At 47.2% G+C, this 143,262-nt stretch overlaps 3 protein-coding genes, 2 long non-coding RNA genes and 1 other non-coding gene across 20 annotated transcripts in view; 2 read left to right on the top strand and 4 right to left on the bottom strand.

The window, feature by feature from the left end:
- Window positions 1-3,072: 3,072 nt before the first annotated feature.
- On the bottom strand, window positions 3,073-35,500 carry ABCB10 (ATP binding cassette subfamily B member 10). 3 transcript variants are annotated; one of them, XM_032608265.1, is made up of 14 exons: window positions 34,851-35,480; window positions 27,479-27,679; window positions 26,500-26,702; window positions 22,626-22,760; window positions 21,724-21,870; window positions 20,599-20,734; window positions 14,294-14,389; window positions 12,899-13,108; window positions 10,966-11,045; window positions 9,632-9,812; window positions 7,057-7,100; window positions 5,278-5,312; window positions 4,564-4,809; window positions 3,073-3,378 (listed from the first exon to the last, which is right to left on the bottom strand). In XM_032608265.1, exons 1-13 carry the CDS (start codon window positions 35,344-35,346, stop codon window positions 4,578-4,580), a joined length of 2,196 nt encoding a protein of 731 aa, XP_032464156.1. In that variant the 5' UTR covers window positions 35,347-35,480; the 3' UTR covers window positions 3,073-3,378; window positions 4,564-4,577. The 3 variants fall into 3 exon arrangements, with proteins under 3 accessions (XP_032464156.1, XP_032464157.1, XP_032464154.1); XM_032608266.1 differs by having other exon boundaries at window positions 3,073-4,809; window positions 35,363-35,500; XM_032608263.1 differs by having other exon boundaries at window positions 3,073-4,809; window positions 34,851-35,479.
- Window positions 12,043-12,115, bottom strand: TRNAG-CCC. The gene has a single exon. It is a non-coding gene; the product is annotated as a tRNA-Gly (tRNA).
- Window positions 35,501-35,653: 153 nt separating the features above from the next.
- LOC116741823 lies at window positions 35,654-66,246 on the top strand. Of its 2 annotated transcripts, none has more exons than XR_004346276.1 (3): window positions 35,654-35,802; window positions 37,954-38,094; window positions 65,905-66,246. It is a non-coding gene; the product is annotated as an uncharacterized LOC116741823 (long non-coding RNA). The 2 variants fall into 2 exon arrangements; XR_004346277.1 differs by lacking the exon at window positions 65,905-66,246 and adding an exon at window positions 44,138-44,197.
- Window positions 66,247-92,679: 26,433 nt separating this feature from the next.
- TAF5L (TATA-box binding protein associated factor 5 like) lies at window positions 92,680-119,508 on the bottom strand. 8 transcript variants are annotated; one of them, XM_032608160.1, is made up of 6 exons: window positions 119,321-119,508; window positions 115,605-115,704; window positions 109,933-110,077; window positions 106,522-106,626; window positions 98,827-99,557; window positions 92,680-94,614 (listed from the first exon to the last, which is right to left on the bottom strand). In XM_032608160.1, exons 3-6 carry the CDS (start codon window positions 110,072-110,074, stop codon window positions 93,817-93,819), a joined length of 1,776 nt encoding a protein of 591 aa, XP_032464051.1. In that variant the 5' UTR covers window positions 110,075-110,077; window positions 115,605-115,704; window positions 119,321-119,508; the 3' UTR covers window positions 92,680-93,816. The 8 variants fall into 8 exon arrangements, with proteins under 8 accessions (XP_032464051.1, XP_032464048.1, XP_032464049.1 ...); XM_032608157.1 differs by lacking the exons at window positions 115,605-115,704; window positions 119,321-119,508 and adding exons at window positions 116,630-116,907; window positions 117,833-118,543; XM_032608158.1 differs by lacking the exon at window positions 119,321-119,508 and adding an exon at window positions 116,630-118,543.
- Window positions 107,908-109,925, bottom strand: LOC116741504. The gene is made up of 3 exons (XR_004346183.1): window positions 108,829-109,925; window positions 108,548-108,568; window positions 107,908-108,281 (listed from the first exon to the last, which is right to left on the bottom strand). It is a non-coding gene; the product is annotated as an uncharacterized LOC116741504 (long non-coding RNA).
- A 141-nt stretch (window positions 119,509-119,649) lies between the features above and the next one.
- The window catches only part of URB2 (URB2 ribosome biogenesis homolog), a 25,279-nt gene continuing 1,666 nt past the window's right edge, over window positions 119,650-143,262 (top strand). The window contains exons 1-9 of one of the 5 annotated variants that reach the window (XM_032608733.1): window positions 119,650-119,928; window positions 121,720-121,858; window positions 123,198-123,374; window positions 125,092-128,398; window positions 131,843-132,003; window positions 133,587-133,697; window positions 135,479-135,721; window positions 138,305-138,392; window positions 140,099-140,238. In XM_032608733.1, coding sequence (XP_032464624.1) covers window positions 121,733-121,858; window positions 123,198-123,374; window positions 125,092-128,398; window positions 131,843-132,003; window positions 133,587-133,697; window positions 135,479-135,721; window positions 138,305-138,392; window positions 140,099-140,238 — 4,353 coding nt within the window. In that variant the 5' untranslated portion in view covers window positions 119,650-119,928; window positions 121,720-121,732. Of the gene's footprint in view, window positions 119,929-120,168; window positions 120,402-121,719; window positions 121,859-123,197; window positions 123,375-125,091; window positions 128,399-128,501; window positions 128,590-131,842; window positions 132,004-133,586; window positions 133,698-135,478; window positions 135,722-136,171; window positions 137,524-138,304; window positions 138,393-140,098; window positions 140,239-143,262 lie in introns of those variants that run through there. The other 4 variants (XM_032608734.1, XM_032608735.1, XM_032608736.1 and 1 more) reach the window with 4 other exon arrangements.

A 143,262-nucleotide genomic window follows, 5' to 3' on the forward strand; every position in this document is an offset into this window, starting at 1 on the left:
GCGGGTGGAGGTGGCCCTCCAGCAACTGGAACGCAAAGCCTCTGCACGCTGGTCCTTCCTGAGCCTCTTGGGAAATGAGTTCTTCCCTGGTCCAAGCTGAGAAGGGAGGGAAAGTGTTAAACCTGACACTGGTTTCACACTCAGTGTTTTAGATGTTATTCTTTAGGTTTGTCATTTCCCATTCACGTTGGTGACGCCACAAGTCCGTATCGCTAACCAGATCCTGCTCAAAAACCACAGGCTTCTGACAGCCTCCTAGTGGACGCTTTCACCTGGAAGTCCTGCAGACCCCTCACAATTCAATCGTTAAAAGCTGGTTTCACGCTTTCATTAGGACCCCTATCTTACTACCACCTCTGCCCCATTTGGTAAAACTGGGCAGTTGGCCAAGGCAAAAGGAAGAGCTCTGGGCTTCCCTGGTGGCGCAGTGGTTGAGTCCGCCTGCCGATGCAGGGGACACGGGTTCGTGTCCCGGTCCGGGAAGATCCCACATGCTATGGAGCGGCTGGGCCCGTGAGCCATGGCCGCTGAGCCTGCGCGTCTGGAGCCTGTGCTCTGCAACGGGCGAGGCCACAACAGTGAGAGGCCCGCGTACCGCAAAAAAAAAAGAAAATAGCTCATGTTGAAAAGGCTGTGGAGAAAGAGGTCCTACTGTATAGCCTCCCCGGTGGGATGATGAATTAGTAGTCTTTTATTAGGACAGTCTATCAAAAAGCCTTATAATTTGTATATGCTCTTTAAACTTGGCCATTTCACTTTTAGAAATTTGTCTGAAAAAATCAAAGGAATCAAAACAAAGATATATAGGTAATGTTGTTTATGACAGCAAACAATACAGCAAGTAAGATAAACGTCCAACAATAGATTTCTAGTATATTCACATTATAGAATGATATATGGTTAAAAAATACATGTGGATGTGTGTAATGAATACTTGCAGATGCAGGAAGATATTATCAAATAAAAAAAGCAGTTTGGCTGGTGGCGCGGTGGTTGAGAGTCCGCCTGCCGATGGAGGGGACACGGGTTCGTACCCCGGTCCGGGAGGATCCCACATGCCGCGGAGCGGCTGGGCCCGTGAGCCATGGCCGCTGAGCTTGTGCGTCCGGAGCCTGTGCTCTGCAACGGGAGAGGCCACAACAGTGAGAGGCCCGCATACCGGTTAAAAAAAAAAAAAAAAGTTTGGTTAAAAATTAGTATGTCCAATATAAGCCCATTTTTGTTTCATTAAGATAAAAAGAAAAATACCCCACAAGTGCAGCATGTGTGTAAGATTCTCAGCCTAGGTGTGCCTCCCTCTGTCCAACCTTCCTAAAACTCAGCCCATTCTGTTAAGACCACACTGATTGATGTGGGACTCATCCCTGCGGTCAACAACAGGGAAGCAGCCAGGATTATTTCCTGCAGATGTGGTAGAACTATCAGAATTCCATTCTCAGCAACACAGTAATTATGATCCTCTTCAAATGGAAAGGCAGGGGTGCGATGAAGAACTCATCATGGAAATTATCCAGGCCCAGTCATTTCCAAGGCCCCCATCTAGTGGCAATGGAACTTCTTGAGATAACTCTAAATTTCAGCATAGTTTAAACATCCTTCAAGCAGTGAGAATGTGTGTTGTTTTCCCCAGTGCTGGAGGCTGCAAACTTTTTCTGTCAAGGGCCAGAGAGGACGAATCTCCAGCTTGCTGTCTGTTGCCCTGAGTATGGCTGTGTTCCAATAAAATTCTACTTATGGACACTGAAATTTGGATTTCATATACCTTTCACATATTATGAATTTTTTTTAACCATTTAAAACTGTAAAAACCATCCTTAGCTTTGCAGGCCATACAAAACAGGTAGCAGGTCACAGCTTGTGGACCCCTGTGCCAGCCTCATGAAGGAGGTGCAGCCAGCACCTAGCACAGGACCTAACAAATAGAAGATGCTCCATAAATGTTTATTGAATGAGTTGAATGGAGATTACCAGCTAAGCTCCATGATGCCTCAGATGTAAAAACGTAGAAAAACAAACACCCTCAAACGAACATTTACAATGCAGTTTCCATATACTTCTTTCATTAATATACTTAATGTTTTACAACATTTACATTTTTCATTTATTTTCTAACAGCTTTGGCACTTTTATGGAATACAATGGATTTCCCTAAGTGGAGCCCTACTTTATAAAAGTACATATACAGGGTACGGCCTATAATGGTTTAATTTGTGATTATTTCCCGGGAACCAGTCAGGTCCAAGGTCAGAGACCTTACACAGAGAGGAGCCTGGGAGAGCAGACAACAGAACACTAAGCTCACTGATGTGACATTTTATCTTCACGTGGAGACTTCCATGTGATTTAAACTTCTTTTTGCTTATCTTCTAGATCAGGGGTCCCCAACCCCAGGCCACGGACCGCTAGCAGTCCGTGGCCTGTTAGGAACCAGGCCGCACAGCAGGTGGTGAAGGGTGGGTGAGCGAGCGAAGCTTCATCTGTATTTACAGCTGCTCCCCATCGCTCGTATTATCGCCTGAGCTCCGCCTCCTGTCAGATCAGCGGTGGCATTAGATTCTCACAGGAGTGCGAACCCTACTGCGCATGCGAGGGATCTAGGTTGCGCGCTCCTTATGAGAATCTAATGCCTGGTGATCTGAGGTGGAGCTGAGGCGGTGATGCTAGCGCTGGGGAGCGGCTGCAGATACAGATTATCCTTAGCAGAGAGGTTTGACTGCATAATCAACTGCTTGCAGACTCGTATCAAAACCCTATCAGTGAGTGGCAAGTGACAAGCTGCATCTGTAATAATAATAGAAATAAAGTGCACAATTAATGTAATGTGCTTGAATTTTAATCCATGACATCAAACGTTACCCAAGACACAGTTAACACATTGTGTAAGAAAATAAAATGTAATGATCAAATTCAATTTTGTAAATATTTCCATGGCACAAAGAGATTTCCCTCAGATCCAACCTTGTGATTGTATCTTTCTGAGAACTATACCATAGTAGTAAACCAGGAAGAAAACAAGTAAAGCTTAAAATTACTGTCACAGATGTACTGTTTACTAATTCAAAGAACACTGAGTTCATTCATTCACTGAATTCATTTTATTCATTAATAAATTCCCTTAGGTAGAATAAATGCAATACTCCATGCTTGTGAAATAGTGGTTTCTTCCAGTATAATCAGGAAACGGATCAATACTTAGGACACGAGGAAACTTCCATTTTAATCACATCAACATTGCTACTTCTTAGGTTCTGGCATTATCCATGTAGAAAAGTACTTTTTCTTGAGGCAACAGCAAATTAATGGTGCCGATATGAAATATGACAAATCCAATGGCGTCAGCATTGCTTGAGGAATTTTCAGAAATTTAGGTGAATAAAACTATAACCACAAATAAAAGATGGTTGGTTATGTCCTCTTTTCAGAAGAGTGAAAAGCTCTTAAGCTTTCTTGATCTTCTGCAGAATAGCAAGAACATATAAGCTTCCTTCAAATGTTTTAAGGTTGAACATTACAGTTATATTAATAATTTTGGAATTTAGCCTCATTGAATGAAATTTCAAAACTAAGTAACTGATAAAAAGCTGTTAAATTTGGCTAGGAATTATAAACTCTTAAAAGATAATTTTCAAGATACATGCCTCAGACAACATAAGTGTAAAATTCATTTTTACATCCTTCTTGATAATACCTGGCTTCCCAAATTCACAGAAACAAATATGTAAATAATGAAATCAGAAGTTCTCATATTCAAAGGATGGGGCCTCTTCCCTTTTCACAACTCATCAGGTTCTCATGTGCCAAAAATGTTGAAAATGCACACATCCAAACACAGTCTCAGCCCAGAGGAACACATGTCCCTGAACTTTCACACCTCTGAAGAGAGGAGATGGGGAATATACATGATCCCTCCTTGCCATGTGATGTTAACTATTTGTGTGTGTGTGTGTGTGTGTGTATATATATATATATATACACACACACACATATATATATACACACATATATATACATATAGATACACACATATATATAGATACACACACACATATATATATGTCAGGTTTGCTTTATGAGATTATCAGGATAAAATAAAGGGTTAGATTTTCACCTTCTATTATGCTACCTGGTACAATGATACCCAAAGTAGGTAGAGTACTACCAAGAGATTACACAGTGATTGGTAAAATGGCCTAAAATAATTAGGCTCTTTATTTATAATTCCCTTTTAAAAGTTGTCATTTGACAATAGCTTCAATTTATAACAGCAGATAAAAGAAAGTGAGGTGCCAGGCTATATTAATCAAAATAGTCCAAGATAAAAGTACAAAACCTGAAAATAACTTCAGTGAACTAGACATTTAGAAAGTTACAATTATTAAAACTCTGAATAAAAAGGTCTTGAGAACAGGTCGATCTCAAAACAATATTTTACAATCTTTGGAAAAAATTGGCAGATTTCAAATAACTTGAAGTATGATTTACAGATTTCATACAGCCTGGGTTTTTAAAAAATGTTTTTCCTGCAGTGCTGCTTTGATTTAAAGTGTCTCATATTAAATTTACCAATAATTGCTTCTTTATGCTGAAATAAAACTCTGTTTATTCATTAATTTCCTGTATATCCCGTCTGGTTTCGAAAGCAGTTCTTCGTGTTTCCCACACTCGGTGATCTTCCCCCGGTCAAGGACAGCTACCATATTGGCATTCTTAATGGTGGACAGACGATGGGCGATGATGAACACCGTCCTTCCTTCCATCAGTCGATCCAGAGCTTGCTGAACGAGGTACTCGTTTTCAGCATCCAGTGCACTGAATAGGGGAGCCCACAGGAAAGCAAAGACGTCAGGGCCACGCACACTGTTCACGCGTGTATTTCCTGGTACACGTACACTGGCCCCTCATTAGCAGCCAATTTTCACTATGATCAAAATTGCAACTTCTTGGGTCAACTATATTTTATATTACAAAGTTACTATAAAAAAAAGAAGCTTTGGACCCTTGATCTCCATAGAACTACTGCCATGTAAGTTAAAAGCATTTTGCACAGTTGCTGATTGGTGATCAGGGATTCATCACAAATGTCTGAATTGAAACTAGAACCCTCAACTCATGACTCGGCCTGCTCACTGCCTCCCAACTGTCACGATTAATTCAGACCCCGTGACTTTACAGTGTAAGGCATTCTCAGCCGTATCACTTGAAGTACAGAATAAAAGTTTGTGATAGTGATAGAGGAAGAATTTAGTTTAATCCAATTACACATTAAGATAGCCTCACCTGGTTGCTTCATCTAGGAGAAGAATTCTGGGATTCTGAAGAAGGAAAAACATTAAAAGGAAAAGAAAACATAATTTTATTAGAAAAACACAAACTCTCAGTAATAAAATGCAATAAAGTGCTGATACGTGATACAACATGGACGACCCTTGAAAACACTCTGCTGAGCGAGAGGAACCAGACACGGAAGTCCACCTCGTGTGCGATTCCACTTAGAGGAAATGTCCACAACAGGCAGCTCTGCAGGGGCAGAGTCGTTACCTGGGACTGGGGTCAATGGGGAAATAGGCAGGGTGGTGTGTGGATGCTATTTTGGGGGTGATGAAAATGTTCTAAAATTGATAATGGTGATGGATGCACAACTCTGAGTACACTGAACTGTACGCTTTCCATGGGTGAACTGTAGAGTGTGTGAATTCTATCACAATAAAGCTGCTACAAAAGAAGAAAAACAAACTCATAAGTGTCTGAGATCACATGATCTCACACAAAAACCATGACCACAGTGATCAATGAATCGGATATTCTTCATAGTGCAGCTTTAACCTGCTGGTGAATCAACCAACGGTATGAAGTGGGGCTCTAAAGTGAGTCAGATGGAGTCTAGACTCTCAAGGTCCTGCTTGTAGTTTAGCTAGGAGTAGTACACACAGAACTGAGAAACACATGAATTCTAGCTTTGTCTAGGAATCCATCCGTAAGAAATGAAAACACGCCCACACAAAAGCTCCCACACGGTTCATTCGGAGCAGTGCTATTCACAACAGCCCTAAACCACAAGCAATCCAGAAGTTCATTAACACTTGGGTGATAAACAAATTGTGGTCTGTCCATACAAAGGAATGGAAAGGAATAAAGTACTGATATAGGCTACAACATGGAGGAGCCTCAAAAACTATACTACTGAAAGAGGCTGGAAGCAGAAGACTGTATCTTGTCTGATTCCATTTATCTGAAATGTCCAGAAAGGCAAATCTAGACGAACAGAAAGTAGATTAGTGGCAGGCTGGGGCTGGGAAGGCAGAAAGGCTGCAAAAGGGTATCAGGGTGATAGAAATGTTCTAAAATTGGATTGTGTGATGGGTGCACAACTCTGTAAATTTACTAAAAGTCACTGAAAAGTACATTTAAAACTGGTCAATTTTATGATATGTAAATCATGCTTCAATAAAGCTGTTTTTTTAAAAAAAATCACCTATAAATCTGAGGAGAATAGTTATATAACAAAGGAGAAGGCCATCATTTCCTAAAAAAATACAGTGTCTATGACTTTCAGCTTTTCCCTCTCCTCTTAGGAGCCTTGTATAAGTATTTCAAGTCTGTACTATTCAGTTCAGCAGGTGATTACAGATTATACAAGTAAGCATACTTGTATTATTTTGGTATTTTGATAAAATCACTACTCTACCAGTTAGACTGTGTGCTTAATTTTATTATTTTTTTGTACTGCAGTGTAGTTGATGGACCATGCTGCACAGCAAAGTGACTCAGTTACACACACAGGGACATTCTTCTTTTAAATATTCTGTATGCTTCTTGATGGAAGATCCGTGTGTTAAACTGTTCTCCCTCTGGCTCCTAATACTCAGGAAACACTTGCTGAATTTGGACCACAGGTACTCAGTGGAATTCCCAACTCATCTTTCACCACAACTGTCCACCATATACCCACCCGCCCCTTCCCAAGAAAAGGGAAGAAGAAGAAAAGTTGCACATTACAAATTACAAGGTCCCTGATTAAGAACAATGCCAACCCCCGCCGAGAGGCTTCCGGCTTACCTTAAGCAGAGCACGGGCAATTGCAATTCGCTGTTTCTGCCCACCTGACAATGACAATATATACATTTTAAAATTGAACGCCTTAACAAAAATTCTTGGTAATAGGCTTTTCTGATGAGCCATGTGGCAATTTGAAGGTAGTTTCTCCCAGTCATAGTTGAGACAGATGCGAGAACAGAAACCTACGTTTTAAATATTATAATGTTTCCTCATCTATCTCAAGATTAATAATAACAATAATTATTATCATGGCTAACATTGAGGAATTCCTACGTCCCAGGCATTTCCTAAATGCATTACATGTATTATTTCATTTCATCTCAAAAACAAGCCTTTGAAGTAGATCCTATAATGATTCTCTTTTTACAGGTGAAGAGCTGAGGCACAAATACCCTGTGAGAGGCCTCACAGCTGGTCAGTGGCAGAGCCGAGGTCTGAACAGTGTTGTGTGCTTTTAACCACACACGTGCTGTGCCCCGCCAGAGGGCACCTCTTGGAGCAGGAAACGAACAGGAAACTCGAGGAAGTTAGAGGTTTCAGAGCAGTACGTGAGATGGACAGGAGCGAAAAGGAGCTGGGACTGGTAACTCCACTGTCCGCCCAGAACACTACTCCATACTTCCACTCTCACGCTGTTTTCTTTTTCCTGCCCCAGGGAACAACCGACACACGCGGTACTTTGTGCGTGTATGAAAATGGGGGCAACAGACAGACCATACCATGCTAGCCAGCCCCCTTTGTAAAACTCAAATTCGACTAAACGCCAGGGGGTGGTGTGGGGGAAGGGGGAGGGACGGACAGATGATACTTCCCCTCCTCGCCCCTGTTGCACCCCACCCTCTCCTTCCCCCCAGGGACGCTCTCCTAAGTTATAACTGGTGAAGTCTCAGCGCAGGACTCAACTCACTCCTCCCAACTTAGTTCATGTTAGGAAACTCAATTCCACTTTTGGTGACGAAAACATTCCTTTTTGGTTGATGTTACTGGCTGAACCTACTCATTATTTCATCTGAGACAAGTTAATCATTTAAACTGAAATGGGTGGTGCTGCTAAAAGCTGCCCTCAACCAGGCAACCCCACCCTCACGAGGAGGGAAGGAGGAAAAACCCTTCCTTTCCCAGTTCTCTGGTTGGTGGGGGTCTGAGTGCTTGGTGTAGGTCAGCAGAGCGGCCAGCAAGGGCTCTGGTCAGCTCTGAAAACCCCAGTGCCAATGCACACACGGGGGGGGGCCTTCCTCCAGGGTAGACTGTGACCTTTGGTTATTTCACTGGAGATGGAGCTTGAGCATCCTGGTCAAAGGGAAGGACATGCAGCACCTGTTCCAAGCGAGCAGGTGCTGTGCTCATGGGACAGAGCACAGGTAGCTCCCAACCCCACCCCTCCATCTCGGTAATTTCACCACCAGCAGCTTACACTGGAGTCCTGCCCAAGGACACGTCTGTTCCAGCGACACAGTAGTGGTTCTACTCCCGGAACTTCTCCAATCTATCAAAACCCCGGAACTTCTCCAATCTATCAAAACCCCGGAACTTCCCCAATCTATCAAAAAACATTTTTTCATCTACTGCCTATCATTGAAACAAATCATACACAACAAACTTAAAACGTTTTTGTGTTAAACTGTCTGCAGTCTAGGTTCAAGCAAACGGTTTAGCACTGGAAGGACTCCTGCCCCCACCCAACCCGGCAGCTTCACTCTGACGTGGAGGCCTCTACCCCCTGCTCGCACACATCCCGTGACAGAGCTCGTCGTGAAAGTAAGTACAGTTGAATATTTGTAATAAAAAAAAAAAAAGTCGGTGTTTCACCAAAGATTTACTCCTCTATCCATTGGTCCCACTTCTGTACTTGAAAGCAAAAGAACTGTTTTCTCTTTCCCTCCTGGAAACACCGCCCCCAAAGGCGATCTGACCTGCGGGGTGAGCCGATACCATGGGCCAGATGGTGCCACAGCCCTGCGAGCCCCCATTCGTCCAGGACGGGGCAGAGCGGACTCCACCTGGGCCAGGTCTGGACCAGGGCCTGTCTGTGCACAGCCTCACGCTGAGAATGCTTTTTATGTTTTAAAGGAGTCGTTAAAAAATAATAATAAGACTGTGACAGAGACCACGTGTGACGCACAAACCTAAATCATCTACCCTCTGGTCCTTTACAGAAAAGTTTGTAAGTCCTGGGTCTACACGTAACCTACGAAGTGAGGGATAAGGAGCCCCTTCAGCTGCACGTCTGCCCTGATGCAGTCTCTGCCTCCCTGGACAAATCATCCTGCCATCCGCGGTATCTGTCTTATTTTGTACAATTTTCAAGGATCTCGAGTTACAAAACGTATCTTTTCTGGGACGAGAGAAAGCTGCTGTGGCTGAGTACTACCCAGTGGGACACCAGTGGGAATCTGGAAACATCTCTGGGGTAGAAAGTGAAAGGAACTGGGGAGTTGTCCACATACAAAAGAGATGTGAGAAAACGAAAAAGGTTAATTTCATAAACTCTAAGGACAAGAGCCTAATTAGAAAATAACACTGCGACAGGAAGTGTTTAGAGAGTGTTTGCTGCAAAGGGGTAACAAAAAGGTACCTGAGAGGAGAACGCCCTTTTCTCCAACCACAGTGTTGAACCCTTGAGGGAAATGTCGGATGAAAGCAGCTGCATTGGCTACACCAGCCACTTTCTCTACCTGCTCGGCCGTCACCGAGGAAGGGTCGTCTGCACCATAGGCAATGTTCTCCGCAATTGAGCAAGAAAACAAAATTGGTTCCTGCACATTGGAAATAAAACGTATTTACTGCAAATTGCAACAGTCTAGTAAATACAGTGGAGCTTAGTACAATACTTACAGCTAAGACACTAAACGGTTCCCAGAGAATATATACTGTTTTTCTGGTTCATTCTCCATAAATATACCCCATGGGCGATTAAAAAATTCATGCATTAGCACAAGCAGGACTGCCTTTATCACCTGTAGGTCCCCCACTGCAGGACACAGGGTCCCACAGTAGCCACCTGCAAGCGTCCGGCATACAGCAGGCGCTCTGTAAATGCAAGTTCCCCTCCCCGAGGAGGACCCTGAGCCCGTCTGCATTCTCCAGCTGCCTGCCTTCCAAGGGCAATGGGAGAATCCATTTATATCACTTTTTGATATACACACAGAGCAGAAGGGAACGTGGCATTTGGACAGAGCTATTCTGTGGAATAATGCTAAAAAGCAAATGAACTCCCAGCTTCTTTCTCCCTCCCTAATAAGGCTGTGGCACTGCCGTTACCCTTGCACCACCGAGCCAAGCCCCCCGTCGCTGCCCCCCACCAATGGAGTGGTGCTGAGGGAAGGCTCATTAGAGGAAGAGGCTCAGCAGTCGGGGTGCTTGGGTTTGCCTGCTGTGCACGAAGCTTGGTGATAAAAATACCAATAGCTGTGTCAAAACTCCCCTGCACCGAGTGGTCCTGTGAAAACAGCCTCATCAAAGACACCGCATTCCATCAAGGTTCTTGAAATCTGCAGCCTCTTTGCAAGGAGACCCTGGCTCTGGCTACAACCTTTGCTTGCTTGTCTCAGAAACCCATTATGCAAAACAGTAGACGGGCTAGCAATGAAAATGAGAATTGAGGAAGAGCCAGAAGCAGCTAAACAGTTGTATCTTTTTTTTCTCCCCAATCTTCTAGACTATCTGCATTACAAAGTAATGCCAGTTCCCAGCTTCTGATAAAGTCAACGCTTTGAGTGGTTAAAATGTTTAAAGTCTTCAGGAAACAGCACTATTTACAAACCTAAACAACCTGCCCTGGAGACTGGTTTCATACATCTAGAAAACTTCCATTCCTTTTCTTTTGAAAGGTTCAAGACCAAGAAAAAAGCAAATGACAAAAGCAATTTTAAAAGAAAATGTAATAAAAATGGAGCCCTCTCCTCCTACCTGACTCACTGTCCCAATCCTGGATCTCAGCCAGACTGGATTTAGCTGACGGATGTCACGGCCATCAAGACTGATCGTTCCTTGCAGAGAAGAAGGAAAGAGTCACTGAGTGTCATGGGGCCAATGACTCATGTAAACACAGAAAGGCTCTGGTGTGAAAATTCTAGACTCAGTTTTTTAAAGATCAGATACTCAAAATCTCCAAACAGAATCTAAAACCAACGTATTTTAGGGAATTTCAGAGCTAAAAGGGACTTTTCTGGATTGTCCATGCCTACTATCTCCCTGCAGTGGTTAGATGACTAAGCCCACCCAGCTCATCCATCCGGCTCGCCTTCCCGAGTAAGCACAGCTGGAGAGTCTGCTGTCTGCAGCTAACGCTCTGACACGGTGGCAGGGTGTTTCAACAGTCAGATGTAACGCTGTGACCTCAGCTGACAGAATTACCTCTACACCTTGAGGGAACGCAATCATGCTTCCCGATGACAATGACAGTGACCAACACAAGAAATCCCATTCCTTCTCAGTTAGGTGTGTGGCATTATACAAGCCAGCTGTAAACTTTCATAAACCTACAAAAACCTGAGGTCTTGACTTAAAAAGTGTAAGTGTTCTATAGGCTACACAAGGCAGGAATGTAAGTGTAGTTGCTTTTCTCCTTGATTTATTCACCGTGATGAAGAAACTAGAGACTTATTATTTTGACTTGATTTGTATCCCACTCACCAGGATTTTTCTAAACTCAGAATTTTACAGCAAGTAGAGGGTAAACCAAGGCAGTGATTCCAGAGGCAAACAGTGTAGTAATACCCATTTTAATGCACCTGGTGGTTCTGTGGGTCAGGATCTGTGAGTCAGATAATTACCTGGCACATAGCCAGCTCTCACACTGTTGTAGCCAAAAAGACCATAAGACATACTCTTCAAATTCACGGTTTTATTTTATACAGACAATTGTTTTCTTGCTGAGAAATACCATTCTTTTTTTTTTAAATATTTATTTAATTTTACTTTGGCTGCGTTGGGTCTTAGTTGCGGCATGCGGACTCTCAGTTGCGGCATGCATGTGCGATCTAGTTCCCTGACCAGGGATCGAACCTGGGCCCTCTGCATTGGGAGCGCAGAGTCTTAGCCACTGGACCACCAGGGAAGTCCCCATCATTGTTTTCTTAATCCAAAAACAGACTATCTTCTCCGAGCTCTGATACAAAGTGTGTGGTGATGGATGTTAACGCGACACGCTGTGGTGATCATTTCACAGTATATACACATATGGAATCATTACGCTCTACACCTGAAACTAATATGTTGTAGGTCAACTGTATATTTTAAAAAGATATAAAGAAGTAAAATAATGTGTTCTTTGCTCTGAAAGCTGCTATAATCCAGTTAAAAATTTTTTTAAAAAACCTGAATGAGAAAAATCCGTAAGAAAATCTCTACTACCGCAAGCAAGCTTCAATGGAGCAGCGGCCCAGAAGTGAATCAGTGACGGCCACGTGCCGTGTCTGCACACCAGCCCCAGGCAGGAGGACCGCAGGGCTTCAGGGAGAGCCCGGGCTCCTGCACAAGCTCAGGGCCGGCACAGAGTGGCATGTACTCATGGTGCTGCCGTGGCCGGTGGTGCTCAGCAGCCCCGAGGCACCTTCTCGGAGCCCCTCTCCCGGTGGAGGAAGCACCACACGGGAGATGAGGAGGTGGGGTTCAGGAAGTCACTCTGGACCTGAGTGGCGAACACAAGATATACAACGTGCCTGATGGGCCCTCTGTGTGAGCTGCCATAGCCCGAAAGTGAATCCTCTGTTTGGGACTTCCTTGCTGGGAACAAACCCTCTGTGTTCAGAACTCGCGCACTGCACGGCCCCTGCGTAACCTGACCCTCTCTGGGGGCTCAGGAGAGGCCTCCCGTCCTACAATGTGCTCAGCCACTCACCAGCGCTGGCGTCGTACAACCTCAGCAGGAGAGAAATCACTGTTGATTTGCCAGAACCACTTGGGCCAACCAGCGCTGTGATGGATCCTGCTGGGATAGAAAGGCTGAAATCCTGGAATATGGGCACCTCTGGGCGAGCTGGATAGGCGAAATGCACGTTCTTGAACTCCAAAGCGCCCTGGAAGCTCTTCTCGTTTAAAATGGCCCCCTCTGCAAGGGAAGATGGAGCTCCAATCACTCAGGGCAAAGCTCAGGCTCACAGCGGAGCCCAGTGCCCGCCTGTCTGACTGCAGACGCGGCCCAGCATGGCGAGTCCTGGAGTCTGGGCTCTTCCCGGGCAAGTCAGGAGGCCTCCGACCAGCGCTTCCCTGAACCCGCTCTGCATCGGCAGTACAACCATACGCCCGCCACCTTGCTGGAGCCTCGCAGCCCTGAGAGGTAGAAGTCCCCATCCCAGTCTTACTGACGGGACGCAGAGGTGAAGAGGGGCCAGCCTGCCCGTGCCAACCGAGCCGCGGATGGAGCTCCCAGCCCGGGAGCCATCCGGGCGAGCCCAGTGGCCTTCTCCCTGTATGCCGCCTCTGCGGTTCCCTTGTCTAGGGTTTACCTCACCTTCTCTAAATCAATGTTTTCAGAGGATGATGATGAACAGGCGGGCGCTGCACAACAGCCCCGGAGCTAGAGGGGGGTCAGAGGTCTGCTCTGTCCTGTGTAACCTTGCTCCTGACTTGGGAGAAGGGGCTCAGTCTCTCCCAGCCTGTCATAGTGGAGAATACTGGGCGTTCACTGCTGACCTGGGGCCAACTGCCAGTACCTAGGGATCAGCGAGCAGCTGGCAGTGGCTGCCGCTCCCAGCCCCGTCCCCCGACCCCTTGGCTGGCTGGCCCAGGCTTCCCGGGAAGCAGCTGATGAAGGAGACAGCTCCAGCCAATTAGCACCAGCACCCTCCACCCCACCCCCGAAGCCAGGCAACTCAGAGGCTTTTATACGTGTGATCCCTCTTCCTGCCTCCCTCCCCCTGCCCACACAAACGTCAAAAGCACCAAGGGAGACGAGTCTAGGCACTGGCCGGGCCCTCCCTATCTGCACCCCTGAGCTGCACTCACTTCTACCCTGCTGTCTGTGATAGCAAATCGCCTGCAGGGAGGTAAACAGTGGCTGCCCACTTTGTGGTCAGTCCCCACGCCTCCAGGGACGCCCTGGGGCCCCAGGACAGCGCCCAGCAGCTGTGCTTCCTCACCGCCCACCCCGCTGACGGCCCTGTCCCTGCCCCATGCAAGGGACAGCGTCCCGCTCCAGCTCGTCCATCCCAAGTGGGGCAGGCAGCTGGTGTCACGGTCCGAAACCACATTTGTTTAATCCCAGCCAAGAGGAGCAAACCCATTCCAGACCCACCATTGAAAGGAAGCTCCGGTTCTCTCTCGAGGAGCTCCCAGAGGCGGCCCCCGGCACCCAGGCCCTTCATCAGCTCTGAGTAGAAGGAGCTCAGACCTGGGTGAGAAGCAAAGGCACACGTCTATCACTGGTACCAGGAAACGGCCCTCTGCTACTCCCGCACCTCTGGGAACAGTGACCACAACCTGCTGTTAATACAGAATCTGATTTGAAGCAGCTACCTGGGAATCCATCAGAGTTCCCTCAGTCTCATACCCTTGTGTTCCTTCAGTTTCTCCTCCTCCAATTTCATTATTTCTAATAAGAATTTAATGTTTGGTCAGATCAGGGAATTTATAAATACATATAGTCATACTAATCAACCACTGAATTAAAATCACAATGTTAGGGCTTCCCTGGTGGCGCAGTGGTTGAGAGTCCACCTGCCGATAGCCGGGGACATGGGTTCGTGCCCCGGTCCGGGAAGATCCCACATGCCACGGAGTGGCTGCGCCTGTGAGCGGTGGCCGCTGAGCCTGCGTGTCCAGAGCCTGTGCTCCGCAACGGGAGAGGCCACAGCAGTGAGAGGTCCGCGTACCGCAAAGAAAAAAAACAAAAAACAAATCACAATGTTACATAAAAGTCTACCTACTCAAAAACATAGCAATATAAATAAAATATAATGCTTATCCCATACTTATAAGGAACTTAAGGTACCCCAATCTTCATTTAAAAGACATATCCACATAATCAAACCCTCCTTTCAGACACTCAACAAATACAACTTTTACCAGGCTAAAAACTGAAAAGAAATTTGGCAATGTTAAATACTCCAACCTCTTCTTTTTTTTTTTTTTTGCGGTACGCGGGCCTCTCACTGTTGTGTCCTCCCCCGTTGCAGAGCACAGGCTCCGGACGCGCAGGCTCAGCAGCCATGGCTCAGGGGCCCAGCCGCTCCGCGGCATGTGGGATCCTCCCGGACCGGGGTACGAACCCGTGTCCCCTGCATCAGCAGGCGGACTCTCAACCACTGCGCCACCAGGGAAGCCCCCAACCTCTTCTTAAAGCCACCTTTGAACTATGATTTAATTAATGATTTAAACTCCAAGTACACTCCATGTCAACTGCCAGAACATATACTTGTAACACTTTCCCTCAGTAATGATGCTGAAAAAATGCAATTCAAATATTCTGTCTAAGGTATACGGTTATTTATACAAGATACGGTGGATTAAAACCTTCAGGTTAAATTAAGAATGCATTGGTCAGAAACAGAGCCACATACATATAGTCAGTTGATCTTTGACAAATGAGCAAATGCAGTTCAATGAAGAAAGGGTAGACTTTTCAACAAATGGTGCTGGAACAACCAGACATCCATGTGCAAAAAAAGATTCAGGACACAGACCTTACACCTTTCACAAAAATTAACTCAAAGTGGTCTAAACGTAAAACGCCAAACTATAAAACTCTGAGAAGATAACATAAGAGAAAAACATATATGACCTTGTGTTCAGCAATGACTTTTTAAGTATCATATCAAAAGCACAATCCACGAAAGAAAAAAATAAGGAAGTTAGAGTTCATTAAAATTAAAAACTTCTGCTCTGTGAAGGACACTGTCAAGAGAATGAGAAGATGGGCCACAGTCTGGGAGAAATTATTTGCAAAAGACACATCTGACAAAGGACTGGTATCCAAAATACAGTAGTTCCCCCCTATCCGCGGGGGATACGTTCCAAAACCCCCGTGGATGCCTGAAACCATGGTGCCCCATATATACTACAGCTGACCCTTGAGCAACACAGGGGTTAGGGGCGCCAACCCCCTCGCATGTGAAAATCCATGTATAACTTTGTAGCAGGCCCTCTGTAACTGCATCCGTGGATTGTGTAGTACTACAGTACATACTTATTGAAAAAAAATCTGTATAAGTGGACCCTCACAGTTCAAACCCGTGTTGTTCAAGGGTCAACTGTATTTTTTTCCTACATACACATACTTAAAGTTTAATTTATAAAGTAAGAGAGTAACATTAATAATAAAATAGAATTATAACAATATACTGTAACAAGTCATGTGAACATGGTCTCTCTCAAAGTATCTTGTACAAATTAAATGCCTTTTCCAACTTAACTAAGCAGTGTGGTGTAACTTTTGCAGTTTGAGGTGGGACAGCAACACCAGCATGAATTTCTTTTCCCTTCTTCACAATTTCATGACCAGAAGACTCATTCTTACCATAGAGCTCAGTAACCTCAGCATATGATTTTTTCTCTTTCTTTAAGAAATCAAGAACTTTCACCCTTTCACTTAAAGGAAGCACTTCATGGCTTCTCTTTGGCATATCTGAATTGCCAGCATCACCACTCATGCAGTTTGGGGCCATTATTAAGTGAAACTAGAGTCACGTCAATACAAGCACTGCAGTACTACACAGTGCATCTGATCACTGAGACGGCTACCAAAAGACTAACGGGTGGGATGCGCTGGACAAGGGGATGGCCCGTGTCCCAGGCAGGAGGCAGGACAACGTGAGATTTCATCATGCTACTCAGAATGGTGTGCAATTTAACATTTATGACTTATTTCTGGAATTTTCCATTTAATATTTTCAGACTGCAGTTGACAAGTAACTGAAACTACAGAAAGTGAAACCGAGGATAAGGGGAGCCTATTGTATACAAAGAATTCTTAAAACTCAACAATAACAAGCAGCCAATTAAAAAATGGACAAACAGACATCTCACCAAAGAAGATACACCCATGGCAGATAAATATATAAAAGGATACTCTGCATCACGTCACCAGGGAAAAAAGCAAATTATGACAACAACGAATCTATCAGAACAGCAAAAATCCGAAATCCTAACACCACCAAATGCTGGTGAGGACGTGGAGCAACAGGAACTCCCATTCTGGGCTGGTGGGAGCGCACAGTGGTGCAGCCACTTTGGAAGAATGTCTGGCGATTTCTCACAACACTAAACATACTGTTACCGCATGCAATCTAGCAATCGTACTCCTTCGTGTTTACCCAAAGGAGAAGAAAACTTAGATCCACACAAAAACCTGCACACAAATGTCTACAGCAGCTTTATTCATAATTGCCAAAACTTGGAAGCAACAAAGATGTCCTTTCAATGGATAAACTCTGGTCCATCCAGACAACATTAAAAAGAAAAGAGCTACTGAGCCATGAGAAGACATGGAGGGACCTTCAATGCCTACTACTAAGTGAAGGAAGCTAAGGTGCAAAGGCTCCACACTGCATGATTTCAACAACACGACATCTGGAAAAGGCAAAACTGTGGAGACAGTAAAAAAATCAGTGGTTGCCAGGGGCTGGTGGGAAGGAAGGATGAATAGGCAGAGCACAGAGGATTTTTAGGGTAGTGACACTACTCTGTATGATACTACAGTGGTGGATCCATGCCCTTATACATTTGTCCAGACCCACAGAACGTACAACACTACGAGTGACCCCCTAAGGTAGACTCTGGACTTCGGTGATAACGTGTCGGTGTATGTTCATCGATTATAACAAATGCACCATCTGGTGGGGGATGCTGATAAATAGGGGAGTCTGTGCATGGGGGGCGGGGGGTCTATGGGACTCTCTGTACTTTCTGCTCAACTTTGTTGTGAACCTAAAACTCCTCCTTTTTTTTTGGCTGCGTTGGGTCTTCGTTGCTGCACGCAGGCTTTCTCTAGTTGTGGTGAGCGGGGGCTACTCTTGGTTGTGGTGCGCAGGCTTCTCATTGCAGTGGCTTCTCTTGTTGCAGAGCATGGGCTCTAGAGCTCAGGCTCAGTAGTTGTGGCACGTGGGCTCAGTAGTTGTGGCTCACAGGCTCTAGAGCACAGGCTCAGGAGTTGTGGCACACGGGCTTAGCTGCTCTGTGGCATGTGGGATCTTCCCGGACCAGGGCTCGAACCAGTGTCCCCTGCATTGGCAGGCGGATTCTTAACCACTGTGCCACCAGGGAAGCCCCTAAAACTGCTCTTTTAAGAAGTCTATTAATTGGAAAGAAGGAAGGAAGGAAGGAAAAGTCAAGGGAAAGAGTTGGAAGTAGTTCACAACATAGTAAAGAGTTTAGACTCTGGAAAACAGAAACAAAGACAAAATGGCCCTGGATAAACAAAATGTGGTCTATCCATACAATCGAATATTATTCAACCACAAAAAGGAATGAAGTACATGCTACAATGTGGGTGAACTCTGAAAACATGCGAAGGGAAAGAAGCCAAACACACAAGGCCACAAACCATGTAATTCCATTCACGTGAAATATCCGGAATAAGTAAATACATACAGATAGGAAGCAAACTGGTTGCTAGGGGCTGGGGAGGGGGGTGTAGACTGCTTGATGAGTATGGGCTTTTCTTCGAGGTGAGGAAAATACTTTGGAACTAAACAGAGGTAGGGGTTGCACAACACTGAGTGTACTAAATGCCACTGAGCTGTACATTTAAAAATGAGTAAGTCTGTGTTACGTGAATTTCACCTCAATAAAAATGTAAGAAAAAAAGATATTGGGTTTGATAGGAAGATGTAAGAGCCTTCTCTGGTATAAAAGAAACAAGCATGTTTTCCTTCAAATAGCACCTCTGACCCTCTCACAACAGAAAATAAATGTAGAATTTACTGTGGGTTTTTTTTCTTTTCAGTAAAATCTATTCTAAGCAGGAACCAACATATAAAAATTCTGATTTATTTAATAAATAAAACAGAATTTCTTGATTGCAGATTCATTACGGAATCACGCTAAACAGTGAGCGTCACAAAAACATTTAAAACCCAACTCAACCTGTAACAGGTCCCTACAGTCCCGCCCACACTTCACTCCTCTCTCCACCTCCACACGGCAGGAACCATCAACCAGAGCCATGGGGTGGCCTGTGGCTCAGGAGGCCGAGCCCCCCGAAATCTCAAGCACAGACAAAGCCTCAGCAGCACGTCTGTGACCAGGGGAGGTAACTGACTCCCAGGGGACGGGAACTGTGTTTCCAACCAATTTCTGTGCAAGACACAGCTATGAACCTGGGACAAAAGATAGGGCAGCAGAACACCCCAAAACAGAGGTAGTGTCTATCAGGTTAAGTACTATGGAAAAAAGGAGGTGTCAGCAGAGGGACTAAGAAAGATCAAGACAAATGTGGCAGAAAACGCAAGATTGGGGGGGGCAGGAGGAAAGCTGACAGCGGTCAAGCGTGGACCGTGCACAGGAAGGCCACAGAGAGGGAAGGTGGCGGCAGACAAGTCCGCTCTGAGGTGGGACAAAAGGCTGAAAGGAACCCACCCACACGGGTGTGCGAGCCTACAGCCCAACAGGCCCAACCCAAGAGACGGAGAGAAAAGAGAAACACTGTCATTGCTCTGTCCTCCTGAACTGGCCCTCTCGCATCCCAAGTCACTCAGCACCCGGAAGTGTCTTGATCAGGTTTGTCTTCAAGACCAGCCAGAGGAACTAAAATGCTATTTTTAAAGGGGTCTCTGGAAATCTCGGTCCAGAAAACATCCTCACTTGCCTGCAGATGTCTAAGGAAAAGCCTATACCTTTAACCAGTAGAAAACCCTGAAACCCTGAAAACAAGAGTGTTGGGCTGAGGTGACCCCTATGGGATACCTGAGCTCCTTGAACCAGACTTCAGTGTTTATCTAACCTTTCCATCTCTTTTCAAAGAGAAGAAGGAAAACAAAAAGCAGGAAATCATCTGCTCCCAGTTGGCTGGGGCCTCAGGAAAGCTACGGAAAAGAAAACCTCGCAGACTCCATGGATCTTGCTTCCCTTCACTCAGAAGTAGACGATGAAAGCTCATCGGAGAGACTCTTGACAAAAGCAAGCAACTGTGCTTCATGTACTTTATCGCTTATATTTGTGATTGTTCACTAGTTTTGAACATGGCTGACTTTGTACAGAAGGAACTTCACTCCCCACCAGTGACTTGCCCATCATGGAAGCATCACCACCAGAGGACGGGGGTTCCTGTACATGCCTGTTCACACCACCCTTCCTCCCCAGCATCCATCCTACGGTGAAAGGGAACAGGCTGCCCTACATGCAGCTGGAAAGAGCTCCAGTGAGACCCGGAGCTCCACCAGCTACGGGGGGCCTGCAAAACCCTGGAAATTCCAGACCCCAGGGAGGATCCCACTTGTATCTTTGCTCTTTCTTTCAAAGTCAAGTTGGAGTAACATTCTAGGAGAGGTTTTTGCAGTTAGTTAATTGATGAGAGGTGGAGTAATGGGAAAGTTAAGTTTTCATTTCAGAAACTATAACCCTATTTTTGATTTGTAAACCCCCAAGCCTATTTAAATTATATACCTCCAATGCTTAATCCAACCCAGAAAGCATACATTAGGAAGGAAGAGAGTTCACCCACTGTCATGTGGGCATTGCCCATCAGCAATCCTCCTTTGTACAGGACGGAAAGCACGATCAGGTTCCCAGAGAGCCCGGTCTGTTAAGGGAAGAAAACACAGAAGTCAGGTGGGGACCAAAGTCGCCAAATGCAAAAAGCATTCACATGGCCTATAATTCCCTTTATGCATTTCACCATCAAGCAAGATTTTTCCAAAATACTAAATAAGTTTTAATCTGAATTTAAAAATACTTTTGTAATATCACAATATTGAAGGAAATAATCTCATTAACACAGAAACCTAAACACTAAGTCACCCGTCAGATTCCTATTTTACTCAGTCTAATCAATTTGCAAAGGAGAAAAATGATAGTAAGGAGGCCTTCCCTAACTGGAGGAAATCAGTACACTGTACCGTGATGGGCTGGGCAGGCTGCACTGAGAAGCTAGAGCCCTGCATCTTGCTCACCTGCCCTGACCTGCGTTAGGTGTGTGGTCTCTGTAAGCGCTGCCTCCTTGGGCCTTCCTATCCGTTAAGTCACGGCTGTTACTGAATCACCTCTAACGTTCTAATATGTCTGAACATATTATGCATTTGCCATCATGGTGATTTTCTAGTTCGGTGTCCTACCCGAGTTCATTGTGATCAACGTGATCAATTTTCTTATACTTCCTTCTTGAAATACACCGAGATTATTTTGGTTAATCTCAGTGGGTCTCAAACTGCCTGCATCAGAATGACCTGGGGCTAAATCACGGATTGCCAGCCCCATCCCAAGAGTTTCCAATTCAGGACATCCTGAGTGGAGCTGAGAATCTGCGTGCCTAACCAGTTCCCAGGTGAAGCTGACATGCCTGGTCTGAACCACACTCAGAATCAGTGCCCAATCCCACCCTGTCTGGGTCTCACCACCTTTCCTTTAATTACATTTACTTGTTTTCCTCCTCCTTCACAAAAATATTTTAAGGATGGTAATTCTTACTCTTGAGGGAGAAGCATTTTCTATGTATGGCAAGATTCACAGAATAAAAACCCCTCCCAATCATAACGTCTACCCTTTCCACTCTTTCCAAAGTGATCTACTTACTGCTCCAAAGAAACCAGCCCGAGCAAGTGCCTCTTTCCTTGCTAACTGCATCACATGGTCCACTTTGCTGGTGTATTTCTCTATCTCAGTCATTTCTTTCCCAAAAGCTCGAACAGTTCTTATATTTCCAATACGTTCCTCAGCTAGCTGGGAGAAATAATACATATATTTCGAGGGAGGCAAAATTAAAATGTGGTTCTCATTTTTAAGATACTATCAATAGAAAGCTGCTCATGATATGCAACTAAGTCAAAAATAGATTACAAAGCAGAGTATATGATAAACAATCCTGTTTTTGGAAACAAATATATATCTATACATAGACACATATATATAGGTAGATAAAGAGATAAATGGGAAGGTAGGTAGATAGATAAAGAAATATATTTTACATAGTGCAAAAGACAGATGAAAAGGATAGACTCCAAAATGTTAATAACATTCATTCTGAGAGCTAGAATTATGCATGTTATTTTTTCTCTTTATATTCTCAAAATTTTAGTTTCAAAATATGCATGGTTTTGTGACATGAAAATATAAGTTATTTTTAATTTTTAAAAAAGACAATACTGGATAGCATTACAAAGCTACCTTTATTAATTAATGAAGGACAGAGTATCATCAGAAACTATTTTCAGAATATAATTAGCTTTTTCGTCCTATAAGAAATAGTGACAGTAAGAAGTTCACACAATGTACAGTCAAGTGGGCCCAACGCTGAGGTGTGGGTACTAATCTAGTCTAGAAGGCAGAGTACTTTGTGTTGCTAAGATCCGGGGGGCTAATGTAAGGAAAAGGAAGTACTCTTTTGAAAAGCTTCAGCACATCCCTTAGGGTCTGCCCACCGATACCCTGGCTCTGAGTTCATTCAAGTGGAGACCACACCAGGGAGGGGCCTTTACCTGAGTGGCTTGTGCCAGGGAGTCCTGAGTGACTTTGGTCAGTTTCCGTAGGTATCGGCCATAAAGCACAGCAAGGACGGATATTGGAGGCACCACACTCAAAACAAAAGTGGCCAGATTAGGGGAGACAAAAAACTGTCAAAAACAAAAGCCAAAAGGTATTGTGTTACACAGAGTAGCAAGACATTCTCACTGCCCGCTCTAAGTGTGTGTGTGTGTGTTGAAATTAACAGGCAGGCTCAAAGGTGCTGTCTCAAAATCGTATGTCCAGTTTTGGTAGAACTTTTCAAACATTTTCAATCTTCACAAAGCCCCATGAATATTCAGCCTGCCACACAGGAGTGACCGACAGAGAGCTGCTGAAGCAAGGGTGGGGCTCTTTTACCCTCCACTGCTGCACCACTACTGGCACAACGCAGGACCAGTGCTGCGTAAATCAGGCCACGCTGTTCACCGACAGAGAAGGGCGGCAGGATGTGAGCAGAGGAAGGAGGCCGCCTTCTGCTCCACGCTGGCCAGATCACACCAGGAGTTCTGCATTCAGGTCCAGATCAAGGGCTCTCAACAACCTGAGCAGTATCTCACTGAAATGACTCAGGCGGCAGCAAGACCAAAAATACCCACACCATATGACAGAGTTGAAAGAGGACTTGGCAGGGGGTGTAACAACCAAGTTAGAGCTGTTTCCGCGGCTCAGAGGACTAGAATCGCAGTCGGATGGATCTAGACTCAACAAAAGGCGGAGTCTCCTAACAACTGGAGTTGCTCGAAGGGGAAGTAACACAGTGGGGTTTTCCCGTAGCCAAGCCTGCAATTAGGTGATTGTATTTTAAATGGTACTAGCATCTCTTCGACAAATTATTAATTATAAAACAGTATCATCAGTACAAGGCTCTCCTAAAATGCTGAGGAAAAGCTGCAGACTGAAATGTAAAGTAAAGGACGAAGCATGCAATCATTCACTTATTTACTCATTGGTTGCCTAATGCTGTCATGCAGTGAACACTATTCTAGGCACCTGGGATATAACTGACCCACGTGGAGCTTCATCCAAGGGGACAGCAAAGGTGAGAGTCGGAGAGCAAACAGGAGAGAGAGAGAGAGAGAGAGAGAGAGAGAGAGAGAGAGAGAGAGAGAGAGAGAGAGACCACAGGGTCATGTGGTCTTGGAAGAGCAAGTACACAGAGGCCCCGAGGCAGCAATGAGCTCAGCACCTTGATCCATGGGACGACCCACCCTGAGCAGACAAGCAGACGCTGGGATGGCAGTGGCCACAGGACACATGCAGGGGCAGCGAGGCACCCAGGCAGGTCTCAGCACAGCCCAAGCAAGCCCTCTGCACGGGGGGCAGGAGCATCCCTTGGTGCCCCCCAGGCCCTGGGGACGGGCTCAGAACCCTCCCTCCCTGTGCTCCGGTTCCACGCTTAGAAATAACCTTCTGAAGGATATCGCAGGGTGCTGTCATACAAGGAGCGCTGGAGTATCAGGACACACATCTTAATGGTGGGAGGGAGACCCCCGAACGTAAATTACCAAACTGGCAGTATGGTACAGACATCACTAGGTTCTTGGGAGCAGGCTTACCATAGTCGGGTCCAGGGAGCCCATGAGAAACAAAGCACACAGGTCCCAGGGGATGCCCCCTTATGAGGCCCTGCTATGAGCTGAGTGTTTGTGTCCCCCCAAAATTCATATGCCTTTAGCCCCTATGGGGCTGGACTTGGAGATGGAGCCTCTAAGGAAGGAGTTAAGGTAAAATGAGGTTATAAGGGCGGGGGCCCTGATCTGATAGGATTCGGGTCCTTAAGAGAGGAGACACCAGCGAGTCAGCTCTCTCCCCACAGGCACAGAGGAAAGGCCTTGTGAATGAAGCTCACAGCGAGAGCATGGCTGCCCACAAGCCAAGAGAAGAGGCCTCAGAATGAACCTACGTTGTCAGCACCTTGATCTGGGATTCCCAGACTCCAGAACCATGGGAAATAAACTTCTGTTGTTTGAGCCCCCAGATGTGGTACTTTGCTATGCAGCTCAAGGTACTAAGGCTCCCTCCCTCTGATGAGCCACCTGCCCTACACTGGGACTCTCTTCACCTGCTACAAAAAGAGGTTCCCAGCTCTTCCTGAACCCTGGACTATTAATATCTGGAAATGGTGCTTTAGTTCAGGAGGGCCCTTCTCCCAGAGTTTTGCTTCTCTCTTGGCTGGGCATACATAAGATTTCAAAGCTGTCTTCCATTCTGTATGTCATATCTTACAGGCTCAACATATCCCTCTGCTCTGGACTGAATGCCCTGTGGGACACAGGACAGAAACCCAAGCTTTCCCACCTGTGAGAAAAGATCAGTCACCGTCCTCATTCTAGGGGTCTAGAACTGTGCTAAGATGACAGACAGCCTCTCACAGCTACTGAGCACCTGAAATGTGGCCAGTGTGCTGGGGAACTAAATCTTACATTTTATTTAGTTTTAATTAAAATTTAAATTTAAAAACTGATACTCCATTTCTATTTAGTTATTGGTAAAGTTTTAAGAATGTCTGGGAATTTGGGTATGTTAATATACTTTTTCAACCACAAATTTTATGAAATCTAAATACAGATCAGGTATTCCCAATGAAAATTTAGCATCCAGATTTAGATGTTCCGTAAGTATAAAATACACACTATATTTTGGGGGCTTCCCTGGTGGCGCAGTGGTTAAGAATCCGCCTGCCAATGCAGGGGACAAGGGTCTGAGCCCTGGTCCGGGGAAGATCCCACATGCCGTGGAGCAGCTAAGCCCGTGTGCCACAACTACTGAGCCTGCGCTCTAGAGCCTGCGAGCCACAACTGCTGAGCCCGCGAGCCACAACTACTGAAGCCCGCGCGTCTAGAGCCCATGCTCTGCAACAAGAGAAGCCACCGCCATGAGAAGCCCGTGCACCGCAACAAAGAGTAGCCCCCGCTCGCCACAACTACCTGCACTAAGCAACTAAGACCCCAAAATAAATAAATTTATAAAAGAAAACACTATATTTTGAAATCTTAATATGAAAAAATAATTTGAAATATCTAACAATTTTTATATTAAACACATGTTGAATTGATAATGTTTATATTAAGTAAAATTATTAAGATTAATCTCATCTCACCTTTCTTTTCACTTTTTTTTTTTTTTTAATTTTTTTTGGCCACACCACGCAGCTTGTGAGATTTTAGTACCAGTTCCCTGACCAGGGATTGAACCCGGGCCCACAGCAGTGAAAGCGCCGAGTCTTAACCACTGGACCGCCAGGTAATTCCCTCTTTTTGCTTTTTAAAACGTGGCTACCAGAAAATGTACACTGGCACACGTGGCCTGCACTACATTCCTACTGGGCAGCCACGCAGGTCTGAAGAGACCACTGGTGTGAAGAAGGGAGCTGGGCTCAAGCCCCCAGCTAAGGAAGGGACACGGGCCTGGGTGGAGCGGGCTTCCCTAAGGGAGGGCAGAGCTGCCTGCGTGCAGGAGGGGACCTGCTCCTGATAGGAGGAGGAGAGGAAACGATGCCTCCGTCCCATCCAGACGGCAGTGGCAGCTTCCTGCCTTTGGGGAAGGAACTGACACCCCTCCTCTGACCCACGCTCAGGACCTGAGGGCCCTCCCACCACTTTCACACGTTCTCGGAAAACCCAGGCAACAAGGTAAGTTTTTCTAAATGCCAACGGTCCGTTCTCCAGACAGGAATTCATGGCAGAGAAGTGAAGGCGCAGGTGCCACCAAGGAAGCAGATGCTCCAGGTCCCCGCGGCCTCTGCGACAGCGATGAGAACAGCTCAACGGAGCGCACCTCATGCCTGAGAAGAGGGCGCGGGCCGAGCCCCAGCCGCAGGGCGCCCCGTCAGCCGGGCCGACATACCATCATGCCAACGCCAATGGAAGCCTGGGCTCCGGCCCTGAGCCCGTCCGAGAGGTTCTCGGTCACCGACCGCCCCAGCAGGGCCGCGTCCGAGGACAGGCGGTTGATCAGCTCTCCGGTGCGCGTCTTGTCAAAGAAAGCGACCTCCTGCTTCAGAACCGAGGAAAAGAGCGAAGCTCTCAACCTATTCACGATGCGCTGACCTGCAAGGCAAAGAGCAGTGGCGTCGGCTTGGGCTCAGCCGCTAACACGCAGCCGCGCGGCCCGAGGTTGGCGCCTCTTCTGAGCCGCAGCCCCGGAGGCCTGTCTGCACCGGCTCGGGTGCGGTGGGAGCCCGGGCGCACTGAACGGCACGTGCTGGCGACCAGCACCGATCTCCTCTCGGTGCCCACAGCCCGAGGATGCCGAGGACAGGATACAGCGGTAAACGGAATGTGACCAAGAGACTTTCGTAAAGTATAACTTACAGAGAAGTTTTACAACCTTAACTTCTCAAAAGCTTAATTTTGCTTCTCCTTCGCAATCCTTTCCTGGATTTAACTTCGAATGGCAAGAACTGGTTACTTATCTACAGAGTATTTCATCAGCTAAATGGCCAGCAACCGACTCGGAGTCGGGTGTCCCGGGCTCTAGCGTCACTGTGGTGTCACCGCCTACTAACAAGCAGGCCTCACAGTTGACACCGACCACTATCAGCCGGCTCCGCCTGCAGGGGCGGCACAGCGCGGGGCACGTCCCGGCTTCTGCGGCCGCCTCACTCAAACCGCCCGGAAGGCACACAGGCGACTGCGCTCCAATTCACGGGAGAGGCAGGTTGAGCACAGAGCACATGATCTACAACAATCCCCAGCCCAGTGTTGGCCCTGCCCCCCACGCGGTGGAGGAAGAGAGGACAACATGGGGGCCGGAGCACAGGGAACCCACGAGATCCGCCCCCCCAACCCCCACCCCATGTGGCCCAGGAGGTGGGTCGTGGCACCTGACGTCTGCATGAGGTAGACGCGGACGGCGTTGGCCGCGGCGCCGCACAGGAACACGCCGCCGAGCGCCAGGGAGAGGCGGGTCAGGCTGGAGCTGTAGTCCGCAGAGGGGTTTGTGTAAATGACGTCGATTATCTTCCCCAGGAAGAAGGGGGCGGACATGGTGATGACACTGGACACCGTCAGAAACCCAACTGCAGCTGCAAAACACAAGCAACTCTCCGGTTCATCGGTGCCTCGGCCAAGGGGCAGGGTGCTGAGTTCATCACGCTTTTTCCCGAATAAACTTTTCAGAGCGTGTGATGCTCTCAGATGCTGGGAGTCTCCTCCCTTTAGCTCCTGGACCCCTGACTACAGGGAAGAACCGAGTAGTTTCTGGGGCCAGATCAGGCAGGATGACTGTAAGGGCACTGATCGTCCCCAAGTACCCAGACAAGACGGCTTTTGCTTTACCCTGGTCTGCTGCTCTCTTCTTCCCCAGGAGTAACTGACAGCTAACCACCAAAGTCCGTTCCGGCCTCCCTCCCGAGGTGATATTTTCCTACATTCGTGCTACACACGGTTATTTCCTGGCATCTAACTGTATCTTAGCTTGAAGATCAAACTATGCAGGTGAAGCTCTTGATTATGTCTAATATTTCAAAACACTCGAACCTTTGGAAAGCAGTTACGGGCAGCCATTACACATGTGATACGTTCCTTCTTAATATTATTGCTCTGGGAAATAAAGTACCAGAGTATGAGCATGATAATAAAACATGTAAGAACACAACTGTTCACACGCCTTAAAAACAAAAAAGACACAGGGCACAGTATCTTTTCAGAAAAGAAAATATCGAGAAAATCCAATTAGGAACAACATGTATCAGGTAACAACATTCCTAACAAGAGGAATGCAAATTTACACTACTACACTTTCATCTAATGACTGGCAAAGATCAAAGAGTTTGACAGCATGGTATTGGTAAAGCTGTGGGAAAAGAAGCATTTACACTGTTAGTGGGTGTGCAAACTGGTACAGTTGCAATGGCAGAGCGATGTGATCTTATCAGTCAAAACATAAATGCACATTCCCTTTCATCCACCAATTCTACCTCTAAGATTCTAACTTACAGATACACTCCCATATGTGTATGCAAAAAATGTACACTCAAGGGTGTTCATTATGACATTGCTTATCCCAGCAAAAGATTCAAAATATCCTAAACGTTCATTAATGGAGAAAAGTTAAATCAATTATGGAGCATTTATTTTATAAATATTATGCAGTCGTTAAAAAGAACGAGGTGAGTCTATACGAAGTGACATGAAGCCATCCACCAAGATACACTGTTAGTGAAAAAGCCCAGGACACAGATGTTAACATCTGTGGCACTTTTTTGCTTGTTGATTTTCAAGTTCATGAGTGCACAGAATATCTCCAGGAGAGTAACAAGAAACAAGTAACAGAGGTTCCTTCTGAAGAGTGGCATCGAGTGACTGGGGCAGGGCACGTCCCACTGTGCACCTTCTGAGTTTGGTCCCGCTTGGGGCCCAGCTAGCTCCATCACTGGAGAATCAATGTGGGTTGAGCCCTGGGGAATGGGCGCTGCCAACACCCTGCGAACAGCTTCTCTATCTGTGTCTTGCCGAATGCTCACACTTCAGTGAAAGGCTTTACTTTCACGAAACCTTAATAAAAAGAGTAGAGAACGAACTCAGTGTGAACCGGTTGTTCAGTTGGCAAACAGAGCTCTAGGAGGAATGTGAGCCTGACTTAAGTTGGGAACATTGCACACACTCTCTCCCCTCCTGGGGGTCTTCTAATGGCCTCCCCTCAAGGAGGCCTGCTCTGCAGTCCTATCTGTTAATACAGACCCAAACACAGCAGCCTCGCCCTCCATTCTCCTCCCAGCACTTCCCAACGCTTCACTTGTCTACTGTCTCTCTCCAGTAGCATAAAAGATTTCTGTCTGTTTTGTTCACTGTTGTATCCCCACTGCCTACAGGGACAGGTATGTAGGAAAAGCTCAATAAATATTTGTTGGATGAATGAACAAATAAACTGAACTTTGGCAAAGGAGGCATGAAAGCGTTATCAGAGTTCGACAACAGCCTAAAGAGAATCTTAAGATCTGGTGGCTCAGGAAGTCCGTGTGTGGCAATGACTCCTTTACCAGAGCCAGAAAGCCCATGTGACTAGCTGAAAACCCCTTTTATCACAACCGAACTGCATAACGTGAACCTAGCCAAGGGCCATTTCCTTCTGCTTTAAGACCCGGGGTCTTGTTTCAAATCGCCGTGTTCCTGATGACAGTGCTCAGAGGGACTGGAAGCCCGAAGGGTGTAGGAGGCAAGTGTAGCTCGGGTTCTGCAGGGCACGGTCGTGGCAAACGGGCTGCTCCAGAAAGCAGTGGCCTGGCGAGCCGGGGGTTAACCCGAAAGGCCTGTTTCATCTGTCATCACCAGCCAGCTTCTCTGGTCTGTTTCTTCCCTTTGGCAAATACTTCAGTAAGTGTACTGTATGCAGAGTGCCATCAAGGTCCATCTCTCCCTCCTGCCTCTAGTTTTCAAACTCAAAGTTACAACTCCAAAATAAGAACCTGTATATCATGAACACACACTAGTTCTTACACAGTAATGATAATGATTACAAAGAGAAAGGAATTGGGCTGAATCAAAATTCGTTCCAGGATCTCCCCTCTTTCCTTTTAATTAAAAAAACAAAAACAAAGAACGATTGACAGCTTGTCTTATTGCCATTTGCCTCTTTCTTCTACAAGTTGAATGTATACAAAAGTTAAATTTTTTTTTTCAGCGTTGGGTTAGCTGGATTCCTGTTAATTAAGGTTTTACTACATAGCACCATCTCGGACATTCATGAATCATGTAGATTTGCGCCACAACTATCATCTCTGATTCCTCCCCAAACCTGACAAGCCAAGTATACCATAATCCTTCTAGAAACTCTTCTCCACCTTTTCTCCATGGTTAAACATCTTGCTTGTTCCTATCCTTGCTTGACGGGTCCCAAGCAACTGTCATCTGTCTCTTGACAGGTATCTTCAAGTATCTTTCCGTTACCCTCATTCTACTGCATCACAGCGTTCAAAGAATAAGAGAAATCTCCTCCAAAAGAAAGGGGATGGAAAACCTGAAACAGAGGCTGTTGGGAGAAGGGCTGTGGCCGGTAGACAGCTCCTGGATGGACAGGTCTGGGGGGCGGAGGAGGCTCTCAAGCATGTCTATCACCACTGGATACGGGACAGATCTTTTAATGACTCGTCTGCTCACTGTGCTGGGCAGGTGCAGCTACCCCCATGTCACTCAAGTACTAAGGCACCAACCACCCACCACTCTCTGAAGCATTTGATACGCACTCTCTCCAACAATGCTTTTATCACCCTCATTTTTGTTTCCAGAGAGGAAACTCAAGCACAGAGAGGTGAGGGAGCTTGCCCAAGGTCACCCAGTTCATACACTGAAGAACCACATTCTGAGACAAAGCTTGTCTTCTCCATCTTCTCACATTCCAAGCCAAGAACACAGCAGGGGCCTCGCCTGGGGGTGAGGGCAGCCAGGGAGCAGGAAGGCTGCAGGATAAAGCTGGAACAGAGACTCTGGTGCAGAGAAGTACTGAGAAATAAAGTGGAGGCATACTAGGCTCCGGGTTCAAAAGTAGAACTGGGACTCTGCAGCAAGGCAGGCCTAAAAGGGCCTCGGGCTGGGGAGTGAGACAGTCAGATTTGCCTTTTACATGATCCACTCTGGCAGCAGAGTGAAAAGAAAGGACCTGAGGCTCCCCTGATCCAGGCGAGAGGGGAACTGGGGTGAAACGGGGAGGGGCAGAGGGGATACGGACGGTGACAAGGACTGCAGATATTTTTAAGAACTAGATTCTACAGGACCTGAGAATTTCAGATTTGGGAAGCATGTTGGGAAGGTCAGTTCTGAAGTTGGGACTGACAGGGTCAGTGCCCTACCTCTGCCATCTAGCTGTTTCACCTTGAGTGGGTCACTCAAACTCTCTGTGCCTCAGTTTCTTCATCCGTCAAATAGCAATAAAAAGAACCCCTCCCTCACAGAAATGTTGTGAGGAGAAATTACACACACACACACACACACACACACACACACACACACACACGTAAAGCCTCTGGCCCAGTGCCCAGTACCTAGTAAACAGTAAGTATCCGCTATTATCTATATTTCAGCTGTCACCGCAAGGCGTCAGGAATGACCTGTGTCCCTGCCAGCAGCTCCACTCTCTGACGGGTGGGACAGAGGAGGAAAGGAGCTTTCTGTGTCTACAGGGAACAAAGGAGTAGAGGCCCGGTGCAGGCTGGAGGCTGAGCTAGCCTGGCATCTAGCTAAGCTGGCCAGGGCAGGAGGTGAAGGGGGCTGACAGCCAGCAGGAAGAGGACGGTGAGGAAGCCTCGCGGGCTCGTGGAGTGACCTGGAGAACAAAGGTCTGGGCAAGGCCAGAGCATCGGGTGCTCCTGTCCACAGAACTTAAAATCTTCCAGCTGCCACATTTCAAAGAAACTGGTAAAATTAATTTTAATGCTGTATTTTATTTGTATATTTGGATCCAATATATCCAAAATATTAATCAACATGCGATGAACATCAAAAAGTAAAGAAAGTTCACAATTTTTTTTCCATACTAAGTCCTTTCAAAATCTGGTGTGTATTTCCGTCTTGAATCACCTCTGACTAGCACATTTCGCAGCACAGATACAGAATGTTCATGTTTTCTCTGCAACATGGTACTTCCGTAGGGCTTTCTGGAGCAGTCTCCATTGCGGAGGCTCAGCCTCACTGTCCCACCAGTGCTGTCCTTGTCAGACCCTCTGTCCCAACTTGGGCTGCAGGAAACATGCTTCGCCCTCTCCTTGCTTACCGCACCCACTGGTTTCACCACTCTGTTCATTTTGGTCACGTCACGGTCTATCTCCATAAAATGTAACTACAAATGCAGCAAAAGCTCCTGGCAGGCATCAGGTTCTGAGACCTGTCCTCTTCTCAAACCACACAGGCCCTTATCCGTGTTTAAGTGAACACTCTGGGGTGGAGGGCTGGACATGCACCTGCCACATCTGACCAGGGGCCTGCCTGCAAAGCGTGAGCAAGACAAGCTCCCCTGCACCGGGCCCGCCGCACAGAGACCCTCCATCGGCATCTCACGGCCGCCCCTCCCAACTCCTAACCCCACGCACGGCGCAGCCTGCCTCTAACTCCCTGGGAGCCCCAGCAGCCGCTTCTATCTGCCAGGCCCAGCAGGACGGCTCTGACCAGTTACCTCTTATCCCATCAGCCCACAGGGGCTCCGCAGTGAGCTCCTCCATCTTTTAAGACTCCTGTGACCAAGGTGATAAGACGAAGAATTATCAATGAAAAAAGACTGCAGAGCAACCTTGTAGGCCACAGCTGTTGGAAGATATCTGCAAGTTCCTACATAAAGTGAGACACAGGGAGGAGGGGCCGCGGAGAGCATCGAGGACTGTGGTTCCTTTAGAAGAGAAATGGAAATGACTGTTCTCAGCAGATACCTATAAACATTTCAAATGATGGACCCTGTTTTTAAAGTTTCCGACACAAATCACTTAAGACCAAAGTTTTCTGGTCACACAGTTCAGGCAGCATGCTCACCAAACTACTGAACACAGATGAAAACACTGTTATTCAAACGTACAGCGGAATTTTTGAAAAAGGATTTTTGTATTCCTTTTCCTAAAAATTAACAAATTAACATTGGAATTCCTTCTCTTCAACTCAGCTGCTTTTGGCCTCTTGATTTAAAAGTACACACACACACACACACACACACACACACACACACACACACAGGCTAAGGACTAGACACAGAAAGATGAGGCAGACAAAGCCCCTTTCCCAAGCAGCTCACAGGCCAGTGAGAGCTCCTAGCCTCAAAATTTTCTTTTAAAAGAGGAAAAAGGAAAAAAACTTTATTTCCATAAAAATACACGCACAACCAACTGAGCGATGAGATAGTTCTCTTTATACCTCAGTAATACCAAGAAGCCCCCTAAACTATAACAGTCAGTGAGAGGTATAAATCTTCCCACTCTACTGCCCTCCTCCACGGCACCAACCCGCCCTACATCACAAATAGCTCTCTAGGACTATCCTTCCTAAAGCAATGGACTTGTAACAAAAAAAGGTGGGATTCTCTCCTCTTTCAAGCCTAAGAACCTCACAAGCCCTCTTTGCAAGCCCTCATCACATGTGCAGTTTTATCTCCAGTCACATATCTTTTCATCAATGTTTCTCCCCCACTAAGCTGCAAGCCCCAGCAGGAGCGGGAACCATGCTTCTTCCTGCTCATCAGTGGAACCCAAGGGCCTAGCACACAATGAGACTCAATATTTATTAAAGAAACGAAGACTTGGAGAAGTCTCAAAACCTTTGAGATCTTACAAGGCCCTTGCATTTAAACATTTCTCCATTTATGGCTAAAATGACAAGCTATACAAAAATCTGTTTATCTGGATTTTGTTTCTAAAGATATTCTTTTTTTTTTGCGGTACGCGGGCCTCTCACTGTTGTGGCCTCTCGCGTTGCGGAGCACAGGCTCTGGACGCGCAGGCTCAGCGGCCATGGCTCACGGGCCCAGCCGCTCCGCGGCACGTGGGATCTTCCCGGACCGGGGCACGAATCCGTGTCCCCTACATCGGCAGGCGGACTCTCAACCACTGCGCCACCAGGGAAGCCCTAAAAATATTCCTTTTGATTTCTTTTTAAAAATTACTTAATTATGATTTAGTTGGGTTATGAGTCACAGTTTCTCAACACTTCTGGAGTTTACAGATCACTGATCACGACCAGTGTTGACTCTTCTGATAAGAACTTAGTAACTTCCTGCCTACCACCCAGGAGACAAAAGCAGGGGAAAAACCTGAAAACTTTACACTGCTTTGCTTCACAGAATAAAAATATTGTTGGCTGCTTAATAAACTTGCCTGAAGCACGCACATATGACAACACTGGTTTATTTGGGGCTAGGATTAATTTTACAAAGATACGGGGAAAAAACCCAGGTCATTCTGAGAACGCCAGCAAAGTAAAAATGGAACAGACCCGAAAACTGCAACACTGAGATGCTGCCCCATTTGTATAATATATACCAAGATAAGAAAACAAACATTAGCTCTGGGAGCAGATTCCCGGCGGGCCTGCCGGCTCCACACCGCTACAGCAGGCGCGCTCTGTCCGCGCTCCAGGTGGGGACGCCCAGGTAGAGGCACCCCGTCCTCCGCACCGTTTCCAGTGGCCCCGGGTCCCCCTGCCGCCACCGCAGTGACCCTCTCGGCGGCCCCGGACCTCGCGTGTGTAAGGTCGCGGTGACCGAGGGGAGGGACGGGGCCCTACCTGCCAGCCTCCGGCGCTCGGGCTGCGCCAGCCTTAGGAGCTTCTGGGCCTCCGAGCGCCCGGCAGCCACGGGCCGCTGCAGCGGGTCGTGTCCGGGGGTCGCCGCGGCCGCAGGCAAAGGCGGCTCGCGCAGCCAAGCCTCGCCCCCGGCCCGCGCGACCGCCGCTGGGCCACCGGGGAGCGCGGCGCGCGGGAGCCGGGGGACGCCGGGCCCGGCGAGCGCCCCGCACCTGGAGGGCCCGGAGGGCCGCGTCCACAGCGCCAGGAGCCGCGCCAGGCCCGCGCCGCCCGCGGGGCTGCCGGGACCCCCGCCCGGGCAGCGTCCCGCCCGGCACCGCGGGGCTCGCGCGGCTTCGCCACCCTCGAGGAGCGATGGCCCCGAGTCCCCAAGCCGCGCCGGCGCCAGGAGCGTCGGCGGCGGCCGGGTCCCGGGGGCGCGGGCGGCTGGGCCCCGCCTCAGGAGCAGCCGCAGCGGCCAGGCCGGGGGGCCGCGCATGGCGCCGTGTCCAAACCTTGCGCCTCGGTCCGCAGCCTCTCCTGTGCTCGCCGCCGCCGCTCGCCGGCTTGGACCACCGCCCCGACGCCCGCCCCATCCCGGCCCGCGCGGCCCCGCCCCGAGGCGGCGAGCCCGGCCCCGACCACCCCCGGGCGCCCCGGCCCGCAGCGCCCCCCACCGGGCAGCCCAGCGACTGGCGCGCCGCCGGAGCCGCGGTGGCTGAGGCGGAAGAAAGCGCCGCGCGCCGCTACGCCTGCGCACTGCCGCGCGGGGAGCAGTTTCGCCCTCCTCTGCCCCTCCGGAAGAACCTGGGAGCGGCGCGGGCCCTTTCTCACGCCCGCGCACGGCGGAGCGCGCAGGCGCGATCACACGGGCCCGGCGCCTGAAAGAGGCGGGCGGACAGCGCGCTGCGGCAGTGCGCGGGCCTGGGGACCGGTGTGCGGGACGGGCTTGGCGGTGAGTGAAACTTGGGTCTCTGAGAAGGAAGGGGTCATCTCATAACGTGGACAGACGTGCGGGAGCGGACGTGGCCCGGGCGCGCCGGCCGCTCCGAGTAAGGCCGGGCAGAACGCGCAGTGTTTTAATACCCGAGCGCGGAAAGGAGGAGGGGAGGGTCTAAACCCACTGGGACGCGGAGACTTCACGGCAGGGTGTCTGTACCCCGGAGCCTGGTCCTTATCTAAGAGTCGTGGTTCGGGAAGGTGGATAGCTTTTTGTTGACTCGTCAGTATTTTAAAGGCCGGGACTCGGGTGAGGCCAGTGAGAGGCAATTGCCTCAGTTGCAGTATTTATGGATTCGAAAAAAAAAGTCAATAATCAAGATAAGTATTTTAGTTAAAAAAATTTTAAAGGCCAAAATTAATGCAAAAAACCCCATAATGAACAATATATCAAAATATCAAATGCAGGATCTGCCCCCGCACTTGTACGAGCCCACCTCTCTCTCCTCACCTTGATCCCAGCCCTGGAAGCTTTATTTCCAAAATCAAGCAGTTATAGGCTTTGTTTGCCAATTTGTTTGTTTAATTTTTTTTTGCGTTAAAATACCGTTGATCTTGATTACTGGGGCTATTTAGGGTTCCCCTAAATTTTGCCCCTAGGAGAGTGCCTCACTTACCGCCCCCTACTTGGGGCCCTGGTAGATAAGGACTGTAGGACTTTTGAGGAGAAGTACCCATAATGGAAAGATAATGCGGGATTAAATCGCACTCTAAATGCCCCTGTGAAGACAGCAGGAAGCATGCCATCCTCTAAATTCCAACCTCTGAGAGCCAGGGGGTCATGGAGTCCTCCCAGGTTACCTTAGGTCAGCCTCTCCCTGGTGTCTGCATTCTAGAATGCAAGCTGTGATTGAAGCTGACACTGCTGATTTATGAGTAGGTATGTCCTACTGGGAAAGATTTTGTTAGGTGACTTCTGCAAACAAGAGAGATACAGTGCCTCATACCCCACGTCATGTCAGAGAATGACCTTCCCAGTTGGAGAGAAAGTGACAATTTTAACTCAAATCTAATCTTCCTCTTCTTTTCTGTTTCCTACTTTCCAGAAAACTGCTGCTGCTGATCGCTGGGGAAGGCAGGCCTTTGCTTTCTGCCTTCCCTGGAATGAAGTCTGCCAGGCCTTTTCAACCAGCAATCTCTGGGGCCTGGAGTCAAAAGAAAAATACCTCAAGTGTAGCTGATGAAAAAACCAAAACTCTCTGTGTTGCTTGCATTTCTAACAGTCAGCTGATAATATGAAAATTATCCCTGACAAAACTGTCATGCTTAAAAAAAAAAAAAAAACCCCACCCAGCTATCATATGATATTCAAGGCAAGAATTTTTTTATTTACTAGCAAAGAATCTAAAGAAAACGTCCATGGCTCTTTAAAAAAAATACAATGGGGGAATGGAGCAGGGAATAATAATTGGCTGAAGGCTCATCTGGACTTATATAGTCATCACACCAAAAAAAAAAAAAAAACTATGGCCTGCTCTAAATATATATATTCAATATATATTGGCAATTTTATATATATGTGTATGTGTGTATGTGTGTGTATTCCCATTTTAAAATAAGGATAACTTCTCACTGCCTTTTTAGAAGTCAGGATGAAATTCCTTGGCCACTGAAAAGGGCAAGAAATGCTCTAAGGTGAGTTTGGGAAAGAAGGAATAAAACCACTTAGATGTGAGTGGATTAGTAGTACAAAATTCCTCAGGAAAGCAAGGAAAGGCTGCACATTAATTCTGAGACAACAAGCAGAAGTTCAGATGCTACCCACAGCGAGACAGAAAGGGCTCTCTGCAGAGGGGTGACTGAACCAAGTAGTAAAATCTGGCCCTTGGTGAATAGATACTTAATAGGTTAGGCGGCCAATAGGTGTCGAATTCAAAAAGGATGTCTTTTGGCTGAAACTTGAGATCAGTTGAGACTACTTCAGGAACAGCTCCACGTGTGGGTCCTTGTCGCTCTCAAAGGGCGACAAGGTGGACAACAGGAGGGGGGCCCCCCTCAGAGCACAATAGCACGGGAAGCAGACAGAAGTCTCCCCGGCCTGCAGTCTGATCTGTGATCTAATGGGGGATCATTTGACCCTTCTTAGTTCATTTCTTTTTCTTTGCAGCTTGCAGCTCATCCTGTCAGGGACAGAGTGGCAGGGTGATGGCTGAAGGTGGAGCATGCAGTTCAGTGAATCACAAACGAAAGGACTAGGATCCACGTGGGGCAGAAGTGCTTTGTAAGTTCCTCTGAAATTAAGCTTTTGGTAAGTCATCCACCCTGTGCTTACAGCAAATGCCGATATGGCTCAGGCAGGCTAATGCAATGTATGTAGAAGGTGTCAGCCTCTTTGGCTTTTACCTTGTCTCTCTCACCTTCTCCCAAAAGATTCTAGAGAAAGGTTGTTATGGGTTAAATTGTGTCCCTCCAAAAAAGGTATGTTGAAATCCTAAACCCCAGTACTTCAGAATGGGATCTTACTTGGAAATAGAGTTATTGCAGATACAGTTCAGATGAGGTCATTTTGGAGATGGAGTAGGGTGTCCTTGTAAGAAGGTGGCCATGTGAAGACAGAGACACACGGGGAAAATGCCACATGATGACAAAGGCAGAGATGGCAGTTATACAGCTGCAAGCCAAGGAACACCAAAGATGGCCAACAAATCACCAGAAACTGCCAACAGGCAAGGAGGGATTCCCTACAGGTTTCAAAGGGAGCGTGGCCCTCCAAAACCTTGATTTCAGAATTCTACCCTCTAGAGCCATGAGACAATAAATTTGTTTTAACACCCGGTTTGTTTTTGTTTTATTAAGGTAGCTCTGGGAAAGTAGTACAAAGGTCAGTATCTCATCTGATACTGCAACACATGCTCACTATTTGTCCACTTACTATGTTTGGCCAAAAAAGCAACTGAGTTATTCAGGCTACTTTATTTATTTATTTTTAAAAAATATTTATCTATTTATTTATTTGGTTGCACTGGGTCTTAGTTGTGGCACGTGGGCTCCTTAGTTGTGGCATGCAAACTCTTAGTTGCGGCATGCATGTGGGATCTAGTTCCCTGACAATGGATGGAACCCGGGCCCCCCCGCACTGGGAGAACAGAGTCCTAGCCACTGCGCCACCAGGGAAGTCCTTATTCAGGCTAAATAGTCAATTTGCAGATCACATCTGGTACAATGCTTAACTTTATTTTACCAAAAAGTATGTTCAGCAGCTGTCCAGATTTCAGGCTACACAAAGAACCTTGCATGATCTAATGAAATGTAGCTCGGGACTGTTCCACAAAAGACAGCATAAATGAAACTAGACGGTGCACCTGATTCTATGCTCTTTATAACATTTAGGTATGGCATTTTTTCTTATGTTAAGAGGCTGAGGTTGTACCCAGATATACAGAAAAAGTACCCATACCCTATTACTTTTCTCATTCAGTTCTAGTTTCACCTCATGCTTAAAGATGCAAGGTTGACTGCAGGGTATGTGATAACTGTATTTTTCGATCCAAAATATAAGATCTTAAAACCATTGTTCCCATTCCAATTTGTAGATTTCTAACTATAAAATTAGGTTCAGACCTAATAGAAAAATGGGCAAAGAAAATGAACAGGCACTTCACCCAAAAGGAAATTCAAATGGCTCAGACATATTAAAAAAAAGAAAAAAAAGGTGCTCTATCTAATTTATAATGAGACACGAAAATTAAAATGACAAGCAGATACCCTATTCCTTTAACAATTTAGTGACGATCAAAAAGTTCAACTATATTGTATTGATGAGAGTGAGGTATAAAAATAGGAAAGGCTGATGTAAATTGCCACAGTAGTTCTGGAAAGCTCTTATATCTATTAAAAATTTAAATGCATATATCCTTTGATCCTGCAGATGCCCCCAGGATTTAAAAAAATAGACTTTTATTTTCCTGGAGCAGTTTTATGTTCACAGCAAAATTGAGTGGAAAGTACAGAGAGTTCCCATGGACCCCTTTTTCCTACACACAGCACAGCCCCCTAACCACCACACCCCCACCAGACGGGACATTTGTTACAATGGATGAACCTACGTTGATGCATCATCATCACCCAGAGTCCATAGCAAACATTAGGGTTTGCTCTTGCTGCTGTACATGCTATGGATTTTAACAGGTGTATAATGACATGTATCCACCGTAACAGTATCATAGAGAGTATTTTCAGTGCTCTGAAAATCCCCTGTGCTTTGCCTATTCATCCCTCCCTCCCTCCAACCCCCTACAACCACTGATCTTTTTACTGTCTCCATAGTTTTGCCTTTTCCAGAATTCCATATAATATAGTTGGAATCATACAGCATGTAGCATTTCAGTTTATCTTCTTTCACTTATAATATACATTTAAGTTTCCTCCATGACTTTTCATGGCTTGATAGTTCATTTCTTTTTATTATTGACTAATATTCCATTGCCTGGATGTACCACAGTTTATTAATCTATTCACCTAGTGAAGGACATCTTGGTTGCTTCCTAATTTTGACAATTATGAATAAAGCTGCTATAAACATCTGTGGGCAGTTTTCTGTGTGGATGTAAGTTTTCAACTCCTTTGGGTAAACACAAAGGAGCACCACTGTTGGATCTTAGTTTTGTAAGAAACTGCCAAACTTCCTTCCAAAGTGTCTGTATATTTTGCGTTCCCACCAGCAATGAATGGGAGTTCCTGTTGCTCCACATCCTCGTCAGCATTTGGTGTTTTGGATTTTAGTCAGTGTTTTGGATTTTAGCCATTCTAATAGGCGTGTCACTTCTAGGAATTTAGGCTATATATATACTCCCACATGTGTGGAATGATAAATATGTACCAAATATTTATTACAGTATTGTTTATAATAGCAAGACTGTAAATTACAGTCCAGCATTAGGGCATTAGTTAAATAAATTGAGGTACATTCATGCAATGGAAGACCATGCAGTCTTCAAAAAAATGAGGCAGCTCTACATGCACCAGTTTGGAACCATACCCTAGATGTACAATGAAAATAGCAAGGTGCAGGGCTGCATGTATAATATAGTGTATTTGTGTAAAAATATATACATATAAATACACTGACAAAAAATATAAATACACTAATATTCATATATTCATAGAATATATTTGGAAGGATACACAAGTAACAGTGGTTGCCTCTGGGGAGAAGTGAATGGGGTATAAGGGTAAGTGTCCTGTAACTTGGATTTTTCACCATTATTCAAAAATCAGTTAAAACTATTGACTAAGAAAACAAAGATAAGAAAAAAAAGGAAGAAGAAAATTTTTAAAATAGCAAAAGATTACCTAAAAGCAAAATATGGGGGAGTTCCCTGGTGGTCTGGTGGTTAGGATTTGGTGCTTTCACTGCCGTGGCCAGGGTTCAGTCCCTGGTTGAGGAACTGAGATCCCGCAAGCCATGCAGTGTGGCCATAAATAAATAAATAAATAAATAAAAATAAAAAAACAATCTCCATCATTGTCTATAAAAATAGATAAAGAACCCGCAGCCACTTGAGAAAATTAATGGAGAATGGTCAATTCTGAGACATTGTGGTAGATTAGACCTTAAAGATACAGAAAAAATTCTTGGGCTTCCCTGGTGGCGCAGTGGTTGAGAGTCTGCCTGCCGATGCAGGGGACGCGGGTTCGTGCCCCGGTCCGGGAAGATCCCATATGCCTAGGAGCGGCTGGGCCCGTGAGCCATGGCATGGCCGCTGAGCCTGCGCGTCTGGAGCCTGTGCTCCGCAATGGGAGAGGCCACAACAGTGAGAGGCCCGCATACTGCAGAAAAAAAATAATAATAAAAAAAATTCTCAAAGCCTCCAGGCCAAAGGGTTAAATAACTAGCAAGGGCAAGAGAACTAGACAGACTTCAGACTTCTCCAAAGTAACACACAAAGTAAGGCAACCATGGAGCAGCACAGAAAAGAAAAGTATGAACTAAAGATTTTAGTCTGTATTAGTTGCCTAGGGCTATCATAACAAATTACCAAACTTGGTGGCTTAAAACAATGGACATTTATTCTCTCAGAGTTCTGGAGGCCAGAAGTCTGAAATCAAGGTGTTGGCAGAATTGGTTTCTTCTGGTGGCTCCGAGGGACAATCTGTTGTTCCATGCCTCACTCCTAGCTGCCAGTGGGTGCCAGCAACTCTCGACATTCTTGGCTTGTAGCTGCATAACTACAGTCTGTCTCTGTCTTCACATGGTCTTCCCCTCTGTGTCTCTGTTTAAAATCTCACCCTCTTTTCTCTAGAAGAACACCAGCCATTGCATTTCAGGTCCATCCTAAATCAAGGATACTCTCATCCCAAGATTTGCAGATAATTATATCTGCAAAAACCCAATTTCCAAATAAGTTGATGCACAGGTACCAGGGGTTAGCACTTGAATATCTCTTTCTCTCTCTTTTTTTTTTGTTTTTTGGCGGTACGTGGGCCTCTCACTGTTGTGGCCTCTCCCGTTGCGGAGCACAGGCTCCGGACGCGCAGGCTTAGCGGCCATGGCTCACAGGCCCAGCCGCTCTGTGGCATGTGGGATCTTCCCGGACCGGGGCACGAACCCGCGTCCCCTGCATTGGCAGGCGGACTCTCAACCACTGCGCCACCAGGGAAGCCCTCTCTCTTTTTTTTTGATGTTAATTTATTTATTCGGCTGTACCGGGTCTTAGTTGCAGCACGCGGGATCTTTATTTGTGGCATGTGAACTCTTAGTTGCTGTATATGGGATCTAGTTCCCTGGCCAGGGGTCAAACCTGGGCCCCCTGCATTGGGAGGGCGGAGTCTTAGACACTGGACCACCAGGGAAGTCCCTTGAACATCTCTCTTTGTGGGACACTATTCAACCCACTATATTCTCCTTCAAGTATCAAGACTATAGAAAAATTGATTTGAACGTGCAAAAGCTTGGGAAAAACAGAGTTTATGAGCCCCACTTGAAGAGTCTGTTAGAGGATGAACTTCAACTAAGTGATGTTGGGGAAAACTTTTATAAAGCCAGTATAATGTTGATACTGATTCCTGATTAAAATAATACAGAAACAATTACAGACTGATGTCACTTACGATTATCAAGGCTAAGATACTTTATTATTTGTTAGGGCTGCCTGAACAAAATATTATAGACTGGGTGGCTTAAACAGCAGACATTTATTTTCTCACAGTCCTGGAGGCTGAAAGTCCAAGATAAGGTGAGAGCAGGTTTTGTTTCTTCTGAGGCCTCTCTCCTTGGCTTGCAGATGGCCACCTTCTCCTTGAGTCTGCACACGGCCTTTCTTTTGTATGCATGCCTGTCTTGGTCCAAATGTCTTCTTCTTATAAGAAAACCAGTCACATTGGATTGAGACCCACCCTAAAGACCTCATTTTAACTTAATTACCTCTTCAAAGACCCTATCTCCAAACACAGTCACATTCTGAGGTACTGTAGCTTAGGACTTCAACATTTTAGGTAGACACAATTCAGCAGACAGATACTAAACAAAGTATTAGTAAACAGAATGTACCAGCACATTAAGGAAATAATGCATCATGTCCAAATACAATTTAATCCTAAATACAAGGTTGGTTCAATATTTGGAAATATTAATGAATATAGTACAATTGACCCTTGAGTAACATGCGGGTTAGGGGCACCAACCCTCTGTGCAGTTAAAAAATCTAAGAATAATTTATAGTTGGCCCTTGGTATACATAGTTTATCCATTATCTGAAGATCCTCTGTATCCCCAGCTCTACATTTGAGGATTCAACCGATCGTGGGTTGTGCAGTACTATAGTATTTACTATTGAAAACAATTTGAGTATAAGTGGACCCACACAGTTCAAACCCATGTTGCTCAAGGGTCAACTGTATATACCATATTAACAGATTTAAGGAGAAAAATAATATCATCTCTCTAGATTTTGAAAAATCATTGACAAAATTCAACTCCTGTTCCTACTCATATATATGTCGTATATCATAGCTCTAAACTACCATCTACTTAGAGGGGAAATACTAGAGGCATTTCTATTAAGATCAGGAACAGGAAAAGGATGCCCATTATGTACATTACTACTTAACATTGTATTGATACTAGAGGTATTAACCAATGCTAATTATAAAAGGAGACAGGAGAATTGGTAAAAAAAAAAAAAATGCAGATGATATGATAGTAACCCTAAATAGCCTCAGAGAATCAAAATTAAAGCTGACTCAACAAAAAGTTTCATTAAGATAGCAAAATATTGTACAATATCAGCATACAAAAAATAAGAGGGGCTTCCCTGGTGGCACAGTGGTTAAGAATCCGCCTGCCAATGCAGGAAACACGGGTTCGAGCCCTGGTCCAGGAAGATCCCACATGCTGCAGAACAACTAAGCCTGTGCGCCACAACTACTAAGCCTGCTCTCTAAAGCCTGTGAGCCACAACCACTGAACCCTTGTGCCACAACTACTGAAGCCTGCGTGCCTAGACCCCGCGCTCTGCAACAAGAGAAGCCACCGCAATGAGAAGCATATGCATGCAACAAAGAGTAGCCCCCGCTCGCCACAACTGGAGAAAGCCCGTGTGCAGCAACGAAGACCGAATGCAGCCAAAAATAAAGAAATAAATTTCTTAAAAGAAAAAGAGGCTTCAGATACACAATTGCCATTTAGAAAATATAATATAGAAAATGTATTTAGGAATAAACATAAAAACGTGCAAAATTTATATGGGGATACTTTGAAACACTTCTAAAAGATACAACAGTGAATTTTAAACAAATGGAAAAATATCCAGTGTTCTTAGATGGAACATCTCAGTATCATAAACACTTTAGTTCTCTATAAGTTAATTTATGAATTTAACATGACCTCAATAAAAATACCACTAAATCTTTTCTAGGACCTAATCAATTTGATACTGAAGTTCATGTAGAAAAATAAACATACAACTAGGAAAACATGGCCAAAATATATGAAAAAGTACTGACCTTACCTAGTAATTAAGTGCAAATTAAAGCCATGAGATACCAGTCTCTCCCTACTAAATAAACCAGTTGCATTAACCAATATATTAAATGAACCAAGATATTTAAAACAAGTATTTACTTTATAGCACAGGGAACTATATTCAGTATCTTGTAACAACCTATAATGGAAAAGAATCTGAAAAACAACATTTACATATATAATGTTTTAATGTTTTTTGTTTGTTTGTTTGGTTTTTTTTGCGGTATGCGGCCCTCTCACTGTTGTGGCCTCTCCCGTTGCGGAGCACAGGCTCCGGACGCACAAGCTCAGCGGCCATGGCTCACGGGCCTAGCCACTCCGTGGCATCTGGGATCTTCCCGGACCAGGGCACGAACCCATGTCCCCTGCATTGGCAGGCGGACTCTCAACCACTGCGCCACCAGGGAAGCCCTAATGCTTTAAATTTTTAATCTTTTAAAATTTTAGAATTAAAAAAATTTTTTTAATTTAAATTTTTTTTCTTTTCTTTTTATAAACATCTTTATTGGAGTATAAGTGCTTTACAATGGTGTGTTAGTTTCTGCTTTATAACAAAGTGAATCAGTTATACATATACATATGTTCCCATATCTCTTCCCACTTGCGTCTCCCTCCCTCCCACCCTCCCTATCCCACCCCTCTAGGTGGTCACAAAGCACCGAGCTGATCTCCCTGTGGTATGCGGCCGCTTCCCACTAGCTATCTGTTTTACGTTTGGTAGTGTATATATGTCCATGCCACTCTCTCACATTGTCACAGCTTACCCTTCCCCCTCCCCGTATCCTCAAGTCCGTTCTCTAGGAGGTCTGCATCTTTATTCCCGTCTTGCCCCTAGGTTCTTCATGACTACTTTTTTAGATTCCATATATATGTGTTAGCATACGGTATTTGTTTTTCTCTTTCTGACTTACTTCACTCTGTATGACAGTCTCTAGGTCCATCCACCTCATTACAAATAACTCAGTTTTGTTCCTTTTTATGGCTGAGAAATACTCCATTATATATATGTGCTACACCTTCTTTATCCATTCATCTGTTGATGGACACTTCGGTTGCTTCCATGTCCTGGCTATTGTAAATAGAGCTGCAATGAACATTTTGGTACATGATTCTTTTTGAATTATGGTTTCCTCAGGGTATATGCCCAGTAGTGGGATTGCTGGGTCGTATGGTAGTTCTATTTTTAGTTTTTTAAGAAACCTCCATACCATTCTCCATAGTGGCTGTATCAATTTACATTCCCACCAACAGTGCAAGAGGGTTCCTTTTTCTCCACACCCTCTCTAGTATTTATTATTTGTAGATTTCTTGATGATGGCCATTCTGACTGGTGTGAGGTGATACCTCATTGTAGCTTTGATTTGCATTTCTCTAATGATTAGTGATGTTGAGCATCTTTTACTGTGTTTGTTGGCCATCTTTACGTCTTCTTTGGAGAAATTTCTATTTAGGTCTTCTGCCCATTTTTGGATTGGGTTTTTGTTTTTTTGATATTGAGCTGCATGAGCTGCTTTTATATTTTGGAGATTAATCCTTAGTCAGTTGCTTCATTTGCAAATATTTTCTCCCATTTGAGGGTTGTCTTTTCATCTTGTTTATGGTTTCCTTTGCTGTGCAAAAGCTTTTAAGTTTCATTAGGTCCCATTTGTTAATTTTTGTTTTTATTTCCATTTCTCTAGGAGGTGGGTCAAAAAGGATCTTGCTGTGATTTATGTCTTAGAGTGTTCTGCCTATGTTTTCGTCTAAGAGTTTGATGGTGTCTGGCCTTACATTTAGGTCTTTAATCCATTTTGAGTTTATTTTTGTGTATGGTGTTAGGGAGTGTTCTAATTTCATTCTTTTACATGTAGCTGTCTAGTTTTCCCAGCACCACTAATTGAAGAGGTTGTCTTTTCTCCACTGTATATTCTTGTCTCCTTTATCAAACATAAGGTGACCATATGTGCGTGGGTTTATCTCTGGGTTTTCTATCCTGTTCCATTTATCTATCTTTCTGTTTCTGTGCCAGTTCCATACTGTCTTGATTACTGTAGCTTTGTAGTATAGCCTGAAGTCAGGGAGCCTGATTCCTCCAGCTCCGTTTTTCTTTCTCAAGATTGCTTTGGCTATTTGGGGTCTTTTCTGTTTCCATGCAAATTGTGAAATTTTTTGTTCTAGTTCTGTGAAAAATGCCAGTGGTAGTTTGATAGGGATTGCATTGAATCTGTAGATTGCTTTGGGTAGTAGAGTCATTTTCACAATGTTGATTCTTCCAATCCAAGAACATGGTATAGCTCTCCATCTATTTGTATCATCTTTAATTTCTTTTCTCAGTATCTTATAATTTTCTGCATACAAGTCTTTTGTCTCCTTAAGTAGGTTTATTCCTAGATATTTTATTATCTTTGCTGCAATGGTAAATGGGAGTGTTTTCTTAATTTCACTTTCAGATTTTTCATCATTAGTGTATAGGAATGCAAGAGATTTCTGTGCATTAATTTTGTATCCTGCTACTTTACCAAATTCATTGATTAGCTCTAGTAGTTTTCTGGTAGTATCTTTAGGATTCTCTATGTATAGTATCATGTCATCTGCAAACAGTGACAGCTTTACTTCTTCTTTTCCGATTTGGATTCCTTTTATTTCCTTTTCTTCTCTGATTGCTGTAGCTAAAACTTCCAAAACTATGTTGAATAAGAGTGGTGAGAGTGGGCAACCTTGTCTTGTTCCTGATCTTAGTGGAAATGCTTTCAGTTTTTCACCATTGAGGACGATGTTGGCTGTGGGTTTGTCATATATGGCCTTTATTATGTTGGGGAAAGTTCCCTCTATGCCTAATTTCTGGAGGGTTTTTAATCATAAATGGGTGTTGAATTTTGTCGAAAGCTTTCTCTGCATCTATTGAGATGATCATATGGTTTTTCTCCTTCAGTTTGTTAGTATGGTGGATCACATTGATTGTTTTGCGTATATTGAAGAACTCTGCATTCCTGGGATAAACCCCACTTGATTATAGTTTATGATCCTTTTAATGTGCTGTTGGATTCTGTTTGCTAGTATTTTGTTGAGGATTTTTGCATCTATGTTCATTAGTGATATTGGCCTGTAGTTTTCTTTCTTTGTGACATCTTTGTCTGGTTTTGGTATCAGAGTGATGGTGGCCTCGTAGAATGAGTTTGGGTGTGTTCCTCCCTCTGCTATATTTTGGAAGAGTTTGAGAAGGATAGGTTTTAGCTGTTCTCTAAATGTTTCATAGAATTCACCTGTGAGGCCAAATGGTCCTGGGCTTTTGTTTGTTGGAAGATTTTTAATCACAGTTTCGATTTCAGTGCTTGTGATTGGTCTGGTCATATTTTCTGTTTCTTCCTGGTTCAGTCTCGGAAGGTTGTGCATTTCTAATAATTTGTCCATTTCTTCCAGGTTGTCCATTTTATTAGCATATAGCTGCTTGTAAAAATCTCTCATGATCCTTTGTATTTCTGCAGTGTCAGTTGTTACTTCTCCTTTTTCATTTCTAATTCTATTGATTTGAGTCTTCTCCCTTTTTTTTCTTGAGAAGTCTGGCTAATGGTTTATCAATTTTCTCAAAGAACCAGCTTTTAGTTTTATTGATCTTTGGTATCGTTTCCTTCATTTCTTTTTCATTTATTTCTGCTCTGATCTTTATGATTTCTTTCCTTCTGCTAACTTTGGGTTTTTTTTGTTCTTCTTTCTCTAATTGCTTTAGGTGTTAGGTTAGGTTCTTTTTTTGAGATGTTTCTAGTTTATTAAGGTAGGATTGTATTGCTATAAACTTCCCTCTTAGAACTGCTTTTTCTGCATCCCATAGGTTTTGGGTCATTGTGTTTTCATTGTCATTTGTTTCTAGGTATTTTTTTATTTCCTCTTTGATTTCTTCAGTGATCTCTTGATTATTAAGTAGTGTGTTGTTTAGCCTCCATGTGTTTGTGTTTCTTACAGATTTTTTCCTGTAATTGATATCTAGTCTCATAGCGTTGTGGTCGGAAAAGATACTTGATACGATTTCGGTTTTCTTAAATTTACCAAGGCTTGATTTGTGACCCAAGATATGATCTATCCTGGAGAATGTTCCATGAGCACTTGAGAAGAATGTGTATTCTGTTGTTTTGGATGGAATGTCCTATAAATATCAATTAAGTCCATCTTGTTTAATGTATCCTTTAAAGCTTGTGTTTCCTTATTTATTTTCATTTTGGATGATCTGTCCATTGGTGAAAGTGGGGTGTTAAAGTCCCCTACTATGATTGTGTTACTGTCGATTTCCCCTTTTATGGCTGTTAGTGTTTGCCTTATGTATTGAGGTGCTCCTATGTTGGGTGCATAAATATTTACAATTGTTACATCTTCTTGGATTGATCCCTTGATCATTATGTAGTGTCCTTCCTTGTCTCTTGTAATAGTCTTTGTTTTAAAGTCTATTTTGTCTGATATGAAAATTGCTACTCCAGCTTTCTTTTGATTTCCATTTGCATGAAATATCTTTTTCCATCCCCTCACTTTCAGTCTGTATGTGTCCCTAGGTATGAAGTGGGTGTCTTGTAGACAGCATATATACGGGTCTTGTTTTTGTATCCATTCAGCCAGTCTATGTCTTTTGGTTGGAGCATTTAATCCATTTACATTTAAGGTAATTATCGATATGTATGTTCCTAGTACCATTTTCTTAATTGTTTTGGGTTTATTATTGTAGGTCTTTCCCTTCTCTTGTGTTTCCTGCCTAGAGAAGTTCCTTTAGCATTTGTTGTAAATCTGGTTTGGTGGTGCTGAATTCTCTTAGCTTTTGCTTGTCTGTAAAGGTTTTAATTTCTCCATCATCTCTGAATGAGATCCTTCCAGGTAGAGTAATCTTGGTAGTAGGATTTTCTCCTTCGCCACTTTAAATATGTCCTGCCAGTCCCTTCTGGCTTGCAGAGTTTCTGCTGAAACATCAGCTGTTATCCTATGGGGATTCCCTTATGTGTTGTTTTTCCCTTGTTGCTTTTAATATTCTTTGTATTTAATTTTTGATAGTTTGATTAGTATGTGTCTTGTGTTTCTCCTTGGATTTATCCTGTATGGGACTCTCTGCGCTTCCTGGACTTGATTAACTATTTCCTTTCCCCTATTAGGGAAGTTTTCAACTATAATCTCTTCAAATATTTTCTCAGTCCCTTTCTTTTTCTCTTCGTCTTCTGTGACCCCTATAATTTGAACGTTCATGCGTTTAATGCTGTCCCAGGGGTCTCTGAGACTGTCCTCAGTTCTTTTCATTCTTTTTTCTTTATTCTGCTCTGCAGTAGTTATTTCCACTATTTTATCTTCCAGGTCCCTTATCCATTCTTCTGCCTCAGTTATTCTGCTATTGATCCCTTCTAGAGAATTTTTAATTTCATTTATTGTGTGGTTCATCACTGTTTGCTCTTTAGTTCTTCTAGGTCCTTGTTAAATGTTTCTTGTATTTTCTCCATTCTATTTCCACAATTATGGATCATCTTTACTATCATTATTCTGAATTCCTTTTCAGGTAGACTGCCTATTTGCTCTTCATTTGTTAGGTCTGGTGGCTTTTTATCTTGCTCCTTCATCTGCGGTGTGTTTTTCTGTCTTCTCATTTTGATCAACTTAATGTGTTTGGGGTCTCCCTTTTGCAGGCTGCAGGTTCGTAGTACCCGTTGTTTTTGGTGTCTGCCCCCAGTGGTAAGGTTGGTTCAGCGGGTTGTTTAGGCTTACTGGTGGAGGGGACTAGTGCCTGTGTTCTGCTGGATGAGGCTGGATCTTGTCTTTCTGGCGGGCAGGTCCACGTCTGGTGGTGTATTTGGGGGTGTCTGTGGCCTTATTATGATTTTAGGCAGCCTCTGTGCTAATGGGTGGGGTTGTGTTCCTGTCTTGCTAGTTGTTTGGCATAGGGTGTCCTGCACTGTAGCTTGCTGGTCATTGAGTGGAGCTGGGTCTTGGCATTGAGATGGAGATCTGTGGGAGATTTTCGCCGTTTGATATCACATGGAGCTGGGACGTCTCTTGTGGACCAGTGTCCTGAACTTGGCTCTCCCACCTCAGAGGCACAGCACTGACGCCTGGCTGGAGCACCAAGAGCCTGTCCTCCATACGGGTAAGAATAAAAAGGGAGAAAAAATAGGAAGAGAGAAAGAGGATAAAATAAAATAAAGATAAAATAAAGTTATTAAAATAAAAAATAATTATTAAGAAAAAATTTTTTTAAATTAAAAAAAAAACCGGACGGACAGATCCTAGGACAAATGGTGAAAGCAAAGCTATACAGACAAAATCTCACACAGAAGCATACACATACACACTCACAAAAAGAGGAAAAGGGGAAAAAATAATCTATCTTGCTCCCAAAGTCCACCTCCTTAATTTGGGAGGATTCGTTGTCTATTCAGGTATTCCACAGATGCAGGTACATCAAGTTGATTATAGAGATTTAATCCGCTGCTCCTGAGGCTGCTGGGAGGGATTTCCCTTTCTCTTCTTTGTTCGCACAGCTCCCAGGGCTCAGCTTTGGATTTGGCCCCACCTGTGCGTGTAGGTCTCCGGAGGGCGTCTGTTCTTTGCTCAGACAGGACGGGGTTAAAGGAGCCGCTGATTTAGGGGCTCTGGCTCACTCAGGCCGGGGGGATGGAGGGGCACGGAGTGCGGGGCGAGTCTGCAGCGGCAGAGGCCGGTGTGACGTTGCATCAGCCTGAGGTACGCTGTGTGTTCTCCTGGGGAAGTTGTCCCTGGATCCCGGGACCCTGGCAGTGGCGGGCTGCACAGGCTCCCCGGAAGGGAGGTGTGGATAGTGCCCTGTGCTCGCACACAGGCTTCTTGGTGGCGGCAGCAGCCTTAGCGTCTCATGCCCGTCTCTGAGGTCCGTGCCGATTGCCGCGGCTCGCGCCCGTCTCTGGAGTTCCTTTAAGCAGTGCTCTTAATCCCCTCTCCTCGCGCACCAGGAAACAAAGAGGGAAGAAAAAGTCTCTTGTCTCTTCGGCAGGTCCAGACTTTTCTCCGTACTCCCTCCCGGCCAGCTGTGGAGCACTAACCCCCTGCAGGCTGTGCTCATGCCGCCACCCCAGTCCTCTCCCTGCGCTTCGACCGAAGCCCAAGCCTCAGCTCCCAGCCCCGCCCGCCCCGGCGGGGGAGCATACAAGCCTCTCGGGCTGGTGAATGCTGGTCGGCCCTGATCCTCTGTGTGGGAATCTCCCCGCTTTGCCCTCCGCACCCCTGTTGCTACTCTCTCCCCCGCGGCACCGAAGCTTTCGCCCTCCGCCACCCACAGTCTCCGCCCGCGAAGGGGCTCCTAGTGTGTGGAAACCTTTCCTCCTTCGTGGCTCCCTCCCCCTGGTGCAGGTCCCATCCCTATCCTTTTGTCTCTGTTTATTCTTTTTTTTTTTCCCTACCCAGGTACGTGGGGAGTTTCTTGCCTTTTGGGAGGTCTGAGGTCTTCTGCCAGCGTTCAGTAGGTGTTCTGTAGGAGTTGTTCCACGTGTAGATGCATTTCTGGTGTATTTGTGGGGAGGAAGGTGGTCTTACTCTTTTGCCATCTTGAAGCTCCTGCCCCTAAAATTTTTAAGATTTAAAATTTTTTAATGAAAAAAAAATTTTTTAATTAAAAAAATTTCTAATTATAATTTTTAAAATTTTAAATTAAATTTTTTTAATTATAATTTTAGAATTTAAAAAATTTTATAATGTTAAAAGAACATTTATATATATATAATGTTTATATATATATAACTGAATCACTTTGTTGTACACTGAAAACTAGCACAATATTGTCAATCAACTGTAATTCAATTTTAAGAATTCAGCAAAATATTTAAAGGTACCATACCCAGTATTGTGGAGAATGTATGGAAACAGCACACTCATACACCTATTGGTGGAATTCTTAATTGTACAATCTTTTGGGAGGACTATTTGGCACCATGTTAAAAAAAACCTCGACAAATACACTTCATTTTAATGTTCCACTTCTAGGAACTTAACCTAAAGAAATTGTTAGGAATTTGTAGCAAACTGAATGGTCCACAGTTCAAGATTCATAAAATAAATTTTGGTACCTCCCTACAATGGACAAGTTCAAGGCCATTAAAAATCATGCAGAACAATATTTAATGACAATATTTATGACATTGTTAAATGAAGAAAGGAGATGACATTAATAGCATCTTAGGTTTCATCCTGATTCTGCAAATGCCAACAGTTGATTAAACAGCTGAACATGGCTCAATTCTCTCTGAAGGTGTAGTTACCTGTAATTCTAATATTTACTTTAGTGATTATTGGTCTTTTTCAATAAAAAAGAACTCTTGGGCTTCCCTGGTGGCGCAGTGGTTGAGAGTCCGCCTGCCGACGTAGGGGACGCAGGTTCGTGCCCCCGTCCGGGAGGATCCCACATGCCGCGGAGCGGCTGGGCCCGTGAGCCATGGCCGCTGAGCCTGCGCGTCCGGAGCCTGTGTCCCACAATGGGAGAGGCCACAACAGTGAGAGGCCCGCGTAATGCAAAAAAAAAAACCACAAAAAAACCCTCTCTTTTAATTAGAAAACAACCTCATATGTTCCTACATGTATCTACACCAAAGTTCAAATACCTAATTAAATATTTGACATGAGGATGTTTATGCTAGTTGCATTTTCCTAAACAGCAATACCTCACTTTACTCTCAGGGATGATTAGGGGATGAGAGGAGTGTGTGAATTGGGACGCTGTCTCAATTTTTAGTCTTTTTTGGATGGCCTGAAATCTTCCTTTGGCTTAATCAACAAGGGTCATCATGCCTATTTACAAACCAGGCACTTCCTTTGTTCTCCTGGCTGACAGACTGCCTTTGTGGCAATTTCCAAAGCAGATTCCTTGAGATCTGGTCCCCAGGGATGTCAGTGGGCTTAATGAGATTAGGGGAAAGAGCTAGTAGTGTTTTGGCAGCTAAGTAAGTTTTGGAAACAGTTGTAAAGTTTAATTTTCAAAAAGTTACAAAGCATGAATATCTCATACAAATATAAAATCAAAATGTGTCAAGGGTTGATTAAAGTCATTTACCAACGGGATGGTAAAGCCTCAAGGAGCATGTGAGGAACAAGAGTCCATTTGTTAATCAGGAAAGATTTTATTTTTTTTATTTATTTATTTTTGCGGTACGCGGGCCTCTCACTGTTGTGGCCTCTCCCGTTGCGTAGCACAGGCTCCGGACGCACAGGCTCAGCGGCCATGGCTCACGGGCCCAGCCACTCCGCGGCATGTAGGATCTTCCTGGACCGGGGCACGAACCCGTGTCCCCGGCTATCGGCAGGCGTACTCTCAACCACTGCGCCACCAGGGAAGCCCAGGAAAGACTTTATTTTTAAATGTAGAATGAGATTACTGCATTACTACAAACATGGCTAATTTCCCACAGGGCAATAAATGATACTTTTGGGCGTGAGCTCTGCTCTAAGACAAATATCAGTTGCTGTGCTATCAGTTTTCTTCAAGTTAATCTCCTTTAGAACTTTAAAACATCCTAACCAATACTAAGTAGCAAGTCAGAAGAAGGTTTTTCTAGCAAGCTTGTTAGAAAGTGAGCGGGACACTGAAACAACAACTCATAATCCCTTTTTTCCTCTTTCCAAAATTTGGATAAATTTTCTTAATAAACACATTAAGCCCAAGCTAAACAGGTTTCCTTCCTACTGGGCGTTAATATACATATAGCTGGTATGTGAAACAAGCGGTATTTGTAACACACTGGAAATTCAGTTTTACTTTTGTCTCCTACAGTCCGTACAAAGGTTATTGAGCAGAGGTAATCTTCCCTTGTTCCTGGAAGAAACTCAGGCAGGCACAAGGATGTCCTGCTATTCTGAGGTAACAGTCAGTTCTAGCTCTGCACCAGATCTCCTTCCCTTCCGCAGTGCGGGTGGGGCAGGTGGCTGGCTTCTCCACTCTCTCCCCGTCTTGCCCTCAGAGCCTCTTCTTCGCTCCCCGTCTTCCTGCTCCTGCATCCCGTCCAGTTCCTTGGACGCACTCCAGTGTTGGAAAAGGGTCGGGGCAGAGCGGCGTATAGAGTAGGAAAGCCCCTCTTTGAACTGGCATGGTCCAGGATGCTCTCCGGGCAGGGTAGATGTTTGAAACTGACTAATGAGTCAGTTGCCTTCTGCAGGTGATACCACAGGATCCCAGGAGAGTCCTGCTGTTGGGGACCCTTGTTCCCCTGATCCAGGCTGATGCGTCACTATTCGGGATGCTCATTTGGTCCTCCTTCCTCAGCCCCTAAGAATTTAGCCTTGGCCTCCAGCATCTTGCTATTGGGTCCCCTTGGGCTTTGCAGAGTATCTGTAGGGCACAAGATGACCACATGATAGCACTCTCTGGCATGACCCACATCCGGTCTTCAGGAAGCGTTTGTGTATCCCGTCCTGACAAATGGTGGGAGTGTAGGCTGATCCCAGCGCAGCCACCCTCGTCCTGTGCACACAGCCCACTTGAGCATCTTAGGTTGAATCAAGCACTGGTCTTCTGTGTCTCCAATTCAGGGTATGCTTTCCAGGCTTGATAACTGCCACACCACATACTCACAGACTGAGAAGGTGTTAGGGGAATATGTTACCCTTGTGTTAAAGAAACATGATTGAAATGTAAGACCGTATACTATAAAACTCCTAGAGGAAAACATAGGCACAACACTCTTCCACATAAATCACAACAATATCTTTTTGGATCCGTCTCCTAGAGTAATGAAAATAAAAACAAAAATAAGCAAATGGGACCTAATTAAACTTAAAAGTTTTGCAGAGCCAAGGAAACCATTAAAAAAAAAAGCCCACAGAATGGGAGAAAATATTTGCACATTATGCGACTGACGAGGGATTAATTCCCAAAATATATAAACAGCTCATACAACTCAATATCAAAAAAAACCAAACAACCCAATCAAAAAACGGGCAGAAGATCTAAATAGACATTTCTCCAAAGAAGACATACAGACCTCCAACAGGCACATGCAAAAGTGCTCAACATTGCTAATGATTAGAAAAACGCACATCAAAACCACAGTGAGGTGTCACCTCACTCCCTTCAGGTGGCCGTCATGGAAAAGTCTACACGTAATAAATGCTGGAGAGGGGGTGGAGAAGAGGGAACCCTCCGACACCATTGGTGGGAATGTAAATTGGTGCAGCCACTATGGAGAACAGTGTGGAGGCTCCTTAAAAAAACTAAAAATAGAATTACTATATGATCCTGCATTCTCACTCCTGGGCATATATCTGGAGAAAACTCTAATTCGAAAAGACACATGCACCCCAGTGTTCATAGCAGCACTATTTACAGTAGCCAAGACATGGAAGCAACCTAAATGTCCATCGAGAGATAAATAGATAAGGAAGATGTGGTACATATATACAATTTAATATTACCCAGCCATAAAAAAGAATGAAATAATGCCATTTGCAGCAACATGGATGGACCTAGAGATTATCATATTAAGTGAAGTAAGTTACACAGAGAAAAACAAGTATCATATGATATCACTTATATATGGAATCTAAAAAAAATGATGAACTTATTTACAAAATAGAAATAGACTCACAGACATAGAAAAGTAATTTATGGTTACCGAAGGGGAAAGGGGGTGGGGGGAGGCTGGGATCAACATATACACACTACTGTATATAAAATAGATAATCAGCAAGGATCTACTGTACGGCACAGGGAACTCTACTCGATATTTTGTAATAATCTAAAAGGGAAAAGAATCTGTAAAAGAATATATATATATACATATATATATATATACATATATATATACACACACACACACACACACACACACACACACACTGTGCTATATACCTGAAACTAACATGACATTGTAAATGAAGTATACTTCAACATAAAAAAAAAAAGAAAGAATAAACATGATTCACTTTAGAGTTTGGATTCACTTTTGAGTTTGTAATGATTTGTATTGTGCTAAGATACAGAGAAATGATGGTGGTATTTACTTTAGAAATTCCTGGTAGATGTCCCATTATTTTCTGTGTGTGCATAATTAATAGATTCACACGTATTTAGGTAAAACACATGTGATGTAACTTTTAGGAAGAGAACCCTCTTCAGCAGTTTAGACGTGAGGAAGGCTGGTGTAGAGGCTGGAAATGTGGACTTGACTTCCTGCAGTGCCTGAGATGGACCGATTGCTTACATTCCTTTGAGACTCAGTTTTCTCATCTGTAAAAATGTCGCTCATAGTGAGGTTTGAATTAGGTAGCAGAGCCCTATCAAACTGTCGGCAGTGCGTTATTCTAGCATGCAAAATCTGAATTTGAACAGCTCTGTAAATGGCCTTCTTCAATTTCCTATTCGTCACCAACTTCATAGATTTATCAGGTGATGAAATGCAATGAAAATTTGTCACCTTTGAGCATTAAGCATTTATGGTGTCAAGATTATGGGCTCGTGGCTTTTCTGCAAGGCTGGCCCACAGAAATTTGTTCTTTCAGGGTGGGTTGCCCACGGCTCCCGGGAGGCGGGATGCAGGGGGTGAGTTCATGGTCACAGGGAGGTCCAAGGTGCTGTAAAGCACAATGTCAACAAGTTTGCAGTGTGACTCTCAAATATGTACGAAAGGAACACCTGTCAAAGATTTTATTCAACTTGTAATTAATGGGGGAACCAGTAAGATAACAAGTCTGGTTTAAAAGGGAATTTGAGGAACAGAGATTTATATAGTCAGTCCCGGGAACACTGAAACGAATTGGCTAGTAGAGACAAAATGGGTTAATGTCCTACAGGGCAGTAACCTCTGGGCTGACCTTTTCCATCTGATAGAAATCCACACATCACAGTAGGCTTCACAGTAGCTGGGCTTTAAGGAAATGACCAATAAAGTCAAACTTGGTGCATTCCACTAAATGGCTGAATAATCCATTCTCTATGTAAACTGAATTGACCTGTCAATCACCTTTTTACCTCTTGTGTCAGTTGGGGCCTCTGGAAGCAGACAGTGAATGCGAGTGGGCTGGTGGGGGCGTGTGGGTTGAATCGGGTCCTGCCCCCAAGAAAAAAAGATACGTTGGAATCCTAACCCCTGGTGGCCGTGAACGTGACTTTATTTAGAAAGAGGATCCTTGCAGATGTGATCAAAATGTAAGCTGGGAGGCGGTCACCCTGGAGCAGGCTGGGCTTTTAGTCCGACACGACTAAAGAGAAGCAGACACACAGGACAGAGTGCCACGTTCAGGACGGAGGTGGAGACGGGTGACATGGCTACGAGCCGAGGGGCACCCCAAGGGCTAGGGGCCCCCGGAAGCTGGGACCGATTCCTCCCTCGGTCCTCAGGGGGAGCGCGGCTCTACTGACACCTCGATTTCGGACTTCTAGCCCCCAGAACTGTAAGACAACGAACTGCTATCGTGTGCAGCCACTGGGTTTGTGGTAACACGTTCTGGCAGTGATAGGAGACGCATGGGGCGGGGGAAAGCTTGCGAAAGACCCAAGGAGAGGAAGCAAAACTGAGCGGGAAAAGCTCGCAGGTCACAATGTGGGCCTGACGCGCGCGTGTGGAAGGCACAGAGGAAAGCCGCAGGGCCGGGCAGGGAGGGCCCTCGCCTAGGCTGGCAATCTGGCGAAGCTTTGGTCAGCTCAACGGGAGGGCCAGGGTCAAGGCTGTCCCTTAAAGGAGTCCCACTTTGGGCAAACACGGTCCTGGCCAGTCCTTGGCTGGGGGCTGCCTGGAAGGGCATGGCCGCGATTGAAGGCTGGATGGAGCCCCCAGACGCTGTGGCTACAGTGTCACTGGCAGTGGGCTCTGTCTTGGAGGGAGATTCAAGCGCACCCACCCTGGCAGCCCCGCTACCGCCTGCCACAGGCCTCCGCTCAGCCGCTCCAGGGCTCCTGGGCAGTGGGGCGAACTACGGTCTGTTGCTTCTCGAGGACTCAGGGCCATGACGATGCGCGCTGGCCCCTCCGCCACCGTCCGTTCAATTCCTCCTGCCCTCCTCTGTCTGTCCTGCTAGTCCTGGTGGCTGGCTTGGTGGTGTGACCCCAGCCCTCGTCTCTGAGGATCCGATCCTCTTCTCGGGTTGGTGTTGCTGCACTTGACCGTTCCTGGTCACAGTCGTCCCAAGTGGATCACCGCGGTGACTGCTGCCCTTGCTGTGGGGCGGCAACTCTACCCCTAGTGGTGCTCAGAGCCAATTACCCCTGCCAAGGTGGGGCTTGTCCCCTTACCTCTGGGTCTCTGGACACATGGGCACAAAGCAGCCATATCCTGTAGCTCGGTGGGCACTTCATTGTGTCCCCTGGCTTTCCAGAGTGCAGAGGGGGAGGGATGGCCAGCAGGAAGGCCCCCAGTGGGCCCTGGAGAAGGATGGGAAGCAGGACGCTCCCACTCCTGCCCTTTGGTTCTCGGACCCTTGCGTCCTCTCTACTGGAGACGCCGCCGCAGAGGCCTCCGGCTCAGAGCACACGACCTGGAAGATGGCATCTCAGCCTGGCGGCAGAGGGCTGTTTCCAAACGGGCCCCTCCGCTGTGCTGGGGGCAGGACCTCGAGTGCTGGGTCCCGCCGGGGCTGGGATGTGCAGGATGCTGAAGTGGGTCTCTAGGGTGAACGCTAGGTGGGTCAGAAACTTCACAGCCCCCAAGTGTGGTGCTGGCTGAGGTTCTGTGGACAGGAAGGGCAATCCGGCCTGGAATAAGTGCTTATTCCTGTAGGACAAGTTGTACACCTTCCCAGGATGCTGTAAACTTGCCGCTAAGTGGCTGATTGGTTCTATCAGAAAATAGTGCCACTGCGGGGTCTCTGGGATGGTTTCAGTTGCTGGGAGGTTGGACGTTCAGAGGCAGAGGTATCTAGATCAGCCTTGGCAAGTAGGGGTCCATGCCATGGGGCTCACGTCGGCTGTCCATCTCTGGCACTACCGCCACTCCAGTTCTGTGACCTTCTTTCCAGTGCTGGGGTGGCTGATGACAAAGGCTGGCTGATGTCCACAGGCTGAGTCCGTCTGTCGATGTAGCTGACTGGCGGGCGCCTCTTCTGTGGTGGATGCTTTCTGCTGAGCGTGGTGTGCGCTCTCCAGGTCTTCCCACCCTGAGCCCACACCCTGATGTCCATCCACATAGGCGTCCTCCATCCCAGACCTCCTCATCCTTGGTCTTTCAGGTGCCCAAAATAGCCAGCCAGGTCATTCACCACTGCCCGTGAGTCCATATATATTTTTATCCTGGGCTGCTTTTCCTTTGACTCAGCACGTGCAGTCAGGTACACTGCCCATCGGGAAGGCTCCCCCATACCGCTGTCTTTCGAGGTAACTGCTGAGTGTGGCTACAAGGAAGCTGCCATCCATTCTCTGGCTTGAATTCTCTCACCGAGCCAACCCCTCGTCGTCAAGTGTGGACACTTGCTTCCTGCTGCATCTGGTTTGACGGGACCACCGCCACCACGTGGCTATTCGTGTCAGTTGAGGTGGGGAGAGGTGTGACACGTGCAGCCGTGGTGGGGGCAGGGGTCTGGCTCCTGCTTACACGGCTCACGTGTGCCCTCTTGTCCTGCTGGGGCTCAGCCTGGAGGCACCGTCTTGTTATGGATTGCCTCTGGGCTCCCCTGGTCCTATGAGTCTGACAGAACCCAGGTCATGACGGGCAGTGCTGCTGTGTGGCCACTTGGTGTCCATGGTCAGACATTCAGTCCCTTCCAGAGCCCTGTAGCATAATCAGGGGCTGTTTTCCAAGGAGCAGACCTGGGTCTGCGTGCGCCTCTCCCTTGAGCTGGCCGATGGCTCCTCACAGCATCACCTGCACCAGCTTCAGGCCCGTAGGATCATGTGGCCCGAGCAGAACTGCTTTGCCTGTAGCCTGGGCCCAGTGAAGACTTCCTTCCTGCTCCAGGCCCCATGCGAAGGGCTGCCTTTGGGTCACCTGGTATATGGACTGGATGGGTTGTCCTGAGCGTGGGATGCATCACCAGAATCCAAAGAGGCTTCTTCCTCTGTGGTGAGGGATGCCAGGAGTTGCAGTCAGTCTTTCACTTAGTACGTGTGTCCCAGCACACCCCTGACCGTCATACCCCGAGGCACCAGGCTGGGGGGGGGGGGGGCTTGCAAGCCTCTGAATCTTTGTGCGGATTATCTCTGTGTCTTATCAAAGCCTCCGGTGTGCTTGCTTGTCCAGTTGGACCAGCTTGACGCCAGCACTGTATGTTGTACGTACCTGGAAAGTTTGACTACTTTCTCATGGGTTGGGTCAGGCACATAAATTGGTAGAAAAACATGACACACATCTCCAATATAGAAATATGTGCTCCTAAAGCAGGACAAGAAAGATTAAGGAGGAATTCCCTGGTGGTCCAGTGGTTAGGATTCTGCGCTTCCACTTGCCGGGGAAACCGGTTCAATCCCTGGTTGGGGAACTAAGATCCCGCTTGCTACAAGGCCAGGGGAAAAAAAAAAAAAAGAATGATTAAGGCAAATAGTTTGCCAATTTTCTGCTTTTTTGGGGATTGAGTCATCAGGTCAGATAACATGTAATGTGACAAAAACGAGTTAAGTTTTACAGTGTTGAAATTTGCCATCAAACCTGATTTTGAGCACTGCTTTAAATCAATTGGCTTTAAGAAAGAAGAAATTTGTTTTTCCTTAATAGGCTAGATCTAGGGCATTCATGTTCATAGGAATTTCTTGAACGGTTGGGTACACTTACAAGGAAAAAAAAAGACAACTTGCTGGGCAGGCTTAGCAAACGCTGTTAGTGTTCGACCTACATGCGAACATTTCAGGTGTCTGAGTACCTACTAGTCACGAGGCTGACCTCTCTGGTCACCGAAAAATGGAGATACCAGTTGAGCAAATCTGGAAGCGCGAAATATTCACCCTACGTCACACAGTCTCGATAACTTTGTCTAGAAGTGGGTGCCACCTACAAATATTTAAAGGGCTTAGTTGATGTAGTTCTAAGTGTAATAAATTTCTTACGTAATCCTCAAATTCCCAGACACACGTAGCATCACCCTCTTTGAACTTGCAGGATACCGCATCAGTAGACAGAGCCCTGTGCTGCATTACCCCCGCTGACCAGCTGGAAGTATTCTAGGTGTTTGTTTTTGTTAATAGACCAGATCCATGAAATCACTGCTCACAGGAATTTCTTGAACTGTTGTACACACTTACAGGAAGCAGATAGATCTTAAGCTGCTGACCCTCAAACATTTCAGTTCAGTGATGTCTGAGTAGCTGCTGAGACAAGGCCTCTCTGGTAACTGGAAGGTGGAGGTGCCATCTGATTTATCACAGAGTCTCTGGCATCTAGCACGATGCCTGGCACACAGCGTATAGTCTATAAGTGGTAGTTTTTTTAAAAAAATAAATTTATTTATGTATTCATTTATTTATTTCTGGCTGCGTTAGGTCTTCGTTGCTGCGCACGGGCTTTCTCTAGTTGCGGTGAGCAGGGGCTACTCTTCGTTGTGGTGCACGGGCTTCTCAGTGCGGTGGCTTCTCTTGTGGGGAGCACGGGACCTAGGGCATGCGGGCTTCAGTAGCTGCAGCACTTGGGCTCAGTAGTTGTGGCACACAGGCTTAGTTGCTCTGTGGCATGTGGGATCCTCCCGGACCAGGGCTCGAACCCGTGTCCCCTGCATTGGCAGGTGGATTCTTAACCACTGCGCCACCAGGGAAGTCCCCTAAGTGGTAGTTTTCATTATGATCCCCTGCTCCTTTGTAAAAATCTACTCCCCTCCCTCCTCCCCCCACAAATGTCCCAGTTACCAAAAGACATTGCCCCCGAGTCTCTTATTATTTACCATAGCTTTGTTTCGGCTTAACATGGATTACAACCTAAGTGCCAGTCGTACTGCTTCACTGGGGGCCCCGCAGAGAAGAACCGCCTTCCACTTCCTCAAGGGTTCACCCCTCTTATCTCACCAAGAAGGTGAAAGGATGGGGGGAGTGAGGGAAGCTCTCCAGGACCTTCAAAAAGGAACGTGCTAACCACTGGCTCTAAGAACTATGTTATCAGAACACAAGGCCCTGGGAGAATAAGTCCAAAAACAGAGAAGCTGTTTTTGAACTGTTTTTTTGTTGCTGTTGTTAGTGCTGGGTGACTAAATCAAAGCCTCTTTCTTCCCCACTTGATGTGCTGGGAAGGGGCCAATGATTTCTTAAGCTGACAACTGTTTTCTAGAGCAGGGGGCTCTAAAGTCTCGGGTAGTAGAAGACTATGGTCCAAACCAGGCCAAAAGAAACAGGCTGGGGCAGGGAAGTATGGTAACTGCCCTGCAGAAAAGGCAAAGTCAGGGCCCCAAGAGGAAAAGGGCATTCTTTGCACCTCAGAGACACTGCAGAACCAGTGTAACGCTAAGTGATGTTGTTAAAAGGGGAAAAAACAAAACCCCGGAAGAACCTTTCAATCGCACTCAACTTGGATTAGAGGTGAGTCCACCCTTACAGAGGCGGGAAACATCGAGCCCCAGAGTGGCACTGAGTCAGGCCCTCCCACCTCCTCCTCCGCAACTCCTTTTGGCAGCTGGGCCAGGTTTCCGCTGAGGCCATACAGACCCCGGAAAGACCAGAGAAGTCTCTCTGGATGGCCAAGGTGGGAAGGACACTTCTCAGAATACAGATACTTTTACTATGGAAGGAGCCAGGACAGTTCTAGGGGCATTTGCATGCCCAAATCTTCCCCACTTTCTCCCCAGCTCAGGACCTAGGCTCACAGAGACTTGGCAAGCACAGTCTCTACACCTGACCTTCCTCCCCTGAAAGAAAATCTGGAAGTGTGCCCCTTCTTGCCCACAGGTGTTCCCCTCAGGGCCTCCTGCGGGGGTGGTTCCGTGGCAGGGCCTGGTCTCATCTGGCTCCCGCCCGAGCCGTGAGGTCTTCCAAAGCATTGTCCTGGTCACTGTTGTGTAATAGCAGAGCTTCCTTAATATCTTTCAGTCCGAAGCCACTGGCCGGCTTCCAGCTCATCCCACTGTAGCTCGGAGCACAGCAGAGCAGGGTAAGGCCGGGCAGGGATGCACTGCGGCTGCCAGGGCATCTCAGGGCTCCTCAGAAAGGCGCTGCTTTGGACCGCGGCTTGGATGGACTCTGACACAACAGAAGGCCACCTCGAGCTCCCCGGCTGCAGGAGGGAAGCTGTGGGAGTGCTATCCTCCCTGGTAGAAGAGCTGCCTCGGGAGCCTGCGCCCCAGTGCTCTATGTTCAGACGGGCGGATCCCCCCCATCATAGAGTCACAGATGCTAAGCTCCATCACGGCTTGAACTCTTAGCAAGGAGAGAAGAGGCAGGAGGCTCAAAAACGATGCGGGAACTGGCTGAGAAAAGCACCAGGAAGATGAGAAATGAAGAGGGCTCTTCAAAGAGGGGGCTAAATTTTGGGGGTGACGGATTCTCAATAGCAGTGGAATCTAGGGATCTCGCTCTTTTTTCTTTTTAATTTTTAAAAAAACTTTATAAATTTATTTATTTATTTACGGCTGCATTGAGTCTTCTTTGCTGTGCACAGGCTTTCTCTAGTTGTGGTGAATGGGGGCTACTCTTTGCTGCAGTGCATGGGCTTCTCATTGTGGTGGCTTCTCTTGCTGTGGAGCACAGGCTGTAGGCACATGGGCTTCAGTAATTGTGGCACACAGGCTCAGTAGTTGTGGCACACGGGCTTAGTTGCTCCGCGGCATGTGGGATCTTCCCGGTCCAGGGCTCGAACCCATGTCCCCTGCATTGGCAGGCGGATTCTTAACCACTGCACCACCAGGGAAGTCCCGGGATCTCACTCTTATTTGAGGATTAAAATGTTTAAAGTTAAAGAGAAGTATTTCTAATTAAGGAGACATTCACTTTCTGTCCTTTAAGAGGTAGGCTTTTGACTTCTCAGTTTTTTATAACTAGCCCTTAACAAAGATGACAGTTGTGAAGGAGGTTAATCCAAGGGCTCCCTGTGGTGCCTTCCTGGGCCTTGAAGTATAGCTTGATGGCACCCGGATTGCTGTCTTTTATTCTTCTTCACTCCAGTAGAAGGAGTTGTATTTTATTCTTCTTCACTTCTGGTCCCTTGTTGGACATACCTGTGGTTTCATTCTGAGAGGCCAAAGGATTTTACCAACAAACTCAATGAGCCATCAGATCAACTTGCGGGTTAAGTCAAGTTTGAACTTTATCTATAAATAGAGGGAAACTTAGAAACATTGGTAAACCCAGGAATGTTGGCTTAAACAAGAAATGCATTTAAAAAAAAATTGAGAGACACTGTTAGGAAGCATAAATCCCATTTTAAAAAAATAGCAGAAGAGGGAGTTCCCGGGTGGTCCAGTGGTTAAGACTCTGTGCTTCCACTGCAGGGGGCGCAGGTTCGATCTCTGGTCAGGGAACTAAGGTCCCACATGCTGCGCGGTGTGACCAAAAGACTAAAAAAAAAACAAACAGAAGAAACTAGAATGATTCATCACACAAAACTCGAGGCCTTGAGTTAATATTTCCAGCGGAGAGGTCAGCCCTTGGTGTCCTGCAGGAAGTGGAGCTGAAATCTTCTCAAAGTCAAGGGCCTGCCTGCTGTCTCCCCGGACCTTGCCGTGAGGCATCCTCTCCTACTTCAGGAAACCTCTGTGTGCGGACTACAGGGCACTTACATCATCTGGAGGCAGGATCTTCCTTCTGAATTTTTTGGGTAACAGCTTTATTGAGATTTAATTCACCCCTTTAAAGTGTACAACCTGATGGTGTTTTGTATATTCAGAGTAGCACACCACAGTTTTCATCATCTCATGTTACCTTCTGAGTTGAACTTTGATTTCTCTAGGCACGCCTGTTGGCATTTTCATACGTTGGTAAGAGATATGCTAGATTTTTCACTCAATATTTCTGAGAACATATTATGGCATCCTTTGACTGTTAAACTTTGTGTCTTCACTGCTACTTCAGTTCCTTTTTTCCGCAGAGATGAGTCAACAGGCTCAGAGAAGCCAAGTGACAGCCCCAGGGCCATAGCACAGTGTTGGCCCCGTGTTCAGCGCACACTTGTCTTTTCAGGCCTCAGCGTTCCTTCTGCAAAGAGACCCCGGGCCCCAGCCCTGTACCAGCTCAAACCAAGCAGGCTGATTAAATACCCTTCTCCCTACAACCCCCCTAAAGCCCAGATTTCCTTCTTACAGGTACGTGCATTTCAAAGCATCTGAATTTCGGTCCGCACTGCCGCAGGGGGGTAGACTGTGCATCCTGCCCCTTCTCCTGGAAACCAGAGGAAAGCAGTGTGATGGGGCTTTGGGAGGCTCAAGTCCAGGCTGAAGGCGCCACCATCACTGGGACTGTACTCAGACAAGACCGCCAGCGTTACGGCAACTCTCTAGGTTTTTTTTGTTTGTTGTTTTCCTTTGTGTTTTGAGAAACAATCTCAAGTTCAGAGAGGCTAAGCTGCTTGCTCCGGGCAGTGTATCTGTCATCAAAGCTGAGTGATGTGAACAAAACCTAATGCAGAAATAATCCCAGTGATCCAACATATGTGGGTTCAGAAGCTCATTCTTTTATTTACAACGCCCCTCCCTCTCCCCTTCCTTTCCTTGTCCCGCCTGTGCGCCCCGACCCCAGCCCTCCCACTTCTCCTCTCCTGCCCGCCCTTCCCTACCCTGGGCTCCTCTTGCCAGATTTTGGGGAGTCCAGGGCAGCACCCTCCCATCTGCCTGTGATGGCCTGGCTTGTGGGTCATGAACTTTTCTTTTCTTTTTTTTTTTGGCTATGCTGCACAGCAGGCGGGATTTTAGTTCCCCGACCAGGGATCCAACCAGTGTCACCTGCAGTGGAAGCTCGGAGTCCCAACCACTGGCCCGCCAGGGATGTCCCTCGTGGGCCATGAACTTAATGTGTGGGTTGTGACCAGTATTAAATGTTGTATCTCACAGTACATCACACATGGAAATGGTTTTCTATGTGTTGTACTCTGTGGAGTCCAAGACACATTTTTGAACATTTCTGGACTCAGGAGAGAATGGGCCTCACAACTGGATGGCACCTTACCTACCCTCGGCCAGGTGATGGTTTTGACACATAGAGTGGGTGGTTAGTCCGGTTGCCAAGCCCACATCACTGCAGCCACTCATTTCTGTCAGCAAAATATTTAAGGACGATTTAGGAAGGAATAAGAAGGCTGGTCGTTTTCTGAAAGCTTCTGTTGATGCCAGGATAACGAAGGTGCTGACATCAAGCCTTGCAGGATGGGTGTCAATGGCCTGGAATGAAATCCTGGGGACAACAGGCTGCCTTCTCCTAAGATGCTCCAACCATGGTGTATTTGAGGGCACAGAGGGGAAAACTTAGATACTGAGGACAGACTCAAAAAGTTGGACTCTGGGTGAGGAAGTTTTAGGAACACCCATACTAATGTATTTCACTTATAAGACTATGTAAGTCTGAAAGTGCTTTAAATAAACATAAAATGAGGACTTCCCTGGTGGCACAGTGGTTAAGAATCCACCTGCCAATGCAGGGGACATGGGTTTGAGCCCTGGTCCGGGAAGATCCCACATGGTGCAGAGCAGATAAGCCCGTGCGCCACAGCTACTGAGCCCGCGTGCCACAACTACTGAGCCCACGTGCCTACAGCCCATGCTCCACCACGAGAAAAGCCACTGCAATAAGAAGCCCACACACCGCAACGAAGAGTAGCCCCCGCTCGCCGCAATTAGAGAAAGCCCGTGCGCAGGAAGAAAAACCCAGCACAGCCAAAAATAAATAAATAAATAAATAAAGTTTTTAAAAACCTCATTTAAAAAAAAAAAAAAGAATAAAATCCCATGAAATAAAACAAAACTTATAAGCAATAAGAAAGCGTTGTTCATCATTTGATGACAGCTTAAAAAAATACCTCTTATAATCAACGGAGCCTTAGGTTCAATGAAACTCTGTATATATGTGCACTAGGTCACAGTATAAAATATATTTTTTCCTGTAGGTTGAGGTCTAAAAGTTTGAAAGCCCCTGCTTTAGGAATTTTCATTAAAACCAACAAAAACAAACAAGCAGGCAAACAAAACCATTCTTTCCGCTTCCACATGGCTCAGTCTCTGCCCCCTTTAAGGAGCCGCTTGCACCAGCTCCACCTGCCACTCCCTCCTCAACTTTTTACTCTTTTGGAAACATTTTAAACATAATGAAATAAAACTTCCCTGCACCACATACGGATAGTTCTCAAGTGTCCACTGGGGACACCATGACCTAAGTCATCCCTGGCATGCTAGCAGCCCCTCCTGATCAGGACCCTGGCCCCCTTACAGTTTGGTTGTCTTTCTTTTTAATATATAAGTTTAGTTATTTTTGGCTGCGTTGGGTCTTCATTGCTGCGTGCGGGCTTTCTCTAGTTGCAGAGAGCGGGGGCTGCTCTTTGTTGAGGTGCGTGGGCTTCTCACTGCGGTGGCTTCTCTTGTTGTGGAGCACGGGCTCTAGGCGTGCGGGCCCAGTAGTTGTGACTCGCGGGCTCTAGAGCTCAGGCTCAGTAGTTGTGGCACAGGGGCTTAGTTGCTCTGCGGCATGAGGGATCCTCCCGGACCAGGGCTCGAACCCTTGTCCCCTGCATTAGCAGGCGGATTCTTAACCACGGCGCCACCAGGGAAGCCCAGTTCAGTTGTCTTTGAACACATACTACAAAATACACAGTTAGTTTTGTGGGACTTGAACTCTGTGTAAATGGAAGCATTCTGTGGAAGTAATTTGTCTTTCTTCCTCTTCACTCAACACTGTGAGATACAAACATGTTGTTGCTTATAGCTCTGCCCTGTCCGTTTTTCTTGTTGTATTTTATCACCATGTGACTACTCACTAATGTATATATCCTTTCACCTCATGGGCAGTTAGTTTGTTTCCAGCTTTGGGAAATGGTGAACACTGTTGCCCTGGACTTTATTGTGTCTCTTGCTGAGCAGTGTAAGCATGCATCCCAGACAGCCGGTGGGATGGCTGGGATGACAGAGTCTGCCTTTCTTCAGCTTCCTTCTGTAATTCCAGACTGTGTCTCAAAGACATAAGGCACCTCCATTCCCGCCTGTGTTACAAGGGTCCCAACACACCAAACTTAGCACTGACAGGCTTTTACAAAGTTCTTAGTCTGATGTGGCCATGCTGGAATCGAATGTTTCAAATTTGCATTTCCCTGAGTAATACAAGGATGGGTAATTTTGAATTTGTTCTTGGCCATTTGAGTTTCTTTTGTGAAGTGTTTCCTGTTAAGATTTTTGCTTTTCTTCCCCACTAACTATAGGCTTTTTTTCTCACTAACATGTAGGATTTCTTCATAATATAGAATTCTGCAGACTAATATGGTAGTGAGTAGCCTCATGAGGTTAAAATCATTAAATTAAAAAAAATCAGTTCCTCAGTTTTACTATCCATATTTCAACTGCTCAATAGCCTACACGTGGCTTCCAGCTACCTTACTGGAAAGCAGAGAACTAGAGAACATTCCTGCCCTCACAGAACATTCCACAGGACAAGACCTGAGAACATTCCCTCCTCAAAGAACATTCCAGAGGACAGGACACTACTAGAGAATATTCCCCTCCTCACAGAACGTTCCATAGGACAGGACAGGACTAGAGAGCATTCCCCCCATCACAGAATATTCCACAGGACAGAACTAGAGAACATTCCCCTCCTCACAGAAAGTTCCACAGGACAGAGTAGAGAACATTCCTCTCCAAATAGAATGTTCCACACACAGGTCTAGAGGACATTCCCCTCCTCAGAGAACATTCCACAGGACAGGACTAGAGAACATTCCCCTCTTCACAGAACTTTCCACAGGACAAAACCCGAGATCATTCCCCTCCTCACAGAACATTCCACAGCACAGGACTAGAGGACATCGCCTCCTTACAGTATATTCCACAGGACAGGACTAGAGAACATTCCCCTACTCACAGATGGTCCACAGGACAGGACAGGACTAGAGAATATTCGTCTCTCAAAGAACATTCCACAGGAGAGGATAGGACTAGGGAACACTCTCCTCCTCATAGAACGTTCCACAAGGAGCACTAGAGGATATTCACTCCAGTCAGAACTTTCTACAGGACAGGAAAGGACTAGAGAACATTCCCCTCCTCACAGAATACTGCACAGGACAGAACCAGAGAACATTCCTCTCCTCACAGAATATTCACAGGACAGAACTACAGAACATTCCCGCCCTTCACAGAACATTCCACAGGACAGAATCAGAGAACATTCTCCTCGTCTCAGGACGTTCTACAGGACTGGACAGGACTAGAGAACATTTTCCTCTTCAAAGAACATTCCAAAGGATAGGGTAGGACTAGAGAACATTACGCTCCTGACAGTACGTTCCACAGGACAGAACCAGAGAACATTCCCCACCTCTCAGAACATTCTACAGGACAGGACTAGAGAACATTCCCCTCATCACAGAACGTTCCACAGGACAAAACCAGAGAACCTTCCCCTCCTCACAGAACATTCACAGGACAGAACTAGCGGACATTCCCCTCCTCACGGAACGTTCCATGGGACGAAACCTGAGAACATTCTCCTCCTCTAAGAAAGTTCTACTGGACAACACAGGGTGGACTAGAGGACATTCCCCTGCTCACAGAATGTTCCACCGGACAGAAGCTGAGAACATTCCCCTCCTCTCAGAACGTTCCACAGAACAGAAGCTGAGAACATTCGCCTCTTCTCAGAACGTTGTACATGTAGCACAGGACTATACTAGAGAACATTCCCCTCCTCACAGAACGTTCCACAGGACAGAACCTGAAAATATTCCCATCATCAGAGAACATTCCACAGGACAGAACCAGAGCACATCCCCTCTTCACAGAACGTTCCACAGGACAGGACTGGAGAACACTCGCCTCCTCACAGAACGTTCCACAGGAAAGCACCTGAGAACATTCCCCTCCTCACAGAAGGTTCCACAGGACAGAACCTGAGAACATTCCCCCCATCTCAAAATATTTTACAGGACAGGACAGGCCTAGAGAACATTCCGCTCCTCACAGAACGTTCCACAGGACACAAACAGAGAACATTCCCCTCCTCACAGAACATTCCAGAGGACAGAACTTGAGGACATTACCCTCCTCTCAGAACGTTCCACAGGACAGAGACTGAGAACATTCCCCTCCTCTCCAAACGTTCTACAGGACAGGACAGGAGTAGAGAACATTCCCCTCCTAACAGAACGTTCCACAGGACGGAACCTGAGAACATTCCCCTCCTCACAGATGTTCCACAGGACAGGACAGGACTAGAGAAATTCCTCTCTCAAGAACATTCCATAGGAGAGGACAGAACTAGGGAACACTCCCCTCCTCAAAGAATGTTCCGCGCAGAGCACTAGAGGATATTTCCCTCCTCTCAAAACGATCTACAGGAAAGGTCTAGAGAACATTCCCCTCCCCAGAGAACATTCTACAGGACAGGACGGGAATAGAGAATATTCCCCTCCTCATAAAATATCCCACACACAGGACTAGAGAACATTCCCCTCCTCACAGAATGCTCCACAGGACAGAACCAGAGAACATTCCCCTCATCTCAGAATGTTCTCTAGAACAGGACAGGACTTGAGAATATTCCTCTCCTCAAGGAACATTCCGCAGGATAGGACAGGACTGGAGAACAATCCCCTCCTCAAAGGAAAGAACCAGAGAACATTCCCATCCTCAAAGAATGTTTCACAGGACAGTACCAGAGAACATTCTCCTTCTCTCAGAACGTTGTACAAGACAGGACAAGAGAACATTCCCCTCCTCACAGAACGTTCCACAGGACAGAACAAGAGAACATTCCCCTCCTTATAGAACATTCCACATGAGAGAACCAGAGAACATTCCCCTCCACAAGAACCTTCCAGAGGACAGTACCATAGAAAAATCCCCTCACCTGAGAATGTTCTACATGACAGGAGAGGACTGGAGAACATTCCCATTCTAACAGAATCTTCCACACAACAGAACCTGAGAACATTCCCCTGCTCTCAGAACGTTCTACAGGAAAAGGCAGGACTAGAGACATTCCCCCCCTCAGAGAACTTACCACAGGGAAGAACCAGAGAACATTCCCCTCCTCAGAGAACATTCTACAGGACAAAACCAGAGAACATTCCCTTCCTCTCAGAACGTTCTACAGGACAGGTCTAGAGAACATTCCCCTGCTCACATAACATTCCACAGGAAAGAAACAGACAACGTTCCCCTCCTCTCAGAATGTTCTAAAGGACAGGACAGGACAGGAGTAGAGAACATTGCCCTCCTAATACAATGTTCCACAGGAGAGAACCAGAGAAGATTCCCCTCCTCGCAGAACTTTCTACAGGACAGGACTAGAGAACATTCATCTCCTGACAAAACGTTCCTTAGGACAGAACTTGAGAACATCCCTCTGCTCTCAAAACGTAATACAGGACAGGTCAGGACTAGAGAACATTCGCCTCCTCACAGAACGTTCCATGGGACAGAACCAGAGAACATTCCCCTCCTCACAGAATATTCCACACAACAGCACTAGAGAACACTCCCCTCCTCACAAAACATTCCACAGGATTGAACCAGAGAACATTCCCCTCCTCACAGAATATTCCACACAACAGCACTAGAGAACACTCCCCTCCTCACAAAACATTCCACAGGATTGAACCAGAGAACACTCCCTCACAGAGCGTTCTATAGGACAGGACAGGCCCAGACTAGAGGACATTCCCCTGCTCACGGAACGTTCCACTGGACAGAACCTGAGAACATTCCCTTCCTCTGAGAACATTCCACAGGACAGAAGCTGAGAACATTCCCCTCTTCTCAGAACGTTGTACAAGGTAGCACAGGACTATACTAGAGAACATTCCCCTCCTCACAGAATGTTCCACAGGACAGGACAAGACAACATTCCCTCCTCACAAAGCTTCCACAGGACAGAACGTGAGAACATTCCCCTCCTCACAGAACATTCCAGAGGACAGAACCAGAGGACATTCCCCTTCTCTCAGAACGTTCCACAGGACAGAACCTGAGAACATTCCCCTCCTCTCCAAACATTGTACAGGACAGGACAGGACTAGAGAACATTCCCCTCCTCACAGAACGTTCCACAGGACAGAACCTGAGAACATTCCCCTCCTCACAGAACGTTCACAGGACAGGAGTAGAAGACATTCCCCACCTCACAACGTTCCAAAGGACAGGACTAGAGGAATTCCCCTCCTTAAAGTCTACTCCACAGGACACCACTAGAGAATATTCCCCTACTCACAGATGTTCCACAGGACAGGACAGGACTAGAGAAATTCATCTCTCAGGAACGTTCCATAGGAGAGGAGAGGATAGAGAATATTCCCCTCCTCAAAGAATGTTCCACACAGAGCACTACAGGATATTCCCATCCTCTCAAAACGTTCTACAGGACAGGAAAGTTATAGAGAATATTCCCCTCCCCCAATAACATTCTACAGAACAGGATGGGAATAGACAATATTCCCGTCCTCATAGAATGTTCCACATACAGGACTAGAGAACACTCCCCCCCCTCACAGAACGTTCCACAGGACAGAACCAGAGAACATTCCCCTCATCTCAGAATGTTGTACAGAACAGGACAGGACTGGATAACATTCCCCTCCTCAAAGAACATTCCACAGGATAGGACAGGACTGGAGAACACTCACCAGAGAACATTCCCCTCCTCACAGAACATTCCACAGGATAGACCCAGAGAACACTCCCCTCCTCACAGAACGTTCCACAGGACATAACCAGAGAAGAGTCCCATCCCCTCAGAACATTCTACAGGAGTAGACAACATTCCCCTCCTCACAGAATGTTCCACACGACAGAACGTGAGAATATTCCCCTTCTCTCAGAACGTCCTACAGGACAGGAGAGGACTAGAGAACATTCCCCCCTTCAGAGAACTTATCACAGGGCAGAACCATAGAACATTCCCCTCCTCACAACGTTCCACAGGACAGGACAGCAATAGGGAACATTCCCCTCCTCCTAGAATATTCCACACGAAGGACAAGAAGACATTCCCCTCCTCATAGAATGTTACACAGAACGGAACCAGAGAATATTCCCCTCATCACAGAGCACTCCTTAGCACAGGACTAGGGAACATTCCCCTCTTCACAGAACATTCTACAGGAAAGGACATTCGACAATATATAACCTGAGGACATTCACCTCCTCCCAGAATGTTTCACAGGACAGAACCTTAGAACATTCCCCTCCTCACACACCATTCATAGGACAGGACTGGAGAACATTCCCCTCCTCACAGAAAGTTCCACAGGACAGAACCTGAGAACATTCCCCTCCTCTCACAACGTTCTATAGGACAGGACAGGGCGAGCGAAAATTCCCATCCTCACAGAACGTTCATAGGACAGGACTAGAGGACATTTCCCTCCTCACAGAATGTTTCAAAGCACGGAACATGAGAATATTCTCCTCCTCTCAGAAACTTCTATAAGACAGGACAGGACCGGACTAGAGGACACGCCCCTGCTCAGAGAACGTTCCACCGGACAGAAGCTGAGAACATTCCCCTCTGCTCAGAACGTTTTACAGGTTAGCACAGGACTATACTGGAGAACATTCCCCTCCTCAAGATCGTTCCTCAGGACAGAATATGAGGAAATTCCAATACTCGTAGAACGTTCTACAGAACAGGGCAAGTCTAGAGAACATTCCCGTCCTCACAGAACATCCTACAAGACAGAACGAGATAACATTCCCCTCCACTCAGAATGTTCTACAGGACAGGACTAGAGAACATTCCCCTCCTCACATAACAATCCACAGGAGAGAACCAGAGAAAACTCCCCTCCTCTCAGAACATTCTAGAGGATAGGACTAGAGAAAAATCAATCACCTCCTCACAGAACTTTCCTCACGACAGAACTAGAGAACATTCATCTCCTCTCAAAACGTAATACAGGACAGGACAGCACTAGAGAACATTCGCCTCCTAACAGAATGTTCCACAGGACAGAACCAGAGAACATTCCCCTCCTCAGACAACATTCCACACGACAGCACTAGAGAACACTCTCCTTCTCACAAAACGTTCCAAAGGACGGAACCTGAGAACATTCCCTGCCTCTCAGAATGTTCTACAGGACAGTACAGGACTAGAGAATATTCTCCTCCTCACAGCACTTTCCACAAGACAGAACTAGAGAACATTCCCTCCTTGCAGAACGTTCCACCGGACAGAACCTGAGTACTTTCCCCTCCTCAAACAACGTTCCACAGGACAGAACCTGAGAACAGTCCACTCCTCTCAGAACGTTCTACAGGACAGGAAAGGCCTACCAAACATCAACATCCTCACAGAACGTTCCACAGGACAGGACCAGAGAACATTCTGCTTCTCACAAAACGTTCCACAGGACAAAACCCGAGAACATTCCCCCACTCAAAGAACATTCTACAGGACAGGACAGAACTAGAGATCATTCCCCTCCTCAAAGAATGTTCTACAGGAAAGGACAGGACAGGATTAGAGAACATTCCGTTCCTCACAAAACGTTTGAGAGGACAAAACCTGAGAACGTTCAGCTCCTCTAAGAAAGTTCCAAAGTACAGAAACTGAGAATATTCCATTCCTCACAGAACATTCACAGGAAAGGAATTGAGAACGTTCCCATGCTCTCAAAACATTCTACAGGACAGGACATGACTAGAGAACATTCCCCTCCTCACAGAACCTTCCATAGGACAGAACCAGAGAATATTCCCCTCCTCACAGAGCATTCCACAGGACAGGACAGGAATAGAGAACATTCCCTTCCTCATAGAATGTTCCACACACAGGACTAGAGGACATTCCCCTCCTCACAGAATGTTACACAGGACAGAACTAGAAATCATTCCCCTCTTCACAGAACTTTCTACAGGACAAAACCCGAGAACATTCCCCTCTTCACAGAACGTTCTACAGGACAGGACAGAACTAGAGAACATTACCCTCCTCACAGCACGTTCCACAAGAAAGAACGTGAGAACATTCCCCTCGTCTCATAAACTTCTACAGGAGAGAACTAGAGAACATTCCCCTCCTAACACAATGTTCCACACAACAGACCCTGAGAACATTCCCCTGCTCTCAGAATGTTCCACAGGACAGGATAGGACTAGAGAATCGTCTCTCACAGAACTTTCCATAGGAAAGTACAGGGCGAGGGAACATTCCCCTCCTCATACAATTTTCCACACACAGCACGAGAGGACATTCCCCTCCTCTAAGAAAGTTCTACAGGACAGGAAAGGACCAGAAAACATTCCCTTCCTCTCAGAACGTTCTACAGGAGAGGAAAGAACTATACTAGAGAACATTCCCCTCCTCACAGAACGTTCCACAGCACAGAACCTGAGAAAATTCCAATCCTCTCGGAACGTTCTACAGAACAGGACAGGTCTAGAGAACATTTCCTTCCTCACAGAATGTTCCGTAAAACAGAACCAGATAACATTCGCCTCCTGTCATAACGTTCTACAGGACAGGACTAGAGAATATTCCACTCCTCCCAGACGTTCCATAGGAAAAAACCTGAGTACCTTACCCTTCTCTCAGAACGTTCCACAAGACAGGAAAGGACTAGAGACATTCCCCTTCTCAGAGAACGTTCCACAGGACAGAACCAGAGAATATTCCCCTCCTCACAGAACATTGCAAGGACAGCACTAGAAAATATTCCCCTCCTCACATAATGTTCAACAGGACAGAACCTGAGAACATTCCCCTCCTCACAGAACGTTCCACAGGACAGAACTTGAGAACATTTCCCTCTTCTCAGAATGTTCTACAGGACAGGACAGGACAGGAGTAGAGAACATTCCCCTCCTCATAGAACGTTCCACAGCAGAGAAGTAAAGGACAATCCCCTCCTCTCAGAATGTTCTATAGGACAGGGCTGGAGAACATACCCCTCCTCACAAATTGTTCCTTACGACAGAACCTGAATATGTTCCCCTGCTCTCACAACGTTCTACAGGACAGGACAGGAGTAGAGAACATTCCGCTCCTCACAAAACGTTCCACAGGATAGAAGCAGAGAACATTTCCCTCCTCAGAGAAGGTTCCACCGAACAGAACCTGAGTAGTTTCCCCTCCTCACAGAACGTTCACAGGACAGGGCTAGAGAGCATTCCCCTCCTGACAGAACGTTAAACAGGATACAACATGAGAACAGTCCCCTCCTCTCAGAACGATCTACAGGACAGAACCAACTAGTGAACATTCACCTCCTCACAGAGCATTCCATAAGAGAGAACCAAAGAACATTCCCCTCCTCAGAGAACGTTCCACACGACAGAACGTGAGACCATTCTCCTGCTCTCAGAACGTTCTAGAGGACAGGAGAGGACTAGAGAACATTCAACTCCTCACACAACGTTCCACAGGAGAGAACCAGAGTACATTCCCCTCCTCTCAGATCTTTCTACAGGACAGGACCAGAGAACATTCCTCTGCTCTCAAAATGAACTACAGGACAGGACAGCACTAGGGAATATTCGCCTCCTAAGAGAACGTTCCACAGGACAGAACCAGAGAACATTCCCCTCCTCAGTGAACATTCTACACGACAGCACTAGAGAACATTCCCCTTCTCACAGAACGTTCACAGGAGAAGGCTAGAGATCATTCCCCTCCTGACAGAACGTTAAACAGGATACAACATGAGAACATTCCCCTCCTCTCAGAATGTTCTAGAGGACAGGACAGGACTAGAGCATATTCCCCTCCTCACAGAACATTCCATAGGGCAGGACAGGTATAGAGGATATTCCCATTCTCATAGAATATTCCACACACAGGACTAGAGGGCATAACCCTCCTCACAGAATGTTACAGAGTACAGACCCAGAGATTATTCCTCTCCTCACAGAACATTCAACTGACAGGATTAGAGAACATTTCCCTCCACACAGAACATTCCACAGGACAGGAAAGCAATAGAGAACACTCTCCTCTTCATGGACTATTCCACACACAGGTCTAGAGGAAATTCCCCTACACACCTAATGTTCCACAGGACAGAAGCTGAGAACATTCCCCTCCTCTCAGAAAGTTGTATAGGATAGGACAGGACAGGACTAGAGGACATTCCCCTCCTCACAGATTGTTCCACTGGAGAGAACATGTGACCATAGCCCTCCTCTCAGAACGCTCAACAAACAAGACACAACCTGAGAACATTCCCCTCTTCTCAGAATGTTCTACAGTACAGGACAGAGAATATTACCCTCCTCACAGAACATTCCACGGGACAGAACCAAAGGACATTCCCCTCCTCACAGAATGTTCCACAGAGAGAACCTGAGAACATTCCCCTGCTCTCAAAACGTTCTACAGGACAGAACCAGAGAACATTTCCCTCCTCAAAGAGCATTCCACAGGACAAGACAGGAATAGGGAACATTCCCTTCCTCAAAGACTGTTCCACATACCGAACCAGCGGACATTCCACTCCTCACAGAATGTTAATGTTACATAGGACAGAAGTAGAGATCATTCCCCTCTGCACAGAACATTCCACAGGACAGGACTAGAGAACATTCCCCTCCTCACAGAACGTTCCACAGGACAGGACTAGAAGACATTCAACCCCTTTCAGTCCATTCCACAGGACAGGAGTAGAGTACATTCCACTACTCACAGATGTTCCACAGGACAGGCCAGGACTAAAAAACATTCGTCTCTCACAGAACGTTCCATAGGACAGGACAGGACTGGAGAGCTTTTCCCTCCTCATACAATGTTCCACACACAGCACGAGAGAATATTCCCCTCCTCTCAGAACGTTTTACCAGACAGGAAACGAGTAGAGAACATTCCTCTCTGCACAGAACATTCCACAGGACAGAACCTGAGAAAATTCCCCTCCTTACAGAACATTCCTCAAGTCAGGACTAGAGAACATTTTGCTCCTCACAGAACGTTCCATGGGACAGAACCTGAGAACATTCCCCTCTTCACAGAATGTTCACAGGATAGGACAGGACAGGAGAACACTCCCCGTATCATAGGAAAGAGCCAGAGAACATTCCCCTCCTCAAAGAACGTTCCACAGGACAGTACCAGAGAACATTCTCCTTCTCTCAGAACGTTGTACAGCACAGGACAGGACTAGAGACCATTCACCTCCTCACAGAACGTTCCACAGGAGAGAACCAGAGAACATTCCCCTTCTCCCAGAACGTTCCGTAGAAAAGAACGTGAGTATCTTGCCCTTCTCTCAGAACATTCTACAAGACAGGACAGGAGTAGAGACATTCCCCTCCTCACAGAACGTTCCACAGGACAAAACCTGAGAACATTCTGCTCTCCCAGAACATTCTACAGGACAGGACAGGAATAGCAAACATTTCCTTCTACACATAACATTCCACGGGACAGGACCAGAGAAAAGTCCCCTCCTCACAGAACGTCCCACACGACAGATCCTGAGAAGCTTCCCCTGCTACAGAACGTTCTACAGGACAGGACACGACTAGAGAATATTCCCCTCCTCAGAAAACATATTATAGGACAGAACCAGAGAAAATTCCCCTCCTCACAGAACGTTCCAAAAGACAGGACCAGATAACGTTCCCCTCCTCTCAGAAGGTTCTACAGGAGAGGACTAGAGAACATTCCCCTCCTAAAAGAATGTTCCACATGACACAAACTGAGAACATAGCCCTGCTCTAGAGGACGTTCTAGAGGACAGAACAGGACTAGAGAACATTCCCCTCCTCACACAACGATCCACAGGAGAGAACCAGAGAACATTCACCTCCTCTCAGAACTTTCTAGAGGACAGGACTAGAGAACAATCAATCACCTCCTCACAGAACGTTCCACAGGACAGAACCAGAGAACATTCCTCTGCTCTCAAACGTAATACAGGACAAGACAGCACTAGAGAACATTCACACCTTAACAGAACGTTCCACAGGACAGAACCAGAGATCATTTCCCTCCTTAGAGAACGTTCCACATGACAGCACTAGAGATCATTATCCTTCTCACAAAACGTTCCAAAGGACGGAACCTGAGGACATTCCCTTCCTCTCAGAATGTTCTACAGGACAGTACAGGACTAGAGAATATTCTCTTCCTCACAGAACTTTCCACAGGACAGAACCTGAGTACTTTCCCCTCCTCAAACAACGTTCCACAGGACAGAACCTGAGAACATTTGACTCCTCTCAGGACGATCTACAGGACAGGACAGGACTACCGAACATTAACCTCCTCACAGAACATTTCACAGGACAGGACTAGAGAACATTCCGTTCCTCAAAAAACGTTCTACAGGACAAAACCCGAGAACACTCCCCCCTTCACAGAACGTTCTACAGGACAAGACAGAACTAGCGATCATTCCCCTCCTCACAGAAAGTTCTACAGGAAAGGACAGGACAGGATTAGAGAACATTCCCTTCCTCACAAAACGTTCGAGCGTACATAACCTGAGAACATTCACCTCCTCTGAGAACGTTCCCAAGAACAGAACCTGAGAACATTTTCCTGTTCTCAGAACGTTCTAGAGGACAGGACTATAGTAGAAAAAATTCCCCTCCTCATAGAACGTTCCACAGGACAGAACATGAGAAAATTCCAATCCTCTCATAACGTTCTACAGAACAGGAGAGGTCTAGAGAATATTCGCGTGCTCACAGAAGCTTCCACAAGACTGAACCAGGTAACATTCCCCGCCTCTCAGAGCGTTCTACAGGACAGGAATAGAGAACATTCCCATCCTCCCAGAACGTTCCATAGGACAGAACCAGAAAACATTCCCCTACTAACAGAACATTCCACCAGAGAGAACCAGAGAACATTCCCCTCTTCAAAGAAGGTTCCACAGGACAGAATGTGAGAACATTACCCTCCTCTCAGAACGTTCTTCCAGACAGGACAGGACAAGAGCAGAAAAAATTCCCCTCCACACAGGACACTCCACAGGACAGAACCAGACAACATTCCCCTTCTCACAGAACTTTCCAAAGGACAGAACCAGAGAACATTCACCTCCTCTCAGAACGTTCTACAGGACAGGATTAGAGAACATTCCCCTCCTAACAGAATGTACCACATGACAGGACTTGAGAACAATCCCCTGCTCTCAGAACGTTCTACAGGACAGGACAGGACTAGAGAACATTCCCCTCCTCACAGAACATTCCACTGGAGACAGCAATAGAGAACATACCACTTTCATGGAATCTTCCACACACAGGTCTAGAGGACATTCCCTTCCACACAGAATGTTCCACAGGACAGAACCTGAGCACATTCTCCTCCTCTCAGAAAGTTATATAGGACAGGACAGGACAAGAGAACATTACCCTCCTCTCAGAATGTTCCACATGACAGGACAGGACTAGTGAACATTCACCTCCTCACAGAACATTCTACAGGAGAGAACCAGACAACATTCCCGTCCTCAAAGAACATTCCACACGACAGAACCTGAGAACATTCCCCACTCTCAGAACGTTCTACAAGATAGGACAGGACTAGAGACCATTCACCTCCTCATACAATGGTCCACACACAGCATGAGAGGACATTCCCCTCCTCTCAGAATGTTCTACAGGACAGGAAAGGACTAGAGAACATTCCCCTCCTCACAGAACATTACACAGGGGAGGACAGGTATAGAGAACATTACCATCCTCATAGAATGTTCCACACAAAGGACTAGAGAACATTCCCCTCCTCACAGGATGTTACAGCGTAGAGACCCAAAGATTATGCCCCTCCTCATGGAACCCACATGAAAGGATTCGAGAACATATCCCTCCTCACAGAACGTTCCACAGGACAGAACCTGAGAATATTCCTCTGCTCTCAGAACGTTCTGCAGGACAGGACAGGACTAGGGACCATTCCCTTCCTCATACAATGTTCCACACACAGTACGAGAGTACATTCCCCTCCTCTCAAAACGTTCTACAGGAAACGAAAGGACTAGAGAACATTCCCCTCCTCACAGAACATTCCACATGACAGGATAAGAGAACATTTGCCTCCTCACAGAACGTTCCACAGGACAGAACCTGAAAATATTCCCCTCCTAACAGAACGTTCTACAGGACAGGACAGGACACGAGAATATTCCCCTCCTAACAGAACGTTCCACAGGACAGAACCAGAGAACACTCCCATCCTCACAAAACATTTCCGAGGCCAGACCTAGAGGACATTCCCCTCCTTACATTCCATTCTACAGGACAGGTGTAGAGTACATTCCACGACTCACAGATGTTCCACAGGACAGGACAGGACTAGAGAACATTCCAATAATCATACAATGCTCCTCTCACAGCACGAGAGGACATTTCCCTCCTCATGGAACATTCCACAGGACATGAGAGCAATAGAGAACATTTACTTCCTCATGGAATCTTCCACACACAGGCCTAGAGGACATTCCCCTCCACACAGAGTGTTCCACAGGACAGAACCTGAGAACATTCCCCTCCTCTCAGAATGTTCTATAGGACAGGACAGGACAGGACTAGAGAATATTCCCCTCCTCACAGAAAGTTCCACTGGAGAGAACTTGAGAATATACCCCTCCGCTCAGAACGTTCCTAAAGACACAACCTGAGAATACTCCTTTTCTCTCAGAAAGTTCTACAGGACAGGACAGGACAGAGAACATTAACCTCCTCATATAACATTCCATGGGACAGAACCAAAGAACGTGCCCTCCTCACAGAACGTTCCATAGGACAGAACCTGAGAACATTCCCCTCCTCACAGAACGTTTTACATGACAGGACAGGACAGGACTAGAGAATATTCCCTTCCTCACAGAACGTTCGCAAGTACATAACCTGAGAGCATTCCCCTCCTCTCACAACATTCTTCAGGACAGGACAGGACTAGAGAACATTCCCGTCCTCACAGAACATTCCACAAGACATAACCAGATAACATTCCCCTCCTATCAGAACGTTCTACAGGACAGGACTAGAGAACATTCCCCTCCTCTCAGAACGTTCCATAGGAAAGAACCTGAGTACCTTGCCCTTCTCTGAGAACGTTCTACAAGACAGGACAGGGCTAGAGACATTCCCCTCCTCACAGAACGTTCCACAGGACATAACCAGAGAACATTTCCCTCCTCACAGAATATTCCACAGGACAGGACTAGAGAACATTCCGCTCCTCACATATCATTCCACAGTACAGAACCTGAGAACATACCCTCTTGTCAGCACGTTCTACAGGACAGGACAGGAGTAGAGAAAACTCCCCTCCTCACAGACCGTTCCACAGGAGAGAAGTAGAGATCAATCCCCTCCTCACAGAACATTCGAACGGTCAGTACCTGAGTACTTTCCCCACCTCACAGGGCATTCACAGGACAGAACTTAACAACATTCCCCAGCTCTCAAAACGTTCTACAAGACAGAACAGGACTACAGAATATTCCCCTCCTCACAGAACGTTTCCCGGGACAGAAGAAGAGAACATTCCCTTCTTCACAGAACATTCCACAGGACAGGATAGGAATAGAGAACATTCCCTTCCTCATAGAATGCTCCACACACAGGAGTAGAGAACATTCTCCTCCTTATACAACGTTCCAGAGGACAAAACCCGAGAACATTCTCCTCCTCACGGAACGTTCTACAAGACAGGACAGAACTAGAGATCCTTCCCCTCCTCACAGAACATTCCACAGGACAGGAGTAGAGAACATTCTCCTCCTCACAGAACGTTCTACAGGAAGGACAGGACAGGACTAGAGAACATTCCCCTCCTCACAGAACATTCCACAGGGCAGGACAGGTATAGAGGACATTCCCATCCTGATAGAATATTCCACCCACTGGATTAAGGGACATTCCCCTCCTCACAGAATGTTACAGAGTGCAGACCCAGAGATTATTCCCCTCGTCACAGTACATTCCACATGACAGGATTAGAGAATATTCCCCTCCTCACAGAACGTTCTATGGGACAGGACAGGACTAGACAACATTCCCTTCCTCAGAGAACATTCCACAGGACAGAACTTGAGAACATTCCCTTCCTCGCAGAACATTCCACAGGACAGAACTTGAGAACATTCCCCTCCTCACAGAACGTTCCAAAGGACAGAACCAGAGAACATTCCCCTCCTCTCAGAATGTTCTACAGGACAGGACTACAGAACATTCCACTCCTAACAGAATGTTCCACACGACAAAACCTGAGGTCATTCCCCTGCTCTCAGAACGTTCTACAGGACAGGACAGGACTAGAGAACATTCTCCTCCTCAGAGAATTGATCACAGGACAAAACCAGAGAATTTTCCCCTCCTCACAAAAAATTCCACAGGACAGAACCAGAGAACATTCCCATCCTCACATGACGTTCCACAGGCCAGGACTAGAGGACTTTCCCCTCCTTGCAGTCCATTCTACAGGACAGAAGTAGAGTACATTCACCACTCACAGTTGTTCCATAGGACAGGACTAGAGAAAATTCATCTATCACAGAACGTTCCATAGGACAGGACAGGACTAGAGAACATTCCCCTAATCATACAATGTTCCACACACAGCACGAGAGGATATTCCCCCCCTCACAGGCATTCCACAGGACAGGACAGCAATAGAAAACATTCCCCTTTTCATGGAATCTTCCACACACAGGTATGGAGGGCATTCCCCTCCACACAGAGTGTTCCACAAGACAGAAGCTGAGAACATTCCCCTCCTCTCAGAAAGTTCTATAGGTTAGGACACGACAGGACCAGATGATATACCCCTCCTCACAGAACGTTCCACTGGAGAGAACCTGAGAATATACCCTTCCTCTCAGAATGTTCCACAAGACACAACCTGAGAACATTCCCCTCTTCTCAAAATGTACGACAGGGCAGGACAGGACGGAGAACATTACCCTCCTCACAGAACATTCTACGGGACAGAACCAAAGAACATTCCCTACTCACAGACGTTCACAGGACAGGACTAGAAAACATTTCCCTCCTCACAGAATGTTCCACACGACAGAAATTGAAAACATTCCCCTGCTCTCAAAACGTTCCACAGAACAGGACAGGACAGGACTAGAGAATATTCCCCTCCTCACAGAACGTCCCACCGGAAAGAACCAGAGAACTTTCCCCTCCTCACAGAACATTCCACAGGACAGGACAGGAATAAGGAACATTCACTTCCTCATAGAATGTTCCACACACAAGACTAAAGGACATTCCCCTCCTCACAGAATGTTACACAGGACAGAACTAGAGAACATTCCCCTCCTCAGAGAAAGTTCCACAGGACAGAGTAGAGAACATTCCCCTCCAAATAGAATGTTTCACACACAGGTCTAGAGAACATTCCCCTCCTCAGAGAACATTCCACAGGACTGGACTAGAGAACATTCCCCTCATCACAGCACATTCCACAAGAAAGAACGTGAGAACATTCCCCTCTTCTGAGAACATTCTACAGGACAGAACAGAACTAGAGACATTTCCGTCCTCACCGAACGTTCCACAGGACAGGACAGGACTAGAGAACATTTGCCTCTCACAGAATGTTCTGAAGGACAGGACAAGACTAGAGAACGTTCCCCTCCTCACAAAACATTCACAGGACAGGAATAGAAAACATTCCCCTCCTCACAGAATGTTCCACAGGACAGAACCTTAGAACAGTCCCCTCCTCTCAGAACGTTCTACAGGAGAGGACAGGACAGTAGAGAACATTCCCCTCCTCATAGAACGTTCCACAGGACAGAATGAGAGAACATTCCCCTCCTCACAGAACATTCCAGAGGACAGGACTAGAGAACATTCCCCTCCTCACATAACGTTCCACAGGACAGAACGAGAGAACATTCCCCTCGTCACAGAACTTTCTACAGGACATGACAGGAGGAGAGAACATTCCCCTCCTCACAGAACGTCCCACAGTACAGAACCTGAGACCATTCCCCTCTTCACAGAACGTTACACAGGCCAGAACAAGGGAACATTCCACTCTTCACAGAGCGTACAGAAATTAAGGACATTACCCTCCTCTCAGAACGTTCTACAGGACAGGAAAGGGCAGAAGTAGAGGACAATCCCCTCCTCACACAATGTTCCACAGGAGACAACTAGAGAACATTCCCGTCCTCTCAGAACTTTCTAAGGACAGGACTAGAGAACATTAATCTCCTTAGAAAACGTTCCTTAGGTCAGAACCTGAGAACATTCCTCTGCTCTCAAAACGTACTACAGGACAGGACAGGGCCAGAGAGCTTTCCCCTCCTCACAGAACATTCCGTAAGACAGCCCTAGAGAACATTCCCCTCCAACAGAAGGTTCCACAGGACAGAACCAGTGAACATTCCCCTCCTCAGAGAATAATCCACATGACAGCACTAGAAAACATGCTCCTCCTCACAGACGCTCCACAGGGCAGATCCTGAGAACATTCCCCTCCTCTCTGAACGTTCTACAGGACAGGACAGGAGTAGAAAACATTCCCTCCTCACAGAACGTTCCACAGGACAGAATCAGAGAACAATCACCTCCTCACAGAACATTCCGCAGGACAGGAACACAGAACACTCCCCTCGCCTCAGAACGTTCTACAGGACAGGACTAGAGAACATTCCCCTCCTCACAGAACATTCCACAGGACAGAACTAGACAAAAATCCCTCCTTACAGAACATTCTCCAGGACAGGACAGGACAGAACTAGAAATCATTCTCCTCCTAACAGATCATTCCACAGGACAGGACTAGAGAACATTCCCTTCCTCACAGAAAGTTCCACAGGACAGAACCGGAGAACATTCCCCTCCTCTCAGAAAGATCCACCGGACAGGAGTAGAGAACATTCCCCTCCTCACACAACGTTCCACAGGACAGAAAAAGACAACATGCTCCTCCTCTCAGAAAGTTCTACAGGACCTCACTAGAGAACATTCCCCTCCTCACAGAACATTCCACAGGACAGACTCTTAGAACACTCCCTTTTTCTCAAAACGTTCTACAGGACAGGAGATGACTAGAGAACATTCCCCTCCTCACAGAACGTTCCACAGGAGAGAACCAGAGAACATTCCCCTACTCTAAGAACTTTCTACAGGACAGGACAGGACAGGAGTAGAGAACATTCCCTTCCTCATAGAACGTTCCACAGGACGGAACCTGAGAATATTCCCCTCCTCACAGACCGTTTACAGGACAGGACTGGAGAACAATCTCCTCCTCACAGAACGTTCCACAGGATAGAAACTGAGAACATTCCCCTCCTCTCTGAACTTTCTACAGGACAGGACAGGACTAGAGAACATTCCCCTCCTCATAGAACGTTACACAGGACAGAACCACAGAACATTCCACTCTTCTTAGAACGTTCTACAGGACTGGGCAGGACTAGAGAACATTCCCCTCCTCACAGAACATTCCACAGGACAGGAGAGGACTAGAGAACATTCTCCTCCTCACAGAATGTTCCATAGGAAAGAACCTGAGAACATTCCCCTTCTCTCAGAACGTTCTACAAGACAGGACAGGACTAGAGACTTTCCCTCCTCACAGAACATTCCACAGGACAGGACTAGAGAACATTCCCCTCCTCGCAGAACGTTCTAGAGGACAGGACAGGATAGGACTAGAGAACATTCCCCTCCTCACAGAACATTCTACAGGACAGAACCTGAGAACATTCCCCTCCTCTCAGAACGTTCTACAGGACGGGAAAGGACTGGAGAACATTCCTCTCCGCACAGAACCTTCCACAGGACAGGACCTGAGAACATTCCCCTCTTCTTAGAACGTTCTACGGGACTGGGCAAGACTAGAGAACATTCCCCTCCTCACCGAATGTTCTACAGGACAGAACCTGAGAACATTCCCCTCCTCACAGAACTTTCCACAGGACAGAACCTGAGAACATTCCCCTCATCTCAGAACGTTCACAGGACAGGACTAGATAATATTCCCCTCCTCAAGGAACGTTCCACAAGACAGAACCAGAGAACATTCGCCTCCTCAGAGAACATTCCACAGGATGGGACAGGACTAGAGAACATTCCCCTCCTCACAGAACATTCCACAGGACAGAACCTGAGAAAATTCCCCTCCTCACAGAACATTCCACAGGACAGAACCAGAGAATATTCTCCTACTTACAGAACGTTCACAGGACAGAACCTGAGAACATTCCCCTCCTCAGGGAACGTTCCACAGGAGAGAACGTTCTACAGGACTCAACTAGAGAACATTCCCCTCCTCACAGCTGATTCTACTGTCCAGTGCGGTTCCTGATGTTTGTCTATGTCCATCACATGTTACTAGTTCGTCCTTCTATTTATATAGCCCGTTCACTTTTTCTTTTTTGGTTCTTTTGATGAATGGATGTTTTTGAATTTAATCAATCTTCTCTTTTTTTTATTGAGGGCCTTTTGTGTCTTTAGAAATTTCTTCCTATTTCTAGGTCATGAGGATATTCTTTTAAATGCTTTAGATTTCTGCCTTTCACATTTAGGCTTTATTTTACTTGGAGTTGATTTTCATGCATAGTGAGTTATGGGTCTAATTTTTTTTTTTCCCCTGTCGATTGCCAGTTGTCTTAGCAGGGTTGTACAAAATCTCTCCTTCCTCCCTTGCTGTGTGTGTCACCTTCACAGTTTCATATTTGTTTCCTATTGTCTTTCCTCTTTTCAATCAGTTTCAACGGTCTTTCAATGCTCATTACTCAACCATAACTTCTAGTGCTCAGATTGTGAGTCCCCACCACCCCTCCCCACCATATCTAATGGATAATTTTGAATCCTTATCTTTTGTGAATTCTCAGTAGCACAGCTGACCATTACCGATTTTGAAGTATTTTCTCCCCTAGGCTTCTGGAACGGCACCCTCTCCTGTTTTTCTTCCTTTGTTGGCTGTAACTCCTTCCTGACCTTTAAATGTCAGGGAACATCAAGACGTAGTCCTAACCCCTGATCTCCTGGTTATCCTTGGTCATCTCATCTACAATTCCAACTATATGCCAAGGATTCTTGCCCTGTCAGGGACTGATTCAGTGATTAGCAGGCCTAATCCAAATCGGAGAGGTTTGTTGGTGCTTCCAGAAATTTTTTCCCTTGTTCTTAAGAGCATGGAATGGAAAGTAAGGTCACATTCCCACTGGACATGAATATCTGGCCCTCGTTGCTGTTGGTAGCGCTCTGCACAGGAGACACACCTAACCTTTAGACTTTGTTATGTGAACCAATAAGATTCGTTATTTTTAAAGCCACTTGGAGTCCTATTTCTGTCCCACGTGGCAGAAAGCACTGTAATGAAGACAACTCCCGAATTAGCAGGTCGAGGCCCGATGTCTCCTGAGCGCCAGGCGTCTGTCCCTCTCTAAAGGCATCTGACGTCTTCACTTGGTTCTCTCATAATCACCTCAAACTTAAGAGGCCCAAAAGTGAACTCTTTATCTCTTCCCCAACCTCCTCTTCCTCTAGTATTTTCATCACAGTAAGTGGCAACACCAGCTATGAAATCGCTCTTGCCAGAAACATTGTGGTCATCCATTATTCCTTTCTTCTTTTCTCCCATCCAACCCAGGATAAAGTCCAGCCAAATTCAGCTCTGAAATACTCACTGGATTTGTCCCCTTCTCTCCTTGCCCACTGTAGCCACTCTGGCCCACGCCGCCCGCCTCTCTCCCCTGCACAACTGCAATGACCCTAACTGCCCACCACCCTGCCCCCACTCTGTGTTCCTTCCAGCTGCCAGTGATTTCTTTTTAAATCAGTAATTCTTTCACCCCAGTATGAGCTGGGGATCTGGGCACTTACTGAATGCCTCTGCTTCCAGGTTGGTCAGGAGCGGTCTTATCTGAGGCTCAGCCAGGCAGGATCTGCACCCAAGCTCAGCCGCATGGCCTTTGGCAGAATTAGGTCCTCACCGGTTCTGGGTTGGAGGCTGCTCTCAGTTCACTGCCCGGGGGGCCACTCGGCAGGGCAGCTGGCTTCCACCACTCAGCTGTGCCCTGCAGTGCCTGACAGCCTGGGTTCAGTAATCGATGCCTAGTTATCCTGACGTTGAAGTGAGTTCCAGTTGTAAACATGTGTCTGTATGCCTTCCTGTTGCCAGCAATATTAAGGTGGAAACCGGGCTGCATCCTTTCCCTGTTCTACACCCTTCAGTGGCTTCCATCCCAAACTCCTGTTGGTGCCTGACGCCATGCCAGTTACCCAAGCTCATGTCACGCTGTGGCATTCCTTACCTGCCCCATTGGACTTCCCTGAGTGTGCCCAGTTCTCTCCTGACTCTGCCTGGATAACTCTCACCTATCCTACAGGCCTCGGCTTAATTACTACTTCTCCGGATCCCTTAATTACTACTTCTCCGCATCTCCGGGTTTCTTCTTCCACCGCAGCCAGTACAGCACGCGCTACAGACGGAAATCATATATGTATATATTTATGGCATCATTTGATCAATATCTGCCTCCCTCTCTAAAGTCAAGCCAGGGACTGTGTCAGTTTTGCTTACCACTGTATTTCCACCCACTAACGTGATATCTGATTGTAACAGACACTCACATATTAACATAAAAAAATTGTTTTTGAATTTCAATCATAGGAGAGTATTTAAGTGTCCTTCAACGCGTGAAATTGACAGGGAACATTTGCATTCCTTAAGCTCCTCAGTGAAGATTTTCTGCTCCCCACAAAGCAGTTTGAGTCACTTGGCTACTATGTGACAATAATATGAAGTTTTGGTGTGGGCCGGGCATAGATATACTGGACATTTCTCTAAAACATGCAACTGAAAGACAAGTTGAAGTACAGACTAATCTTTTAACCCATGTACTTAATACCAATCTGGGCGATAGCAAAACCAGAAGCCTACATATGCAACAGGTCTTTTTTTTTTTTTTTTTAATACAACCAAGACATTTTAAATACGGGAATAAAATGAAAAACTAGGAATCATGGATATCCTTAGAAGCTGGATCTTGAACATAAAAGCTTTAAATTGGTTCCTGTTTTATGTCTTACATTACTTTCCTTTATCCTAATTTTCTCTTTTGGCTAGTCTATATTGCTAAATTACCGTCAGATTTTCTGAGCCTGTCAAAGAAATTTCAGCTGTTCCCCCGTCCCCCACCTTAAACACATTGCAGAGATTTACCATTGTGCTTCAAAATAAGTGAATATTCTGCGGTTTCTTTTAGCTATATATTAAGTTTTTTCTTACTAGCAGTTCCTGATCCTGCTGTTTCTACTGATTTATCTGGCAAAGGGAAGCATGAGTCTTGTAACTACTGCCAGGAACACTGTTACTAGAGACCTCAGGTCACTCTTTACCTGGTTCTGTGGGAATGAAGGGAGACGACAGTATGGATGAAGCATGGACCCTGAGCCAGACTGCCCACTTCAAACTCTGGCTTCATCAGTTACTAGCTGTAATTGATGACGCTTGGCAAGTGACTTAATCCATCAGTGCCTCAGATTCCTCGCCTGTAAAATGGGGATTAAAAACAGCACTTAACCCACAGCGTTGTTATGGAGATAAGTTACTTTTCATAAAACCCTTGGAGCAGTTTCTGGTAGAGAGTAAGCGCTATATACATATGCTTGTTAAATAACTTATTTATACTCCTATTTCCTTTTTGGAGAGTTTTAAAAAAATAAGTTCATCTATCTTCAGGACTATACCCTCTAGCTAGAACTTGAGGGTTTGGAATATAGATCGTCTACATAACACACTTGAGACATGTTGACTATTCCGTGCTGGGTACAGATACTACAGCTTTTCTGGGTATTTTAGGTATTTCACCTACGAAATGGTAATATCTCTAGTCCTGTCTGCCTCACAGGATTGCTCTGAAGATAAGATAAAATAAAGCAGTACAAGAAAGCGACCTGAAGAGTGTGACCGTGTTCTCATGCACCGTTGTGGACACAAGGACACATACACACCCTTATAATATTTCTAAGATTTGGGGGAAGTAGTGTGGGGTAATTTAACTGTATCCCACATTAAGATTAGTTCACAAAAGGCCAACTATGCAGATCACTGAGAGCCTGAACTGAAATCACAAGGTGTGTATGTCATTGGTAGTGTGATGGCCGACCAACTTAATGCACTTGTGTTTAATCAGAGAAGTTCTGCATTAAAACACAAAAATGAAACCGAAAATCGGTGGTCCTTTCACTTCTGAGAAAGATTCAGCCCAATTTAGGCATTTCATTGTTTCTAGCAATGTACCACACAATCCAACTTAAGAGCTCACTTATTACGAATGAGAACGTGCTTGAATTCTAGGCTCTACCAGCAGACCACGTGAAAGGTGATGCTGCCTGGGTATGCCGCCAAATATTCTTTCTTACAATATCTCAAATATATGGATTTTTATGAATAAGAAACATTTCCTGTTAATTAGGATCTTAGGCTCAAGTAAAAAAATTTTTTTGGCCTAGAATTCTAGTCTTCCCATTTAATTTCGTGATACATCTTGGTGTCCTTGCCAGAAAATTATGTTTTAAAGTACATTTAAAAAATTCTTGCATCATTTAAATCTTTGAATGAGTCCTTTATCTGGAATGGTTCAATAAATGGTCTGAATTAATTAAATGACACCGTCCTTATGCCCCTTAGAGATTTTACAATGGGGTCTTTAGAGAAAACTGAAGTAGGATCTCACCAAAAAACTCTAGAGAGAAAAATGTACGTTGTCTCTGGCGAGCCACTGGCAAGTTTGGATATATAAAAAGTACTGTATGCTATCAATAATCCACGTGAATGCAAAGAGGAATGACTTGAAGCAAGCTGGACAGAATACAAGAGACAGGAGAGCAGCTCCCCGGGGAGTCCGGGCTACATAACTGGCTGCCACCTTGCAGAAAGCTGAGCTGTGTCCCCAGAACAGCCCACACCCCCGCCTGTCCTCAGTTTAAAAGAGATGCCAACGCTTTTTGTTTTTTGAAACTAAATACATTTTAATAGAAAACAAAATACAAAATAACTCTTTTCAGAAAACAGAAATATTTAATCCTTTTTCCACAAATTAGAAGTTGCTTCATCCTCAGAGCGTAGTTTTCGACGTGTGTGTTCGTACTTAAGATTTGTTTCACAGACTGTTCATTAAACTGCTATTGCAAAGCAGGAGGTGGGAGGGATGATCTCAGGGGGAAAAGACGCTGGAAAAGCCACACCTCAGAATCATTTGGAAATTCAACATTTTCTAATTCTATCTTTTGACTTCTCACTTCCAATTATTTTCATTTCTTTACCACAATCTGTCCTTTCAGGGGAGAGAACTGTGAATAGAAGTGCAGCCACGAAAAGAATCTATCCCACCATCACTGCAAGAGCCCAAGACTTTCTCAATCAAATCCACCCACCCACTTCTAGAAACATGTCAGCTGGAGTGATCAATCTGTCACCCAGAAATTTTCCCTTTCTCCCAATACACTGTACGACCAAATTCTCTGAATTCCCTGAACCTCAAAATTCCAAGTATCACAGCCAGTGCCAGGAGTAAAACCTGAAAGATGAGAGCAGAGAAGGCCCCCTCTGCCAGTGCTAGGTTTCCTCTTCTCATTAATAATAATAATTATAATAATAATAAAAAATCCTGGTTCTCTGTAATCACGAAAAAGGAAAGACATTTGCCAGGATGACCCCGCCCCCTTTCCTAGTTCCCGCCCCCGAATTCTACCCAGATAGAGTCCCTTTCACCCAGTGACCCTGCAGCACTGCTCCTGGGGAGGGCGCCCAGCAAACCTCCTCTGGCCAAGTGCAGCCCCGGCGAGGTGAGGGCATCTTGGCTCCAGAGACAGGAAGGGGCCGGCAGGGGGACACCGCGGGATCTCCGTGATTCTTGATCTCACGTTCGTTCCCCGTCCCCGCCCTTCCTCCCCCCGTCCCTCCACACTTCGGGGCTGAGCAAAGGGTGGCGGGCTCGGGATGTCCGCGGGACGAGGGGGCGCGAAGGGGGATGCGTGGGGACGCGGGGAGTCCTTCACAGTCAGTCAGTGATTCCATACGTCTGTCCTAAGACTTGTCGTCTGGAGCACTTCGCACGCCCCAGTCCGTTACATCAGAGATAAAAATCAATGTTCCTGATTTTCTTGTGTGATTCCGGTCACCAGCAGGAGGTTGCAGGCCATGAACTGCACGCTCAGCACGTTGCTCATCTGGCCAGTGTAGACGCCCACGAGCTCGCTGGACGAGCCGTCAGCGGGTGCGCTGCAGTGCGCGCTCCTGATGTCCCAGATGCGCACCGAATTGTCCATGGACGCCGACGCGACCAGGCTGCTGTCCGGGCTGAAGGTGAGGCTGGTGATGTTGTCCGTGTGGCCCCGAAGCTCTTTGTAGAGGGTCCCGGAAGCCAAGTCCCACAGCTTCAGCCGCTGGTCCTCGCCCGCCGATGCCAAGTACTTACCATTGGGGGAAAAGGCCAGAGAGAGCACGGGGCCGCGGTGGCCCGTGAAGAGCCTCACCGAGTTCCCCTGCTGGGTGCTCCACAGCCGGACCGTCTTGTCGGTCGAGCCCGTGGCTAAGTAGTTTGAATTGGGGTGGAACTTGACGCAGTCCACGTCTGCCAGGTGCCCGGCGTAGATGCGTAGCGGGTGCGTCCGATCAAATGACCACAGCCTGGCCGTGCGGTCGTGGGACCCACTGGCGAAGTACAGGCTGTGAGGGCTGATGTCCAGGTCCCACACGGGGTAGGCGTGGCCCTGGTACAGCACGGTGTTGGTGAAGCTGCCGAGGTCCCAGTACCTGATGGACATGTCCTCAGAGCAGGAGAGCAGCCCTGAGCTGTCCGCAAGGAACCTGGTGCTGTACACTGGCCCGCAGTGTCCCCGCAGGACCTTCATCTCCGTGCCTGCGTTATCGTCCTCGTCGTCCTGCGGGGACGCACGCACACACGCACGCACACACACACACACACACACACACACACAAGAGAAGAGCGTTTAGTGGTCTGTCATGGAAAACAAACGTCTAGAAACAGACCTGCTTGGGAAACAGCATATACTCAGTGAACGACCCTGCTCTTTACGGTGACTCCAGGAGAAGAACTCTTAATTGCATAACTGAATAAAAAGTCTCCTACCACTTACAAATTGCCTTCCTTAAATTCACCTCGCAGCTAAGACTACAGCAAGGCTACTAGTGCAGAGCGATGACTGTGGACCTTACTCTTAGGTTGAGGAGAACCGATTTCAAGAGCCGATCACTCGAAAAGACGTACTTTTGAACTTATGTTCTTAGATGCTCTTCTACTGGCATGTCTTCGCCCGTCAGTCTCAGCTGCTTTGTAGGCCATGCTGCTCCCTGTCTCCAGTCCGTTTAGAAAAATCCCCACATGCCTGTTACTGCCACGCCTGGGGCCAGTGATGGAGGCAGGCGCGGTTTCAAGATTTTTATACAGAACCGCTGCGGGAGTTCAGCCAAAAATAAAACCTGGACATACCGCAGAACTAACAGTAGGCCAGGAAGGTGCAGCCATCAGTAAGTTATGCTCACACCCTGTGACCAGGCATGAATGGCTAGTGTCCAAAAGGAAAGAAGAGTTTTGAAACCGTGACTCTCTGGAGGGTCTCAAATATTTTCCCAAAGTAACAAATGAGGCGTGGAGTCAGAATTGCTCTAAATAAAGCCAAGTGACTCATGTGAGTCTTGGAAATGAATCCCTAGGTGTGGCGACAGAAAGGACGGCTCGTGGTGTGGGGGGGCCCCCTCTCCTCATCCTCTTCCCCACAAGCACACTCTCTGTGTTCAAACCCACTCTCCATTCATTCTCTCGCGGACAAGCTCCTTAAAACTGCAGCCGTCCTCACCCTGGAATTCATAAAGTCAAGTGACCTCACTGGAAAAGCAGGAGGTAGGATGAAGCTTCTTGAACCGGCTTGCCTCGTGAGCCTTTGGACAGAAAAAGGGCATCCTTTTAATCTGAAAACTATTAAATTCAAAATGGAATGAATGCCTCCAATGTTTATGTATTGGAGAAAAGTTAAGAGAAAATAAACACTGATGTCCATGAAGATTCAAAATGGCTCTTCCAGATACTCAACATTAAAAGCACTTAAGCGTTTGAGAGCTTAAGGTTCTACTGAGCGTTACCAAGAATATTAGTAATTTTCCTTTCCGAAGAGATTACAACAACACTTTAAAGTTACTGCTCTGCACCGGAGAGTTTGTGTCAGAGCTGCGGGGGCAAGACACGACCCTGGGTGAGTTACACAGAGGGCCTCTGACAGCCAGCGGCCGACAAGGGCACACAGTAGTCTCCGAGGCTTAAGAGGTCTTCATCTGGACCAGGCAGTCATGGAAGTGGGTCTCCCCTCTGTGTGCTCACAGGCAGAGAGGAGGACACACCGGAGTCAAGCTGGACTCCCCAGGGGCCCAACCATTGTCCTGAGCCTGTGGAAAAGTGCCTGGTTGACTCTACAAACCAAGAAATGGGGAAGCCAGAATGGGCCTGCTGGCTATCCCTATCAGCTCCCTGCCACGACCACAGCTTAAAATAGTCCGGCCACATTTTTTTCTGTGGCTCAACCCATCCCCATTAGGGCCTCAGCACAGTCAAGCTGAAACCCTGAAGAGGCAGTGGGTCACACGTGCCTGGCCTCACGGAGCCTCCCGTGCTAACAGAACAGCACCGCAGATGCCCTGCCACTGTCTAAACCCTCACAGTAAATTCTACCCCACATGCATCCCAAATAGGAATTTCTAATTTGTAAAGTACTTTCATGTAATAATAAACTATATTATGTACATGATGAGACATGCTTAAACTAGAAATTTTCAAAGAATAAGAAAAATAACATCTTCAAATACTATAGTCTGCTGACCCTGCTTTAGGCCACGGAGTCCCTCCGTCTGCTTCTGGGCTAGGACGTTCCAAGTGGCCCAGCTCACAGTGTGGTCATTCCTAGATCAGGGTACTTTGGGGTATGAAAGTCAGCCCGGGGCTGTTCTCCAATTAGCTACCGATGGAGCTGAAAGAAATTAAATATGGCTGGGCTTGGGAGTGGGTGAGACTTGGAAGCAAGTGAGACACTGCTATGTGTGTGAGAGATGACAGCAGCCTGACCTAGGAGAGAAAAGGTGGCTGCTGGCTAGTGTGAATGGACGTGTGCTCTACGTGTAAATACACAACGGATTTCTAAGGACAAAAAGGGAGAATATAACAGACTTCATTAATATTTAAAAAATACTGCTTATGTGTAGAAATGACAATATTTTGGCCATATTGGATTGAAAATACATTACTAAAATTAATTTTGACTACTTCTTTTTACTTTTGTAATGTGGCTACTAGGACGATTTAAGTTACATATATGGCTCACATTACATTCCTACTGGCCAGATCTAAATCACAGTTTTATACACAAGTTACAGAACTGAGTATTACTGACAACACTGACTTGATTTTCCAAACCTAAAGACGACCAGATTGGGGGCAGAATGACCAGACGTTAAATGAACTGAACACAGGTGCTGCACTGCTGGGCTGAGGGCGGGGAGGCTGGTGGTGATGAGGGTGGTCCTGTCCTGTCCACATAACTGGAAAGAAGGGCAAGTCCTCCACTGGGGACCTGTGGTTTTACCATGCTGTGCAAATATTAAAAACACACAGCTGCCAATCGACAAGCTACCTCCATCCGGTGTGCAACAAAGTGGAGGAGGGAGGGCAGGCCCGCTCCCCATTCCAAGGCTGCTGGCACCGGGTGACGGGAGCACTGTGGGCCCAGCGAACACATTTCCGAGGCTAATCTAGCTTCTCTTCACGTGGAGACAACAGAAGCTGGAGGGCAGGGCTGTAAATCCAGTTGCATTTGGGATAATTTTATGCTTACACAGGAGCTTTTGGTTACTGTTTTGGTTTTTTAAAAAATGAGATATAATTCACATGTTACAAAATGCAGCGGTAGCCACGGTGGAATCTTAAAAATTTTTATTTTAGGCTAACGTTCTTTCCATCTTTGCATCTATCTTTCTACCTTTGCTATCTTCCTTTATATTATTTTTTAATGCCTAGAATAATCCCCAAACTCAGTATCATCAAAGCTAATAAGGTTGGTAGGAATAATTTTTTTAAGTAAAAAACTGAGAGTAAATGAGGGCAGTATCCCTCACTGTATGTGAAGAACCCCCAAGAAGCTAGAGCTGTGTCTCCAAGGAAGATAAACTCATGCAGTGAAAAACATTCTCAGGGCACTACAGAATTCTAGGAATCAAAGTTTGTGCATCAGAATTTAGACTCTTTACTCATCCTAACAAACTCCTCTAATTACACTGTCTTAACTGCAAGAAGCAAAGACTCAAAGGCCATACTAACTGGAAGGTGACTAAGAAAACAGGAATAGGTAGAAAAGGGGCTTAATTTGTACACCCGATATTCTTGCCACCCTCATCAGTAACTGGAAATTAACTCGAGTGATTTTTTTTTTTTACTCATTAACTTTTCAACCTGGTGCAAAGGTTTTCCATCCAAAGTAACTTGAGGCCGAGCTACCTGAATTTCAGTGGTGATACGACAGCACTATCCTACCCACAACTTCCATGGCGCCACTCTCAGGGAAGGTGAACTCTGTGAAGTTCAATTTCTATCTCCCTTTGCCCACGCTGTTTTTGAGGCAATGGCTCTCGGTGACCTGAAACTCAGGCCACTGTGCCTGCCCTTTTCAACTACCACCCGCAAACAGAGTGAACCAGCTCATCACACCGACTGCTGGACGAAATGGCGGCACCCTGGGTGAAGACAGAGGACTTGCACTGCCCTCGAAAGGCCGAGAGCAGCCAGGGTGGGCGAGGGTGGAGAGAAACCAGTGTCCTCGTCTACTGCTCATGGCACTGGGAGGCGGCAGTATCACACTTTAAGACACAGACCCTCTGACCCAGTGATCCTACGTCTAATTGCTTATTGTCTCCGCCAAGGCTGGGCATTAGCAGGGCGTCACTGGCTACAGGTTACGAGGCATGAGTTTGGCGTTAGCTATACGATGCGGGAAATAAGGAAGTGCGTTTGCCATAAGATCTGTCACGTTTGGTAGGAATATTCCAAGCTGATTAGTAAGGCAGACGCAGGGAAGAAAGACCGATATTCCTACCTCCTTCTCCAAGATATCACAAGCCAAGTGGATGCGGGACACGTCTACTTGATGCGGTTCCGATTTTAACTTCTTGGAGCGCAGACTCCACAGTTTTATACAGGAGTTGTCAAAGCCAGCGGCGAGCAGCTTGCTGTCCGGGGAGACCTCCGCCGTGTTCAGCAGCTGCTCCGTGTTGTAGAAGGCGTAGAAGCAGATGGTGGTGAGAGAGGGGGGGCCGTCCTTGACACGCTTAATGCTCTCCTGCAGGACCTCCAGCGCGGCCTCGTTCTGCAGGATGGGCGCGGGCACATCGGCAGGCTCCAGGCCGCCGCCCTCGCCCCCGCCCCGGGAGGGGCCGCCACTGGCGTAGAGCTGGTAGTCCGTCCTCTTGGCGGGCTGCACGTCCAGGTGGATGTGCCAGGTGAGGACTCTGCACAGGGCGGTGTTATTGTCACTCTGGAGGTAGCGGAGAAGGTAGTTGTAGCTGTCTTCCTGCAGGCGGACCACGTACTTGTTGTCCAGGAAGGCCCGCAGCCGGAAGTTAGACAGGATGTCCTGGATGGTCTGGGTGGTCTGCAGCTGCTCGATGACGTCCTTCTGGCTGGCATTCTGCAGAAACATTCCGTGGAAGCGGCTGTAAAAGCTTTCCACCGTGCTCTTGGGACTGCTCTGGACCAGGTTGAGGTGGAGGTAGACAAAGAGGGGGTAGAGGAGAGGCATCACTTCATGGCTGTGCTGGGATTCAGAATCTGTAATGAAAGAGAAGCAGGGCCTTTACAGTCAGCAGAGTCTCCTGGGGAGCCCGCCGGCACATGGCCTCTTCTGGCCAGGACCCTACTTTCTGAGGCTATGGATTGAAGTATAAGCCCAACACAGAATTCTGCACACTTAAAGTCCAAGTCGGGACTGAGGAAGGAAGAGCACGGACCCTGAAGGCCAGCAAACACGGCCCGAAGTCAGCCGTAAACCCAGAATTCGACGGCCAGAGGTTAAGCGATGTGCCTGTTCTCACATGCATTCAGTAGCTCGTACCAGGTCTTCAAGGGTTATTATTTTCCCCAGCACATTAGTGTTGCTCCAACTGGGACCTGAGACCTTGGAGAGAACTTAGATGCATTCTCGGGAGACTGAGTTCTTCACAGAAACTTTAACTTGATAATTTAAAAAACAATGAACATAGGTAAATTCAGAATTATCTGGATGGCCTTTAGCAAGTAAGTATTAACATACAGTTTTAGTGCTCTACTTTGTTCTGTGATTCCTCTTGGCCCCATCACCTGCAGTTAACATCAAGTTCTTATTTTAGTGGGTTCATTAACATGTCTAGCCCCCCCGACTGGCATGTCTCAATGGCAACATGACATCGTTCATCTGTAATTGTCCCACATCTGTCAGTGTACTCATTTTGATTTTGCTGGTTGAAAAGTACAACTTCTCTTTTGCAGTGATAATTTACAAGTGGAACACTTTCGTGTCATTAAGACTAACTCATTTACTAACCTGAGACTTTAACACCATGAAAGTACATGACAAAGAATGTTCAAAAAAGTGTACAGCTTTGTCACAGGCTAATGAGAAAAGCACAGAAGTGTGTGTGACACTTAAGTGAGGGAGCGCAGAGAGAGCTGTGACAGAACGAAGGTTCCACAGCCATCTGGACGGAGGCGAGTGGCCAGCGAGCAGGGCCATCGCAGGCACCAGCACCTCAGGGAAGCTGGGTGACACCAGCCCTAGGCCCGTTAGAGTAGCAAGTTATGACTGGCAAAATCCATCTGTTACTTTCACTTAGCTGTTAATTTGAAGTTTATTTTTGTGGTTTTGCTTGTACTTTATATGTAAATGAGTTTAGCTTTTATACAAAATAAAGCATAAAGGTTTCATGTGTAATGTCTGTACATACCTAAGTAATTAATATAAAAATGCTTTACGTCAGCTCTTAGCACTTCCACTAGCATTTTCTTTTTCTTTTTTTCCTGAAAAGGAATCCACACCTGGCTCAAGATTCAGGAACACGGCATTAGGGAATCTTATCTCCCTAACTGGAAGGGAGATGATCCCTGCACGCTCTCTCTGCTTGATGCTCTATTTCACCTCATCACAGGTGAATTAACTGCAGGGTAGGTGCATTTGAGGATCAACATGCCCCCACTCAAATGCATTCTTAGAAGTTGAACTTCAATCGCACTGATCCGGCTGAAGTTAGGGCTCCTGCCTCTGTACCAACAGGCACGGTGAGCTCTGGTGCTCGCTGTGGTGAGTGACCCTGAATGCCGAGGGGAAACTGGACTGTGCTCCACAGGGAGCCGAGGACAGTGTGTCTGGGACACAGGAGGTCACTTAGGGCATCTCTTAGTACCACCGTCCCTGAAATTAAGGTGAGTGGAAATATGCAACAATCCAATCCAGGCAGGACGAGTAGTGGCCCAGACCTTTCAGGAACGAAGGTTTGCATCATCCCACCAGGTAAAGAACCAGGACCAGCTGAGGTGCTAACTGAAGGCAAAGGGAATACAGAATAGGCGGCAGAGGAAGAGACCAGCTATGATCACGTGACCAGTGACAGAACCCAGGACTGGACCTGTCATGAGTATTCCTCCTTATTTTGTTATGAACATGTTTGTGTGTGTGTATACCTATACATAAGCAAATATCTTTTTCTTTCCTTTCTTATCCCCTTACCATGGAACATAAGTTATAGTGACTTTGTATCATAGTATTTTTTCTTTTTGTTTTGGCTGTGCTGTGTAGCATGTGGAATTTTAGTTCCCTGACCAGTGACCAAACCCCGGCCCCCTGCAGTGGAAACGTGGAATCCTAACCACTGGACCACCAGGGAATTCCCTATATCGTGGTGTTTAAGTATTGTTAACTTTACGTCACAGTATTTAAACTATGGGATCTCAAGGAGAAGGGTAAACATCACCTGTGGACTTTGCCTCCTCTTCTGAGGAAGGCATTAGGGCATTCTTGGTTGTACTTGGGATAGCTGTACCATGTTAAGTAGAATTATGACCTTGTTAATCACCTTTACTTGCAGGTTAATTATGGTTTGAGGAGATGGGTAAGGGTGCCATCACAAGTCCATAGGCGGTGGACTTGTGATGGTTAGTTTTATGTGTCAAATTGGCTAGGCCACAGTGCCCAGAAACTTGTTTACACATTATTCTAGATATTTCTGTGAAGGCATTTTTTTAGATGAGATGAACTTAGATGAGATGAACACTTAAATCAGTAGACTAAGTACACTGGATTACCCTCCACATGTGGGTGGGCCTCGTCTAATCAGTTGAAGGTCTTAGGAGAACAAAGACTGACCTCCCTGGGGAGGGGGAGAAGGAATCGGCCAGCAGGCGGCCTGTGGACATGAACTGCAGCTCTCCTGGGTCCCAGCCTGCGGGTCTGCCCCACAGATTTTGGACTCGTTGGTCTCCACAATCACGTGAGCCAATTCCTTAAGATAAATCTCTCTATACATATACATTTTGTTGGTTCTGTTTCTCTGGAGAACCCTAATACAGATTTCAATAATTCTTTAAATACTGTAATTCTTTAGAAGACCTCTGGAATATTTCTTTCCCCAAATACTAATTAAAACAAACAAAAAGATTCAACCCTTACCAATTAGACGTCCAATATATTCTATTGGGACGAAGGGCTGTTTTCAACTCCTTACAATCTTAGTTTTAGGCTTATTTTCGAAAATGAGAGGCATTTTAATTTACCAAGTCCAGGATTAAAAAAAACTAGCCATCTAGAAATAGGGATGCAGTACTTTAAAACTTCCTGAAATTCACTGTTGTTTCGGCCCATAGTTTCAACGCTATTTAATTGTCCTTTCTTGTCCGAAGAGAACAGTATATTAGGTATAAAAGCTCCAATCAACATATTGTCTATGTGGAACAAGGTGAGACTAACATTAAGGCTTAACTCAATTTGAATCTCGTTCCCTTGAAATCGTAACATACACCTTATATGTTACTGAAAAGGACACTAAGTTAAACGAACTCCGAGCTTGTTGGTCCTCACTCCCCGGCCCTTCTCCGCAGGGCTGGGTCCACCGACTGCACACCGTCCTCAGCTCTGAAACAGCACCAGCTGGCCTGCGCCTCCGTGTCCCTGCCTGGGGGCTCTTCTTCCTCCCTTGTTCCTCGAAGGCTCACCTCACTCTGCGGAACTACCACTGCATGTGTGCCTCCCATGAGCCAGGCACTTACACCCACATTGTGTCTAAGAGTCACAGCTGTCCCCAGATTCAGATCCAGAGTGACTGACTCCATAGGCTATGCTCTTCCCACTACATGTCCTGTAGGAAAGGCCCTGGAGCAACAGGCGAGCTCACGGCAGCTCTCAGCCCCACAGCTTCTGGAGGAGAAACACTGGAGGGAGCTCAGCCTTAGAACCTCTTACCTTTCTCTATTATCTCCTTCGAGAGTTACCATCTCCTAGAATTTACTTTGTATCTCCCCGGGGCTGATGCTGAGTTCTGTATCACAGTCTGTATCTTCTGTGTTACGTAGCAGGATGCTATCATCATAACAACTTAAAAAATAAAACCTGACTTATTTCTGTTCGGTATACCCCGCCCCCGCCCCCCCTCCAAAGAGCCTGAGGCATCCTTAGCTCTTCTCCCTTCTTTCTCCTTAGCCCTGGAGATCCTACCTTGACAATGTAACTGTGAACTGAAGACCCCACTTTCGGAATCCACAGCCCTGTCTCACTCTTCAGGGACCACAGTGGACTCAGGCTGGCCTCCCATCGCCCCTCCCACAAACACTCTCGTCCACTGCTTCCACACCCACATTCACGCCCGGGCCTGTCTCCATCACACAGGATGAGGGTCACACTTCTACCCCTGTGGTCAGATCTTGCCTCCATTTTGTCTGTCTTTATCTCCAATCTGAAAGCCCATTTTCTTTTTCTTTTTTCTCTTAAAAATTTTTTTTATTGGAGTACAGTTGACTTACCATGTTGTGTTAGTTTCTGCTATACACCAAGTGAGTCAGCTACACACATACATCTACATCTATCCACTCTTTTAGATTCTTCTCCCATATAGGTCATTACAGAGTATTGAGTAGAGTTCCCTGTGCTGTACAGTAGATCCTTATTAGTTATCTATTTTGCATATAGTAGTGTGTATATGTCAATCCCAATCTCCCAATTTATCCCTCCCCGAAAGCCCATTTTCAACAAAGCCGGCTCCTTCGCTGTTCCTGAAAAAATCATCACCGTCTCTGCCCCTTTGCTCATGCCTTCGCACGTAGGCCGGATCCTCCCACTCTGGCACAGATGCCCAACATGCAAGTGCTAACGTCAACCCTATCCTCCTCAGGAAGGCTGCCTCTGACCACCCCACGCCAGCCCCTCCCTTCACTCCAAATGCAGCTCCCACGAACACCCAGTGACTGGCTCCGTCTTGGCCTATGAAGACACTCCCCCAGTCACATCTCATGCAAAACTGTGACTTCTAGCCCTCTTATGTTAGGGTTAACTTTCAGTTCAGATTAATGACTACATGTTGTATTTCATCTTGGTGCTCAGGAAATAACTCTTCATTTGATTCGGTTGACTGCTCTTCAGAGCCCTGAAGGTGGAGAAAAATGTTCCAGGAAAAGCAGCCTGTGAGGAAAAACACATATACTCACCCCCTCAAAATAACCTGTGACCAAGGATTACAGAATTAAATTACAGGGCTTCCCTGGTGGCACAGTGGTTGAGAGTCTGCCTGCCGATGAAGGGGACACGGGTTCGTGCCCCGGTCCGAGAAGATCCCACATGCCGCGGAGCGGCTGGGCCCGTGAGCCATGGCCGCTGAGCCTGTGTGTCCGGAGCCTGTGCTCCGCAACGGGAGAGGCCACAGCAGTGAGAGGCCCGCGCACCGCAAAAAAAAAAAAAAAAAAAGGAATTAAATCACAGACAAGGTAACAGACAGCCTTCTCAGTTTTGAAACAAGATGAGAAACTGCGTAGGAAAAGGCTGATGGAGACTATTACAGTGACAGATTCGGAGCTACCGCGTTGCCTGGCTCCCTCATCAGAGGGCGGGCCCCCATCAATACACTCTCCTGCAATACCTAGCCCAGGACAGTCAGAGCCTCACGTAAGTACAGGATGACTGAGTGAAAGAGAAGGGCTGAAAGACGCCAGGCACTTCTTTCTAAACCAGCTTCCTCACCACTAGGTTGATGAGAGAAGTCTCTCAGGGAGAAATCATAACCGTATTTAAAAAAATGAGTAGAATAACTTTCTAAAAACTGATTTAAAAAAATTTAAAAATTGCTCAAAGCCTCAAAAACCAATGCCAATAATGAAAAATAACTTGATTATCTCCAAGTTCTTGCTTACCTCTGAATGAAATCCTTCTTATAAATCCAATTTTTCTTTTTTTATCTTTAGTGGACATGGAAAGCAGCTGATCACTGTTCTGAGACATTTAACATTTATATGATGTGAGGATCTTAATGGAGTTTCTTTCTTTCCAGTTTAAACATAATAGACTTTTTATTAGACCCTTAGAATTCGCAATTTTTTCATCTTTGTAACAATTCAACAGAATGAATCCTATCAGTCAACAACTGTGAGACTGATAAGATGACCTTCTTTAGGGTTTTATTTTGTAATCTTTATTTCCTGTAACATTTTGGTCATTTTGCCCGACTACGGAATACAGGAAATGTGGATTCTTTCCTTTAAAATATTAACCATTATAAGGGTGAAGTAAAATTAGGACAACTCTAAGTATGCAAAATTAGGTCTATTATTTTGGTTTATATATTGATCACTTACTATGCCCCTTTACCATTAAAAATTATTAACCTGAGGGTTGTTCAAATAAGAAAAAAAAATAAAACAACTTCAAAGTATTTTAACTATAATTTTCTACTAACCAATACATGCTAATTACTCTCCATCCTTTGAGGACAGAGCAAGTTTTGTATTTCTTGTACCTCAAGGTGTTTTGTATAAAGTACTCAACAAAAGGCTTTGATTAATAACCAGAATCAACATGGTCTCACTTAGTGTAATCATCTTTTCAACATTAAAGTTATAACCAGTCATCTTAGGACTAGACGAAATCACTTGGTTTTGCCTCTGAATAGCCTTCTTCACTTTACATACGAGGAACTAAAGGCCCCAGAAAGGCTACATGACTACATTTTTTAGAGTGATTAATTTAAAAAGTCATATAGTGAATTAGAAAAACTCATTAGAACTCGTATCTATTGATTCAGTGTGTCTGTGGTTATCACAGTGCCCACAAACTGGACTAAATTACAACTTCTAATTTTTTGGTGTTGCTGATTCATGAGGATTACTGTCTTGCATTTTTGGAAATAAGGGGAAAAAAACCATTTTGAGATGTACTGTATCACTGGTAGTGATATCAACGTCCATTTCACACCTGCTGCATTTAAGGAGGTTTCCCTACATGGCTGACTGAGCTTCTACTTATTCAACACAAGTCCCAGTCACTGTGTTGAAGGCCATGGACAAAACAGTGAGTAATGCACCCAGAGCTCTGCCCTTGCACACTTTAATCTCCTGATGTGACTCTCTTGGGAGTTCCAATAGACCATAAGTGTGAATGCAAGGCCTGCGTTCAACCACCTTTGAATCCCTGGTACCTAACACCAGAGCTGGAACACAGATGGTTCTGAGGGAAATTCGCAGCACCCTTTTTTAACAAGAGAAGGGGGGTGTGTGGAGTACTTACCGGTGAGGAAATTCCGCAGCCGTCCGAACTGCACTTCATATTGCTGGGGCTCTGCCTGGCAAGGGGCCGCAGACACTATGTTGGCACAACCAGATTCTGATTGGACTAAGGAGGAAAAGATACATAAGATGGGGACGGCAAAGACAATCGCCAGCCCGAAACGTGGCAGGATGGATGGAAGGAGGCGCAGCTGTAGCATCTGAGATCTCAGCCCGTTTTCAAAGTACGTTGGGGCTTCTGGTTAAATGTGACCGACATGCCTACCCCACCTGCTCCTGACACCCAGTGACGTGACAGCAGAGGAACGACAGGTATAAAGCACAGGGTACATGAGCTGGACGAGAGAGGAGAGGCACACAGGCTCACGAGAGACTCCTCTGGACGCATCTGACCCCAGGACCTGACACTGTACCATCATGTGCCTTGGGATGGGTTCATCTTCAACCCCCGTGCTGGGCATTCAGTGGGCCCTTTCAATCTGGAAATTCACGTCTTCCAGTTCTGAGAAATTTTCTTGAATCATTTTGTTGCTTTCTCTCCTGTGTTCTCTTTCTGGGACGCCTACAATTTCGAGGTAGGTCTCCTGAACTGACCCTTTAATGTCTCCCAGATTTTCCATTTTTTGTCTTTCTGCTCTACTTTCTGGGAGGCTTCCTCAACTTTCAACCCTTCGAATGATTTTTCAGTTTCACTGTCATGTATTTATCTGAATGTTTTCTTCTCTTAAAATAGCAGTCTCTTCTTGTTTCAAGGCTATCAATGATGGTAGTTTTGAAGTTTTTTTTTCTCTCTGCTGTTTGCTTCCTTCAAGTTGCTTCTCACTGTTTCCTTCCATTTTTCATATGAAGCAGATCAGTTTCTTCCAGGATCTGACAGTCCCTAGTTATCTGAAAGTGAGGCACCACAGAGCTGATGAGAACTCTGGGCGTGCGCTTATCACCCAAGAGGACCTGGATGGGCAATTCCCTGCTGGCGATGTCTTTAGGTCCATTCTGTTGGGCAGGACAGATTCACCAGGGGCGAGGCTTTTAATCACCTTCCTGGACAGCAGGTGCCTGAATGGCAGTGTTCTCGGCAGCGAGAGGAGGAAGGAGGCTGGAGTCTCAATACTCAGGATGTAAACATGCACTTCATCGCCATTCTGTGAGTTCATGCTTTCTAACAAGAAAAGCAAAATTCTCCTACCCTTTCTGCTGGGGGTGGGGTGGGGGACCTCACAACTGGGGAGAGGCGGCGGGGGACTGACGAGCCATCTTCAACAACAATCCGGACGAACACCGATGTGCGTGGGACACACGTGGGAAGGAGGAAGCAGGAATGTAATTAATGCAGCAGGGCCGAGGAGACACGACGGAGAGCATCGAGAGGTGGGGAGACAGATGGGAAGAGAGTCAGAGCCCCTCCGGGAACTTGGACACACGCTGGAAGGCTGCGGGCCCTCCTGCTGCCCCGCCGTGAGGGAACCAGTCTCGAGTCCTACAGTCACAAGCCCTCAAAGGCATCCTCCCCTTGCCATTCCGATGACCACCCTTTAGCTCAGGCTGTCCTCACCTCTCACTGGATCACGCTGCAGCCTTCTGACTAGCTCCCCTGGCGCCAATCGGGGGGCGGGGGAGCCATCCTCCTAAGACCCACATCTGATAACCTGGACACCCGCCCCCAGCTTTGCCCCCCGATAAGCTCCTAACGGTTCTCTGGAAACTCAGCTCATGCCTTCTACGGTTTACTGACCCCTGACTATATGCTGGGAACCATGAGACCTGGGAAGCCCTTGTGACCTGACCCCTGACTATATGCTGGGAACCATGAGACCTTCTGGGAGGCCCTTGTGACCTGACCCCTGACTATATGCTGGGAACCATGAGACCTGGGAAGCCCTTGTGACCTGACCCCTGACTATATGCTGGGAACCATGAGACCTTCTGGGAAGCCCTTGTGACCTGACCCCTGACTATATGCTGGGAACCATGAGACCTGGGAAGCCCTTGTGACCTGACCCCTGACTATATGCTGGGAACCATGAGACCTTCTGGGAAGCCCTTGTGACCTGACCCCTGACTATATGCTGGGAACCATGAGACCTGGGAAGCCCTTGTGACCTGACCCCTGACTATATGCTGGGAACCATGAGACCTGGGAAGCCCTTGTGACCTGACCCCTGACTATATGCTGGGAACCATGAGACCTGGGAAGCCCTTGTGACCTGACCCCTGACTATATGCTGGGAACCATGAGACCTGGGAAGCCCTTGTGACCTGACCCCTGACTATATGCTGGGAACCATGAGACCTGGGAAGCCCTTGTGACCTGCCGGCCGACCTGACCGCACCACCTTCTTTGCTCGTATGGAGGCTGAGCAGCCCTCACGGGACCACGTCACGCCGCCCGCATGAGCTCATCCGCCTGCCTCAGCTGACTGTAACCGAGCTCCTCGGGAGCCAGGGTCGAGTCTTAGCTCTCTCGAGAACTTCTCAGCACCTGGCCACCAGCAGACCTTCACGACCATCTGCTGAACGCAGATATAAGTATTCCGATTACTCAATCAACAGAAAAACCTAGGACAAAATCTTACAATAATCACACTTTAGAAGCTTCCCGCTATTCCTGGTGGTTTTCCAGGAACACTGACTCTCCTAATACGCCATCGTATCGAAAAGAAGACAACTGAGAACACAAATTTAACAGTGCTGCCCTACTGTCTATCAGCAACAGCACAGGCCCCAATGAACACAGGCCAGCGGGAGCTTATCAAAGGCCATGACGGCGAGTTTAGAAGGAATTACTCTGGTCCTGTACACTGGCCATCCTACTAGAAACATTAAGGCTTTCATGAATCGATTCCGAGTTCATCGCCTGGCCCTGTCCTTGTCAGGGGAACCCAGCAGAGTCTGAAGGCGAGGGAGAGTGAGTGGGTCTGACACTGAAGGGAAGGAGGCTTCCCCTGAGGAGCCGGGCTGAGCTGGAGAAGGCACTGCCACCTTAAGCTCCCCACACCTGGCCATTTAAAGACGCTCATAACCACCCTGACAGCACGGCAGGAAAAATTTTTCCAAAGTTTTTCTAAAAAAGAATCCATCCAAATCCAATTTCAAAACAAACAGCAGAAGCAAAAAGAAATGTTAAAAGTCTCAGGAACACGTGTATGATGCCAACATTTCCACCCACTGGTCCCAAAGGACTCATCCACCTGGAGAACATGCCTTCCACGGGTGAGGCCCAAGCGATAGGGGAGGGAACATGTGCAAGAGGGGGACAGAGACCCTGGCCCTAGCTCACGGAAGGAGAAAGTCGCACACGACATCAGGTACAGCTCAAAGCCCCCGGGATCCTGCAGGAGGACGTGTTGGGCGGGGGGTTTTCAGAGAGGCATTTGGGCTGGACGCTGCCTCCGGGACAGGGGGTGGGTGGTACCTGCGAGGCTGGTGGCCATCTCCTCGGCGCTCTGCGACAGCCGCAGGCCTTGCTTCAGTGGGCCGTCCGCGTCCCCGTACTGCCGGCGTTTGAGGTAGCAGGACACGGCCATCTGAATCTGCTCGGTGCGCACCCGTTTCATGACCTGAGGGGGAACCACAGGGACAGCCTGACGTCACGCGCGGGTAGAGGCCACGCGGCCAGTCTCCTGGCTGACTAGAGAGCCTTAAGACCAACCTCACCCTCTCTTCCACTTTATGTATTGTCCCGATGAAAACACGGCCAACTTCAATGATGGAAAACGGGAATAGCCTAGATAATAAAGCCCCACGGGACTTCCTTGGCGGTCCAGTGTTAACACTCCGCGCTTCCACTGTAGAGGACATGGGGTCGATCCCTGGTTGGGGAACTAAGATCTCACATGCCTACGTGTTGCAAGGTGCGGGCCCCCCCCCCAAAAAAAGTTCCAGATCCCCGGCAAACTCCATTTAGGACCACGATTTCAATCCGCTCCGAGGAATTCCAGGGCCCCGTGTTACTGGCCACCCCTCGCTCAGGGAGAGGGGTTCAGGGAGCCAGCCAGAAAGCAGGCAGGAGGCAGCACGAAATCAGAGCCCTGAGACATTCAGAAACCAGGTAAAGAGGTGTTAGAAAGTGAGAAATTAATAATGGGGAAAGGGAGAGTTATGTTTTCTCTTAGCAGTCAGGAAAAGGCTGCTGGCGCTGAGTCAAGGATTTGAGCAGTGTGTTTTCATGTCAATCATACTGTTTACCTCTTTCACGCTTTATTTGTAACGCCAGGTACAGAAAAGCATCAACATTGTAAGAGGGTATGTATATGTGTTAGAAAATGTCTCATGAATTCTTATACGGAAGGAAATGCACTCAACAGGGGTAAATAACTTCTGATAATTCAAGCTAAGTTGGCGGTTCCCCCTCCAACAGGACTATTTTCCTTGACTGCTAAATTTATTATCAAGAATGACAGGAACCCCTGACCGCCATGGGCCTCAAATACTCCTTTGCCTGGAGTAAAGAATACTGCAGTCCAGATGACCAGTGACAGCTGAATGAATTTTCTAGGTTCACTTCTGCGATGTAAAAAATATTTTCTTCTTCAGGATCAGAATATCGTGTCCATTTTGGAATGCATGCAACATTATCCATACACATGTGATGGTCCTCCCAAGGGTAACTTTCTCTAAATCAAGGACTTCTAATTTTTTTGTGTGTGGAAGATGTGTTTTTGATAGTTTATGTGGATGTGTTTAAATTTTCAGTTTCAATTACATGCACTGGCCTTCTCCTTTGTGATTTCCTCCATGTTTTTAAGATTTAAAATTCCCCCCATTCCAAAAACCTGTTATTTTTTCTTTAAATATTAAAAAAGTTTACCTGTATCTAATGTTTATCCATTGCAATTTCTTTCAGTGTACAATATGTGGTGAATAACCAAACAACTATTTTACCCAGATACTGCGGCAAACAAGTTGTTCCAAAATCATCTGCAAATAAATAATCCTTCCAAACTGATTCATGGTAACTCTTTTAAAACACAATCTGAAGATCAACTTTTCAATTGCCTAAAAGTCACACAACAGAGCAAACAGTGAAGGCTGGAGACATGCACACACAAAACCACGTATATTTATATACAAATATAAAATGTTAAGACATCATAAATATATTATTTTAAACCAGGTATAAAGAATGATTATATTAGCTATGCATTTCATTTCTGGATTACCAGAGACAGTATCAAATATTTGTTAGAAAGGAGGGGCACTGGGTCTGAAATGATTGAGATTCAGTGATACAGTGAAACAGTAACAAATTTCCTCAAACTGAACCACCTTTCACTATGGAATTTGCCTCACTTGGTTATGGTGTATTAGTCTTTCACTGTATGACAACTCAGATTTTTTTTTTTTTTTTAATTTTTGGCTGCGTTGGGTCTTCACTGCTGTGCACGGGCTTTCTCTAGTTGCGGCAAGCGGGGGCTACTCGTCGTTGAGGCAGGCGGGCTTTTCATTGTGGTGGCTTCTCGTTGCGGAGCACGGGCTCTAGGCGCGTGGGCTTCAGTAGTTGTGGCACGTGGGCTCAGTAGTTGTGGCTCGCGGGCTCTAGAGTGCAGGCTCAGTAGTTGTGGCACGTGGGCTTAGTTGCTCCGCAGCATGTGGGATCTTCCCGGACCAGGGCTTGAACCCGTGTCCCCTGCACTGGCAGGTGGATTCTTAGCCACTGCACCACCAGAGAAGTCCCCAGATTATTTTTTAATTAACATTTTTTTTCTATTGCTCATACAAGAATTCTGAGACTTTGAGATCACTGCTCTAAGTATTCACCTGTCCATTGATGAAGACAGATAATTGTTTCTTTGTGGTTACTAATAAGCATTCCTGTACCAGTTTGACTATTTCAGTGATTCTCTATGGTTTTCTAACCTGGTTACACATAAGAATCTCCTGTGAGTGTGTGTATAAATAATTTCAGCCTTGGAGATTCTGATTCAATGTAATATTTAGAGAAAAAAAATTTAAGTGCACACAGAGACTGTGAGAGTACTACCCTTTGCCAGTTTGGACCCAAGTCAGAAGCAGTCAATCCACCAGGCTCCCACCCCCGGCCCCGCCACCACACGACCCTACGCCGCTTGCTAAAGATGCTTTCAATGTAACTTCAAGAATTCTTAGTCTCCAAGCTCTTCCAAAGCAGCCTGATGCCTTGTATTTTGGCTGGGACTAAAACTTTTCCAGACTTTCTACTGCCCATCTCTTGTTGCCATGGGAGTGCATGCTTGTATCAATGTGTGTCCCTTAGTGTTTCAAGTAAGATGGGAGTAAGAGGTCATCTCTCTAACAGGAAAAAAAAAAAAAACGTGCACAGGAAAAGACATGGGAAAACTGACACAGCAGACCCTGCAACGCCAAGTGTCCCCAAGGTGGGACAATGTATATGCATGTCTGAAGAGGAGGGGAAAAGAGAGAGCGAACAGAAAGCTATGAGAATGAACAATAGTAAAAAACGGGCCATATTGGGGATTACTAGAAACTAGCTGGTAAATACTGATGCTAATGAATTTGCCCAAATTAGCTGTTTCTGGCTCCAAACCACCATGCAGGACAAGGACCTTCCCTGAGGGTGGGCTGTGAGCCAGCTGCAGGGCCAAGAGTCTGGGGAGGAGGAACGTGGGCATTAGTCTCTTTTATAGCCACACTCAACTGAAATACCAGGGACATTATCCAACTGACTGCCCTGGACTTGATTCCAGGGCACACATATTTCAAGTGAAGTAAATAATAAATGAAATGGGAAAAAAACCCACAAACCTTCTTAAAAACAGACCTGTCTTTTGAGAGACTCAGACATGAGACTAACACTGCAATTCCAAGTTACCTGTTTATCTCTTCCCGTAATTATAAAATCTTTTAAATTTAAATTGAGTTTCAATCTAATTACATCTTTGTTAAAATTTTCAGGGTTTCCCTTAATTTTCAATTGACAGAAAATATTTTAACTTTAAAGTTAAAAATAGATGATCACATACCTTTCTTTTCATGTCACATTAGGATTTCTGGAAATTAACGTGAGGATTCTGACACAATATGTATCTATTTCTCATGCACTGATAGTTGCCTACTGTTACCAAAGTTGCTACAGAAAATCAGGACATGATCACCTTCCTGCCTCAAAGTAACAACTGTGCAGGAAGAACCACTCTCTCAATACTCTTTGCTGCAGCCTAACCCCACCCACTTATGTTCAAATGTGTATGGTTGGTGGAGGGTTGCTCGGAGAGACACCCCCAGCCCAGCACTTCATGGGCTAAGCACTACGCAATTCCATGAGATGCCAATAGAGTACTATATGAACAGTGTGTCTCCCCCTGCCCCTCAGATATAAGGTGTCAGCTTTGAGGATGAATGAGTTCAAAACAAATCCAGGCAAACTCACCACCACTATCCTCAAATCAGTTCCCCAACTGAGTATACGGACAGCAGCTAGGTGTTTCTGTTGTTGTTGTTTTTTAAAGTAAGTGTATTTTTTTCCAATTATAAATTTATGCTTAAAAACAGATAAAAATTATTTTGTATTTTTTCTTAACTGAGAGGTCATGTAAAGTGCCTAGTAGGTGCTCATATATCAGCTCTCTTCTCTTTCCTTGCAGTATTCTAAGTGCTTATAAAATCCATCAAAAGGTCACTCTTAGTAGCACCTACAAACCTAATAAGCTTTTGCATTAATCATTGTGATAAAATGCTTGTGAAAATAAAAATCGCAGCTGAAAAATAAATGAGCTCGGTTTCAGTCATACATGATATAATTTTTAAATTAGGTTGGCCTTTCATATTCAGGCTTTGCTCAGACACAGACGTAACATGAATACACTTGAATTAAAACCTGTGCTCTTTCCCCACGGAGTCCTAAGAAGTAAATGGCACATGAACAAGGCTCACAGCTGCGGGCTCAGGATGCAATGTAGAATCTGGGGGTTTAATTTGGATAGGAGGGCTGGGGGTGGAGCAGAAATCATACAGCCAGGCAGACAGATGCCCCTAGAACTTGACTAACATCAGCTGGGACCTCCATAAAGTCCCAGAAGTCTTTCCTTGTCAACTACTTCCTTTCCCTGCAGCTTCCTACCTGCAGCCACCCCCAAATCTGCTCCAGTCTCCTTACTCAGCCAGCCGACCCTGCTTTCTATGTCAGCGGGCTATTTACTAAGACTTGAGATTCCTCAACTCTTGTCAAATCTGTCACTTTTCCCCACTATTTACATGGCTTCTAGGCTGCTGAACACGCCGCCTCCCCTGCAGGCAGGTCTCTGGCTCCCCTCTTCCACCCTTCACATTCCCTACTGACACAAGACTCGTGCAGTCTCTAGTCAGAGCACCTTCCTGAGCTCAAGTCTACAAGACTTGTCTACCTGGATGCTGCAAACATCTGAAATTCGATGTGCTCAAATTCTCTTCCTTCCATATGTCTTCCTTTTCCTAGTTTTCCCAGCCAGCTTAATGGTGCCACCATCCACCAACAGAGAAAACCACAACCAAAACCAACCAATCAAATGAAAACTGTCGTCTTAAGATGCTTTTCTCTATCTCTCTTCCCCTCACTTCTAAATGGCCATCAACTCTTGATTCTAAACAGGGCTCTCTTGGAGCCATTGTGCTACCATATCCTCACTGCTGCGATCTGACAGTGCAAATCACTTCTCACCTGGACTATTCCAATGTCCTCCTACTACTCTAGGCCAACCTCAAACACCCTTTTGAATGCAGCCAGACAGAAAGACTGACTATGCTACTCCCATGCTTAAAATCATCCTCTGCACCCCACGCAGACTGCCCACTCCTGCCATCACTGTTCTCTAGGTCCCCCCACCAGATGGAGAGTTCCCTAGAACAGGGCTTTTATCTTGGAAATTCACATTAAAAGTAAAGTGAGTGTCATCTAGCTTCTGCTTGGAATTCTTGACGGTTTACTTTAGGCACATGATTTCTCTGGATTTTTATGAACCAAGAAAGCCACAAATATTTGATGCTTACTTCAAAACTATTTTAGGGCTCAGAAAAATTATTTCTATACAAAACCTTGTTAACATGGAAGAGTATGGCACAATTTATAGAACGGCTACCTACATTTACCGTGTCTTACGTCATAAAGAATACCTTTCACGTGGGCTCCATTTACAACCACTGTAGACAGAAGAAACAGGATGCTGTGCTCTCAGAATAAGGGGGATATGGTTTCCTATGTTTATCATTCTCCCTGAAATGGAATTCAAATGCAGCAAGTGAGGTTTTGGAGATGCTTTAATGACACTGAATCCTTTATGTGTGTGTGTCTCACAGAGCAGCCGGATCACTTTTTATTCTAGAGTAGTACTGCCCGTAGGACTTCCTGCAATGAAGGAAATGTTCTAGGTCTGCCCTGTTCAGTGTGGTAGCCACCAGCCACAAAGGGCTATCTAGCAATTAAAATGTGGCTAGCGCAGCTGAAGAACTGAATTTTTAATTTTCATTAAGTTAAATGTAAGCAACCACACATGGCCCGTGCTTTCTGTATTGGACAACACAGTTCCAGAGCATGGCATTACTTTGTGAAACTAAAGCAGCAGTGCCTTGACTTAAAAATGGCAATGCACAAAGTCTTGCAAAACACTTCTGATTCCTAAATTGCCAAATTTCCAAAAATTAGTATTTTGTTAGTAAAAATGGAGCTACCTTTTTATTACTATCAAACACTCTAAGGTTACTCAGATACATATACATTTACATACATCTTACCAGAAAGATATCTTATTTGACTGCTAAACAAAGATTTATGAATGGGAGTTTTCTACAGTGTTTTCTAGAACTTGCCAGTACACAACATTCTTGAAACCTTCTTAAAGTTAAAAAATGAGACGGGAAAAAGGAATTTGTTTCAGTAGATAAACAGAGCAGCAGTTACTTTCTGTAAAACGTTCACATAAAAGGCAAGCTCGAACCTAAGACAACTTTACCCCTTCAATGAGAAAATTAAAAAAGAAAAATTTCTGGCTAACTTAAACTAGAAAAAAAACCTTTAGGACTGTAGATCAATTAGTCAAATGTCTGCTTATAATCTTTAATTTATTAACTTCCATGTATTTTAAAATATAGAAGGCAACACATTAATTCATGAAACAATTTTACACCAACCATTCACTTACATCTTCAACACCAGCGTCTCTGTAGTCACTGAAGCCACTCTGAATCATCAAATTCCATTTTCCAGAACACACCATCTTCGCTCCTACCAAATCATCTATGATACAGCACTTGATGCTCTCGCTGGAAATCTCAACGCAAGCCATCAATACCCATTCAGGTGGCAGAACTTTTAAAATTTATCACTTACTGTTGATACATTGGTGGTATAAATATCCCGAACTAGCAATGACTGAGACTGTTTCAGTCCAATATGTATTTCCCAAATGGCATCTTGTTGCTGGAAAGAGTAATTACAGTGCCTGTAACAGGAGAGACTTAAACATGTGGTACCACCCTCTTTTCAGAGGGAAACTTTGGGGGGAATCCTGCCTTGTAGTCAGGCATATACAGTACATCCTTGAAGATGCTTTTTAAGAGAGAAGGTTGCCTGGAATGATCTGGTTTCTTCATGCCTTCTCAGAGTGCTCTTTAGGCTTCCAGATTTCGATTCAAATGCCTGCCCCTGCTAAGCAGTCATTTTCCTTTTGGAGTCACAGGCAGACACAAAGCTGCCAGGACAAGTGGCTGGGCCTTCCCTACTTTTAATCCCACACCACTACAGGCACAATCTTTCCAAACAGCTAATCTGATGCCATCTGTGCTCAGCTTAAAAACTTTCTCCTTCCTTCACCAGTGTGGAGGATAAAAAAATCGTCTCCACTGTGTCACCTTGAGGTTACTCTTATCTGCCTTTGTTTACAAAACAGGTGGGTACCACAAGGCCTTCTCGCCTTAGGGGCTTTGGTCAAGGCTCCTCCATTAACTGTAGGAACACCCCAAATGGCACTCCTAGCTGGTTTAGCTAACTCCCACTCATGCTTCACAGCCTAGCTTGGCCACTTCTTCCCCAAAGCTTCCTTGAGCCTGATTCCTTCCACCCACCAAACCCAGGAACAAACCTCTATCACAGGAATCGCCATACTATCTGCTTCCTACACCACCACTACTAATACCTGGCACTTACTGAGTGTACATCACAGGTAAGATACTATTTTAAGTGCTTTATGTAGACTATCTCGTTTACGCCTCCCGAGAACCCTATAAGCTAGGGAGCATTCTTCAGATAAGAAAGCTGAGGCTTAAAGAAGTCAGACAGGTGCCCAAGGGTCCACGGTGCCGGGAGGGGAGCTTGGGCCACCTGGCTGCATGGTCTGAGCTCTTACCTTTTACAGTGTCTTGCTGCTCAAAGGCTTCTCTCGGGAAACACAACAGTGAAAGCTTACCAAATGCTTGTTGAGAGAGTGATCACAACAGTTACTACCTGAGAAACTGGCTGGCTGTCACATGGAGAGGCTAGAAACGGTTTCTAGCACTGTCCACTGGGTAATGCTGGTTTAACAGAGCGCCCCCGGGGCTCCCTTCCAGCTAAAACGAATCATCAAATAAACAAAACAAACAAACAACAGCCCTTTCTCCAGAGATGTCCTTCATAGGTATTATGAAGGACATCTGTTTGTGAAAGTAAAACCAAAAAACCAGCGACTGAATAGTTAAGAGGAGACTTTACCTAGTTCCACAGCGATAGAACCAAACAAATTTCACACATTCAGAGGGAGAAGCAACAAAACTATTCCAAAACACACAATTCTGCTTTACTGTTGATAACAAAAAACAAACAAAAAAATGGTCAAGGCAAGCCCACTTTTTGGTTTGCCAATTTAACACTGATTTTTAAGGCAGGAATGATTTATAATTGACAAAAATCAAAATTACATTTAACGCAAGAACTTTAGGCCTTCGAAGAACCTAGAAAGTATTCTCTGCCAAAAAAAGAGATTGTAATAGCTGATAACTAGTATTTACAGAACACTTCCCCCTTGTCAGGCATTTTCACATTCATTAATCCTTTTTTGGGTATCCTGCAAAAGGTCCAGTTTATCAATCATTACCTCATTTTACTGAAGAGGAAACGAAGGCTCCGAGAGGTTACAGATAGTAGTTACATGGTTTCGACCTGAGGCCGATGTAGTCACCAAGCCCCCTCCGCTGCATGAAGCTTCTCCGAGTGTAAAGCTATGGCTCCAAACTCCTCTTCCTACTCCCACCCTCAAGCAGAGCTGGGACCCAGACCGGGGCGGCCACCGTGTCCGCCCTACCCCGCAGCGCTAGGTCACCTAAGAGTAGACGGCCCCCGCCCGCGCGCCCCTCCCAGCGCAGCCCCGATTCCTGCCAGCCGGGTCTCCCTTCCTAGACCTCCACCTGCAAAGTCAGAGATCAGCGCTTCCAGCCTGCCGCCGCGGGGCACGAGCCCAGGGCGCTCTCACCGCTGTCGGGAGGGCAGCACTTCCGCTGAGCCTCCTAGGACACCCGGTCCCTCACCCTCGGCTCCCCCGCCCACGTCGCGCCCGGGCGCTCAGGGCCTCGGGGCTCCGCGGCGCGCACCCCGTACGCGGCTGTCAGGGGCGCGGCCGCCTCGCGGGCGCCCTTGCAGGTGGGCATCGCCGCGCTCGCCTGCGTCCTCCTCGCCACCCCGCGCCAAGTTTCATCCCGACTTCGGCCCACAGACACTTCCCTCTCCCGTAAATGAAGAAGAGGCCGGGCCCGCGCTCCGGGCCTCCAGGCGGTGCCGCCCGCTCGCCCCGCCCCCACCGCCCAGGCCGCGCTGCCGCCTGCGCTGCCGCCCGCGCCCTCGGCCCGCCGCCCGCACTCACTGAACATCCCAGGCGGCTCCCGCTGCCCCCGCCGCCGCCGGGGTCGCCCCGCGTCCGCCTCCGTCGTCTCCGCGGCAGGCTCGCGCTCCGCGGCCGGCTCAGCCGGGACCCCGCGCCCAGTGCCCCGCCGCCCCCGCGGCGGCTCTGGGCTGCAGCCCCATGACTGATTGACGCGGAGCCGCCGCGGGCTGGGCCGGGCCGCTCGGGCCTCGACGCGCGGCCGTCTCCGCCAATGGGCGCGGCGCCTCGGCGCTCGGCTGGCGATGCCTGGCGTGCGAGCCGTCCCGCCCCACGTTCCTTCCGCCCGGTCCAGCACCGCCCCGCAGCTCCCAGCGCAGCCGGAGTCCGGAGGAAGGAGCGCGATCCCCCACGTGGTGGCCCCGGAGTCGGTCCCGCCGCTGCTGCGGCCGTTCGTCCCCGCGCGGTCCCCATCCGGGGCTGGCCGCCGGGAGAGCTCCCCACCCGGTGACTACCCTCCGCCCCGCCCGCCGCCCCTCACGGCGGGGTCTGCGTGAGTTCCTCACCTGGTGGCGGCCTGCAGGTGAGCCCCCTCCCAGCCGGCCCTCCGCCCCGCCCGCGGTCTCTCCCAGGTGACCAGGTCCCTCCAGGTAAGCTCCCTACCTGGGCATGGCCCTCCCACGCTGGCCTACTCCTCCGGCGGCCCCTCGCCTCGCTCCTGGCTGCTCGCCTCCTTCTGTTCCGCAGGGTTTAGCGTGGCCGCGCGAGGACGGACGCGGCTTTGCGGTCCGCGCCGGGCTTTCCACGCCCGCTCGCAGGGATCGCTGCGGGCACCGAGGGCCCAAGGTTGACAGATCCGGGAGGGTGTATGGGGCGTCTTTGTAGCCAGTTCTGCAGATACTTTTAAAGTACTTTGTAGCTGTCGCGATGGCTGTGTAACATTGAATTTAGAAGTTAAATTAGTAGCTGTTGAATGGATATTGGACGTTTCGACAAAGAGGAAGACTGACAGCATTTGACTGTTCTGGCCTCTGTAATAGTGAAGGGTACCGTGCTGAACCTGTCTTTCATCCGATGTTCGCTCATTCCCTGTAAAGATCCCTATTGAGAATTAGCTCTGAAGGTAGGTCTGTAGGATTTCAGACCCCTTAGATTTTAAAAATCCAGCGATTTTGTTCTCAGGATAGCAAATTGTTTTGGTTTGACAGTATTTAAATTGGAATCACGGGGCTGCGATCTTTTCTCGGTATTTCATTGGCCCTATTTTGTTGTTATTTACGATGATTTTATTTCAGTATTAAGTATCATGAAAAACTTTCTCCCTCGAGGAACTGACTTGTTTACTTTTATGTAATGAAAATGACTTAACCTGATATGTTCTCCCCTTTTTACTATGGCTTTTAGGAAACTCTAAGCTACATTTACCTCAGTTTTATAGGATTATAGGTTGTTGGTATGTTTGTGTTCCTTCTTTATTCATAATTGTATCCTTCCAGCGTTAATCGTGTAACTATATTCTGTAGAGTCTTAGAAGCAGTGTGTGTTGGTAAGTTTATGAAGTTACTGTTGCAGCTGAAACAACATTCTATCTGTTGGGACTGGGTTTGTACTATATTTCTTTTGTACTTGGAGAAATATTACTATTTCCAAATACTGCTTATTTATCTTTTTCTTTTTAAAGATGATGTTGGGGGTAGGAGTTTATTAATTAATTAGTTAATTTTTGCTGTGTTGGGTCTTCGTTTCTGTGCAAGGGCTTTCTCTAGTGGCAAGCGGGGGCCACTCTTCATCGCGGTGCGCGGGCCTCTCACTATCGCGGCCTCTTTTGTTGCGGAGCACAGGCTCCAGACGCGCAGGCTCAGTAGTTGTGGCTCACGGGCCTAGTTGCTCCGCGGCATGTGGGATCCTCCCAGACCAGGGCTCGAACCCGTGTCCCCTGCATTAGCTGGCAGATTCTGAACCACTGCGCCACCAGGGAAGCCCTATTTATCTTTTTAAGCTGTTCAGTGGGGTGGGTCCTAGTATATACTCTATAGTATGTATTAGAATATTTTTGCAGAAACAATTCTTTCAGTCTAAAGCCATGTGTGAACGAATCTTTTCACAAGTAATTTGAACACTTTGGGGTTTGTTCCATTGAGTTCCTGCGCACTGACCTCTGAGGATGTGATGTTTGATCACAGCAGGAATACTTGTATGTGTGTGTGTAATCCATCGTCTGCTTGAATTTCCTCCAAGAAACTCATGGACTCAAGCATCTTATGTAGAAACTTCTGCCCAACAGTGTTTAATTCATTAGAAAAATATTTTTAAAGGAGTATAAGTTATGTAGACAATAAGTTACATAGTGTTCGTTTTCTGCTGCCTATTAAGTTTGACCTTAATATTCTGGTCCTTTATATTTAAAAAATATAAATTTTTTCCATTGCTTTAAATTGTAGGTAAAGCGCAGCAATGGCTGCTGTTTATTCTGGCATTTCTCTAAAACTTAAAAGCAAGACAACTTCCTGGGAAGATAAACTAAAACTAGCGCACTTTGCGTGGATTTCCCATCAGTGTGTTCTTCCAAATAAAGAACAAGTAAGTTTAATGTGAAAGTTACATTTCTACAACCTAAACTAATGATCACTTATGTAAATTACATATTGACATTTAGTTAAAATTTTAAAAGATTAAAGGTTGGGGAAGGAAACATGGTTAGAAAGTTAAAAGTCCTATCAGTGAGATAAAGTAAGTAGTTAGGTATTACATTAACAAAGTTTTTCTGTTACAAAACCTCAGCATTTCGTTTATGTTTGGAAACATCTCTTATATTCTGAATTAAATATGTGCTTCAGTGAGCAAATTAGGATTTAGGTTACAGAAGTTAAGTTCTGAGTCTGTTGGCAGCTTCATTTGTTTGTAAATCCTAAGTGATGCTCCATAAGCAAGTCTTGTTGGTGCTTTGTTAAACGTCTTTGGAACTTGATGAATCGAAGGCTGGAAGTAGGGAAGCTTTAGCATTTGTAGTAAACTGAGGGGAAATAGATTAGAAACCGGTAGATTAGAAACAGATTAGGAACCCAGAAAGACATGGCTCTTTGTTAACATTTCTCAAGCTTATCTGACTAAGAAAAGCAGTTAATGCAATGGAGACACCGGGATGATGAGCTCACGCGGTTACTCATTTGCTAGTATTAAGCAGCACAAAATGTGTCAGGTGGATTACAGCCATTGAAATGATGAGGTCCAGTATGTAGAGCACTAGCAGAGCTAGTCGTTTCTAAATCTGGCTGCACCTGAGAATCATTTTGGCTGCTTGACCTGGCAGCCGTGGCAGGCCATTTCATCAAGGTTTCCACTACCCTTCTCCAGAGAGAGTTTTTTCCTTTTAGCGTTTGTCACTGTTCGTGTTGTTATTGACAGTTCTGGTGTCCTGAGCTGAAGCCTCACCACTTTTCCTTGTGTTTATGAATAAGGAAACACGTCACAATAATGGAAACTGTTTATGTCCAGCCCTCCTTTTAATATAGCACTTGTGAATCATTTCAGAGAAGACTCTCTGTCTTCTGAACAGGGTAAATAGGTTTAGGGATGAAGCTGCAGTTAACTCGGGAAGCCAAGACACAAACCCTGGTCTTCTGACTCTGCATTTTTGCTTTTGTGTGTCATTCCTTTTGTGGCCATTCTGAGCAATTGTTGTTGTGCTTTTAACTTGTAAAACTTGGAAGCAATTAGAAGAAACCGTTTCTCTTGAAACTTTTTATTGGCCCCAGATGAAGACACACTTAGTTTTTTTGATTGATGCTTTAATAATAAATATTTTAAGACACCAAAATGTAATATAATGTTACCAAAGGTAAGTTTTAGAGGAGAGTTTTCCCCCCCTGGCAATTGTATTTGGTTTTTCGTTTATTTTTAAAGTATATTCCAAATTCAGGTATTACTTGATTGGGCACGACAGTCGTTGGTTGCGTTTTATAAGAAAAAACTTGAACTGAAGGAAGACATTGTCGAAAGGCTTTGGATCTATATAGATAACATTCTACATAGCAGAAAATTGCAGAATCTCCTCAAGAATGGAAAGACAATTAACCTTCAGATTTCCCTCCTCAAGGTAATTAACAGTTTCCTATGTTATCCCATAAGTGTTGCATGTATCTCTATTGATTTCCTGTTAATGCTGGAGGCTTATTTGTCTTATGGTTAATGGTATGAAGATACAGACAATATCAAAGTAGGGGAGGAGAAAGAAATAATATTTTTAGAGTTATAATAACGACTGATACTTATTGAATGCATATCGTAGGCTCTACACCATGCTAATAAGCACTTTATATTATGAAAAGCTTAGAACTTTTTCGTAAAGTGGTTAATTACCTTTTTAGTTGGAAAAGGTAGCCAGCAAATGATGCTACTTTATGACTTTTTTTTTTTCACCTTTCTGCTGGACTGGAGGGAGGTCAAAGGCCAAAATCTGGATGAGAATTTCCTCAAAGGTTTTTGGCTCCGTGATTTTGAAGTCTCAGGTCGGGATTATAAACTTCACTGTCAGTACTGAGTATTTTGAAATACTGTGAGAATAGCCGGTGACAATAAAAAGCACGAATAAGGAGTACTGAGTGTGGGCCAGGTAACCTGCCGAAAGTCACACAGAAAGTAAGTGGCAGAGCTGGGATTTGAACCTCCATCTGTCTGATGGCAAAGCCTGTGCTCTACGCTGCAGCCTCACCCACACGAGCGTGTGCGCAGGAGAAAAGCAGTAGAGGCTGGGAACAGAAGAATTAAATGGTTGGTGCCTGATGGTTCATAGGCTTTAGTGGTTCTTGAAATTATGCTCTAAATTGTGTCACTTTTTAAAATGATAGACCAGTGGTCACCAAAGTGGGTTATTCTGAATGGTTCTTTGGGAGTGTGGGAAGAAAATCTTACATCTCTATATGTTTTTTAAAAAGTCACTTTAATTTCTATGTATGCTTTATAATTATATAAGATAGTAGTGCTATAGTACATACATATAATTTATAACCTTATCGGGTATAAGTGTGGAAAAAGTTGTATAATCAGAAAAATTTGGAAATCACTGTAGTAAGTGTGCTGGCATTTAAGTATGTGATATCTTTGTTTCGGCTTTTCCAGAGCCAGCAGTTACTCGGATGGAGATAAACACACCTGTGTCCTTGGGCTACTGCTAACTTAACACCTAGGATAAATTTGATTCTCAGATGCCGTAAGGCTGGGAGCAAGTCACTTAGCCTATAAGTGAACTTTGGAACCTGTCTGGCCCTCATGATTTCTGGTGCTTGTGAATTTCAGAATTTTGGAAGCAATACTGTGGGTTTGCTGTATGTTAAGTAGTAGCTGGCAGCGTTTACTTTCCTCTTTGAAGAATGCCTTTTGCTTTGGCTTTTTAAATACAAACAGTATGACTGATTATAAAAATGTGTTTTGGACCACAGGATCATAACCCAAGGCCACTGTCCATCTACCTGTAGCATCTAAGTTGAATTATAGGTTTAGGATCTAAGAAAAAGTGAAATCTTAGGAGTTTAAGCCTTATAAAACTCTGCTTTTTCAAAAGTGACAGCAAATTTACAAAGGCACCGAGCCCCTTCCCAAGTTTATACTGGTAGCAGATGGATGTGTGTAGGAGTTAAGATAGGTCCTTCCTTTGGTGCGCTAGGGAAATGCCAAGTTCATTTAGATGTGCCAATCTGGGCATTTCTCTCATTCAGATGAGAGCAAGGAGTGAGTTCACTGATTGTGTTGTACTTTTTGTGTGTACGTGTGGGTTTAGGGTCAGTGATGAGTTTTCTTTCTTTCTTAATGGTCAGATCATCAATGAGAGAATGGCCGAGTTTGCTCTCTTGGGATCTCAGAGGAGCATCTGTGTTGTGCTGAGCTGCTGCCAGGGTATCCTCTCGACGCCCGCCCTTGCTGTCATCTACACAGCCAGGCAGGAGCTGACGGTCGACCTGCTGAGCCAGCTGTGCTGGTTGGCCTGTAGGCAGCCGGGAGCCGTGACGCCCCAGTTGTTCGAGGTTCTTCACCTGACCCTCGGCCTTTACCTCTCGATTCAGTGGCAGCAGGTCAACCCGAGACGCACCTTTGGGGAGGTGACCACACACTTGCTCCAGCCCTGCCTGGTCCTGAGACACTTACTCTTGGCAGGCACGTGGACCCAGGCTGGCCAGGGCCTGCTGCGGCCGGCGCTAGGCCGGGACATTAGGAGTCAGATTGAGGCCGTGCTTCGAGGTGGAGCTTTTCAGGCCGAGCTGCTCCCTTCCTACAAAGAGGAGCTCTTGGACCAGCAGCAAGGTGACACGAAGATGGGGGCCATGAAGAATCTCCTAGCGCCCCTGGGCACCGTGATGGCCAGGCTGGTGGATGCCGGCTACTGTGAACCGTCCCTTCAGGCCGCTGTGGTGGCCAACTCCGTGGCCCTGCTGTACAAGCTCTTTGTAGATTCTTACCTCAAGGAGGGGAACCAGCTGCTCTGCTTCAAGGTGCTCCCTCCGCTGTTCGGTTGCTTAAGGATTTCCCACCTGCGGGAGGAGCAGCTGCAAGCCCTGTCTGCGTCTGACTGGACCGTGGAACTCCTGGCCTTGGAACAGCTGCTGAATTCAGTGGCCAGTAGTACCATCTACAACATTGCCACTGACCGGATTCGGCACGGGGAGACTCAGTTCCGCTTCTACCGCCGTCTGGCCGAGATGCTGCTAAACCACCCACAGGCCTCCGTGCCAGCCTGGTTCCGCTGCCTCAAGGTTTTGCTGTCTCTGAATCATTTGATTCTGGAGCCAGACCTGGATGACCTGTTGGCTTCAGCTTGGATCGACGCAGAAGTCGCAGAGTTGCGGACCCAGAAAGCCCAGGAGGCGCTGATCGGTACACTCTTCCAGACGTTCGCCAAGCTCCGGCAGGTGCCCCGGCTGTTCGGGGAGGTGCTGGGCGTGATCTGTCGCCCCGCGGCCGAGGCGCTCAGGCTGCCCGTGCTGTCTGCGGGCCCCGCTGCTGTGCTCCGCGAGTGCCTCCCGGATCTGCCCCCGAGCCAGGTCCTGGACGCCTGGGCCCTCATCCTGGAGAGCTTCCAGTCTCTGGTCCTGCCTGATTTGCAGGGTGACATGGACATGGCCCTGAAGTCGCTGTCACTGAGCTCGCTGCTGCACTGCGTCATGGTCCACGCGCGGAGCCTGGATGGTGACTCGCCCCTGCCCGTGGTCAGGCGCACGCGGCGCACCATGGACGAGACGCTGCGGGGCCTCGTGAAGCCCCTGCTGGACCTTCTCTGCAAGCCCCAGCCCTCGGTGCCCGAGCCCTGGCGACAGAGGGTCGGTGACTCTGCGCTCCTGCTCTCCCATACCTGGGCCCAGGTGGACACTGTGCTGGGCTTGAGCTGTGACCCGTATCGCTCTGAGCCCGGGGCCCTCGCGGGCACCGCCCCGGAGCCCTCGAGCCTCCCCCTGCTGCTCCCGGGCGTGGAGGCCAGGCAGTGGAAGGAGATAGAGGAGTTTGCGGCTCAGTCCGACTCCCTCGGCAGGTACTGCTTGGAGCAGCTCTACCTGCAGAGGATGAAAAACACCTTGCTGCAAGCGAGCGTCCAGTCTGAAGAAGCCCTCCTCGCTCTGAGGCGCGACGCCGCCTACATCCTGGGCTCCGGGAGAGCGAGCCTGACCCGGGGGACGACGGCCTCCTGGGACGGCCAGGTGGGGACAGTGAGCGCGCTCACCTACCCCGTCGCCCACTGGCACTTGGTCGTGTCCAATCTCACGATCTTAGCATCCTATCTCTGTCCAGACGACCTGCGGTACCTGGCCAACGTCCTGCTGAGAACTTTGCCAACGAGCAAAGCCCAGGAAGGCCCGGCGGAGGAGGAGCCAGACGTCACACTCGAAGAAATATCGAAGGCCGTCCTTCACAGCCCTCTCCTCCCCGAAATGCAGTCCCTCCACTCTGCGCTCTTACTGCGCGTGACTGCGAGCTGCGCCGGCATCCTGTGTGCTGGCGCCCAGGGGGGCCCTGCTCTTCTCCGCCAGCAGCTGCCCTGGCTTTTTGAAGGGGATTATGCGGTCGTGGCTCACGGGGAAAGCAGATTTCCAAAGGTCGGATCGGAAGGTGTAGAGCCAAGGGGAGAAATCGCCCAAAACTTACTCTCCTTGGCCAGGGGTGACTCCCCCATCCAGCTGGAGGGAGAGCAGCTGGAGAGCATTCTTCGGCTTTTGGAGGTTCTTTCTGCTCTGCAGCTGGACAGCCTCCCACCCCCCTGCCATGTGCATTGTGTTCTCCTGCTGCTGTCCCTGGCCGGCACCGTGCTGGGCAGTTCTTGCTCCCCCTCGCTGACCCTCAGGTTCTTGATGACGTGCTACCGGCTTCTCGGTTACCTGCAGAGAGGGAAGAACGCCCAGTCGGTGCTCAGGGTCATGTACGTTAGTGATATCTTTGAGATCACGCTGACCTCCTTGTTCAAAGCCAGTAGGAGGTTTCTTGTGGACGTGGACGACCCCTCTTGGCTGGAATTCCTCCAGGTGGTGGGGACGTTCTTAGAACAGCCACTGCAGGTGCTCCTCCAGAGGAAGCTCAGCCCGGAGCTCAATTTTGGGAAAATCCTTGCGTTCCTCTCGAGTTCCCAGCTGCGCCCTGAAGCAGCTCCAGGCACACGGTCGGAAGATCAGACACCTCTGGGCCAGCAGCTCCTTCTGGTGTCCTTAACCAAGCTGTGCCAGGTGCTGGGGCCTTTGGTCAAGGAACAGAAGCAGCACGAGGCCCTGGAAGCACCGCGTGAGCTGTTGCAGGCGGCCGTGGTACAGGCGGGGGCCGTGCTTCAGCTCTGCGCTGCCCGCGGGGCCCGGGGCCGCCGCCTCCCGCCACCCGTCCTCTCGTCGGTCGCCTCGCTCTTGGAGGCCGATGTGGCCCTGTGCTCCGGGCACGGCGGGACGGACCACGTGCTGCTGCCCCGTGCCGCCCTCTACCAGGCTGTCTACTCTCAGATCCTGTCGGAGTTGCCGGCTCTAGCAGGAGACACCCCATCTCTCCAGGCAGCTGTGCAGTTTTTGACTCTGTTCTTTTTAGCCCCAGAACTGCACCCCCAGAAGGAGTCTGTGTTTACCTCTGTGTTTCAATCTGTGAGAAAAGTCCTTGCAGGTGAGACGTTTTCTCTTGAGCTAGTTCTGTACTGTAGAGCTTTTGGTGAGAGGTCGCTAAGCGGCAGCCAGGTGAGTTGCTCCCCCTCTCCTTTTCGGAGCAGGTCTGCATTTCCGAAGGTACCACACGATGACCTGGGAGAAACTCTCCCTCCCTGGAGTTCGTTTCCGGCGTCTGCCTTCTCTGCACCTGTAAGCAGTTACCTTCACAGTTGTTTTACCTGCTTTTTAGACAAACAGCAGCCTTCTAGGTATATTGTTTTGCACTTCAGTTTTTCACTTATTTTGGAGATTGTTCTAGTTTATAGTTTTGAACCACTCTTCTCTGTTTTAGCCTTTTTCTGTCCTGGCCCCAGAGGTCAACATAGATCGTTTCATCTTTATTCGTAGGCCCTTCAGTATCAGATCTTCAGCGCCATCAGTGGACTTCAGAAAGATAAAATCTGCCAACTTTTCAAAACTCCAAGTGACTTAATTTATAGGGAACCTCATAAAATTCCTTGAGGGCAGGACAGCGTCCCGCAGGTCTGAGAGTGGTACCGGGCGTCGCAGGGCTGTGGATGCTGATTGGACGGAGGCTCAGCCTGTGATGTCATCGCAGTGTTGTAGTCGGATGTCACCCTTGCAGGCCAGCTAATCAGGACTCAAAACCCAGCCGGTGTCTTCATTCTCTCCAGCAGGACAGTCACTACCTGCTGTCCCCGAGGTCAGAGGTTAGCAGGCTAGGGTCCGTCCCTAACTTGAGCTCATCAAGGTGGCACTGTTCCCAGTTGGCGTGGGTCCATTTTCTTCTTGTTTGGTTGGTACCAAGGTGGAGGCTAGTCAGGGTAGTCCTCTGGGGTGGGGCTGGGGAGTCTGCCAGCCTAGCCCAGCCATCACAGCACACACAGGTGTTCTCTGGGCCCCGTAGGAAGCAAGGCCGCCTGGGCCACGGCCAGGGCTGGGGTGCTGTAACCTGAAGGACACTCTGCCGCCCCCCTTTCTGATCTGCCCTGGTTGTGGATTGACTGAAAGGCTTCGGTCTCACGTGTTCTGTCTCACCCTGTCAGCTACTGTCTTAGGGAATGGTGTCACCTTAGTAACGGGGGCTGAAATTCAGTCCTCTGTTAACACTGGTTAGAGCATTCTAAACGAACGTCCTGAGATATGGCCCCCGGTGGTCCGAAGCTCTGACCCTCCTGCCCCTTCGTTAGACAGAATGCAGTGTCCCCCTTTATCCCTGCAACCCCCTGCAGAACGCAGTGTCCGCCTTTATCCCTGCAGTGGAGGTGGCCCCTAAGTCCTAACTGTGTGTCCTTGGACCGGTGGTACCTTTGACTTTGGGGGCAGAGCCGCGGTCGGGAGTGAGGCCAGCCACCCCACTGCTTCCCCAGGTCGCAGGCCTGAGCACTGCCCCAGGGCCCAGGCCTCAGGCACCTGAGCTGCTAGACTGGGCCTGGAGAAGGGACCAGGGTGGTGGGAGGTCTGGAGCAAAGGCCAAGGGGGGAGTGGCCCAAGGCTTTGAGCTGGGAGAGGGAGAGTTAAGGTGACCACCTGGGTCCTCGGGGGTGATTCAGGTAGGTTTTAGCTCAGAAAAATGAGCATTTTAAAGAAGTGCTCTCTGCCGGGAGAATCCGCGGCCTCGGTTCAATTATAAGAACGCATCGGTTTTGAAAACGCTTCATATACACGTGGAACTGTGTCCTCTGGCGATAAACGAGCTGTTGATTTTGACTTGTCTAATTTAGCAAACAGACATTCACACAACTTACCTGAGTCACAGGGTGAGGAAAGGCTCTGAAATGACCAGAGCGGTGGATCGTGCAGGCAGGCGAGGCCTCCGCCATGGGAGGTGGGTGAAGGGAGGGCGGGTAAGGTGGCAGTGCTGACACTCAGCCTCCCAGGGATGGGAGTCTGCGGTGCCCTTTCTTTGATGTGCCAACCGCAAGAGTTGGTGCTGTTCTACCCATTTCGCGGATGAGCAAATTGAGGCCCAGAGAGGTCCTGCATCCAGGATGTTACAGTTTGTGGAACACTTGGACCTAGATGTTCTCTCTCGAAGCCTTGGTCCTGCCCGCCCCCCGTAAGCAAAGACTGGGGCAGAGGAGGGTCTTCTGCAGTGTGGGATAGCCTGCTGGCTGGAACGGGGCTGCAGAGTTACTCTGGAGTCAGATTGCAAAGGGCCTTGAACTCCCTAACCTGGGGACACTGGGTTTACTTCAGAAGGCTATCCTGCATTAAGTGGGAACAACTGGGTGACTGCAGCGGGCAGTCCCCACAAGCTTGGGGTTCTTTCCATCTCTTCAACACCCCCGTCTGTGTTAAAGCACCACCCCACCCCTGTGCCCCTATTGATTTTATAAAAGAATATAAGCAAAGTAGAAAAAGAGTATAAAGAAAGTGCCGGTCACCTGTCTCTCATGGTCCAGAGACAAGCCCTGCTGAACATCGTCTTCCTCCTCATTCTCTCGGGCTTTTCTTCGGGCTGGGTGCAGGGCACAGGTGCCGCGGGCAGGGCACAGATACTGCAGGCAGGGCACAGGTACCACGGGCAGGGCACAGGTACCGCGGGCAGGGCACAGGTGGCACAGGTACCGCAGGCAGGGCACAGGTGCCGCGGGCAGGGCACCGGTGCCGCGGGCAGGGCACAGGTGCTGCGGGCAGGGTACAGGTACTGCGGGCAGGGCACAGGTGCTACGGGCAGGGCACAGGTGCCATGGGCAGGGTACAGGTACTGCAGGCAGGGCACAGGTGCCACGGGCAGGGCACAGGTACTGCGGGCAGGGCACAGGTGCCGCGGGCAGGGCACAGGTGCCGCGGGCAGGGCACAGGTACTGCGGGCAGGGCACAGGTACCGCGGGCAGGGCACAGGTGGCACAGGTACCGTAGGCAGGGCACAGTTACTGTGGGCAGGGCACGTGTGCCGCGGGCAGGGCACCGGTGCTGTGGGCAGGGCACAGGTACCGCAGGCAGGGCACAGGTGGCACAAGTACCGCAGGCAGGTCACAGGTACTGCAGGCAGGGCACAGGTGCTGCGGGCAGGGTACAGGTACTGCGGGCAGGGCATAGGTACTGCGTGCAGGGCACAGGTGCCATGGGCAGGGCACAGGTACTGCGGGCAGGGCACAGGTGCCGCGGGCAGGGCACAGGTGCCATGGGCAGGGCACAGGTACTGCGGGCAGGGCACAGGTGCCACGGGCAGGGCACAGGTGCCATGGGCAGGGCACAGGTACTGCGGGCAGGGCACAGGTGCTGCAGGCAGGGTACAGGTACTGCGGGCAGGGCATAGGTGCCACGGGCAGGTCACAGGTGCTGGGTGTGAGGGGTTGGTGTCATGCTATGCATCTGCCCTGCAGTTTCGACCTGCACTGTGACCGTTGCTGCGTCCCTGAGATGCTGACCTTTAGCAGCTGTGCACCATTTCACCTGCCCCTTGTCTATCACAGCAGTTTTGTTTTCCTCGCAGATCCTGCGATTCCGGTTCAGGTAGTTGAGGAGATAGAGCCTCATTTGGGAGCCTTGTTCACCCAAATGTTAGAGGTTGGGACGACAGAGGACTTCCGGATGGCACTGCAGAGTATCCTCCAGGGACTGGACGTCAGTAACACGTGGAGAGCAGATCTACAGGTGAGTTGCTCCTTTCTCTCTTGGGCGGCAGCACGTAAGTGATATGGGCTTCAACGGGAAAAGTTACTTGCAATGCGGTGTCAGCGCTGAAACTAAACAAACGTGCAAAGTCAATCCGTACTCGTATACTGACCCGTAAAAAGTTACATTCACATCCGTTGTGTGAGACCTCTCACATCGTACTTCTGCTTTTACTTGGTTTGGTCACATAGCCTGGGTCCCATTTGAGGCTCTTTCAGGGTGACGAGTTGCCCTTTGGTCCTTAGCCCCCTAGTCTGTTTGGTAGTTGCTAACGAAGCCCCTCACTCCCACTAGGCCTGTGTGTCTGGGAGGCTCTGCGCGGAGCTGATGTGCTCGAGTTTGGTCCCCTGAACGGCCCTGATTGCCGGACCGGCCAGAGGCTGTCCCTGCTCGCACAGGCAGAGGAAGGCTGGGAGCTCACTGTCTGGGCCCAGGGTGGCGGCCCAGGCCTTTTGGTTCTGAGCTTTCTCTGCTGTATGAGTGGCTTCTTGATTGCTGGTAGTAATTGGCACCCAGGAGCTGGGTTTTGCTTTGGGTGGGAGGAGAGCTGGAGAGAGCAGATTGGGGGCAGCAGGGAGGACTTACATCTCCTCTGTGTGAACGCGAGGCCCATCTCTGCTGCCACCGTCCTCCCTCTGGAAGTTCTCACCGTGCGTGTGCAGCAGGATGGGCCCAGCTTTGAGAAGGCCTCAGGGCTTCCCTTCAGCAAGCCGGGGAGACAAACCATAAACTTCTATGTAAGCCCGTCAGATGGTCAGAGGAGGGTCGTGGAGGAGGTGAGGCTGAGCTGAGGTCAGAGGTGGAGAGGCTTTGGGTGGGGCTGGGGGCGTTGCTATGGAGACAGGGAGGGGAAAGTACTGCACAGCGCAGTGAGCGCAGGTGAGTGCCAGGAGATGGGGGGATGGGGGCACCAGCCAGCAGACCCTCAGTGGGGAGACACACGGAGCTCGGGCCGGGTGGGGGTGGGTTGTGGTCAGAGGGAGCAAAGGGCAGAAGCCGGGATTTCGTGGTGTGGGCTCTGCAGCGTTAGGGGCAGGAGGAAGGGGCCGATGGATGAAGCGGATGCTGAGAGATGCCCAGCACGGGTCACTGAGTCCCTTCCCCTCCCTTCCCATGGTCGGAAACCGTCACCTGTCATCCCGGCACCTGGTCTACTTGTCGCACGTTGTCCGTGTTTCCTTTCACCCCTAGGCACGTGCGGTTCTCGCGGGTGAGTTACAGCGGCCTCCTCTTCCGACGCCACCTTGACGAGACGGGCCTCTGATAAGATGCCGTGGCCTCCTGTGTTTCACTGTCCTGGCACGTTTACGTGTTCGGTTTAGTGAGACGCTACAGAGAAGGCCCTTCCTTTGCCGCAGTCTGCTCACCTTGTTCATTTCATTAGGTGACGTGAAGGGCACCACGCCCAGCACTTGACCCAAGCTGGGTCTCGTCGCTGCCCCAGCACAGGGCTCTAACGGGCTCTGCTTTGTCGCAGCACCAGTGACCAGCCTGCTTCCCGAGCTGGGCTTCCCGAGAGAGCTGGTTCCTCCTACTGCTGAGTGTTTTCCCTTGTCCCCTAGGCTGTTTTGTCGGCTGTGACGTTGGTCAAGTTGCTCTTGAACTGCCCATTTGGTGGCGAGAAGGCCAGTTTGTTCTGGCGTGCGTGCCCACAGATGGTCATGGCTCTAATGGTGAGTACCTCTGGGTTATGCGTCCCCCTGCCCCTGCCTTTCACGTGCAGGCGGGGCGGTGCTTCTGCTTCTGTCACGCTCTGGTTTTATTATGCAGAGTGTGTTTCCGGGGCCGTGTCCTGAAGACGGCTGTAACCACGTTGCTTTTCTGTCTGGGTGTCCAGGCAGCACCTGTGTCTGGTTGCACACGTAGTATCATCAGTAGATGTGATGTGAAGGCCCTTGGGCGTCAGAAAGCATTCGTGGTCCGTAATGGAAGGAACATGGTGCCCACAGGAGGCTTCCATTTAAATTAGGTGACAGGAGAAGGAGTCCCAGGCCTCTCTGTGTCCACACGAAATTCTGTGGGCAGTTTAGTGCATTCATTCACGTGTAGGAATATGTGTGTTTAAGTGACGATTCAGTGAGGAAAAAAATGGGTCTAGACTAGGATAGTAATGTTGCAGATAGACGATTGTTAATCCCATGCAGACGTTAAATTTTGGTACATGTGAACGTACACAGTAGTCACGTGACTTTTTGTTTCATTAGAACAAAAGCCTGGTTCCGGTGGGCGCAGTCTGTGTTCCTGCTCTCAAAAGAGTCTGGTGTCAAAAAAAAGAAAGGGGGGGGGGCTTCCCTTGTGGCGCAGTGGTTGAGGGTCCACCTGCCGATGCAGGGGACACAGGTTCGTGCCCCGGTCCGGGAAGATCCCACGTGCCGCGGAGCGGCTGGGCCCGTGAGCCATGGCCGCTGAGCCTGCGCGTCCGGAGCCTCTGCTCCGCAACGGGAGAGGCCACAACAGTGAGAGGCCCGCGTACCGCAAAGAAAAAAAAAAAAAAAGTCTGGTGTCAGTATTCCCAGACTTGGGTTTGGAAGAGCAGTGCCTATTTGAGCATCATTATCAACCCTGATTATAGCTTGTGCTACGTGAGAGCATTGCCTTGGGTTAGCATATTCTAACCCAAGGGCAAAAGGGTCTAGAGAATAGACATTGCTTTCTTCTCTGATCTTTTGTTGCTTTGTTGTTTCCCTGGGAATCTGCATTAGTGGACGAAGCCCATTTGTACTTAGGTGTATGTAGGGGGAACATCAGGAAGAAAGGGGGGGAGGGGGGAATAGGGCCCAGGGCAGTGCCTGGTCAGTGTTGGCCGAGCGCATAGTAGGGCCACGTGGATATAAACACCAGGCTAGGCGTTTAGGTCACTCTAAAGGGGATAGCACAGCGTCAGCAGAGCCAGGGCACCCAGGAAAGATGATCACTGTGAGAGGCCCCAGACGGCCTCAGCTGGGGTGCTGTTTACAGCTGGCCGTGTGAGGAGGGCTGTCACAGGTGGGCTCGCCCAGGGCACCCAGGTAAGACTTCGGGCCACCCCTCAACTTCAGTCTCTTTATTCTTTAGAACAATAATTGAATGTCTTGAACTAGAGCTGTCCTTTATGAAATGTAACAAATGGAGTTGAATTATAGACATTTTAGAACCAAGGATCTTTTTGGGAGAATAGTTATGTGTGTGATGTGAAGTTTCTTTATTCTGAGAAAGTAGATGAATCAACTCTTCTGTGAGAAATTACTTCTCTTCGTGGTAGGCGCATCCGTCAGAGGGTGTGGACCGAGACGGCCACGTCCCTCGTAGGTGCCGCCCAGGGGGTTGAACGCTGGTCTCCTTGTCCCTCTGAACTGCCCAGTGACCACTCGGGTCACTTTGGGGTCTGGACGTTCTTCCCTCGGTCATTTTGGGTTTGGGGCTGTTTCTCTGGAGAATCGCCTTCATCTTCTGTCCCTCGTTCCTCGCCCTGTAGCTGCAGACCCGAGAGGCTTGTCGGGAACAGCCCATGGCGCCGGCACTGGTCGGGCCCGTCTTGGACGTCCTGGCTGCGCTGCTGAGGCAGGGGGAGGGGGCCATCGGCAACCCGCACCACGTTGGCCTGGCCTTCGGCGTCCTGCTGGCCGTGCCCTTGGACGCCCTGAGGCCCCCCGAGTATGGGCGCATCTTCCCGCGGGTCCACAACGTGCTCTTCTCAATCCTGCAGTGTCACCCGAAGGTGAGGAGGACAGGGCGCCCGCTGGGCAGGGAAACGCATCCTTGAGAAGAGCGGCGGCGTGGGAAGAACAGTGGTTTGCGGAACAAACTTCCGGCTTCGAGTAATTTCTAGGGCCCAGGTGGCTTGTCAAGCACAGAAGTATGTGACCTTCACATCAGGCTGTGTTGGATCTGACACTTCGAACATACCTGTGTCCTGGGTGTTTCTGGAAGCCCATTAGAAATTATTCTGTTTTTGCAGATCATATATTTAAATGTCACTCACTGGCGTAGATCTCCTCTCGGGTTTATAATTCAGTTGCATGTAGGGAGTGAGCCATCCTGAGTTCCGGTTTTACAGTGTGCTGCTTTTTAAATAAAATGAGACTAGGAGCAAACGCCCCGTAGAAGAGATTCCAGTTTAGCCACCACTTGTTGAACGTTTGCTGTGTGTCTCCTTTCACCCCTACAGCAAGTCTGTGTAGTCGGTGGCAATCCCATTTCATTGGTAGAGAAACCGATGCTCAGAGCTGCTGAATGATTTGGCCGGTGTCACCCGCTGAGCCTGAATTTTAGCTACAAGACTGGATTTCCTTGGCTGGTGTTCGTGTGTGCCTCTGCTATACGTGTGAAGCGTGGGAACTTATAAATCGGACAGATACACACATACATAGGCACGTTCAAATATTTTTTAAGTGTTTTGATGTTCTACGGTTGGAGACCTGCCAGCAGGGCGGTTTTTAAAAAATTTATTCTCTGGTAAACTAAGCATTCCATCCAATGTCCTCCCCACTTAAGGATCGCCTTCGGCCCTGCCTATCTTGTGAGACTCTTTGTTGTTAGATCTCTGCTGATTCTTAGATTTTTGTGTGACCGTAGGATGTAAATGCAATACCAATCAATTACAAACTGACACCGCAGATCTTGCAAAAGATTCAGGATTTCATGCAGTTGATGAAAGTGACGTTGGAAAACTGTGTGCACCTCCTGCAAAACCAGTGAGGAATGACCATTGAGCAGAATTAGACCATTTAATGAAAGGAGAGAATTGACAAGGATAATGACACGGTATTGCAGCAAAGAAGGATGTGACTTACGACGGCAGCTCACACTCACTGCCCGCGGGGCAGACTCAGGGGAGCGGGGCCCACGCGTTGGGCCGTGTGGGCGGTGGATGGGGGTTGATACGGGCCCCCGGCTGGAATCGGCTTTGGGTAAATGTGCAGGGAGCAGCACAGAGTGAGCCCAGCCAGGTCCCCGGCAGGGTGATCTGCAGCTGGTGCCATTCTGAGCTCTTGACGTGTTTTAACTTATTTAACCCTCACGACAGCCTGTTATTATCCTCACTTTGCAAATGAGGAAACAGGCACAGAAAAGGTTCAGTGTTCTCTCCGGGATTGCATATTAAGCCAGGGTGTGAACTCAGATGGGCTGGCCCTGGATTTGTGTGCATTTAATCCCTGTGATAGCAGAGGAGGAAGATGGGGCCTCAGGAAATGTGATGACGCCCTGCAATTCTTTGGCAGAAATGACCTCTTTCTGAACACGTTGCTGAAGCTGCTAACTTGACATAAAGAATGTGGTGTTATGCTCTCCAGACTTTGCTTGGATAAACTGTACCAAAGAAAAGAGTCCCAACACTTGATTCACTCCTCGTTCACCCTGAGCCTTAGAGCAGTGCCGCCCAGTAGAACTCCTGGGCCGGGCGTGTTCCGTATCTGCACCACCCAGCACAGGAACCGTTGGCCACACGTGTCTTGACTACGTAAAATGTGGAATTGTATGACTAGGAACTGAATTTTAACATTAATTAATTAACATTTCAGTGGCCACATGTGGCTCATGGCTGCCTTATTGGACAGTGCATTGCTTTGATCATGATCTCAGGACGGTTGAGTGTAAAAGAAGCCTGTTTGGGCTTCCCTGTTGGCGCAGTGGTTGAGAGTCCGCCTGCCGATGCAGGGTACGCGGGTTCGTGCCCCAGTCTGGGAGGGTCCCACGTGCCGCGGAGCGGCTGGGCCCGTGAGCCATGGCTGCTGAGCCTGCGCGTCCGGAGCCTGTGCTCCGCAAAGAGAGAGGCCACAACAGTGAGAGGCCCGCGTACCACAAAAAAAAGAGAAGAAGCCTGTTTTATAACTTTCATATCAGTTTTCAAGATAAAGTCCCAGCCAGACCTTTTCATTGCTAAAAAATGAGAAGTTTTGTTTCTCATTTTAAATGGATTTGCTTTATGTAATCTTTTTCTCTAGTGGCAATTATACTTGAATACACTGGCTACTGTACATTTATTTATTTCTACCCATTTCCAGAAGGCACCACTAACAGAGTAAAAGACTCAGCAAATTCTAAACTAGGATTGCTGCATTAGATTCCTAAAGTTACGCAGCATGGAAGCCCCACCCCGAACCATGAAGACGGATGTAAAAGAGTTAAGTAAGTAGGGTGAGCATTTCCCTAGAAAATCCTGGCAAAAAGGAGTTGCCACACTGTTTTGAGTGTCCTGATAGGTAAGGTTAAGAAGGAAATAAATATGAACTCCTTTAAAGTAGATCTTGAAATAAACAGTTGCCTACATATTTTCATAGTCTTTTTTCTATCATTGCAGGTAATGCAGAAAGCCATCCCTTCTTTCTTGAACTGTTTTCATAGACTGGTGTGTTCAGTTATACGTGAAGGGCGGCAGAAAGACAAAGGTAATTCAGAGTAACAGTATCAGATACCGATTTCAAATGTGTTTATTTTACAGGTGTCTCTGGCCACACATGTTACGGAAGATAAAACCACACAGTTGAGTTTACGTAAAAGAAATATTCAGATCATCAAATGAACACGTAAACAATTTAAAAAATTTCAGACTGTGACATTTTTTAACCGTATCCACAGCAGTGAATGCATATAACATCCCCTAATTGAAATAGTTCTTTTCTGGAGAAAAAAAGTATCTAGATTCAGGAAATATTTACTCTCATTTACTGGGGATATAAAAGCATCTACAATTCCATTCTTGCCCTTACAGAGCTCATAGTTTAACGGGGAAATGAAGGAGGAACAGGCAGTGGTGGAGCCAGCTTATTGCTCATCTTATACGGGGGCAGAGTTCCTGCAGCTCACTGTTCCTGCTGCATCTCAGCAAGGTTGTGTTTGTTTACCAATGAAGCAAGCTGCCATATGACAATCGCATAAATTATGTGTACAGCTTGTTTTCCAGCCTGGAGGTTTGTTGATTCTTGCTAAATTTCTAATTCGGGGGAGAGTCTCATTATTTAGAAATTTGCATATTATACTGTGCATTCCAAAAGTCAAGTTCACTGACGCCTAACTTACGTGTAACAAACTGCATCTGTTTACAGTATATACTTTAATGAGTTTGTGTGTGTGTGTGTGTGGTACACGGGCTTCTCACTGCTGTGGCCCCTCCCGTTGCGGAGCACAGGCTCCGGACGCGCAGGCTCAGCAGCCATGGCTCACAGGCCCAGCTGCTCTGCGGCATGTGGGATCTTCCCGGACCGGGGCACGAACCCACGTCCCCTGCATCGGCAGGCGGACTCTCAACCACTGCGCCACCAGGGAAGCCCCTTTAATGAGTTTTGATGGGTAAATTCGTGCGGGGAAGCACCACCAACAGTCAAAACACAGCATTTGCATCATCCCCGAAAGAGCCCTCTTGGGGTCCAGCCCCAGCCCCAGGGAGCCACTGATGTGTTTTTTGTCACCGTAGGCTTGTTTGCATTTTCTAGAATTTTATAAAAACGGTGTATTACTATGCTGAGTGAAAACCGGGGAGGTTGCTCTGCTGAGTTGGGGTCCCTCCCCAACTGCTGTGACGGCCTGGCTGGAGGGGGCCGGGGTGCATGTAACCTGGGTCGCGGGGACACTTCAGGCTGTTAGAATCCCTGGGAGAGGAGTGTGTAAAGGCCTGGGTGATCCTGGCACTTCAGGGTGGGAGGAACTAGGAGTCAGAAATAAACCTGGGAAGCCAGCAAGAGGTCTAGTAATGGTAGTTGAGTCTCATACCTGTCTATAAAGGAGAAATCCTAGACGATTTCTGAAACTTAACGAGGCAAAGACATAATTAGGCCATCTTATCTTTAGAATCATATTTTCCTTTCTAAATACAATAGCAATCCTAGATTCCACCCTAAAACCTTGGTTATTCTAGTCTGATCCTTAAAAAACCCACGGACTGCTGAGGATTGTAAGTGCCTTTCCTTTTGTAACATAGATCAATATTTGGACACATCCTGTCTCCCTAATTCTGTCTTCAAATTGAGCCAACGAAAGAGTCTGGGAAAAAAAAGGAAGGTTTGAATAATTGGGGCTATGTTGAAAGAGTAAAATTGGAAGAGTTAAAACTCACGGCTTTTGAGCTAATCGGTTGGGAAACTCTTTACTTCTGTAGGAAGCGCAGAGGACCTGCCAGTGGTGCTGGAGTGCGCCCGCCTCGTGGAAAGGATGTACAGCCACATGGCGCTGCGGGCTGAGGAGTTCAGGGTGTTTTCCCCCTTTATGGTGGCCCAGTATGTGATGGAGGTGCAGAAGGTAAGCCCACAGTCCTCGGTTGCAGGGTCCCCCAGCTGTGCGGCCAGCGACCCGTGGGGTCTGGCGGTCCTGTGTGGTGGCGGCTGTCCCGCGTGTGCTGCAGCCCCTGCAGGGTCCCCGTGCGGGCTGCACGAAGACGCAGGGCGCTGGCGGTGCCTGGGTCGCGGGGGCTCTCAGCCACCGGTAGGTCTCTCCTTGCTCTGGCACAAACCCTGGGCCTGTTTTGCTCAGTCTCTTGGGTCATGAGGGAGGTGAAATGTTACCCCGCTCCAAGAGCAGGAGGCAGAAAGAGGGATCCCGGGGTCCCTCAGCAGCAGGGGCTCATGGGGCCGCTCTCCGACGCTCAGGCAGATGGCCTGGGGGAGACCCCCATAGACTTGTTCAACTGGATTAAACGCTCTGGTCCCAACTAATCTGACTTTTGGCCTTAGTATTCTGGATAATTCATTCATTCTTCAACAGTGATCTCACTTTGGAGTGTCAGTGTGCTATTTTCACAGTTCCACAAGACCCCGCGTGACCTGTGTAGTAAGTTCGTTACAAGACTTCGTGTCTTACTTGTTTAAATGGAACGTCGCACTCTTAAAGTACTGTGTTCAGGTGTATTATGTCTCCTTGTGCAGGTATAGATACACAGTTACATTGTTTATCTTGCTCTCAATAGAATACCCCCCTTTGTAAATCTCGTAAGAATGGTGGCGAGCCACTGGTTAAATGTGTTCCATTAGAGGTGTTGGCGTTTCTCAAGGGAGGGTCGTGTGAATGGGCTTCCTTAGAAAGCCTGGTGTGGCCTCAGCTTCCATCCTGACCCCGCTTCAGGTTGTTTCCAAAGCCCCGGCCCCAATCCCTCAGCCAGTGGAGATACCCGTCACGTGGGCGGACGGTTGGCCGGGTCGGGGGGGGAGCAGGGTGTGTAGGAACTGGGGCCGCATACAAGGGCCCCTGCAGTTCGTCCTTTGAATGAGATATGGGCTTGGGGTTTGGTTTCCTTGCAATTATTTAACATTTTTATAGAATCTTGTTGTTTCCCAAGCAGTCAAGTCATTAATATGTGAGCTTTTGCTGGAATACGAGCTGGCATGATTTTCTTTTTTTAATAAATTTATTTTATTTATTTATGGCTGGTTGGGTCTTTGTTGCTGTGCACAGGCTTTCTCGAGTTGTGGTGAATGGGGGCTACTCTTCGCTGTAGTGCGTGGGCTTCTCATTGTGGTGGCTTCTCTTGCTGTGGAGCACAGGCTCTAGGTACACGGGCTTCAGTAGTTGTGGCACACAGGCTCAGTAGTTGTGGCGCACAGGCTTAGTTGCTCCGCGGCATGTAGGATCTTCCTGGACCAGGGCTCGAACCCATGTCCCCTGCATCGGCAGGCGGATTCTTAACCACCGCGCCACCAGGGAAGTCCGAGCTGGTATGATTTTTTGTTTCACTGAAGAACAAAATGAGACACGTCAATATCACTTACCCAAGGGCCAAGAGCAGAGGCTGTGATTTGAACCCTGAAGTCACTGATTATTCTTCTGAGATTTACTTTATGAAAAGTCTCTGGTTTGCCAGCCTCATTATTCGTGTCTAATTTATGCTTATCTGTTATTTTTTAATTTTAATCTTGAAGGCCAAAGGCATTGGGAATTATCTGAGGCTGTTGCGTCCCAGAATCCACTGGCAGGACAGTCTACGTTTTAACTCTTATTTGTTTTTAAAATCGGAATGAAGAAAGTATTCCATATGTATTAGAGGCTTCTACTGAGAGAGCCATAAATCTTTCTAGACCAGGAAGACATGTTGAAGTTTAATTACAGGCTAGATGGCAAGTTTTTCAGCAGCGGGCAGCATAGGTAAAGGTCTTTCGGTGGTTGGGGCCGATGACAGTGAGACGGCCTCGGGCAGGAAGGGCAGCCGCTCCTACAGACCTTGTTCCTTCCACGCAGAGATGTGTCACCCTGGAGAAGTGTCAGGGAAGTTACGGTCACTTTTATCTCCTCTTTTACCTGTAGATCAGATTTACAACTGTCCCTCTATATCAATAGCTTAGAGTAAAATAGTTTGCACTATTCCCCTGGCCTAAGGTCCTTTTAGGTTAACTTAGAGATGTTTCCATTCGTTGGCCAGTGACCGTAACATTGTAGAAATTGACTTTTTTTCCCCTGTTTTCCAAATAATCTGTCTTAACGTAAAGATGCGAAGGGGTTGTGTTGTCCTGATACTACCGGCCTTGCTGTCCCATTCCCCCCTCCCCGTGCTCCGGGCTGTACTTCATAAGGAGACACACCAGCTAAAGGGCTGTGACATTTGGACTCAGATGCCCAGTTCAGACCTCAGTGCTGCCACTGGGGAAATTACTGCGCCTCTTTTTGCCTTTGGAAACGGAATTATTTGTTTAGTGAGTGGTGATTCGGTGAATGGATGAGCAAGCCCTCACCCAGCTAGTGAGGTTAAGGACTTCTGGTTTCAGTTTGTCCGTTTTATTTTTTCTTTCCCTCCCTAATACCTTAGTATGGAATCACAGACAAGCCATTCCTCCTGTGGCCCTTGCATGTTCTTATCATCTATAAAACGGTAAAATTTAATTAAGATGATCATCTGTCAGATGTTTTTTGAGCTATTGTGTGAAAATAACCGTATCTGTGAACAACAGCATCGTCTTAGGGGCAGAAACAAACCGCCTCTTTAGGACTCTGTCTCCTGGAGGTTGCCTTGGTGAATCATGCTTCTCCTAGTTAATAAAATGTGTCCTCTCCGGAAGCTGCATGTCTGCAGAGAGGCATGAACTCCTAGGTCATCAGGACACTAAGGGAGAATTGGCCACACGCCAGGCCTGTCAGCCGGAACCTTGCTGCTGCTTTCTGGCTGCAGCTGCCGCAGTGGGCAGACTCTGCCCTGCCCAGGTCCGGCTGAAGCCTGGGCGGCTCTGGCAGGGTGAGTAGTGCCTGCTGTCCTGGCCTCTGTGTCCACATACCAGCCTGAATCTCTGATCTGCAGAGTTTGTGCCAGTAGCCGATGTAGCCACGCCAGAGCTGGGCTGC

This window comes from Phocoena sinus, chromosome 16 (assembly GCF_008692025.1).
Source record: "Phocoena sinus isolate mPhoSin1 chromosome 16, mPhoSin1.pri, whole genome shotgun sequence".
In the NCBI taxonomy this organism is placed as follows: Eukaryota; Metazoa; Chordata; class Mammalia; order Artiodactyla; family Phocoenidae; genus Phocoena; species Phocoena sinus.

Excerpts from the sequence above, each read along its gene's own strand:
- TAF5L (XM_032608157.1), bottom strand. The coding sequence starts at position 116,773 with ATGGCTTGCGTTGAGATTTCCAGCGAGAGCATCAAGTGCTGTATCATA. Across the intron at positions 110,078-116,629 it reads GAGACGCTGGTGTTGAAGAT|GTCATGAAACGGGTGCGCAC; the intron begins GTAAGTGAATGG and ends GTTCCCCCTCAG. Across the intron at positions 94,615-98,826 it reads GTGATATCTTGGAGAAGGAG|GACGACGAGGACGATAACGC; the intron begins GTAGGAATATCG and ends GCGTCCCCGCAG.
- ABCB10 (XM_032608265.1), bottom strand. The coding sequence starts at position 35,346 with ATGCGCGGCCCCCCGGCCTGGCCGCTGCGGCTGCTCCTGAGGCGGGGC. Across the intron at positions 11,046-12,898 it reads GTTGTACGACGCCAGCGCTG|GAACGATCAGTCTTGATGGC; the intron begins GTGAGTGGCTGA and ends CTTCTCTGCAAG. Across the intron at positions 9,813-10,965 it reads GGATTGGGACAGTGAGTCAG|GAACCAATTTTGTTTTCTTG; the intron begins GTAGGAGGAGAG and ends TCCAATGTGCAG.